General features: G+C 41.2%; 7 protein-coding genes and 1 long non-coding RNA gene across 11 annotated transcripts; 4 read left to right on the top strand and 4 right to left on the bottom strand.

Moving 5' to 3' along the window:
- Positions 1 to 1,935: 1,935 nt before the first annotated feature.
- Positions 1,936 to 4,852, bottom strand: gnrhr4 (gonadotropin releasing hormone receptor 4). The gene is made up of 3 exons (XM_067234106.1): positions 4,334 to 4,852; positions 2,634 to 2,838; positions 1,936 to 2,450 (listed from the first exon to the last, which is right to left on the bottom strand). Exons 1-3 carry the CDS (start codon positions 4,844 to 4,846, stop codon positions 1,936 to 1,938), a joined length of 1,233 nt encoding a protein of 410 aa, XP_067090207.1. The 5' UTR covers positions 4,847 to 4,852.
- Positions 4,853 to 23,118: 18,266 nt separating this feature from the next.
- si:dkeyp-59c12.1 (Ras-related and estrogen-regulated growth inhibitor-like protein) lies at positions 23,119 to 24,215 on the bottom strand. Its single transcript, XM_067235357.1, has 4 exons — positions 24,155 to 24,215; positions 23,991 to 24,044; positions 23,819 to 23,895; positions 23,119 to 23,544 (listed from the first exon to the last, which is right to left on the bottom strand). The coding sequence occupies exons 1-4, from the start codon at positions 24,201 to 24,203 to the stop codon at positions 23,119 to 23,121; spliced, it is 606 nt and encodes a 201-aa protein (XP_067091458.1). The 5' UTR covers positions 24,204 to 24,215.
- A 21,381-nt stretch (positions 24,216 to 45,596) lies between these two features.
- On the top strand, positions 45,597 to 80,284 carry slco3a1a (solute carrier organic anion transporter family member 3A1a). 2 transcript variants are annotated; one of them, XM_067235201.1, is made up of 10 exons: positions 45,597 to 46,447; positions 51,892 to 52,342; positions 74,152 to 74,250; positions 74,348 to 74,617; positions 75,447 to 75,611; positions 75,859 to 76,057; positions 77,035 to 77,203; positions 77,792 to 77,964; positions 78,058 to 78,122; positions 78,433 to 80,284. In XM_067235201.1, the coding sequence occupies exons 1-10, from the start codon at positions 46,304 to 46,306 to the stop codon at positions 78,807 to 78,809; spliced, it is 2,112 nt and encodes a 703-aa protein (XP_067091302.1). In that variant the 5' UTR covers positions 45,597 to 46,303; the 3' UTR covers positions 78,810 to 80,284. The 2 variants fall into 2 exon arrangements, with proteins under 2 accessions (XP_067091302.1, XP_067091303.1); XM_067235202.1 differs by having other exon boundaries at positions 45,604 to 46,447; positions 77,035 to 77,170.
- Positions 80,285 to 84,208: 3,924 nt separating this feature from the next.
- On the top strand, positions 84,209 to 92,121 carry st8sia2 (ST8 alpha-N-acetyl-neuraminide alpha-2,8-sialyltransferase 2). The gene is made up of 6 exons (XM_067234344.1): positions 84,209 to 84,511; positions 86,137 to 86,193; positions 86,585 to 86,728; positions 86,824 to 87,081; positions 87,833 to 88,126; positions 89,811 to 92,121. Exons 1-6 carry the CDS (start codon positions 84,414 to 84,416, stop codon positions 90,127 to 90,129), a joined length of 1,170 nt encoding a protein of 389 aa, XP_067090445.1. The 5' UTR covers positions 84,209 to 84,413; the 3' UTR covers positions 90,130 to 92,121.
- Positions 92,122 to 95,002: 2,881 nt separating this feature from the next.
- Positions 95,003 to 97,822, bottom strand: fam174b (family with sequence similarity 174 member B). Its single transcript, XM_067234252.1, is given in 5 exon segments — positions 95,003 to 95,023; positions 95,357 to 95,397; positions 95,400 to 95,449; positions 96,113 to 96,244; positions 96,666 to 97,822. Coding segments are annotated over 5 exon segments (513 nt in total). The 5' UTR covers positions 96,935 to 97,822.
- Positions 97,823 to 98,754: 932 nt separating this feature from the next.
- LOC136942141 (uncharacterized) lies at positions 98,755 to 104,253 on the top strand. The gene is made up of 5 exons (XR_010876579.1): positions 98,755 to 98,899; positions 100,157 to 100,214; positions 100,352 to 100,403; positions 102,553 to 102,607; positions 103,946 to 104,253. It is a non-coding gene; the product is annotated as an uncharacterized lncRNA (long non-coding RNA).
- Positions 104,254 to 105,214: 961 nt separating this feature from the next.
- On the top strand, positions 105,215 to 124,581 carry chd2 (chromodomain helicase DNA binding protein 2). The gene is made up of 38 exons (XM_067234089.1): positions 105,215 to 105,694; positions 106,017 to 106,125; positions 109,011 to 109,245; positions 109,475 to 109,561; positions 111,536 to 111,597; positions 112,186 to 112,299; positions 112,936 to 113,115; positions 113,343 to 113,482; positions 113,663 to 113,888; positions 113,980 to 114,080; positions 114,260 to 114,301; positions 114,410 to 114,591; positions 114,734 to 114,858; positions 114,976 to 115,192; positions 115,289 to 115,378; positions 115,499 to 115,689; positions 115,797 to 115,985; positions 116,135 to 116,297; positions 116,498 to 116,650; positions 117,153 to 117,224; positions 117,357 to 117,506; positions 117,613 to 117,761; positions 117,851 to 117,947; positions 118,062 to 118,154; positions 118,264 to 118,437; positions 118,962 to 119,173; positions 119,275 to 119,414; positions 119,519 to 119,657; positions 119,753 to 119,903; positions 120,006 to 120,128; positions 120,261 to 120,383; positions 120,518 to 120,658; positions 120,919 to 121,032; positions 121,239 to 121,417; positions 121,517 to 121,616; positions 121,738 to 121,939; positions 122,041 to 122,290; positions 122,606 to 124,581. Exons 2-38 carry the CDS (start codon positions 106,064 to 106,066, stop codon positions 122,895 to 122,897), a joined length of 5,460 nt encoding a protein of 1,819 aa, XP_067090190.1. The 5' UTR covers positions 105,215 to 105,694; positions 106,017 to 106,063; the 3' UTR covers positions 122,898 to 124,581.
- A 2,686-nt stretch (positions 124,582 to 127,267) lies between these two features.
- On the bottom strand, positions 127,268 to 135,903 carry rgma (repulsive guidance molecule BMP co-receptor a). 3 transcript variants are annotated; one of them, XM_067234771.1, is made up of 5 exons: positions 135,769 to 135,876; positions 133,302 to 133,417; positions 130,752 to 131,053; positions 130,536 to 130,586; positions 127,268 to 128,532 (listed from the first exon to the last, which is right to left on the bottom strand). In XM_067234771.1, the coding sequence occupies exons 1-5, from the start codon at positions 135,780 to 135,782 to the stop codon at positions 127,825 to 127,827; spliced, it is 1,191 nt and encodes a 396-aa protein (XP_067090872.1). In that variant the 5' UTR covers positions 135,783 to 135,876; the 3' UTR covers positions 127,268 to 127,824. The 3 variants fall into 3 exon arrangements, with proteins under 3 accessions (XP_067090872.1, XP_067090871.1, XP_067090870.1); XM_067234770.1 differs by having other exon boundaries at positions 130,536 to 131,053; positions 135,858 to 135,903; XM_067234769.1 differs by having other exon boundaries at positions 130,536 to 131,053.
- Positions 135,904 to 144,179: the final 8,276 nt, after the last annotated feature.

Here is a 144,179-nt window from a genome sequence, read left to right as displayed (position 1 = left end):
TAGCATCATGCTCAAAAATACTTGAGGCTTTAATTGCTGCCAAAGGTGCTTCAACAAAGTATTGAGCAAGGGCTGTGAAAACTTATGTACATGCTATATTTTCATTCTTAATTTTTGCAAATCTATTAAAAACTCTTTTTTCACTTATTATCATTCTGAGTATTGTGTGTAGAATTTTGAGATTATTTTTTATTGAATCCATTTTGGAATAAAAATAAGGCTGTAACATAATGTGGAAAAAGTGAAGTGCTGTGAATACTTTCCAGATGCACTGTATGTCTTAGGGAACTGTTATCTTTTATTGAAGTAAGCTCCTGTGTCCTACTCCTCACTGTCTGTCAACAAGGTACTGCTGTCTGAATTGACCAAGAGAGTAGATTATTTGTCAGTCTTACACAGAAAACCAGCGTTGGTAGTGGAGATAGATACAGTACTACCATAAATAAAGATGCCAACTGTAGGCAACTGTTCTCCCCACAATTTTGTAAAACTGTCTTTGTTTTATAGGGTTTATATTAACTGGCTCCATGACCATACATTGTAATTTACAGTGAATTGAAATTTGACAGCCTCATTCTGTGGCTTTATTGGTGATCAGTCTTTCTGAGCAGTTTGTGATCTGATACTACTGTTCCACACACATGAGGACAATGAGATCATTTGCTCTATTTCTCAAATACTCAAATAAATGTTCAGTGGTCAAAACAGTGAAAAGGCAGAAAGGGCAGGTTTTTTTTTATAGCACTACATATTTCCATGCAAACACATATTGTTTCCTTAATTTACTAATTCTAACACAAACATTACTATACTGTACATCCATGCGTTTTAACGTTCAATGTGTCAAAATAAACCTTAAATTCAATCCAAGCACAAATACAGCACTAAAACATGATTTCCTCTAATGACAAGTGAATTGGATTTTACAGTTCATCTGTCTCCAATTGGATGTCTCAACACACTATTCAGTCATTTACCTGAGGCCATAGACATTAACAATGATCATGAATACATCACCAAAGCACCAATATTTTAGAATGTTGCTACATTCACAAAAATATTTGTCAGAATGGATTCTGACAATCTCATAACATTGGTTTCATTGTTCATTCAACAAACATTTTATTTCACATTTACCTATTTATATGCAATTATTCACAGGGCACAAAAAAACATAATTATTTGGATGACCCTCACGGAGTGGATTTATTATGCTTACGTAAAATAGGCATACATTTGCAAGGCTGCTCAAGTTTACCAGCCTTTGGAATTATTTGAATATTTCTGTTCCAACATTTCTGAGATTATGATTGAAAGTAAAGGAATCTAGGTCCAGATACTTGAGGTACAAAAATACGACATTAATATAAAGCTTTACCTTGGGGAATTTAGACTGCTTAGGGGTGACCTATATTGTTATTTTTTGGATATTTTAGAGTGGAACCTTGTCTTTTCAAATAGCCTGGTACAAGGCTGTCACAGCTCTCACATTTAATTCAACAGTACATTTTGCCATTGCTTTCAGTTCTTCCATTTTATGTCAGTGGCGACAATTATGTTTGATAAGAAAGATTTCAAGATGCTGAAAAGCTAGTGGATGTTTTGAAATGTTTTCACATGAATGAAATGTGATATTTGCTCATAATATCATATTTGAATATCATCTTTGTCGGAGACCTGCAAAAGCTTGATATTCCCGCTGGTGGAAATTGTTTTCCTTGGACACTTTCATATAATCTTGCATTTTGGTGCTTGCTGTAACAATTTCAAATGTCTTCTTGCTGCACAAAAAACATTGGTATTGTACCCATTGTTATGGAACAGTGAAAAATTCCATTGTAAACCTTTGTATTGTGTTTCCATGTAACTGATCTTAGTCTCCACCTCTGAAATTTGAAGTGAAGCGATGCTCTTGACAAGAAGTCATTGGCTCCATTATATCATGCTTACAGGGCTAACCTGCCTGAGTCTGGAGTCCCCTTCTCCAGTGTTGCTTACTGTAAGATAATTGCTATAGCGGCACGCTGTCTTGGTTTGCTCCACCTCTATGGTGTGGCCACTGCTCAACACCTGGTTTTGATGTGAGAGTCGTGTCATGCGGACGGATGAGCACCTGAACGATCCAGTTAGTGTTGTGTTGTTTTCAGACTCAGCGACATTTTCACAATGACGTTTGAGGCCGTGCCGGAAATGGATGGTGAATAGCCCATAAGTGATGGGGTCCAAGCAGGCATTGAAAAGACCAAAGATAAAGAGCATATGAGTCAGTGAGTGGGAGACAGTCTCCTCCAGATCATCAGGGAAGAACCAATACCACAGACCCAGTAGGTAGTATGGGGTCCAGCAGACAATGAAGGATGTCACAATAACTATGCTCATTTTTAAAGTTCTCATTCGTGCTTTTGGGATGTTGTTATTGGACCGACGTAGATGCACCTCCATAGATGACACTGAAATAAAGACATTTATTATTTCTGAGAATGACATATTGAAAAAATGATTGCCTTTTCAGTAAGATACGCAATTCTAAATAGTCGGACTACTATGTCTCGACTGTGCCGTTACATTTAAAATGACAACCACCACACTATACTGACAGTAAGAGGTACGTGGGGAGATGTAATATGACTCACTCTTTCCTCGACTCATGCGACTGGATATTTCCACCAGGATCCGTGAGTAGCAGAAGATCATGATGACCAGAGGGAGCAGGAAGAGACATACAAAAGTAAACATGTTGTAAAGGGTCTCCTGCCAGTGGTTGGCAAAGCTTCCTCGGGTGGTGCACTGGGTGAAGTTCTCTGGCACTGTGATCGTCACGTTGTGGAACAGAAACATCTGCATGAGAACACAGTCGTCATTTTACTTCCATATCCCTCTCACAATCCCTCTTTAAATCAAAATAAATGCAGTGTATTCAGAGACATCCATGATATCATAAAGTGTTTTTCTTCAAGTTTAAGCCTGAATGAACTGCACAGCCAAAGCAATATCATTAGTCCCCACCACCTATGTGATTTTATTCCTATTCTGTGAAGGAACCTTGGCCAATAAATCCCTCAGTGACTATTCTAATCTATTTTAAACAGAACAATGATAGATCTTTTGAAAGCAATAATACAGCATCTGTTTTACTTTGATAAAGTAGCAAAAATGTACTGTACAAGAGGATTCTACACAGTGCAGATTTGGACATCGTAATCCATGTGTAAATCTTTCTTTTACATTAGCTCATGACAAGCATTACTGGAAACTTTCTTGAAAGCTTTTCACTCGTCACTGAGGATCACTAGCACGTCATGATTCATAGGTTTGTATTCATATCATCAGAATTTGTTCTAAATCCATCTGGAATTACATGGTTTGATGTGAAGAATGAGAAGTAATTAAGTGGAACTTTAAAAGGTTTTTCATGAATGTGTCATGGAGCAGAGTAGAGCAAGCTATGTACAACGTGACAAATCCACAATTGAGTCTGTTAAATTATATAGATTGCAAAAGAAAATCCAGCGTTAATTAAACATGAAGAAAGACACAAGTCTAGTTGATTGGTAATGGCTTAATTGCAATTAAGAAGCAGTCATCATTTCTGCTACCTGGTTTTTCAGTAGGCTTGCAGACTAGAGAAAATGTAATCATTTCCGTACCCTGAAAGGTCAGACAGCTTTCATGTGCAGACTAAAATTTGAGTAGTCTATTTAAATTCATTTCAGAGTCAAGATCCACACATTTAGTTTTTTCACAATCATACATTGGTTTAAAGGTTACACAGTCAGTCTAAACACTGGTCATTAATTGTAATACTTGTCTCTAAATAGAAAAAATGCATTCCCTCAAGAAAGCATACCCTTTTGTCCTGAATTTGTCATAATTAGGTTTCCAACTTGAAAAGCAATGGCTTACACACAAAATAGCTCTGTTCTTGTGTAGTCAAGGAACATTGTAGAATACTCCATAGCATGGTGTCTGTATTTTGCAATTGCATCCCTTAGTGTGTCCAGTTATCTTGCGATTACCTCCAGTTTACACATTAAAATGTGGTGGGTTTCATTACACGCCATAGATTGCAGTATGTAAATGTTCAATCGTTATTGGTACCAAACTATTGTGCTTTATAAAAATGTCCACTCAATGTAGCTTCAAATTCTACCTGTAACTAAATATAAGAACTGACATTAGACGTGTCTGCATTATGTTTTGACATTGTTAGCCCTGATTTGCATAATTTATCTGAATATTACCTAAACAGCTGTGGGTTGTAATGTAATAGGAATGTGCTTATCTTTGATGGGGTATTTACTGTAAAGAACATTAAATCCCTGCAGAACCTTACCTGTGGAACAGAGAGAATCACACTCATCATCCAAGCCACAGTCAACATGACTTTGCTTCTCTTTTTGGCCTCACTGATGCCTAACGGGTTGAGGATAGCAGACTGTCGGTCCAAGCTAATGACGACAGTTACAAAAGCACAGGAGTACATTGCAACAAGTTTTAAGAACATCATCAGTCTACAGGCAATGTCCCCTGCCTGCCACTGAACTGTGATGTTCCAGAAAGCGTCAACAGGCATTACGATGAACGTCACTAACAGGTCTGCAACAGTGAGGTTGATTATGAGTATCCTGACATGAGATTTGCGCTTGCCGTCTGTACTGGCTGCCCACAGGACAACAAGGTTGCAGACAGCTGACAAAATACATAGAGCAAAGGTAATGATCACTCTGACTTTCGCAGCGGTGGAGAAGGTGGGAAGCTGGAGCGTGTCTCCGGTTGTACTCTTGTTGCAAATGGGTGTATCACAGCTGCCATTCTGTGTGTGTTCCATCATTTGATAAAACATCATGGTTTTAGTATGGGCGGTCAGTCATATCCGGGGGGGAAACAACACAGAATGGATTTGGTTGTTCTTCTCCATTAATTAATTCTTCAGAACACTGGAGACTGTTACACTGTTGGAACAATCAAAATGTTCAAAATCAAAAATACAGAGCATTTGGTAGTTTCCATTTTAAAACAAACAAATCGACTTACGATGCATTAACTATAATGCATTGGTAGGCTACTATAAGATACATTGAAACTCTAGAATCTCTCTTCATGCGGTAGCGATCTAGGCGCTTAGTTCACCCCCCCCCCCCCCCCCCCCCCTGTGATTATATTGGAAACCTAATTCTCAGTATAAACGAAAAACATTATTTTATTGGATTAAAATGTGTGGGCTATTATTGGTATAGAAGTTGTTACACAAACACATGTTCATTATATTCAAATGTTGTTTTTTTCATGCAGGAATTACATATTGTACTAAAATGATATGTAGCTTCATACCTCTCCTGCTTAAGCACCACATGAAATTAGTGGGCTATACATGCTATGATTCTGAATATAAAAACAGAACGTTTAAAAAGTCGTACCTGATCTGCAACAGTATTGAATTACTCTCCACATGATGACCTTGATAATAAACCTTGTGCTTTTTCATGTGAGCATTGTGATATTGCGTTTCGTTCTTAATGACTCGTAGAATATCAACGTGTAAAAGAAAGATTAAATATACCCCGAGTCCATCAAAAAGCACCTGTCGAAAATCGACACTATTAAACAGTCTTTGGTCGTTGTAGGTTTTTAATCCATTTAGAACAAGAAACTTTGTGATCCTGTGATCTTAGTTGTTAGTCGACAACAGTCTTGAATGTTGCGTCTTTCAATTGCTAAAAACGGAATATTAAACGGAATATATTCCGTTTAATTAAAAAAACTCAGAAGACGATGGCAATTGGAGCGGATTTAATAAGTAGCCGAGAACTCCCATGCTAATATGAAGTCACCATACCGTGTCAGTCCCTTTGATAAGGCAGTTTACAGCAAACTGGGAACGCAGAGCACCGTCCACAGTCCAACATTTGGAAAGAGAAATATGGGAATAAACGCACACATCATTCAAATAACTCTCCCTTCGGTCACCGTTGCAACAGCTGTCACCTGCTCTTACAAATATTTTTTTCTCATCTTCAGAATGACTAGCTGTCTTCCTGCGCCACCAACTACCTTCAGAAACCAACCTTTAAACGGGTTGCCTTGGAGACTTGAGTATAGAGCTTCTGTCAGCCAGTGGCAAACTTCAGTTTATGCGAGGGACATATATATAGCACATTCTTATGCTCTGAAATGTTTCCACAAGGCTATCTCTGCATTCAAAAAGAACTTTTCTAAACATGTTATTTAGTCTCCTATATTGGAAAAAAACATAAAGGAACAAACACTAGATTATCATCATCGTCGTCCCTTATTTTCTCCTTCCTGCATGGATGATGAGATATTTTATACCTTACCTTATTACAGAAACTGTATGCGGGGCATATTGGAAATAAATTAATGAATTAAGTGAATTCCAGTGGGTTGTACAATTATGTAAGAATTCAGAAGCATTAAATAATATTTCAAGCTTAAAATATTTCATTTTCAACAGTCACCAATTTCAAGCTTTGAACCAGATTCTGTTCCATTTCTGCTCTGCTGCTGGCAGTTTCCTGGCAGTTCTCTGCTGTCAGTGTACCAAACAATCTAACCAACATTCAAATATTTTGCTAAAGCTTCTATTTAAGCACAAATCAAGTATCTCAGAGCATTGTGAAAGTGCAGTTCTATAGCAAACAGCGATTTTACTTGCAACGCAATCCATGCCACTGACATCACATCCAACTCCCAATTTGTGTTGCATTGAATAGCACTGGATTATTGCAGCAAAAGGTTTTCCAGCTTGTTTCACCAGCTTGTTTCACTTGTCCGGCTGCAAAGCTTCTTCATCCTCTTCATTCTCTGTCTCGTTTTGTAAATAGGTCAGAAATCACAGCCACTGTCCTCTAGAGTCCGCTCGATCATCTTGCCAGGGTCAGCTAATGCAACCCTGTATGGTTAAATGGGAAAAGTCTTGCATTGGTGTCAACTAATGTGAATAAAGATCTTACCTTTTAAAATAAGGTGACACGTGCCAGTCTAAAAATCTCCAAATGACCCCAAGGAAAGTTATCTTCCACTCTATTAAAGGCCCCTGAAGTGGACTGTTCCAAACTTTCATCCTGGCTGCAGGCCAACATGAAACTTCAACTGGACCGAAAGCTTTTTTGGAGAAAAAAATACTATCTTTAAACCGCACTAGACCAACATCAAGCAAAACAATCCAATTGGTAAATTTAACTACAGCATTCTAAAGAGAATGCTGCCACCCCGGTATTGACACTTGAGCTAATGCGAAGGGTGGGAAGGTTCAAATCTATCTCAGCACTACCTGAACAGAGGGGTATTTGTATCAGTTGTCCTAAGCCAAGGTGCTAATAGCCATTCTAACATCTAAATAATAGCTTTTGGCCAAAGAACAGGCACTCAGGGGTGACATGGTTATTGGAGACTTCCATGATCAGCAAACAAGTTCACTGAAGTGGATGGACCACTTGAAAAAACTACCATCATGACAAAATTAATGTAGCCTCCGTCACCCATCAACCAGAGGTCTGCTGCTCGAGTATAAAAGCAATCAAAGGGATCATCCAAATCACCCCATTAGAGACACCTCTTCACCACGATGTGTGTGTTGTTCGCTGTCACAGGTCTTCTGTGTGGCCAGGCAACAGCAAGGCATGCCCTTTATACTTTGGAGACCACTTGAGAAAAAAAGAAATCCAATATATCGAGGCCCTTATCTTTGATCTAGCCATGGATAAGACTGAACTGGGTTCTCCCTTTGGCTCTTACATCAACTGCTCTTTAATTCGTTGTAAACATTGTAAAAAGGCAGATATTTGTCTGTAAAGTGGTTCAGGTGTGCAGGCATGGGTTTCAGAAACACTGCTCTAGACATGAAACAGATGTTTTCGCAGCATTGTCTTCACAGCACTGTATGGACAAAAGGATAAAAGCATAACCACTTGACTTTCAATATGGATGTTTTGAAAGAGCTGATGTTGGCTTATTGGCATGCATTGCAGGCCACTGCCATTATCACTGGCAGACACAACCATAGAACAAGGATGCAGGAACAAGCATCCTGATAATGATCCTCAACGCCAAGCCCCCATTTGAATGTCCTCACCGACACAAGTACTTTCCACAGTATAGCTTTGAAACCTGAAGCAAACCTTTGAAACCCACAATAGAAAAGAAAGCTTCTTGTTTCCAATCAATGTAAGGTATCATTACAGAACATAAGAGTGGTATATGATAAAACAATGTCATGATGTATACCTTTAACTGTTTGCCCAGCAGCATCTACAGTACAATAGGATATCGAAATGGAGAATATCCTTACTAATAATCCCAAACTCTTGTTTTACAATGTTAAACGTTCCTAGATTTAATGGTTATCTATTGGTTAATTTCTATTAATCTCTTTTGCTGATGCTCACTCATCTCTGAGGCTTGATTTCATGTTTGTATTTCCTCCAAGAGACTCTACACCCTTGACTTTCTTCATCATTTCTTCTATTTGCAATATGTCACACTTTCCTTTAATGACAAACATTTACTAAACATAAAGAAATTATTTTAAATAGAGTGTACAGTACAATGTACAACCACTATGTGGCAAACTGTCCTTCAATCATTCTATGCACATAAGGGAATATGTCACATGCATGTGAAATACTGTCCATTTTGAATGTATATTTGAGGAAGCTTGTCTGAAATATATATTACTTTAGGGGTGGGATAGATTTCCAATGACCATCCAACCACCATATTTGCTCATCATATTCATCTCAAGAATTCATGACTTGAGCCTTTGGTTCATAAGTTACAATATACTTTATGAAGGTCAATTGTAAGTTTAATTTGTATTTCAGTCACACAACTATGGTACAGTATGTCAGACAATGTGTCACTGGATCCAACCTAGATGGTATATGCTATACATCTCAATTGCAGATGTTTATACTACAGTGACACATACATAAATGTGTGTGTAAATATACAATGTATAACAGTTTGTGAGGGTCAGTATACTTGAGGGGGGACCTAAGGTAAGTGGATGGGCCCAGAACCCTACTGTTTTAACCTGGGAGATTCAACAGAGAGAGCAAAGAGATCTGCATTTGTGTGAATTAACTTCAGGGCAACAGTTATGAATCCACCCTCAGGAAGGGAGTATTCCTGAGGGTGGATTCATTGTATAAGTAGCCTCATTATTTAGCTTCGGTAAAGGATATGTCTAATTAATAGGTGAGCCCTCCAAGCAGTTATCATATTGCTGCTTTCCTTTTCTCTTTCTTCAACCTTACAACAGTGAAGTATATCTTTAAATATTCATGGCAACATACATCTTATGAAACACATCCTGAAAGAGTTAGTAAAAGTAGGCCTACATGCTGTTTTCAAAAAGTGGTAAATAGCATTTACTATGCACATTACAGTCACGACATAGAGACCATCTAATAACAATATAGATTATTTGCACATCCTGGAGCCAGATTTTTCATACACAATACATTTCTTTACACACGAGTCGATCGAGTGACTATGGGTCCGCGGTGCCGGATCAAATGTTTGTCAGTATTTGACAATATTTAGAAAGGTTGCAGCTATTCAGACACTGTAACCTGCTTACCGCAAAAGATGGATAGCATGTAGCCTACATGTTTTCCACACAATGTTTATCTTTATTCCATCTCCCTTCCTTTGACAAGCATTTAATATATTTTCAATGCATTTTCCTCAGTCATACTTTTTTCCTTTCGTTGCAAGTCCTCCTGTCCTTCCAAAGAAGGTAAAAAGCCTTGGCAGAATGGGGTCAACAACGGACACAAGATTCTCGGCTTGAGGAAGACTGATCTCCTTTCATGCCTTTCATTAAATCCAAGGGCAGACGATGGAGATCCATTCCAGACATATCAAGTAAAACTGTACTTGGATAAATATATTATGATTTAGACTTTCACTGCTTGAGACTAATAGAGAATTTGGAAGGTGGCTGCTTTACGATGAATGAACATTATTGAACTTGGACGCCCCCCTGCGGCCATTGGTGAGGGCTAATATTGGCCCACAGTAAGCTACATAACCGTTTGCCTATAGGAGCTTCTAAACATAAACTTTGTATTTACCCTCAATCGCTGGTGTGATTCAGTATAGCGGTATTCTACCTCCTTGTTCTTTCAGACAAGAAAGTGTAGGGGGTGGTTAACGATGTGTGGTTTAAAACCAAACAAAAAAAGGTTGCTGAACAACATTTTGTCTCTAGATCTGCAGCATTCCTCGTCTATCATCTGGAAAAAAAGTATTGGTAAGCAAGTTACTTGGAAAAGCGTCATCATAAATGGCTTGCATTAGTGGTAGTTCAAGTCTTATTAATGTTGTTCTTTAAAAATAATCCATAAAAATGTTCCATCAGTATTTGATCATGGCCCCAGAGAAGGCAACATCCCTTAAAGTACAGTTCAGAGTTAACTGACCTGGACGGTTTTACTCAGTAAAAATGTCTCCCTCAAAAGAGACTTTTCTGTCGGCTATAAGTCTTTAACAACTGTAAATGTCCTTGAATTAAATTAGAGTAGAGATATTCAGTAGTTTTGCCATGGCTATAATTTCCTTATGAGGGCTATCTATCTGTCCACCCATCTATCCATCTATCCATATATATATATATATATATCTATATATCTATCTAATATAGCCTAATATAATACAATATGATATAATATAGCACTCATACCCAAGTTCACTGGTTGTGTTGTTAGTTTATGGATCATGCTTTTACGGGCTGGAAAATTCATAATTGCCTTTTAGGTTTCAGTATTTCTGAAGTCCTGTGAAGGTTTGCTGTTTGTGTGTTTATTTGTTGCAACAAGAGAAACAAGGTTTTGTTAGTGTGAATATGAAAGGCAAGGCCAGGAGCAAGTCGTTATCACATCACAGCCAGGTTACCCATACTTGGCTTGACTATGCTCTTTTACCACACAGCACACAGCCTCTAGAAAGATTGTGTTTAAGACTCAGAAAATGTAATTTTGGATTAACACTACCATGCCTTGAGACTTGGATTGCGAAATTGTCGTCGCTGGACCAGTGGAAATTGAGCAGTCCCATGAAAAAGGGCTGTGTGTTTTACAAATTTCCTTCACCTGTTTCACACTGGTTATTACATTTAAACCAAATGTTATCATAGCCTTCTTTATTGAAGTATGTGCTACAGTATATCTTATTTAAACAGTTTAGCATATATGTATGCCTCAACTTCTGTTTATAACATTTACTGTACTATCCAACCTGTTTTAAATAATTTACCGTAATAATTTCTTGTTGTGACTGCCAAAGACTGTAAAAGACTGGCCAATGTGGAAGAGAAGATCCCACCGCAGCAATACTCCCCAGAGAAGATAAGAGAGGATGCCTCAGTATGTCCACCCTGGAACTGTTCCACATACTGACGTCTTTCCTAATCCGCACCCTTGCACTTCTGCTATAGCTGGTCTCTGGCATTGTGGCGGCAGTCACCATGCCAGTGCAAATGACCAGGTTCCATCTGACTAGGTGTGCCCTTATTGATATAGTTTCCATTACTTTCAGAGCAGAAAGCCTGTTCATCTAGCAGAAAAGGGGCCTGACACTGTACTGATGCTGGGTACGAGGCTTGTCAGCTATGTTGTTCCTGCTTCTGAAGAACATTTCATAGGTAAATTCAGCTTTTGGCAATGCGTCTGGTGGTGTGTAAGTAACGAGGTCATGGCTCTGAAAGTGTGTGAGAACTTTGAGGCTATTTTAAGCTTTTGCCACAGTGAGGCACCCTAGCACTTAAAGATGACAATGTTGCTTCTAATGGGTCTAGCTGCTGACAAGCTCTTAGATCAAAGATAGGAGTTATTTAGTCTCAGCATGCCAAGAGAAAGCGCAAGCGTGAGATGATAGACTGATAGAATCTCTCTGTAATGCCTCAGGGCATATGTACTCAAGCACATGGAAGTAGACACCATACTCTCTAACCTTCCAAACATTAAAGTTTGTTATTCACTCAATTCACATTAATTAAAACCTACCCCTTGCTCAAAAATGTTAAGAACTGCGGAAGGTAAGACACTATTGTTTTCATGTAAAGATATTACTACAAATTATATTGATGATTTTGCCTTTTTTCCTGAAAAGACAAGAACGATTTGTTGGCATTGGCTAGTAAGCGTCCTTGGGTTCTATCTGGCTGATCCTTATAGGCAGCAGACATTGCAAGTGAGACACCATAGGGGCCTGCATCAGAATTTACAGCAGAATCCTTGGCTGCTTGATGGTAATCCTTACTACAGCCAGCCTACCCAAAACTCATGAGAAGGATGTTTGTACTGGCTCCATAGAGGCTCCATGGAGAAAGAACAAGCTGTACTGGATTGATGTTGACTGCGCAGTATCTCTCATGGACCTAAGCTGTGGACGTGCACCATTACCACTCGTCTGGAATGGCTGGTCAGAAGGCCCAAGTTGCAGCTTTTAAGTCTATTTTCTACTATTTAAAAACAAATCTTCCTGGCATTTTACAATCATGCTGCATGAAAATGTCATGATGAATAATGAGCTGGTCTGCAGAACTTTACCCCATACTCATACACACAGAGGCCCCATGTCAACATCCTGAGGCTCCCAGTCAATTTTCCATGCTTTCCTGATACTCAGCTCTGTGTGTTTGCAGAAGTGTCATCTGCATGATTCTCTTAAGCGGTCAACTTTTCATGCCTTCTCACATACTGATGAATATAATCTGCAATAGTATTTTTGTCCAACCAATCAAATTTAACAAATGACTGCTCATGCTTTTCATATTATGAAGCTTCACTGTTTATCAACTGCAAGTAAATAAGATACACATTTATGTAACGGCATCATCCATAATCAGACTTTAGCATTTAATAGTGAAGTCAGTACTGGTTTGGGTTTTATCTTTTGTCCATTATCGGTATTACATGGCAGTGATGTTGTGTTAGGGCTGGGAGTTGATGTGATTGAGGGGGCGACAAGGCTCAGGGTTAGGGTTAGGGTCAGTTCCTACCTCTTCCACATCTGACATATTTCTCTCTTCCTCCCAGGGTCAAATGCTCAGTGGGAGCAGGAGTCTGATGTTAGTGTCCCTGGCCCTCCTCTCTCCTCAAGTCCTTAGAATGATCTGTCTTGTGCTGATTGACATTTCACAGGCGTTCATACCTTACATCATTCCACTGAATTCATTGTAGCAGTTGTTTTTATTTGTTTATGGCAGTAGCTCTTGCCACCAGGGCCGGGGTGGGTAATCGAGAGAATCGGGAGAGTTCCCGGTGGGCCGCTTCACTTTTGGGCCGGTGAGCCGCTTCGCTTTTGGGCCGGTCGAGGATTTTTTTTTTTACATTTGTCACGTTAGTCTATATTCTAACAAGTAGGCTACACACGTTCCGCATTCTGACACCTCAGCCTCTGCATGGGTTGTACCATGTGAGGGAGTTATCCCCTCCCAAATAGAGTTGGCTGGGTCCATAGTGCGTCTTTTCCAAAAAGTTTTCCCAGATCGGCTACCGATAGCTGGGACTGGCAGCCCTACAGTAACAATAAGTGTCAGGGAGGATGGATGGGAGCAGGGCCGGAGTGATGGCATCGCTAGACAAGGTTTTACCAATTGAATTTCTTTTCGCTCGCGCTCTGTGTGCGCTCGCATTAACTGTCGAAGTCTCTTATCTTGCATCACATCAAACCCATACGTCCTAGGTTGGGGCAAAGCTCCTAATGTTTACAACGTCTGGCTCTGTGCCTGATTAACACCCGAATCGTTAAGCAGTCTCAAAAATGGTATCAATATAAAAAATTATACGACGGTCTTGGGCCAAAACTCCCGGGATGAAAAGTGGCCCCACTCCGGCCCAGCTTGCCACTGTACCTGAGCCACGCTTGAAATGGGTGTGCATCAGTCAAGGTCAGAGACAATGCAAGTGATACCTCAAGTGTACTTTCAAGGGTGAAGTTGGACGTTGATTAAGTGAAAAAATAACTATGCTCACCTACTGTCAGTTTATGAAAATTAAACGTTGGACTGCACATCTTATGTGTCTCATAAAGTATATGTCACTTAAAGTGCACTCCTTAAAATTAGACCAGAGTAAGTGAGTAAATGTGCTTTTACCTGACAGGCTGGATTTGCCAGTTAGAATCTTGAGACAGACAGCTCTGCAGGTCTGGCTGTTAGAGGCTCTGTGACTTGAATTTTCAGTTGGGAGCAGCAGCAGAGAAAAAGAAAGGCTCACCAATGAGGTAGATGGAGGGCTTTTGAAGGCATGTCAGCATGGGTCAAAGTCTTGGTAATAGGTACTCTTACTGTTTCTGAGATTATCCTTAATGGAACATACAGTACAGTACACAAGTGTAGCTCACAGCTTTATACCTGGAGTGATGACTGTCACGTCTGACCTACTCACTCTCTCTGTGTGAACTCTGATGTTACACAACATTACATTTACATTTAGTCATTTAGCAGACGCTCTTATCCAGAGCGACTTACAGTAAGTACAGGGACATTTTCCCCGAGGCAAGTAGGGTGAAGTGCCTTGCCCAAGGACACAACGTCGTTTTGCACGGCAGGGAATCGAACCAACAACCTTCTGATTAATAGCCCGACTCCCTAACCGCTCAGCCATCTGACCCTCACATTGCTTCCTAATAATGATTTGTGGCAGTCAGCCAAGGCTGGAGAGAGAAATTATATGTTACACCCATGCTGTGAACAGTATGTTACACATGTACTGCACTGCAGTTAGTTTTTAATTCTCTGAATTTCTGTTGGGAAGCAACTCAATTGTAAAAGTGCAATGATGGTTCAGTGAGAGGGAGTTCAGTGAGATACTGTGATTATCATGGTCATTGTAGAATATGTCACGGGGACCACATTCAGTACCCTATTAAACCAACTAGCTACAGGTGTGTAGCAGGGAAGCACCCAGCTGCCCGCAATTAACCTGGGGATTGGGAGGGTTTTTAAACTCAGATCACCGTCAGTCAAGCAGCGTGGGACTGGAAGCGGGGAGAGGAACTGGAAGCGGGGAGAGGAACTGGAAGCGGGGAGAGGAACTGGAAGCGGGGAGAGGAACTGGAAGCGGGGAGAGGAACTGGAAGCGGGGAGAGGAACTGGAAGCGGGGAGAGGAACTGGAAGCGGGGAGAGGAACTGGAAGCGGGGAGAGGAACTGGAAGCGGGGAGAGGAACTGGGAGAAGCAAGGGACTGCAACACAGCGCGCATGGAGGCTGACATTCGCCAGAGCTGAGTACCGCGAATCCTATTCAGTTGGATTGTGGAGCGCGCTGCCCGGACTGCCTATCCCACTTATACATCTGAGTTTGAAGTTTTCGCCACGGTTGTATTACACTGGTTCACGTGAGTTCATTGTGTGGTGTGCCCATGTTCCACTGCTTTGAAAATTACACCGTTCATGCACTAACTAAAACACCCTACAGTCCCGGGTGGCGGGCTGCATGTAGCCTGCGTAGGCGATAGGATCACATCCAGTGTGTGCCTGTAATCAGTCTGTCTATTTAAGCAGTCTCCGGATATTCCCCCCCCCCCCTGCTGGAGGAGGCAAGTACCGGTGGCCACCAGTTGAACCAGGTTACCCTACCTCCAGCCAGAGCCTCTTGAGGCGATCAACATCAAGGACTTCCCTTTTTTTAATACAAATAAAAATTATACCCTTTACATCTTGATTCTCAGAGTACTGGTATCTTTGGAGGGGGAAATACGGTTTGCTCCTCAGAGTAGGGAGTAGACTAAGTGGAGGCACCAGTGCCCCCACCTGTGACAAATACACAGGTACCATCTAATTTACTTTAGATGTTTAATGTGTTTTGGTTGTATGCTTGCATGCTGCAACTAAATTGCCCTCTGGAAATGAATTAAGATTATCTGAATTAAACCCTACCCTTGTTTTTCAGAGTGGAGATCTACAGAGTCTATGGCATGACAGGTAGCTGGAGAGGTGACACATCAGTAGTGTCCTGGTTGAGGACTGACCCTCAGGTCCCTATAGTCCTGACCAGGAATGGCCTGGACATTCTGTCTAAGATCCTGGGCAGTACCAAAGAGCATTTGGTGAAAACCATATCCTGTTAGTGTGGTGTGTCAACCATTCCATGACCTGGTTTTATTTGTCAGCTCACGTGTCACTTAACTCTGTCACATGTCCAACTTGATCAGCCATTATCTTCAATTGTGCCCTCCAGAGATGTCAAGGCAGTGGGATAATCTGATAAGTAACCCATTTATTTCCTGGGTGCAGGTTGTGGCACATTATTGAATGACTAGATTCTGAATGGGGCCCACATATAACATGGGTTTTGTCCACTATACCTGGATAAAAAATATGTATTACAACGTGTAGAGAAAAATGTGTCTGAAAGTTGCTGATCAATGAGTATAAATATCAAGGTAAGTATAAAAATATAAGTATAAGCATTGGTTAAACCTATCATATAAGTTTCATGTGTCAGATAAAGGGGACTTTTTTGTCCGGAATGACCCCTCACCCTAAAAACTACCTGCATTACATAAGTCTGCATTATGCAGTTTGTATTGCACCATTGGAAACAGTCTTTCCACAACAAGAGGCAGGGGCATGTCTGAGGTCAGCCATCATGTTTATTTACCCATTTGAATCTACGAAGACAGGGGTTGATTGGCTATGACCAAATACCATGTTGCTGTCATCTGTGAACTAGCGTAGAGATGGCATCTTGTGTTCGTCCACTCCAAAGAAAATGCTTTCTCCACATTGACAGGACATCAAGGCACACCAGCAGACCATTAAGCGTGTTGTTTGTGTCTGGTGTATGCATATTATTGAAATTGGGATGAAGCATGATGCTATTTTGCAAGACCCTGAAAAATGACTTGTCTCCATAATAGCTCTCATTTCCATATTGAGCTCAGATGGCATACATACTTGTCATAATACGACACTGTTCTGCTCGCTGACAGACAGCTCCAAACCAGAGGGCTACACTTATCTCTTGTCACCTAGCCTCACTTCAAATTTCTAAATGTCTTGCCTGTCATCTAAATGCCCAACAGCTTATAGTCTGAGTCACACAGTGTACTTATAGTGCATGCATACTGTACATAGTGATGATGTTGCTGAGAGAGTGGCTTGAAGGGTACAGTTTGTGCTGGGTCATGTTGTTGCTCCACAGGGAAGCGACAATATAGGCAGAAGTCTGTGACATGTATAAGCTTGTTTCCAGACTATGAGATACTGGAGGTGTTGTTGAAAGGCCTGGGCATGGGAACTGCACACTGTTGATGTGTTACAAAAATAATGTTTTGACAAAAGTGAAATGTTAATGATTTGATGTTCAAGCACATGAAATATCTGTTGGTAGCAAAGTTCCATAGTGTTCCTGCCAGGGAAAGACATATTGGGAGTTGCTTTGAGGTGACTAACTCTGCAGGGGGGCTTTAATTCTCTGTGTGGGACTTTTGGAATGGCACAGCAATTTTGGATTGTTGGGACTTCTGAATGGTTAAGGCATTTCTTTGGTAATCTTTAGCAAGAAAAAGAGCCACTTAATCGCTGTGGTTTTACAGTTCACAAATTCCTGACCCCCTGCACAGCAAAGCCTTTATTGGGAGGTGAGAGCCATGACAGATTGGTTGGTGGTGGCCTTACATAGAATTCAGGAGGGTCCTTGATTGTATTTCATGGACAACTTAACCTCATGCTTGTTTGTTATATAATGGCATACATTCTTTAGAAAATATTACTTTGACTTATTTTCAAACCCAACAAACTCATACATACTAGTGGTGAATGTTTGGGGTTAGGGATCATAGAGGTAATTGTAGATCCCTTAGATAGTTGATGAAAGAACACATTGTTGAATAAAATCCCTGTTTAGCCACACTAATATTTGTCCTAAATATTAGATGTTAAAGGTTTAGTACCAACAGTGTCCCCTTAAAAAAATGTCAAACATAATTGATGTTGATGCTATTTTGGGTTACATAAGAAATGGTTGATGTTTTTGTACACTTGTGTAACTGCAATGATTCATTTATTTTCCTCCAAGAGTCATCATTTATGATTGAAATATAGTTTCTTGTTAATGTTTAAACCAATTGTCACACAAAAGTCTTTTGAAGTGGTGCGTATTTTTTCAATTAAAGTATTTACTAATTGTTGATGTTCTATTTTCCTGCAATGATCAAAGATGTTGTTTTTCTACTATCTAACTCCAGCACACTACATTTACATTTAGCCATTTAGCAGAGGCTCTTATCCAGAGCAACTTACAATAAGTACAGGGACATTCCCCCCGAGGAAAGTAGGATGAAGTGCCTTGCCGAAAGACACAACGTCATTTGGCACAGCCATTCTAACCAGTGACCTCCTGATTACGAGCCCGATTCTCTAACCGCTCAGCCACCTGACTCCCTGAGTGACCTCTAAGCACAACCCAATTATGTTGCTTCTACAGTATTAAGATAAGACCTGGTTGTATTCAATAAGGATTAAGGAAATTGTATTGTATGAGGATATGAACCAGTTATGTCTTGGTGAAAACTGCAAGGAATTACATAAATTCCCTTCTTTCATCATTGGAGCATTTTTAGTCAATGCTCTAAGTCAACGCTTAGTCAATGCAAAAAAAAGGACACAGCGACGATTTGCATGTTAATATTAATGCAAGACAGGTCCAAATTGATTTTCATCCCAGTGTGACACTCCTCTGCAGGTGTTCTTTGTCTGATTATATCTTTTTCCTTTAGTTTTTTTGTCCAATCTATTAGACACTGAGTCTTTTTCACATGGCAACATTTTCAACTGTCAACAAATGTTATTTTTTTTAAATTGGAATGCAAAGCACAAGGCTTAATTAAGGGTCTCAATCATAGCATAGTGTCCTGAAAAAAATGCTACATAGACTCTAACCTCAGGCTCTGAACCAGCATGGAAAAAGACCACAGATCATTCTAAAGTATAGTTTTCATTAATAAATCCTCTCGAGACAATAGCAAACGCCATCATGACAACATTATAAATAGGTACTGATAATGTTCACTTTGCTTTGCAAGTATATTGTACATAATGTTCTGTCAAGTGATATTGATAAAGTCTTGAATGCAGTCATCCCGACTTATGCTGGTTTGATCTTTGTGACTGAGACAGTCTATTTCAAGGTGAGCTATGTCACGTGAGAATCTGTTGTTTAGTCTCCCACAGTCTCGTAATGTAAGTTTATCTGTGAAAGAGAAGGGTAGATTAGGGATGACAGAGTGTCTGGGAAGTCTGCACTTGCATGCCCCTATTGAGTATATCGCTGCTTTGAGCTAGCCATGTGGAACAAGGCAACACTGGAATCTCTTTACTCTATTGGATTTTAACCTGTTTGCATAAAATATACTGTACATCTTAATATGAACCTATATAGATTGGATTGATCTTCATTAGTTTTGTCTAAAGAGGCCTAAGGACTCTAACTCTCATATTGTGTATCTAAGTCCAGTTTTGAACTACTTCCATTTTCCTGCTCACATGTTCCCTCTATAAAGGGGACCATTTATGTTCAGTTTTAGTGAAAGAAACATTGTAGTAGTCTGACAGGTGAAATGTGATATGTAACACCAGTCTCCAGCTGAGTATTGGGCTGAAATGGGTCAGTGAATGTGACAAAGAGCTGTTTAGGTCACAAACATGCATATCCCTCCTTCATTGTGGGATATGCGTGACATATCCCTGTCAGATATCCTCAGACAGATCTAGATCAAACTGTCTGGCACCAGACTACCTGCCATGCAGACTCCCAGCCTGGTGTTTCCCACTAGGCAGGGTCACCCCCACCTACTCCAGGACAGGGTCAGTGTCCTGAAGAGAGTGTGAGGGGAAGAGTGGGCATGACTTCTCCCTGGTCTGGAGGTCAGTCCAAGTTCAGTAGAGCAAGTCATTGGAGATCTGCAGACATTCCGCAGACAAATTGTCTCCTGGTTGCAGAATGGAATGAATAACCCTCCCTCATGAAGATTCCTTTGCAGGAAGATCAGCACATTTCCAGTAACGACACAGTAGGTTAGCATTGCATAAGTCTGAAGTATTAGTTACTGAGCATACTAGTTCATCAATTAACAGTTCTTCAATTCACAAAAACATTGGGACATCCATGTTGTATTTTGTGTCTACCTATCAAAAGTCGCCACTTTCCTCAAGCCCCTTTGCTCCGGTGCCATCTTGATTTGATTAGCTATATGTGACAATTAAGAAAGACAAATAAGATTAATAAACTATAGATGAACAAATGCGTTTTTATGGGGGGGGTTTTCCCCCAAGTAGGCCTACGACTTGAGTCATTTTTCCAAGTGCTTTCTTAGGTCAACATTTCAAAAGAAACTCTTATCTATAAATCAACATGAACATCAACAAACATCAACAAAATGTCAGTAGATACATTGTACATTGTTGTTGTGTACATTACTGTTAAAAATGTCCTTCTAATAAAGTGAGTGTTGGCAAAACCGGTTGTCATTTTTATGTTGAGGCGGCAGGGGTGTTGTCGGCAGCTGCTGAATGTAACTAATAAAGTAACTTGTAATATAATTTAGTTACTTTTAAAATCAAGTAATCTGTACAGTAACTAAATTACTTTTTAAAGGAGTAATCAGTAATCAGATTACTTTTTCAAGGTAACTGTGGCAACACTGATTGGACCTGATTTAGAAAGGCTCACACCTGTCTATATAAGGTCCCACAGTTGACAGTGCATGTCAGAGCACAAACCAAGCCATGAAGTCCAAGGAATTGTCTGTAGACCTCTGAGACAGGATTGTATCGAGCAGAATTGAAGATTCCAATGAGCACAGTGGCCTCCATCATTTGTAAATGGAAGAACCACCAGGACTCTTCCTAGAGTTGGCCACCCAGCCAAACTGAGCGATCGGGGGAGACTGGCCTTAGTCAGGAAGGTGACCAAGAACCCGATGGTCACTCTGACAGAGCTCCAGCGTTTCTCTGTGAAGAGAGGAGAACCTTCCAGAAGGACAACCATCTTTGCAGCACTCCACTAATCAGGCCTGTATGGTAGAGTGGCCAGATGGAAGTCACTCCCCGGTAAAAGGCATATGACAGCCCATCTGGAGTTTGCCAAAAGGCACCTGAAGGACTCTAAGACCATGAGAAACTAAATTCTCTGGTCTGATGAAACAAAGACTGAACTCTTTGGCCTGAATGCCAAGCGTCATGTCTGGAGGAAACCAGGCACAGCTCATCACCTGGCCAATACCATCCCTACAGTGAAGCATGGTGGTGGCAGCATCATGCTGTGGGGATGTTTTTCAGTGGCAGGAACTGGGAAACTAGTCAGGATTGAGGGCAAGGTTAATGCAGCAATGTACAGAGACATCCTTGATGATGACCTCCAGAGCAGTGGCTTTGGGACAACTCTGTGAATGTCCTTGAGTGGTCCAGTCAGAACCCAGGCTTGAACCCGATTCAACATCTCTAGAGATCTGAGAATGGCTGTGCACCAACGCTCCCCATCCAACCTGATGGAGCTTGAGAGATCCTGCAAAGGAGAATGGGAGAAACTGCCCAAAAATAGGTGTGCCAAGATTGTAGCATCATATTCAAAAATACTTGAGGCTGTAATTTCTGCCAAAGGTGCTTCAACAAAGTATTGAGCAAAGGCTGTAAACACTTATGTACGTGTTAATTTTTGCAAATCTATAAGAAATCTTTAACAAACTTTTTCACTTTGTCATTATGGGGTATTGTGTGTAGAATTGAATCTATTTTGGAATAAGACTAACATAAAAAGTGAAGCGCTGTCCGGATGCTCTGTATGCACGCAGTTCAATCAAGCTTCTCCACCTCTTGCACCTCTTCCATTGTCATTTGTGAACCCTGAGAAAGATCAGTATTTGCAAGTTCAGAATTAAGGATTATCACCATCAGCACAACAGCCTTTACAAATATATGCAGAAACGGCAGAAGTACCATGATTTGTCAGTCTATAAATACAAATGAAAATATGCTCATTAGCTTTGCTTAGGCAACAGCTGGAATCAAATCCACAATCATTTCTGTTTGCATATCTTTGCCATTAATGAGCTAAATAAAATGCTGTCAGCCTCATTAAACTAAATCCAGATACAATCGCAGAAAATAAAATACTCATATACTATGTGTCAACGTTACATGTTAATGACATAAATTAATAATTTTGTTAAATCATGCATGTGTTTTTATTAAGTTTTTTTTCATTTTCATACGGAACATTTAAAGTTAACATTTACATGCATTCTTTGTACTTGAATAATTGAGCGATTATACAAACAGAATTTCACTTATTTTGTGGCTTAGCCTTTTAGCAGACCTCACACAGTAAAGGGCTGTGAGGCTTGAGAGCTATCAACAACAGCATCACTCTGTAGTCTTGAATCGGAATACCTAATAACCTAGTAAACTGGCACACGTCAGATTAACATATTCCGGTTTATTTAGGAACCTTTAAAATCAATGCACATCCAATGATCATGCAACATTGGGAAAAGGTTAAGACCAGGGTGTGAATTACGAGGGGGGTTTGGGGGGGTCTGACCCCCCTAATTAAGTCTTGGACCCCCCAAAAGAGGTAAAAACAACAGGTCGGGGGGTTGGTACACACCTTGGAGAAGAATTTGACCACCCCGATTGTCATTGTATAATTTGAACTCTCGTTAAGACTTTTGTACAACTGACCTGAATTCCAAAATAAACGAAATAAATGTAAGAAGTAACATTGATCAACATAATTCGACACCCACATAATGATTTTAGATTCACACAGTTTTCAGTTTAAGCGCTTAGAGCAGTTGTAAGTAATCACAGTATTCAAACAGTTTAAAATCCATCTTTGACATGTGCACTTGGAGAAAGTGTGATATTCAAATGTCTTTAATCATACTTTGGCAGTGCGCTCCTCAAGTAAGTCTGATCTGTAAGAAGCAAGAACAGCTGTACTGGTCTCAGTTCTACAACAACTGCATGCATCTTCCCTGCATGGTCGTGTCCCAGCCTTAAGGCACCCAGCATGTTGGGACCCAACATCTAAGCACAGAGAACAACATGCGTCGCACGGCAACCTGCTTGTCCAGTAAATCAAAGCCTCATAGTGAATCTGTCCGTCTCCTTGCAAACACCGCTGACATGCTCTTGACTATACCTTTGATTCCCACTGGCTTCTTTATGGCAGACTTGGCCTCCCGTACTCTGTCCACAAGTCCATGAAATACCATGAGGACACTGTGGTAGTTTTCCGCTGCTGAAACCTCATAGAACTGACAGTCTGTGGTAAGGGCTAATAGCCTGCCCTCATCACTAAGGACTGTCCGTTGATGGTGCAAGTCCCTCTTGTTTCCCACTATGATTATGGGCACTTTCTTTATGCCCAGATAGTCTTTTGTGGACTTGATTGACTGGATGAGCATGGCGACAGTGTTGAAGCTGGCCCTGTCACAGATGCTGTAGACGAGGACAAATCCTTCCGCCCACTGCACTCTCTTCTCATATGCAGAGGACTCAGTGGACAAGTCCTGTAAGATCAAACCACATGTTAATTAATATTGAGTGACTTCAATCCATGCAGTACACTAAGTTGTCAAAAAGATAAACATGATCTTATGTTGATCTAGAATATAACTGAATAAGAATCAGGTCGGTGTGGGGTTAAATGTGTCCATGTCAAGTACAAAGAAAATAAATAAACATTGTAAAGCATGCAATTGATTTGAATCCTACTTAAAGATACTTCACACAAAACTGGATGTGAACTGGACGTTGAGTATTTGTCTCTTTTCCTGTGATTACCTGAGAATATGGTGAATCCCAGATGTGAAACGTGATGTCCCTACCATCCACAATAACATTGTGACTGTAGATCGATTCTATAAAGTGGTAAATAAAACAGATTTACAACCCCATACAGAAATCGGCTAACTGTATTATGACAAAGCTTTTACTGAAGACAGTAGAAACTTACCGATATCCCCGTATTCTCCAATAAATCTACGAGTCAGGAAGCGGACTGTCAAAGCTGTAAAATGATTATCATCTTTATTTTCAATGCATGTTCATCAAATCATGTTCATCGTTCATTAGTTAATACTCTCGCTTTAAAAAATAAAAATAAACTGTTGGTCCCACCTGATTTTCCAACATTATCTCTTCCGATAACAGCAATATTAGCATCCATTTTCTGAAAGTTTACTCCGACACCTCTTGACAACGCTTAGATGACACAGTACCATGGAACTGCCGAGCAGAAGTTGCAGCAGTGACCGCTTATCTGGTGCTGCTGGCCCGTCTTCAAGTGCATCTCCATGCCCTCTAATGAAGGGGCGTGGAAATCTGGTCGGTTTGCACTGGTCGGTTTGCACACAAAGGAAACAGATGGGCCTACAGTATGACTTATACCTGTTATGTCAACAGGTAAAGCTCAGGAATGAGCATGTTGCATTGGTGACTAGTCCTAATGGGGTAGTAATATAATATAACGAACTGTAATATGCAGCTCTTTATTTACCAGCTATTGTTGTGAGATGCGCTGATGGAACAAAACATATTGATTAATTTGGTTACGCCTACTGACACAACTTTGTAAACCTAAAACAGTTTTAGTTCATTTTTACCTATTAAATATATTATTGCGCGAATTCAGCTCTTAAATTAATTTTGAATAATGAGCAATGGCTCCAACGTTTTTGTTGTAGTTACGTTGGAGAGACGCTGGAGGTCCTTTTACACCAACATTTTTTTTCTTCTTAGCACTCCAAAGTAGCCTACTGTAGATTAGTAGTAGTTCATAGGTGAGGGGCGTAGCGTAGGTTTGTTTTCAGATGCAGGTTGAATTTTGAATAACTGAAGATGCAAACTGTAAATATAATTTTCTCAATAAAATATTTTAGACAGATAGCTCTATTTGCCGTTTTCAAAGAGTGTCTGCCCCTGAGTGAGACCAGACCGTCCATTCTTGTCAGTCCTTTCTCATGTCCATCCTGTTATTTTTGTTAAAACAACATAATCAAATTGAATCGTCAAGATTTTCGTCACGTGGTAATTTATGACACATTTAGTATTGATTTGTCAGTGGTCCATGCCGATAGTACACGTTTCAAGTTTATTCACTGTAAAAATACAGTACATTGACATGTTTTGTCTAATTTTAGTCATACAAAATCCAAATTCTACATGTAATCTGAACATTCTTATTAAATAAAATCATAATATTACCTAAATGTTAAATGTGCTAAGTACTCCTAAGCCCTCTGGTTATTCCTAGTGTTAAATGTAGAGTGAAAATGCAGTTTATAAGAGAAAACACCTTCAAGCATAAAAGAACATTCCTTATTCTTTTTGGCATAACTGTCAGTCATGCTTGGGTAATTGGGATCATGAAACAACCTTGCTCAAATGTCTTTCAGGATATATAATGACATTCAGAGACTGCATACATAGCACACAGCATGATATTTAATTGGTCAGAATCAAGCAATTTCAATTATTAAATTTACATTTAGTCATTTAGCAGACGCTCTTATCCAGAGCGACTTACAGTAAGTACGGGGACATTCCCCCAAGGCAAGTAGGGTGAAGTGCCTTGCCCAAGGACACAACGTCAGTTGGCATGACCAGGAATCGAACTGGCAACCTTCGGATTACTAGCCCGATTCCCTCACCGCTCAGCCAACTGACTCCCTATTATCCAATTATTAATATCCAAGAGACATCATAAATCTACTCTAAAACAATCTAAACCTAAACCAGCCTAATGCTGTCAAAAGATTTTTTTGGCAAAAGCCAACTGGTTTTCTGGTATCTCACTACTTGTAATTGAAATACAGAAATAAATACTCTGACAGGTGTCAGAGGAACTTGTGTGTTTTCTTATCAGTGAGGCATCACATTCTCAGATACGAACCATTCCGAGAGGAACAAAGATATTTCATAGACAGAAACATTTGGTTAAATACTGTATGCTTAAACTAGAGTTTGTGATTCTACATGCACAATGTTCCTGAGGAATCAGATAAATAACTGTATTTTGTTAATGGTCGCACAGCATGTAACACAGGGTTTAACCCATATACATGTATGATCGCAATCTATAGTGTCTTTCTAGGCACTATAGTCCACTATTTGAATGAAATTTCATAGGTTGTGTTTTCTTAACAATATTTTCAATGCTGGTTGTCTCAATCAATAGGAAGTAGAGTAATTAATCAAAAAAAACTAAATAATCTGTCATCAGGCCCAAGACTGGTGGTATGTGTTTGGTGACATTTGCAATGGAATCTGTGAAGGCATCAAAGTTGTTGAGGAGCTACATGAGAATTAAAGGTGAACTTAAAGCAACAGATTTGTTTTCTTTAAGATCCTATGTAAAATGAGGCATAAATCTAAATAAATACATAAATGAAAAAAGATACTTTTCCTAAAGCAACAATTGATGTTTTGAAGCTCAGTCTGTATACATATTTATGATTAATAATATTTGAATCAGTGTGGTTTTGTTGATGCTGTTTTCTAAAGATATTCAAGACGTGTCATTATACAGACCGGGACAACATTTCAGCCTTAGCCACATACTGTCACGTACTGTAGCCCTCATTGAAAAGGTAGTTTTACAAAAAGCTGGTTCACAGGAAGCTCTTCTCGCTGTGTGTGCTTATGCAAATACATCTTCTTACAGACTTCACTCACTTTACATGTTTGATAATTCCAGTTACTCATTCAAGGGCATGTTCAGAAACACTGGTTGGAAGAAGTCCTTGATCCCAAAAAAACCTTCTAGCATTACATCTAGCATAACAGCAGGGGCGCCGTATAGGTGGGGAAAGTTACGACAATTCCAAGGGCCCCTGACTGACAGGGGCCCCCAAAAATAGAAAAACTAACATAAATGATAAACAAATTCCTGCCGGCGCCCCTGACTAACAGTAAATGTATTCTAGCAGTAAATGTAGGGTAGCCTATTGCAATCTTCCATAAATGCTACTTCCACCACAACCTACTAACTTATTTCTCAAACGACTGATGGCTGTAGTTATGTTATGTAATTTAGCACCCCACTGTGTCTATTCTTTTCTTACTCTTACTTTAGAACGCCGTCCTCAAATAAACGCCGCCCTCGAATAGCCTACGTCACACCAAAAATGAACATTGTGTAATAAACGCCGCCCTCGATTAAACGCTGCACCAAAAAAATCAGAAAACGGTTATTTAATTGGTTAAATTAAAACACAGTATTTATTAGGGTTAGTGTACCAGTTATTTCATCGAAGCGAGGTATAGCTGACTTCGCCACTGACTAATTCGCCTTTCATCAACCCCAAGTTTGTGTGCTACAGGTCTGTTGCTGCACAGACACCAGCCACTCCATGCTGCCATGCAACCATGAAGAGGTCGACATCAGGATACTGATCCACCTGCTTGATGCCCTGGAGCATGGCTCTTCTACCTGCTTGGTGTGCACCGTGGATACAGATGTTGTCGTTATCCTCATTGGCAAGTTCCATACCCTGCTCACCCAGTATCCAGCTGAAAACATCTGGATTGCTTTTGGAACTGGCAAGAACTACACATATCTGCATATAAACACCATCTGCCACGCTCTGGGTAAAGACAAGTCAACCGCTCTTCCAGTCTTCCACTGCTTCACAGGCTGTGACACAACCTCTGCATTCTGCAGGAAGGGGAAGTCAGCATGGATTGCTTGGAACTCTTACCCAGAGGTCACCCAGGCCTTCAACTACATAGCAGCAAATCCGCACACTCCTGTAACCATAGATGCCCAACACTTTCAATGTCTGGAGCGCTACACTTTTGTCCTTTATGACAAGACAAGTGACTTGGAATCGGTCAATGATGCAAGAAGAGAATTGTTCTGCCAGAAGACCAAAGCAATGGAACATATTCCATCCCAACCCAAGGAGCACTGATACAACACGTGAAATGAGTCACTTACCAGTCTGGGATCTGGTCAACATCTGAAAAAACCCAGCAGCCAATACCCAGCCATGAAGGATGGGGATGGACACTGGATGGAGACAGCCAGGCCTGGCTTCCTGTGTGGAACACTCTGCCTATCACATCAAAAGCCTGCAGTGAACTGATCAAATGCAGTTGTACAAAGGACTGTACGGCAAGGTGCTCATGCAAAAAAGCACAGTGGAATTTGCAGTTGCAAATGTGACATCAACTGAATACTCTCGCAAACTTGTAAGAAATGAAGGTAAATGAAAATCCTAGGGGGGGGGGGGGGGGGGCCTGACGTACTGGTTCCGCCTCTCTCTCTCCCCCGCATGCTGTTGGACAAAGTCTGAGCACGATACAGCGCTGAAAGTTATATTAGTTGCAGTGAGCATACCTGCTGGAAGGATTAGATTAGATTTTTTTTTTACCACAAAGGGAAATTCTTTTAGGGAAGGGGTTTGTCGTGTATCATTAAAGTTCAGTATAACTTTATATTCTGTGTCCAGAATGAATACATTAATATATTTTCGGCATAAATAATTATCTAATGATTTTGTCAATACCTTTATTGCATTCATTGACCGATAAAATGTATATTTTGACACCAAGATTGACCTTCAAAGTGGCTTGGAAGCTGATTTATTAGAATTTATAGCAGACATTTTGTAAATCCGCCATCTTGATGAAGTGGAACCCCCTCAAAATTGAAAGGTATGGTGATGGAGAACCTGTGGAAAAAATTTGGTGCTTTTGTCGTGTCCCCATCTTTCTCAAATCTGGTTTTAAGCCGCCTGACTATAAAAACCGCCCTCGATTAAACGCCACACCAAAAATGAACATTGTGTAGCCTAATAAACGTGGTAGCGTTTAATCGAAGAAATACGGTACATATTGTGGCGACCCTGCACTGTAGGACGTGGACTAATAAATGGTCAGGACATTATTGGTGGATTACGGGGGTCACCTTGAAGTTCCGGGTGACAACAGGTGTTATGAAGGGAGGTTTTGGGCAAGTTCGGGGTTCTTGTGTTGTGGCTGTTGTGGTGAACCTGTGTTCTACTGCTATGAGCAACTGTTGTAATCTGCTGTTTTAGCCTGTTGCTAACACGTTCTCAGGGGGGTTAGTTTGGGCGTGGGCTGTAGCCTAAATAGCTGCCTGAGACAATAAAAGCCTTAACCGTAAAATATCACGTCTGGTCTCCGACTTATAACAACTCTCGTCGGGGACGCTACATTGGTGTCAGAAGTGCTTGAACCTAGCCATTGCTCCAGCGATCAACTTCCACCACGGAGATGGCTGCTCGCGAGGGTCCGGGCGCCCGTCCTAAGATAAAGGTGGAACGAGTAGACGTATGGCTCAGCTCACCAAAAAGAGCCGGCTCTTTTGGCTCCCGAACGGCTCTTTAAAAAATACATGTTTTAACTATGAATTTGACTATGATGGGTGTGAAAACAATTTGAATTAAATTATGAAATGAAATCATACTCGACTGTAACCACGTATCTTTAAAAATGCATTGATTTGTCATGGCTCTCCTCCGAGTTTTGACTACTCTCTGACTGTGTGAGTTGGCTCGGCCCTCCCTCATGCAGGATTGACAGGAACAGAATGTGAGGATGATCGTGTGCGCCTTTAAGCCTACAATTATTTTTTTGTTGTTCTTTGAATTAGTCAATTATTTTAAATACAATTAAAATTAGTTATTTCATAATCATTTAGTTTTTATAGGCTGTATTAATCTATTAAAAATAGAGTCGGCTCTTCAGATATGCGAGCCAGCTCCCGACGTTCACCTTCAAGAGCCGGCTCTTAGAGCCGGATCGTTCACGAACGACCCATCACTAGTCAACATTAATAAAGATGGCGTTGCGGTGTCGGCTATGGCTAGCTGTGCGGTCATGGTCCCGAGGTTTGCCGGTAATACAGACTAGGAGGCTTTCCTGGCGCAGTTTGAGTTGCTAGCGGCTTCGGTCGGCTGGTCGGAGGGACAGAAGGCACTGCAACTGGCAATGTGCCTCGTCGGGGACGCGGTCTCCTGCCTGCTCATGCTACCACCGGAGCTGCGGGGCAGCTACAAGGAGATAGTTACGGTGCTGGACCGGCGCTTCGGGAAGGACAAGCTCCGGGAGATCACACTGTCGACGCTGGGCCGTCGGGGGTGGTTGCCGGGGGGGGGAGCCTCTGCTGGGGCTAGCTAATGATGTGGAGTGCCTCACTCGTCGGGTGTATGGGCACACGCCACCAGCTATCAGAATCAGAATGGGATTTATTCGCCATGAAAGTTTACACAGACAAGGAATTTGGTTTGGCAGGAAGGTGCATACAATAAACATATATGGACCTAAAAATGTAAATATGTGGACTATCTATACTAAGGGTACATAAACTAGCAGTACTAAGTGGAATTAGAATTAAATAAAATATACAATAAAGGGTGAACTGGCTCGTGACTGCTTCATAATGGCACTGTCCCCTTCGGAGCTGCGTGCCCAGACGCAGCTGGCCTGCCCCCGCTCGCTGCAGGAGGCGCTCGACGTCGCGAGGCGCCATCAGGTCATCTGGGGAGAAGCTACGGGGGAGAAAACGGAGGCCTTGGCTGTAGTAAGAGCAGCGTAACTGCGCCGCGAGTGTGGTGACAAACCTTCGTGGGCGACGGAGATTCGTGGGCTAGATCACTGCCTGCTAAACATCAGCCCCGTGAGACTCCCCACCGGCGTCCAGGCGACAGAGTTTGTTGGGGGTGTGGCCTGCCTGGTCACTTAGTGCGTGACTGCCATGCTACTGACAAGCCACAGGGAAACGGGAGAGGGTCCGTGCAGATGGGGCGGTACGGACCTTAGACACGCCCTGGCTGGAGGAACAGCTGCTATGCATTGACAATGAGTGGTCTGGGGGAGACATTGTTGTGGTGGGGCGCACGACAGCGGGGGACTTGGTGGACACGGGGTCCACTGTGACGATCGTGCGGCCGGACGTAGTTCCAGTGGGGTTGATGTGGGAACCGACAGCGGTGCAACTTAGAACTGTCACAGGTGAGACGGCCCCTATGTTAGGAAAGAAGATCATGTCACTGACGGGGGGGGGGGGGGGGGGGGGGGGGGCAGACGGTCCAGCATTTAGTGTGGGTGGCTGGTGTCCCCTGTATATTGGGGTTAGATTTTCTTAGGGCCACCGGCTGCCATTTGGACTTAAGCGCGGGTACCTTAGCTTTTGGGGGCGGGCCGGTGGTTAGGATGTCTACGCCGGGTGGGCTGTTCAGTGAAGGGGGCTGTCATTCTGCACCTCCTGTGAGGGTGGGGGGAGGAGTGGGAAGTGATTCGGCCCCTGCTCCTGTCCACCAGCTGTCCCCAGTGGCCCCCACCTTCGTGCCGAGTGAGAACACTGACACGCTGCCGCCCACGTCACCTGCCCTGCCTCCACCTTCACAGGCTACAGGGGGTCCTGACTCCGCACTGGCAGCAGCAGCGGAGGAGATTGTCAGGAGAAACAGTGAAGGACTCGAGGTGGAGCAACGTGGACAGCTGAGGCATCTCCTGACAGAGTTTAAAGACTGTTTCGCGTGGGGGGAGCATGACGTCGGCCTAACTCACCTGGTGCAGCATGACATCGAGACGGGCAGAGCTCGACCAGTCAAGATCAGACCTCGACGCATCCCACTGGCGAGGCAAGAGGCTGCTGACAAGGCTGTGGAGGAGATGGAGACGGCGGGTTTCATTGAGCCGTCTAATAGCCCGTGGTCGGCTCCTGTGGTCATGGTTCCTAAAAAGAGAGGCAAGCTGCGTTTCTGTGTGGACTATAGAGGGCTAAATGCTGTCACTGAGAAGGACTCTTATCCCCTTCCCCGTATCGATGAGAGCCTTGACTCGGTGAGGGGATCCTCCTGGTTCTCTTCCCTGGATCTACGTAGCGGATATTGGCAGGTGCCCCTCGCCCCAGAGGCCCGGGCTAAGACAGTGTTCTCCAGCCACCGGGGCCTGTGGCAGTTTAGAGTGCTGTGTTTTGGGCTGTGAAACGCTCCTGTCACGTTCGAGCATCTGATGGACCGGGTGTTGTCGGATGTCCCCAACCGGCAGTGCCTGGTCTATTTGGACGACATCTTGGCTCACGGCATATCCTTCTCCGAGGCTCTGAAGGCACTGAGGGCAGTGCTGGAGAGGATGGTGGGGGCGGGTCTGAAGCTGCATCCTGAGAAGTGTCACTCTATGCGACGGGAGGTGATGTTCCTGGGCCATCGTGTAGGGGGGAGGGGCATCAGCAACTTTTGGCCGATAAGGTGGAGGCTGTAAATAGCTGGCCTATTCCGACGTCAAAACAGCAGGTAAAGAGCTTTCTGGGGCTGGCGTCCTACTACGGCAGGTTTGTGAGGGGGTTTTCCACCATCGCTGCTCCTCTCACAGGCCTGTTGGGAAAAGACAGAGTTTTGTTGGACTGCAGAATGCCAACAAGCCTTCAAGTCCTTGAAAAGTTCCCTGGGCGAAGCGCCCATCCTCGTCTCACCTGACCCGTCATTGCCCTTCATACTGGACACAGACGCTAGTAACGTGGGTATGGGGGCAGTTTTGGCACAGCCCAGCTCGGAGGGAGAAAGGGTGGTGGCATGCTTCAGCTGGACCTTCAGCAAGGAGGAACGGCGTTATTGTGTGACACGCCGAGAGATACTGGCTGTCATGGCAGCAGTGAGACACTTTAAATATTACCTGTGTGGTGTCCCCTTTCTCATCCGCACTGACCACGCTGCTTTACAGTGTCTGCTGTCCTTCAAGGAACCAGAGGGACAGATAGTACGCTGGATGGAGAAGCTGCAGTCCTTCAACTTCAGGGTGGAGCAACGAGCAGGGGCTTGCCATGCCAACGCAGACACCATGTCCCGCCGACCCTGTGCAGACGAAGGTTGCGGCTACTGTGAAAAAAGTGGCCAGAGACAGAGAGCTGTGCGAGGATGGAGGAGCAGTGGCAAAAGTGAAGCAGCTGGTGCTCCCTGTGTGCAGTGAGTCTAGTCTGGTCGACGTCAGTGAGTGGAGGGAAAAGCAGGCGGACGACAGGGAACTGGACCCGGTGTTGGAGTGGGTACGTGCGGGGCAAAGTCCAAGCTGGGAGGAGGTGTCCCATCTTTCTCCAGGCACAAAAGGACTCTGGGCGGGGTTTCAGCGGGGTTTCCAACTCCAGCAGTTCCCAGTAGGGGCTCTTCTAGAGAGGGTGGGGGTAGATGTAATGGGCCCCTTCCCTGTGTCCGAGGGGGGAAATAGGGGGTGGGGTGGAGAAGACCCGCACTACGCCTCTCCACCCTCAGGAGCTTTAGGCCGAATCCCAATACTCTGTCTTACCCCTACCCCTTACTCCTTGCCCTTAGTTTACCCCTAGCCCTTTTGTCTCGAAACTGAGGGGTAAGGGCTAAATAGCACTATGAAATGAGACGCCACTTTGTTACAGTTACGTATATTGATGTCTCCAAAGCAAGTAGTGTTATGTACTGATATCAAACTAAATTTGTTTGAAATTCGCTGCTAATGGAGTTTAATTAAAACTGTAGACATGCATGGAGTCCATTCAAGGCTAATCAGAGAAATGCGGGATTGTTGTGCAAATCAGCAATGTAACGTTAGCGCAGCAAACTAGCGATAAAAAAAAATAAATCAATTAAGAACATGGTTGCAAATACATATGTACAGGACTGTGTAGAGCACAAAACAAGACTGTCATAATTTTCTAATCAATTATTTAAGCCGAAAATATTACATTTATGGGACTCTCTGGACGATCTGTCTGCCATTGTTGCAGGTAGCGCAGTATTCACATACCCCTAGGTTTCAAGTAAGCTCCCGACCTTACTTGGTTTTAAGGGGTTGTGGCAGACGGCAGGGAGAGGTGAGGGGAGTGGTGATTGAGGGCAGGTATCTGGCCGCCCGTTGGATCCACCCCCGAGCCATATAGGGACTTCCTGCTTCAACAAGACCTGCCGTCTGCCACAGGGTGTATACCCCTTCGTCTTAACCATACCACTAGCTCAAAAAGAGTATTGGGACACCACTTACCCTCACGGGAATGTGCAAAACTAAGGGCTAGGGGTAAGGGGTAGGGGTAAGACAGAGTATTGGGATTCGGCCTTAGTCTGTGCTTAAGATACAGTTTCCCACAGTGGGAAGCAATATGTTTCCTTCACCTAATCTAATGCCTACCATAATGGATGATGCATTATTTTGAGTTGTTGGACGTGCCCTGTTTCACGTCATGTTCAGGCCAAAACCACTGAGATAGGACCCAGTCATATATCTCACCTCTCTCCAAAACCCAATTAGAACCATAAAACAGATTGTTTCTTATCTCTGTTGGTTTCATTCCATCTGTCTCGCGGATGTGTAACAAAAGGTAAGTATATCACTCAGACCCCTCACACAACACACCCCCAGATAGATGACTGGTTAATCTCCTCTCTGTTGCCAGTATGTCTGCTTTGGGTACGAGTCTTTGTTGTCTTTATTTTGTCTTTATTTAGCACATTCAACCCCAGTCTCTCGTGTTCTTCTGATTAACAGAGGTTCCTTTCCTGTGGGTTGTCTTTGAATGTAGCAGAGTCCTGTAGTCCAACAAGGCCTGTCATATTTAAAGATACTACTACTACTACCACTTTACACATTGTGAGTCTGGACCTATTTGTGAGTTCAAATTAATATTTGCTGTCTTTAAGAATATCAACTGATACCAACAGTGATAAGCTATTGTCTAGCTCAGAAGCAGGTACAATTTGTGTCTGCCTTCTCTTACTCTGTACTGGTTAATTGACCCTGATCAAAGATTTCTAGCTAGAATGCATTTAAAAAGTAAGAACTACATTTTCAGCAATATGTTTTGTCTCCTGCATGTGAAGTCTCTTATCCATGTACCCTTGACATCTGGTACAATACAATGAATTGATTGTGACCTATGAACCGGTGGCATCTGTTTCAGAGATTAATATGTTTGGATTTATCTTGAGAATTATTTTAATTCTTTGTCTGTTTGGAAAAGGCTCCCAAAGACAATCGTTTTAATATTTAGTGTACATTTGGTACTGTAAAGGTTTTAAAATATAATTAGTTTTATATATTTGAAATGTTGGAATGAATAATGTGCAGTACTACATGTGCTGGAGGGACATAAAAATTTATATTTATTAACATTTTCACAAAAGGACCTTTTAGGACCATTGAGAGCAGTTGATAGCTTTGAATGCAGTCTTCATGAGCAGCAGCTGATGCTTTTATGCCCTCATTAGACAGCTGCAGAGTAAGGACATGCTAGAGGGAAGAGGAGGCCATTACCGTGTCATTTCCCTGTCAGGAAGGAAGTTCTCAAACTGGCAGGTTTAGGATTACAAGCTGAGAAGAAAAAGATGGACCAGCCGTTCTCTTCATATGTTGCTCAAAATAAACTCACAATGCTCTGAGAAGTAGGATAACCCCTTAGATTGACACTTCCCCATTTTTGGAGCTGACATCTCTTCTTAATTTTTACTCTGCAAGACAGTGTAATTACCAAGTGATTGTACGAGTAAGAACACAGCTGAGCACTACTGATGTAGTTTGAATGGATCTCTGAGAAAAGACCATTCCCATCTACAGCAAGCCTACCAACCTCTCCATGGCTGACTTATTAAGCTTTTTCCAGACAATGTTCACATGTTGCTTTCAATTTGCTAGAATTTGACTTTAGGAATGGTTGTGTGTGAGTAAAAGTAACATTTTTCATGAGTAAAAAAAAGTGGTTTGTAATGGTCCATGAAGGGTCTCTTCAATTGTCCGTAATGCAATTTCCATCACCTCCATGATCTAAATGTGTAATTGATTTACTTCAACAAGGCCTTGGCTCTTTGCCACAGTGTAAAGAGTTTAAAAAGTGTAAGCCACCAACTCATGCTATGTAGGGCTACTGATATCACCTAACTAGCCTGATTCCAGGGACATCACCAACAAATCATACAGCATACAATACAAACACCTAAAGCTACTATAAATACAGACAAATCAAAGGAAACGTACATGTCATGAACACAGATCAAACGATTGGGAGGTGTGGAAGAAATTGGGATTTCCTGTGTGCTTACATTAATCACTAATCATTAGAACTAGTCATTGGATACTAGTTAGTACATTTATCATGTAAGCTTGCTATTAATAACAGTATATTGTGTCTGTGTCAGGTTAATAGATGTTCGGGGTCAGGAGAAAGTACTGGCTAAACGGTCCTTGTCATGACTGCAAGGAGAGCTCCAACTATGAACTCACTAGTCTGAGAGTTGTTATGTGTTGGGAGCAGTGAATCTTTTTCTCTGAGACTGTTGTAACGTCATTCCTGCCTGACTGTCACAATCTATGTTTACATTCTTGTGCCCTATAAAAGATGGTCCTCCGGCTTTCGGAGCGGAGAGAGACCTGGTTGAGACCTAAGCTTGGTGTTGTGTTGTCATTTATGGTCAGAAGACTGGTTTTCTCTCCCAATCTGCAGATTGATAAATACGTATTAAAATCCAGAACTTAACTGAACTTAGTCACTCCGTTTATGAAGAGACGGACAAAACAATTTCTTCTTCAGAGGTAAGGCATGCGCACAAGGCCGGCCAGCTTATTCTAAAGAGGATTGCATCAGGTGACGCGGCTGCCTTTATTGACTTTTGAGGCTCTGCCCACCAGGATTCAGAGAGGCAGGTAGAGGAGGTTAGGGTGGGATTTTCCACACTATCACTTGGGGATAAAGGTTCAAGTCAGGTCTAACACATTAGTACGACTGGATAGTGATAAAGAGCACCTATATATTTCTCCATTACGTTATGATAAATTCTTTCTCCATTACGTTATGATACATTCTATAACCAAAGTTATAGAATCCAAAAGTGCTGAGATGGGTGTCTTGCACGCACCTTGCATGAATCTGTACTAAACTGATTGATCTAAACTGTACTGGAAAAAACTTTTGTATTCTGAATTAAGTAAAACACTGAACTGATAATATAAAGGTTTGGTGTGGAGGCAGAAAGTGTGAGGGGTAAAAGAAAATTTATTTAATTTAATACAACACATCATGAATGTGGTCTTTCAGAAAATCGTTATCATAAAAAGTGTTTTATTTAATGTGAATGCCAGACAAAATGAGAGTTGATGGATGAAAGACGGGCAGACTTCTGTCACATTGCTGATAATGCAGGCTGCTTGTGCACTGCACAGGGCCTCTCCATTATTTGCATAACTTTATTTAAATGGGTTTGGAACTGATAGGGTTGACAATCCTTTTCGACCAGCACAGTTGTCATGGAGAGGAGAAGCATCTCAGTCAGCAGGCTTTGAACCTCTGTGTAAATTTACCATTTACCTAACTTCAGATTAAAAAACCCTGATTCACTTAGAATGTTGCTCTTCCCGTCTGTTTACTTGCAGGGAAAACAACTAAATTCATCAACTACAAGTTTAGTCAGTGTGAATTGCACTAGCAGGAAAAACTGTGTTGGTTTACCTTCCTAATTGTGCTGTGTTAAGCAGTTATATTGTTATGAGTAAAACATGCTCCTGAATTTGAGCATGTTTTACTCATAACAATATAACTGCTTGTAATGTTGCTATATATTGGAAAATTATATATTTTGTAGTTTTACACAGCACAATTAGGAAGGTAAACCAACACAGTTTTTTTTTTTTGTCTGTCCTGTGTTCAGATTTATTTAGTTTTATTCAGCTTTTAAATGGAAATATGTCACAGGGTATTAGTTTGGTGGATGATCTTGAAAATAAATCTCATAAAAGTACACCAACAATTTTGCCCAAATGTAATAGTGTTTTCTCCTGTAAGTCTGCTACCTATGTATAAAGGTTTCATATATATGTGTACTGTTGGCCAAGCTTAACCTAAGAATAGCTGCAATTCCAAAATAGTTACGTATACATTTTCAGTGTTTTAATAGACTGCACAAGAACAAAATGAGTAGTCAAGTAAATTATATCTCTTAAACTGCATAGCGTCATGAAACATTCAGCAGTGCCCTGGCCAGCATGTAGGGTTATATGTCTCCAGTGACTGGGCTTTTTAGATCTGGTGTCGGCTCAAATTAATTATCACCTCTCCCTCTTGTCACGTACCAAACTCACACTTAATATCCAGCCACTGACTAAATCTGGCCCTTCTCGGGACATGAGGTCTTGAGAGAATATGATTATAAGTCTATTATAAAACATCAGTTTTACCACTTATATATGGGAGGCCTCTCATGGTCGGGCACCATGCTGCACTATTATGATCCCCACCTCTCCCCAGATGATTGTCGTATCCCACCCACTTGGTGGATAATTCCATCAATCTCACAAAGCTTAACAGGAAGTTCCTCTATGAATCCCTCAGATGGTTCAGGAGACTTTGAATTATAAGTATGTTGCTCTACAGTTGTCTGCTCGAGAGAAGCTGGGGTTTAATTAAAGGGATTATTGGCCTGTTGAAATGTGAATTTGGGAATACATCCAAGTTGTAGAAATAAAATTACCCCCCCCCCCCCCAACACACACACACACATATATACACACACACTAATCATTTTATCCACATCAATACCATGCCTTGCTGACGTTTCATTAGTGTCACCATCAAAATATTAAATATATATATTTAATGCCACTGCAATTAAAGCATTTCAAAAGAAATGATTCAGGCTTGTAAAAATGTCTCAAGACATAATGATATGGGTTTTAATAGCTGAGTTTAGCTTCATTTGTGTGGGTGCTCTTTAATGTAATTACTGTTGAAAGGTCACCTGTATAGAATCTTGTCAGGAGTTGAGGTAGATGTAAATACAACTGCTTATTACTTGCCATTTTACCATAGTGTAGCAGTTAAACTAGTCTCACAACATATTGAAGGTTTCCCACAAGCATGATAGTTCTCAATGCTTGATTTCCTGGTTGCAGTCCATGTTGGATTTTTGAGTAAGTAGTCCAACTTGTCTACCTGGTTTTGTGGACTTCACATTATTAGGGTAAGCATGGTGATGTGTCAATGTAATTCCCATTGTATGAAGCTGTCTATTGTTGAAGATATGATCCTCAATACACAGGGTTGTCAGCCAAAGTAAACAAGCATGTACATGCTTTATCATCGTGATTGGACCAATGGCAAAACATTTCAACTGGACTGAGAGTACACCGCACATATTGTATATATACAACTACACAACTCAAAGGCGTTTCTGATTTGGGCTTGACATCTGAGGGCCCAGTAAACAGCAGCAGCATGTGGAGCTGGAATGAGGGAACAGCAGGCCCTCCATTGCCCTGGAGCTGGGTTGCATCTGAAAATAAGCACTGAATCCTATAGAATCCTGCTTTATTTACCCTGCAGAAAAAATCAGAAAAACATTGCTTTGTATCTGCATTGCTCTATGTTTGAACCCCTCTTTCTATAGCTGTGCAGCTAATAGTAATTAAAAGAACACGTTGGCTTCTATCAATACCGGTGTAAAAATAGAGACGTCTCAGCTTGCAATGGTTTAAACACTGTTTTAAAGCCACAATCATGGCGCAATGTGACCCTCCTGACATTTTAAGTACTTACTAATTGAAATTTCAAATGCCATTTGACTGTCTGTTAAACTCATACAGTATTTATGTGCCTTGAAGAACTGCACTTAAATCTGAGAGAAGAAAACGGATTTTCACATGAAACTGCACTGTGGGCACACTTTAGAATTGTGTGTATTTAAAGAGCACCAAAAAGTCCTTAAACTTTCATCCATTTTTATTTTGTTGATTTTGACTTTGATCAATTTCATTTTGATTAAAGGTAGTGACTGTGTTATATTTAAATTCCACTACATTTTGGACACCTCTACATTTGAGTGTTTTACAGGTATTTGGTGGATTGACTGTAGTTGGCAGGTCTTTGTGTGATCATTGTGTTGTTTGTGCATTTATGAGAGAGTTGTTGCTTTTAGTCTTGCTTGTAGGTCTTTTCTTTTGGAGTCTTTTATTGGGGTGTCAAATGAGAAACACAGCATTTTTACATTGTAGTCATTTAGGAGACGCTTTTATCCAGAGCAGTACAGTAAGTACATGGACATTCCCCCGAGGCAAGTATAGGGTGAAGTGCCTTGCCTAAGGACACAACATCATTTGACACGGACGGGCACTCGAACCGGCAACCTTCTGATTACTAGCCCGATTCCCTAACCGCTCAGCCACCTTACTCCACAGCAGTGGACATGGGAATGAGCAAATACACAGTTTATTGTGTATATAAGGTTCATAAGGTGAGTTCAACAATGGAAAAGAACCCACTGATGAAGATTACAATCGTGAATGATTGAAGAATACTCATTATTGTTTAAAACATATCTGGCAATGGGTCAACAAGAAATAAGTGTACTGTAGTTACAGTATGTCCAAGTCTTCAATAAACACACACAAAAAAGGTTACAACTACATTAGAAGGGTTACGGTTGGGTACACTACACTCTTCAAACCTGTAGTAAACATGAAAGACAGAAATGCTCAAAGTACACAACCAAAAAAATATAAAAGACTTTTGATCCATCCAATGACCTTTGATGCTCACTCTACATAAAGATTCACAAAGCTTATTGAACATTCTGAGTTTTGATATCTGCACTTCTTGGGTTTTAGATTACAAGTCTGACCATCCATCTCTCTCTTCCTTACGGGTGACAAAAGAGTAAAACAAAATCCTTGTTTCAGTGAAACGCCCTAGCCCATCTCACGATCTTTACAAAACAAATGTTTTAAATGCCGTAGAACTACTCTGACCTTCTACACATACAGAACAGGACTACGTCAGTGGTTAGGAATGCAGTACAATGAAGACATCAAAACAATGTTTTTGAAAGCCCGGGTAGTCATTCTGTCACTTCACAAGAAGTGAAACAGAGGCAGAAACAGAACATAGCTGGTGCAGTAATAGACTTCGGCCAGTGTAGGTACTGAGAGTTTACTGGTTAAGAGAGAGGATGAATAATCTTGGGAAGATTGAGAAGTGTGGGTAGTCAGAAGTGGAAGAAGTGCTGCTGTGGTTTCCGACTGTAACATTTGAACAGAGTTGGTTCTGGCTCTATGAGCACTGGCATATTGAAAGATCTTTTCTCCCTCCAGGTGAAATTCCAGCTCTGCTGTGGAGTGCTTGATTATGTAGTGCCTGAGGCCATATTGGCCCAGCACCTGTCTGCAAGAGACAGCTCTGTGCATGAGCTGAGGAGGAGGAGAGGTGTCATAACCTGCACATGGACATAAAAATGAGTCCCTAGCAGAGACCGACTTCAGTCCAAGAGCATACCGTCTCTTACTGAATGCTTACCACCAACAACTGTCATGCACAAACAGTGTATAGTTCAACTGACTACAGCCACTCCTCTGTTTGTTGTTATATATATTATATAAAATACTCATTGCTGTGTAATCGCTGGCAAGAGAGTGACGCTTTGATGAAATATGTATCGATTTTCTGTCCCTGTTGTTTTTCCATTTGTGTTTACAATAGTAATATAGTAAAACTCATTCTGATTCTAGTAATTTGAAATACTGCTGGCTAGAGCATTGAAATGTCCTTCTACACCATAGAGGACATTAGTATAATGTGTCATGCATGAGTCGTCTTTGTGCTTGTCAGTGTTTCTGGTTTATGTACTTTTTTTCAATGGCCCACACTTTGATTCATTTAAGAACTAAGACCCATAACTGATAGCTATCTTTACCCTATGTTCGTGGTTGCAATACCATAGCAGGGCTGCTGATGGAAGTATCCTGAGAACCATGTGAACATTAAGGACCCACAGACCTTTACTGTAGGTCCAACATTATTCACTGAGGCAGACTTGAAAGGAGGTTTGTACTGTATCCAGTTGGAGGTTGGAACATGTTGTCAGAGCAGCCCCCCTTCTTATCCCTCTCTCCTAACACCATGGTAACCAAACACACAGTAACCAAACACACAGATGGCATGCACATGCCAAACACCTGGACTTCTGCAGATTTAGCTGCCCTCCTCTAGAAGTAAAAAGTCCGTAATAGTTAGCTCTGCTTAAAATTATCAACAGTTTTACAGTATAATCAGATTCTCAGCACAATTAGTTTCCATCTGATATGATGAGATATGATATAACTACAAGTTACTATTTACAGTGCAGAATTAAAGGCCACTGTGGTTCTCTTATCCTAAAAAGAGGTGCTATGTGGGGCAGTAGAGTAGGGGCTGGCCCAGACTTGATTTGCCACACCTTATCACACGTGAAGTTCCCTGACATGGGCCTCCTCTTCAGTATGCCCTTTGTGGCGACATTGCATGGCCATTTAAGAGCTCAGCTGGCAAGCAGTCAGAGGTTATGCAGTCTGGGTCGGATCCCTTGCTGGAAGACAATCCTGGGATCTCAGACAACATCCTTTTCAACATCAATGACAAATCATTATGGGGTGTGTGTTTAGAATTTTCTGGAAAAAAATGAATTTAATCAATTTTGGAATACAGCTGTAACATAACATTCTGGATGCACTGTATAGAAGTAATTATATTTATATTATATTTACGAAGGTCCTGTTTAAATATTGGATAAAATACTAAAACCATCAAGAAAACAATCCATTAGACAATGGACAAATTAAACATGTAGTTATGTAGTTATACATATCCTACTCTTGATTCTTCCATTATCTCCAAGGAGACAAGATTAGTGAGGGCAATTTTCATAGTGCAAGACATATTCAGGCTTGTGCACATTTCTAATGTAAGATATTTAACGATCAAATGGATGTCCCATAATCCTCTTTTCATCTGTCACAGGATACTAGCATCCATCCGAAATCTTCAGCCTTGCTCTAATGCCACAGCAGTTGCCATGGAGACGGCTTTATGAGGGATGGGCCATGCCATAGTATGCAGGGACTTTCCATTACTCTTGTGAACTGTCAGTCCTGCTGACTAAATTGGTAATTGGACGTTATAGTTTAGTGCAATACTGAAGATATTAGGCATTTTAACCTTGAAAGTGCTTGGTTTTGTGGAAGAAATTGGGATTTCCTGTGTGCTTACATTATTCACTAATCAATAGAACTAGTCATTGGATACTAGTTAGTACGTTCTCATGTAAGCTTGCTATTAATAAGAGTATATTGTGTCTATGTGTCAGGGTCAATAGATGTTCGGGGTCAGGAGAAAGTACTGGCTAAACGTTCCTTGTCATGACTACAAGGAGAGCTCCAACTATGAACTCACTAGTCTGAGAGTTGTCATGTGTTGGGAGCAGTGAATCTTTTTCTCTGAGACTGTTGTAACGTCATCACTGCCTGACTGTCACAATCTATGTTTACATTCTTGTGCCCTATAAAAGATGGTCCTCCGGCTTTCAGAGCTGAGAGAGACATGATTGAGACCTAAGCCTGGTGTCGTGTTGTCATTTTATCAGTGTTTTCATCAGTTTGTATGGCTTTGTATGTCATCATGATGTGAACAATAACAAGAGGAGCATATCTGAAATGTACAGACATTCATATGTAGACAGTCAAACTGATGTTTGTTCTCATTAGTGTTGGTTCTGTCAGAGATTACATATTTTGAACCATGATACACAACATCCTGACCTGATCATGCTGTGGCCTACTTTGTATTGCATTTGTTTTCCCCCTTGGAATTTATACGTTGACTAACAGGTTAAGTTAACACTACCATATAGTGTTACACATTCTTGAGTGAGTGATTTACGCAGTAGGCTTCACCTATAGAGTCATAATACTATAGTCATCATATTACACACTATTCAAAATTATTTTGAGGACTTTACTGTTCTTAAGCAGTAGACATCGTGATTGGGAGCCACAGTCTGTTAGAGGTGACTGCGTTGCCACCAGTATTATGGGACAGCATTATTTTGTATGATTTAAAACTACTCAAACTACTTCTTAGAAACGTAACATGAAATCCAAAATTGACCTGGAGTTAGGAAAAAACTGCCATGCTACTTTGCATGGTCCTGCTAGCACTACATTAAATCCCCTGTCCCCTGTGAGATGATTAGCTTTTCATTGTGTATAGCTTAGGATTCATTAGCATTCAAATGAAATATATTATATACATGGTAACTGATACACAGTATACTGAACTTGGATCCATATTACCACGATCATTAAAGTAAACTTCAATTTCACAGCTCTCCCCAGACACCTCTTTCTCTTCTTACAGTGAGTCAGATATACAGGTCCCAGGGGGACATTGTTCGAGGCCCATAGCTGCAACATAAAGGCTAGGATGTCAGTCATAGAATCAATCAACCTACAGCACTCAGGTGTTTTGATGAGTGACCACAACTGTACAACTCTACTGTAAGTTTACAGTTAGTTAGTTTAATTAACTACACAGATGATTTAATACTGAATATTAACTTTTTTCTCCTATTTCAGAATGTTTTTTCAGGCCAACAGGAAAGCTGAGCTGTACTTTTGGGAGGAACCACCCTATTCCACATCCTATAAATAACAGCAATTTCAAAGACCAGCACAATTCTACTCAGAAGTGTTCCATTCATACATTCCTGGCACCAGACAGGTCCATCCCCACCCACTCAAGCTGACTCATGCCTCAACAAGACTACACATGAAAGAGTGTGTTGCATGCTCCTTAAACACACACATTCCATTCATTCAATAATCAGATACTTTTGTTCTTCTCCATTTTACTTAATTTATATATTTGTATTTATTATTATTGATAACTCCTCAATAGATTCTATAATATTAATCGTTACACTAGGAAGGCAATTCTGGTGCAGCATAAAAACATAAGAGAATCATACTTTACATACAGTACATCCACAAAAAACTCTATACAACAAGTAGCAAACATCAAGTTAGCAAAGTGTAATAACCCTGTCTATCAAATTGAATAGATAAAAAAGACAGGTTTGCTAAATATATGTAATTAAATATGGAGAAAGATAACCTGTCAATGCCATATGCCATATGCCATTTTATAGTAACTCAACAGACGACACTACAAATAGTATGCTGATTGTGGTCACATAATCAGAAACAGAACTGCAAAGATTGCACCGTTTTTTTCCTGAGTATTGAATGAAGTAAATGATAATGTCATTCTAATTCAGGCACAAGCATGCAGTGAAGCAGTAGAGTTGGACTTTACTGTTTGAGAATGACAAACAGCCTATTCCGCATTGCACTACCATTTATATTCAGTTTGATGCCCCTGAATTTTTAATAGTGGGCAATATTGAAGTTTGAAGACACAGTTTGTTGAATTTCAGATTACACTGTTTGTGGTAATAACAAGAAATCATGTAGTCTGGGTTCACTGCTAATAATGGACAGGGCCATATACTCTCCCGTTAACTAATTCCACCAACAGATGTTTTTCAACCAACAGATGCCGACTGCTCACGGTTAAGAACAGGGCCTACATTAAATTATATGTTAGAAACTACAGCTAAGAGGTGTAAACGTGTCCAGACTGATTTACTCATAAATTCAGATTGTGAATTTGACAATAGAAGAAAAAGGTGAAGTCCTAACGACCTCCACATAATCTGACCCTTGGATTGGGGAAGTGGATTTAAAATCTTGGGATCAGGATTTATACGATTTCATTTTAATTTAAATCAGTATAAATGTACATTATTTGAAAATATTATTATTTGGCCAAAATGAATTGGGTGTAGCCTACTAACCAAAAACACGAAACAAACTGGAATTACAGACAGATCATCTTTGTCTCTCTATCCCAGAGTTTACTAAGTGTGTGTAGTGTACCCTATAATTACTCTGATACGAACGGAACTTGAGTAGAAATTGGTGCATGCTACACAGCGCCACCGTAGTCTGTCTCGTGGATGGACGAGGCGCGCAGTCATACTGTAGCTCCAGAAGTGCGGGGAGTGCTAAGTAAATCCAGAGCAGTCATGTCAAGATTGTAGTCGAATTCAGGACCTGACCATTGTGACGCTTACCAGTCTATTCCGTAAAGATGCAACCTGAGCGAAAATTCGACGCTTTTCATTCACTTGTACCTGGGGGATCATCGCCAAGGAGTTTTTATGTCCCTGCTTTTCTTTCTGTTACACGACGAGGCAATGTTTAGATTTTGCTGAAGGGCAGCCCCTTGGAATCTGGCTGTATATTTACAGTCATAGTTTGTCAGATGCGTGGAATGTACAAGACAAAATAGAGACTGTAGGGCAGACTCTGAATGTAGCTAGCTTTAAGGACGACAGCGGTGTCTTCAATGTTTATCTTCGGGCGAGCCGGTTACCCTCTGTCTTTCGTTTCTCGCAGAGCTACAAAGTAGCCGCTCAAAAAACGATGCAGGAGAAAAAACAGAGGGGGTTGGAGAGGAACAGTGGAGACATTCAACGTAAAAAGTCATCATGCTTCTCAAACATCAAGATATTCCTGATCTCGGAATGTGCCCTGATGCTTGCACAGGGCACCGTTGGAGCATACCTGGTGAGTCGATAAATCTGCGCGTTCGAGAGGCATGTGCCCAAAGACACATGTTGTGTACTTGTATTGCCCTTTATTTAGCTGAAATGGACAAATTACTTTTGGGTTTAAAAGTAGTTATATGCCGGATAAGATACAGCAGTCTTAAGTATCTGTCATGAAACGTGCAACAGCTATGACATAACAAGATAAATGTACAGTAACCGGCTTATGTGACTTGCCTTGCTTTGACACAAGGAAGACAGGCTACTAGGCTAGGTCCTAAATAGTGTTTGGAGTGACAATTTACAATGCAGCTTTAGTTTCGTTTCTCCTAATTATAGTTCACCGGTGATAGAATTGTCCTATTTAGGTTTACTTACATACCTACTTCATTCATTTGATAAATATATATCAGTTCTTGGAAGTGGAAAATGGCTTCATTGACCATATACTTATTTATTCAAGCACTTTACAGCTCTGCAGCAAGAAAATCAAATGTAAACTGACACGGCCATATTTGGAGTGGAACATGTTATCTATTCTGTGCTACTTGGAGAAGCAGTTACCTCCCAACCATGGGAACAGAACGATTGAGGCACACTGGTTTCATACGTCAGAATTTCCTTGCAGGACTTATTATTAGGACGCTAATTGAGAACAGAAGTGAAAAATAATCCATCACTTCCTGCTATTAACCATTGAACCTAACTGGCCTAACTAACAAAACTGCCAGTGGGGATTTTTTTCTTTCTTACTTTAGTCTCTCTTATTTTGTATGATTGACTGATTTATCTTTTTACTGATCCGTTCAGTCCTGGTCAGAGTTTCCTCTGCATGTGGTTAGTTGCTAGCAAATGGTCACACACACCTTTCCTTGGAACCAAGTTAAATTTAAGTAGCTTCAGAGTGAATGTCGTCCTGTAGGCCTACTCACATTTCAGTGTGACGTGAGGTGTTTCTGAGCTATGTGCATGTGGTAAAAGGAAATTAAGACCGTCAAGATTCCTATCAATCAAGTTGAGCACAGTGCACTGCTCACTGTTTTTATAAAACAAATAGGTGTGTCTTGAAACAATATATTGTTTGTTATGCAAAGTCCCAATAACGTCCCCTCCTATGTGGGTATGGTGAACAAACTTTTTTTGAAGGTTAACAAACAAATGATAGATCTTTGAGGAGGTAAATGACTTGCATATTCAAATAAACATGTCACATTGCCTGAATTATTTGCATGGCCGGGAAAATGAGGCACCTGCACCAGGATCCAGCTGATGACTTGCTTGTGACATTGCTCAAGGTTCTCTTGGAGGAGCTATTGTTGCTGCTGTGATAGGATGAGGGGACTTAAAATGTGCACTGGTAGCCAAGGCTTCAAACTCAAGGATCACAGCTCATGCTTATTGCTACAGTATGTGAGCTGCTTAGGATGCACTCAACTTGGCAGATTACTGTCCTGATTTAGGCCAAGTTTTGTTGCATGTTAAACTGTCAACACAAACCTGCATGGACAAATGGTGAGATATCCTAACAGTAACCATGCTCCTAGCAATTAGTTGCGAGGAATTGCACAGAACTATCTTTGTCAACCTGTTTGGGGGAATACAATGATATGGAACTGGGTTGTTACTTTCAGTTCACAGAAATTCCATAGCACTTTGCCGTTGGTGCTGTTCTATTTATTTATTTATTTTTAAATGTAAAAAGATTCTATACTTATTTCCTATGTTCAATCTTACACATCTTAGTTGATTTGATTTTTTAATTCATGCTTGTTGATGCCAATACCCACTGTTCCTCACAAACAGCTACAGTAGTTTAATTTTAAATGTTTATTTGGTTGTTCCCAGTTTATTTGTTGATAGAGTTTACAGAATGTAACAAGTAACAGTACTGTAACATAGCAGGACAATAAAGATGAAAAACTGGCAGCCAGTGTCAGTTGAAAAGGACAGCAAAGGGGAACCTGAGCTATACTTAAACCGGAATTCACTCTGCTCGAACTGGTCTTATCTTTTTGTTTGAGAAAAGGGATGCAGATGTATGTTGATAGTAACAGTCACTCTCAACAGGTGAGGTCATGTTGAGGCTAAACCTTGTTAATGAAAACAGACACATTTTCTTTGTTAAAGCATACTTTTCAGACAGTTTAGTGCTGTCAATATACAGTAAACCCTAGCTTTAGTCGAGCTAGTTCAAAGTACCTGCTCATGCTAGTGTAAAATGTGTGCAGTCTCTTCATATAACATAATCCAGACAGAGCTCTATTATTTCCAATTTATTTACAAAATTAATTGGAAATAATAGAGCTCTGTCTGAGCTCTGAATTCTGTCTGTGAAAGTCAAACTTATTGGTGAAGTAATCAGATGTGAAAATTCTCAGCTACAGCACCTGAGAATCTCAGCCATGTAGACAACTTCTACACAGGGTGATGTGAAGATATATTTTCACAAAGTGTACTGGTGTGTAATGAAAGCTCCAGCTTTGCCATCAACAGGTTGCATTGGCATGGTGTTGCTCTTAGGAAGGCAGCAGATGCCAGCGTTTTGAGCCTAGGTTTATGCAAGTCTAGGACTGTTGTGGTTTGGAAGCTACATTGCATTACTCATACGCTATGGTAGCTCAGATGTGACTAAAAGACCAGGATGCACACATGTAGACACACACATTCCATCTGGTTGTTACCACAGACTGTATGTTAGTTTGTACCTACAGTTAGGAAAAACTCTTATGAAATATAGAATTAACTTCATAACCCTAAAGATTGGCAAACAAATTAACTATCCACAAGTAACTATCGCCTTGATAGTGAAGAACCTTTGATACAGGACAGACAACGATTACTTGCAAGGGTCCCTCTTTTAGGAGAAAATAACTTGCTTTCATTTTCAAATATATTTCTGTCAATGGAACTGGCTATGCCCTTTAAAGGTAATATTTGAGACGGATCCGGGAATAGTTTGATAGTTGGTTGTTTTTGGCAGGTGAGCATGTCGGCAGTTTGTTCTCAGACATTTGTATTTATGAAATCCATGAGTCCATCATGGACAGTAGAAATTTTGTTTTTTTAATTATTATTTGGAGATTTTTCCATTTTACTACCCTGAATTTAGTGTCAACCTTTTAGTTTTGTAAAAAGTTTTTTACTAATTTATCCACTTCAAAAACGTAAATGTCCTCCGAGAGGTAATTTGGGGTACAGCACAGAACATATAGACAACAGACACTACTGGTTAGTAGAGTAAAAAAGAATGTGGGTTAGGATTGTGTCTGCATGCTTGCTGAGCTTCATTGACAAAAAACTTACTGTATGTAGCATTAGTTAATCAACACTTAGGCCTATGTGTGATTTACTGCCACTCACAAACACAACCTTACTCTTTCAGAGAACTACTGTAACATATTGTATAAAGTGTCATTGTAATCCAGATATACACTACCGTTCAAAAGTTTGGGGTCACCCAGACAATTTCGTGTTTTCCATGAAAACTCACACTTTTATTTATCAAATAACTTTCAAAATGAATAGAAAATATAGTCAAGACATTTACAAGGTTAATTATTATTATTAGAAATAATTATTTTTATTTGAAATATAAATTTTGTTCTTCAAACTTTGCTTTCGTCAAATAATTCTCCATTTGCAGCAATTACAACATTGCAGACCTTTGGCATTCTAATTCTAATACTTCTAATCATCCATTAGTCTTTTAAGGCAATTAGCAAACACAATGTACCATTCGAAAACAGACAGTAATAGTTGCTGGAAATGGGCCTCTATACACCTATGTAGATATTTCATTAAAAACCAGACGTTTCCACCTAGAATAGTAATTTACCACATTAACAATGTATAGTGTATTTCTGATTAATTTAACGTTATCTTCATTGAAAAAAACAGTGCTTTTCTTTGAAAAATAAGGACATTTTAAAGTGACCCCAAACTTTTGAACGGTAGTGTATATTCTGAAATACTTACGCAGAAATGTTCATAGGTTAGGCTAGTTATTAAACCTTTGCATGTCTAGGGCTAGGCTACATTTTCGTTGTTAAATTAACAGCTGGGCCATGTTGTGTTTGCTGTCACTGTTTTTAGTAGCCTACCTATTGTCAGACTGCCCGTACAAATGTTTATAGTCTGCACAGGTTTGATAAGAGGAAAACATGTATAGGTGGCTGTACCTGTAGTATTTCAGAGGGATCATCAATTTGGTAGCTAAAAGTCGGGAGTAGTAAGTATTGATGCACCGGCCAGCAATTTGTATCGGCAGATTATTTACAGAAAATGTAATAATCTGTATCTGACGACTACTTTAAAATGGCAAGTAATCAGAATCAGAATGGTATTTATTCGCCATGAAAGTTTGCACAGACAAGGAATTTGCTTTGGCAGGAAGGTGCATACAATAAACATATAGGGACCTAAAATGTAAATATGTGGACTATCTATACTAAGGGTACATAAACTAGCAGTACTAAGTGGAATTAGAATTAGAATAAAATAAAATATAAGTTGCCGTAATTTACAATATAATTTACAATATTATGTTCGAGGATTGTGGTGTCTGAAGGCATCACAAATGCTTTTATAAATAAAAGCCAAAAGTTTTTTTTCTAGTCACGTGTCTATGACAGATAATATATTGCTATGCTGCTATATCGTATTCAAGGTGAGAACTTTCACTATCTAACAATAAAAATGCTAGCTGTGTGAACATATTTCATAATTTTGGATCAGGACAACTGAATTTCCACTGGTAAATTACAGTAATGTGAAAACTTTGGTATCGGAATTGGCCTTTTATGTTACGTGTATGAACATCGGCTATAGGGATTTGTGTATTGCATCCCTAGTGACCAGTCCATGACAAATTGTCTACTAATTCATACACGTAAATGTAATTGAATAGATAGGAATGGAAAGATTCAACTTTTGTGTATTTTACTTACAACCAAAGAAAAATGGTTTGATAAATCCTCAGCTACCCAGCCTCAGTCCTAAGAAAGTAATATGATCAATTCTCGTCTTTCACTTGCATTAGAAGTGAGTGAGAGAGGGAAAGAGAGTGTGAAGGTAGAATGCACTTTCAATAATGCCATGGGAGTAAATGTTTCAGTGCCAAGCTAATCAAAAACAGAGGACTGAAGTCGTTGAATAGAGTTGAATATGATTTCTTTCTGAAACCACATCTGCAAGGGGTTTGCAAGTCAGTTTATTCAAAGGAAAGGGATTACTTAAAAGAGCATAACCTTAATAACATTGTCTTTTCATAGGCATAATCCATTTCTTTCTGATGTTTAAATCCCACATTCAGCCTATCCTTCCATCATATGTTGCTTTGAAAACAAAATAGAATTGTTTTTTTGTCTATGGGTCATGTACAAGTAAATAGAGACTCCTGGATGTCCATAAAGTTAGTGTGATATTTCAATGAAATGTTATTTCTGATATGTTGTGCTTTTACAGGTGAGTGTCCTGACCACCTTGGAGCGACGTTTCAACCTCCAGAGTGCTGACGTGGGTGTGATCGCTAGCAGCTTCGAGATTGGCAACCTGGCTCTCATCCTATTTGTCAGTTACTTTGGGGCCAAAGCCCACCGGCCGAGGCTCATTGGTTGTGGGGGTATCGTCATGGCGCTAGGAGCCCTTCTCTCTGCCCTGCCGGAGTTTTTAACCACCCAGTACGAATACAACCCAGATGAGACGTGGATGGTTGAATTTGGACGTGACGTGTGCACTAACAGGACTGAGAGAGATGAGGAGGAGACCTGTTCCAACAAGGCCAACACCAACATGATGTACCTGCTGCTGATTGGAGCTCAGGTCCTCCTAGGGATAGGAGCCACCCCGGTCCAGCCCCTTGGTGTGGCCTACATCGATGATCATGTGAAGAGGAAAGACTCCTCCCTCTATATAGGTAAGTCAATTTGCATTCACGTACTATGGGCACCATGACAGTACACGTTTTGTTCCTGTGCAACCTTGCACTTGTTGCTTTAGCAAAAAAGAATAAAACAAAAATCTAGAGCACATTAACCTCACCGGGTTACTGGCGAGTCAACAAGAGCTCGAATAACAAGACTGTAATGAAGTGCACCAAGAAAAAAGGCAGATTGTTATCACTCTGGCATTTACAAATCAATTTGTACCAGCACATGAGATTCTTAAGACAAACACATTTGGGTCATCCCTTTAGTTGAACATAATGTTTTCACTGCCAATGGCAGGTGCTGTGTGTACATAGCCTCAGAGTCCTGAGTAGTCTGAATGTGTGCTCTGTGTTCGGCTCAATCTTCCTTTGTCCCCAATCCTAGGCCAGACCATGTGACTACCAGGTTTAACAGAGCCACAAGTTTTTTTTTTTTATTCATGTCCATGACACTAGGGGCCTCATTTACTAAAAGGATTGCGCCCATTTCAGGCGTAAAATAGCGGTTAAAGACATAAAACCGTATTTACAAAGGCAGCGCAATTGAGTAAATACGCAGATTACCGCTGCTGGGAGGGTTTAAGAGAAACCGGGCGTGTGGCGCAAAGAGATGGGAGGAGAGGTGTATTTCTTCCTTGTAACATGTTAATGTTAGCTGTAATTTCGTGAACCAATATTTATATCTCCTGTTCGATGAACCTTCTTTTTTTTTCTCGAATCACCCATGGTGGCAGTAACATGCAGGCGATTTCTCCCGTCTTTTAACGGCGTGCTAATTAACACTAAAGGGCGGAGTAAGGCGTTGATTGCCCGACGAGGATCTGGTTTGATAAATACCACGCAAAATGCGTAAATACACCGTGCACTATTTGCGGTTGGGCAAAGGCGCAGATTAAGCTGCGGTCGCAATGTTAGTAAATGAGGCCCTAGGTCTGGTGATGGCATGAATTGAAAGAGGGATGAAAATCAACTGAGCTTGCTGTCTCCTCCTTTGGCTACACAAGTCTGCTGATGCAGCTTTTCAATGTTTACCACTCAATTCAAAGCAGTACCAGAGCAGCCCTTTGATACCACATGATTGGTGGATGATATACCCTGTGGTGTGCCTGGCTCTGCTGTTTCTTTGCCAGTGCTCTGTTTCCTTTCAGACTTTTGGAAATTCCATGGGTTTTGTTGTGGCTTCAGAGGTGTTTGTAACTGAGATACGACCACACTGTAGAGTCATAACTGGGTCTGTTTGTTCTAAGAAACCCATCATCATCACCTTGGCGTCTAGCAGCGAGACCTGCTGCAGCACATCAAAAGCAGGCTAGAGGCTGGTGCCTTGTGGACAATCCCACCCAGACAGTCGGTTCACAGTGACATTACACAAAGAGATGAAACATAAATCATGCACATCTCATAATAACTGATTTGCTTTGAAGATCAACAGTTGTCAAGGTGACAACGCAATGTCTGGAGGATAATTGGAAAGGCTGCTGCAACCTTCTATCTTTCAACTTTTTTTAAAATGTTGACTGTAATGCCGATTGGTAATTACTCAAATCAGAAAACGGTGCTTATCACAACAGGCCTGGGTTGATAGACACCTGGTCATTGCTGATTGCCCATGCAAACTCATCAGGCTTTGATGGAAAAGATTAGATGAACAGTATCTTTGTTACTCTGCCTCTTCTCTGAAAATACATATGGTTAATATGGTCAAGCATAACCCATGCCCCTACAGATGACAGGCTGACATCATATTATGTTACTTTAAACTGGACAGATGTGCTGTTCAATCCTTTGGACAAAGTCTACAACGTGCCGCTATTGTAGATTTCAGAGGTCAAATTTGCCTAATTGTCCTTCCATGTGTGTACAATTCCCTAAATCTTTTATTTTCATAGTCCTTTCTACCTTTTCTGAAAGCAACAGGACCAACAAACAAGCTCTGTGAAGGCTTTGACGTTTGGAACCACTGCTGTGCCTTGTTAACATTGTACAGTAGGAAGTGTGCTCCCGTAGATTAACGTTTTGCATTCACAGAGGGAGATTTGGTGCTGTTCTCCGTTGATAAGCTGCAAAGAAAGTTGGAGGAAAACAAGCGGTGAGCGCTGGAGAACAATGTTGTATTGAGTTGAGACCATGTGCTCAGCTGATCATTCTAATCCTCATGCTGCATGCATGTCATGTGATTGTAGCAGCATGAATGGGGGAGATTGTCTGAATCTCTCTAAGATGTCTTTTCACATACTGATAATGTATTCAGTGATTATTCAGTCATATACATTGTATACAGCCAGGCACCCATTGTTACGGTACCGAGATCAAGTTGTTTGGCCAGGCTCCTTCCTCTCTAAATATTCCTGTTGCTTTCTTTTTAGACTCTGGTGATTGGCACAAGCCATGACACTGCCTCTTTGACCAAGTAGCTGGTGATAGCCAGACAAGAATAGCAGGCATGATAAAGTAGATGCCTTTTACATAATCTGTAACCTAAATAGGTATCGAAAATACCCTTCTTGATGTGCCGTCTGCTAGATAAATCAACATTCATTGGTTAATGTGTCTACAATGTAGACACAAAAACACTAGATGTTATATGAAATGTGAAAGCACACACTTTTTTTATTAGTTTAGTGAAGATAGTACCCTACATACTATAGACCTGGGAGAGGTTCATGTTGATGTATAAGGGATGATGTGTCCTAAAGACCTTGAAACGGGGAGGTTGATTGCAGGTGGTCTAATTGATTCTGTGTGTCTAAATGTTTCAAATGGACTCTGTCAGCATAATTATTAACATTTATCCTAATGATCTACCATCAAGTCTAATAACTACATAGGTCTATTAATTCCTGCTAAACATGGCAAAGTTGACCTCCGTGGGTAGAATTTAAAGTTAGAAACAGCCTGGAGGAGGCTGATCCATGTGAGGAATAAAGTCATAAAAATATATAAAAAGGGTATACTGGTAGTTGATATGGTTATTCTGCCCTTCTAGGGGAGCTGGTCATGGGATGTAGAAGCAGGGCCTAGTTTTGTTGACAATGGTGATAGTTTGTTGGGGGTTTTGGTAATGATGATGATCTTAGGGCATCCTGCCCCCAGCAATGCATTATTGTTATAATTAGACATTCTGCTAAAGTGCCAGGTGATGAGAGAGAGAGAGAGAGATAATGAGAGAGAGATAATGAGAGAGAGAGAGAGAGAGAGAGAGAGAGAGAGAGAGAGAGAGAGAGAGAGAGAGAGAGAGAGAGAGAGAGAGAGAGAGAGAACAGTGTGGTCTGTAGGAAAGGCAGAGCCATAATTACAGAGAGAGACAGGAATGCCAACCAGCCAGCCATGAGGTGGGTCTGACTGGTACGACTGCATATGCATTCCACAGAGCTCTGTGAAAAACAACTCCTACTGAGTCACTGTGCTGGGCAGCAGGGCTGGGCTGTCTCGCCCTCTTCATTGTGTACTCTACCAGGCCCAGCTCACTGCTGTTTATACAAGCAGGAAAACCTCAGACATTTCTACATTACACGTTCAATGAAGTATGGGGCCTGCAGTTTCCTACTTATTGTTTAAAGACTGCTTTAGTTGTGTTCGTAGCCCCCCCTTCGCTTTCGTTTTAAGAATCAATTGTAAGTCTCCTTTTGTGTGCCTCCAAATGCAACATAGAGACTAGAAATGACTTCCCTCGCCACAGGGGGCTTCCATTGTCATGTCTGGTCCATAGTGGTGCTGTGGATAGACTGTTTTAAGAGATCTTCTTGTTTTCCATGTCTGGACGTAGGTACGGATTTGTGCCAAAGGAAACAAATATGATTGGAGGGCGTGCGTCAACAGGACTTCTCTTCTCAGTACCCCATGACCTTTCCCTTCTCAGTGCTAAATATGGCTCTTCCCACAGGACCTTTGGTTGCAAAAATATACTGTACAGCACATGCATGTGCAGGGTGGAGCTTGGCTGTGACTCTCTACACAACAGAAACCCAAGCAATAGGCCTTGTCCAGTTTTGTAGGTTTTCTAGTGCCTGAGAATTACGCTGTACACTTGACTGAATGGATCACATTATTCATTTTAGTCAATGTCGATGCCAATTAAAATTGATTACGTAAAATACATTTTCAATATATTATTATGGATCCTGTATTTTCAGTATATAGTCACAGATAAGTAAATAATCATTGGAAAAGTGTTATCACTGGTTTGCATCAGAGTCCATGTTTTAAATATGGTTAAAAAGATTTGGTGTGATATCTTTTCATGCAGTATTTCTTGCCCATTATATTTATGTTAAATAAGTATGCTGTGAGACGATTTCCTCTAATTCTAATGTATGGGGTGAGGGTGACAAACGGACACTGTCACATTCAGCTTTGAAGTAAACAGTTTTGTGTGTGAACACCAACAGTCTGTGGCCCAAGCGGAGGAGGAGCCCTGAAGAATGCTGTGTCTGTTCCAGCCACGAAGCAGCCCTGTCCTTCCCTGGCTAACACAATGTCCACACACACACACACACATATTCCCCGGACTCCGTTGGGCTAGAAAGTGAGGTCAAACTAGAAGTGACAGTCTGGCTGTAGGACAACACAGAAGTTTTTTCCTCCACTGTGGCCACATACAAGACAAGGATCCACTCCTGGGGCACAGAAGCCACAGAGTCTAGTCCTATTCATACCTGACACATCAGACCCACAGCACTTGCACTACTGTGAGCATCTGACACAACACCACTTTATTGTGATGTAGACCAAAGCCTGCATGTTATTTTCAGGACATTTCCTTTCTTCCCTAGCATAATTGTGTATACTGTATATACACTACCGTTCAAAAGTTTGGGGTCACTTAAAAATGTCCTTATTTTTGAAAGAAAAGCACTGTTTTTTTCAATGAAGATAACGTTAAATTAATCAGAAATACACTATACATTGTTAATGTGGTAAATGACTATTCTAGGTGGAAACGTCTGGTTTTTAATGAAATATCTACATAGGTGTATAGAGGCCCATTTCCAGCAACTATTAATGTATGTGTTCGAATGGTACATTGTGTTTGCTAATTGCCTTAGAAGACTAATGGATGATTAGAAGGATTAGAATTATAATGCCAAAGGTCTGCAATGTTGTAATTGCTGCAAATGGAGCATTATTTGACGAAAGCAAAGTTTGAACAACATTTATATTTCAAATAAAAATAATTCTTTCTAATAATAATAATTAACCTTGTAAATGTCTTGACTATATATTCTATTCATTTTGAAAGTTATTTGATAAATAAAAGTGTGAGTTTTCATGGAAAACACGAAATTGTCTGGGTGACCCCAAACTTTTGAACGGTAGTGTATATATAAATTGGGTAGAAAATTATACAGTATACATAACAGTGGGTTTACATTATGAATATACAGTACACCACAACAGAAAGCTACCCAATTTAACTTCAACCCACGTTTACGTGCTTTGCCACGGATGTCACTTGTTTTAGACCAATGTTAGAAAGCTGGAGTGGTCGTCGTAGTGACAAAGACCTCAAAGGGATCCTCGAGGGACTTGTCAACATCGCTGCTCAAATGTTCTGACTCCATGTGGCTGCAGTAGGGCGTGTTTATATAAGCTACTTAAACTCAGCGCTTGTAATGTCATCTTGAGGGATTAGATTCTAAATGGGTTTTTCCATCTCTGCCACTAAGCTGCATGCTGAGTGTGTGCCTAGCAACAACAGTTTGTTTTATTTCAAGACAATAAGAAATTTTTGATGTATCAGCAAGCTGCAGCTCTCTATTCTTCCCCCCAGTGTGGGAACCTGGCTGTCTCCAGCAGCATGGCAGAGCTGCCCTGTCATCACCAGCATGGCTGCATGGTTCCCCAGATGGTTTACCCTTTCCAGGCTCTGGGATTAGAGCAGTTGTCGAGCCGCAGTGGAAGTGTAGCCATGAGCCCATTACCCGGGCTGGGTCTAAGCAGGTCTGCCCCATCATCGCAGCATACATGTGCTATGCGTCTGGAGTTATCCACCTACCCATCCATCTATGGATGGGTAGGTTCCAAATCAGGAAAAGCAATCACTTAAGGACAGTGCATAGATATGTTAAGACGATTAGCTGGAGATCTAACAGACTCCCTCACTCTGGACGAGAGTGGGTCTGGTGTATGGAAATCTGCAGTGATTGATTGAAGGACAACCAGTATTAAGCATCTACATTAAACTATGTTGGAGAGGATCATTAGTGTTGAATCTTCTGTCTTTACTTTAACCCTAATGAGATCATTTATCAAGGCTGTCTGCTGAACAAGCAGAACAAATGCTATGGAGGAACCTCCCATGCCCCTGACTAGTATGGAAATTGGAAACTGTAAGGTATAGCCTGGATGTTGGACCAATCTCAGGCTTAACAAGCTGGGTTGGGTTGATTGTCCAATGCTGGGTACATAGATAGATAGCTCCATAGTTTTTACTAGACCATTAAAGCTGTCCAGAGGAAGACAAACATGTTTTATTTGAAAAGGAAGTTGGCTTTTTGCATCAATGCCAGTTGTACTATATTTGGCAGGGACCTGAAGCCACTGTGTTATAGCTTTACAATTTAAGAGACCACGAGTAAGTGGTGGTTTAAACGCAATTCATCACCCAATATGACAAATTAAAAAGACTTCTTAACTTCTGTTTAAAATAAAGGAGGGCAATTTCCTTTTAATTTCTGCCAAAATATATATATTTTCAAATAAATGCGTGACATCAATTTCAGCTATATGTTCTCCTTGAAAATCTAAAATAAATACTTCTGGGAGTGGCGTCCACAAGGGTTGTAGCAGTGTGGGTGAACAACCGTGCCATGTGGCACCAGTGTTGACAGGATGTCTGCATAGGGCACGTGTCCTAGGCGGTGCCCAATCACCAGACCTGGTGTGCTGCAGCCCCTCAAACCTGCAGCACTGTCCCTGTCCTGTCCTGATGAGTCTGGTGCCCTCCAACTGTACACACCAGAGACAGAGAGGGATGGGAAGGTTGGTGTTGGCAGCCTCTAAATGGGTCAGACTTCTGAATGATGTGGGTCAGCGCTGGATAACAGACGTGGCCCGGAGCCCCCTAACATCAGAGCAGGCCCAGGCATGTTCTCCAACCCTGTGGCTGTCTATGTCAACCCACCATCTGCAGGCCCAGTGGCCCTGCCCCTCCTCTGGACTGCTGTGTCCTCCTGCCTCCTTGGCTGGCTGCATGGGGAGCTCAGTGTGGGTGCTCCCTGTTGGAGGGAGGGCAGGGTACCTGTGGACTGAGGGTGTCGGCCATATAGCCTCATCATCACTCTCTATCTATGTCCAATTCTTACGGCCTCAGTAAACCCCCACACTATACCGCCTTCTCAAGGAAATCTGGGTCAGTGCCCTGTCGCTGATTAAAAAGGGGATTTTTTTTGTGGTTCTCCTGGTGGGGTTGTAGGGGGTGGGGGGGTAAAGGGGGGGGGGTGGTGGGGGGGTGGGGGGCAGATCATAAACACAACAACACTAGGAAACCGTTGCCACGGAAATGTCAGTTTTTTTTATTTTTTACTATTGGATTGAGATGCTCATTCCTCTACCAGGTACTGCTGTTCCCTCCCTGGCCCCGTGCCTGCTGGGGGAGGATGCAGCTGTCAAAGGGCTGGGCTACATCAGAGCCCATCAGAGTCCAGCATAGCGCAGCAGCAGAAACAACACTTCACAAATCCCTGGTTGAGTCAGGGAGTGGCCAACTCCCCTCTACCTATCAGGACAACAGACCCGGGCCTCGGGTGGACTGTGTTCTGCAAGGGAAACAGAGCAGCGGTATTTACAGCGTGAGGATAGGTCAACAAATTCTGCCGATTCACCATCCACTCCTGGTATTACCACAAATCCCCAGTCTCATTTATTGAGTGGTGTGTAAGTAGTGGCTCCGGCTGGCTCTTAAGATGGCCTAGTAGCATGTTCAGCACTTTATCCTAGTATCAGCGCTGACGTGGAGCGCAGGCTAACAAAGCTTAATTAAATGGACTCGGATCGATAGGGTGGCTAGCAAATTTTTACAAACGATTAGAGGGTTGACTGAATAAACTTGTTAGTAGCCACAATGAGTAGGTCTCTGGAAAAAACATCCGTTGGACGTTTTGCTCAACACAGCTCCAACTTTCATTTGCAACAATTTTGCTGAATGGTGTATCATCGTACTCGCAACATCAGTTCCCAGTTGCACAACCCTCTTCATTTCCTCAGGATGCAGTGCAATTAGGTCTTCTTTGTGGTTTGTAGCAGACATGCTGGATGTCCAACCAGCTTCATTATTTTTGCCTGGTTCTCCCTAACACATTAAGGAGGGAAGGGGGGGGGCATGGTCCTGGCACTGTTACCCTGGCAATTAGGCCAAGCCACCTGCTGAAGGAGCTGCTAGCAGCTGCAGCGAGCCCCAACCTCTGCTCCTCTCCTCCCCTGCTTCGAGAGGGGCAGCTGGGGCCACTCCAGCAAAGCAGCCTGCCTGAGCCTGCACTGCCCTGCTCCGCCCGCGCCCTGCCTTCATCCCACCACCCAAACGCACAAAAGACACTGTGTACGCCCCTCGCCTGGGCCTAAGGAAAACATCTGAGGCAGGATTACAAACGGATTGCTGTACCAGGGCTCCTGACAGGGCACCTCGCTGTCTGGAGGCCTCCTACTCATCCCCTCTCTGTTTCCCGTTTTTTTCTCTTGGTCTTTCTTTCCTTTCTCTTTTTCTCCTCCTCCCTCTTTACATCGCTGACCCAGCGCTGACAGTGCTGGAGGTCTGGCAGGGTCCATTGTGGCTCCAGTTCCACATCAGTGGCATGTTTGAAAACATGCCCAATCTGTTTATGCAATCTTACACACAGAAAGACTATCATTAACGCTGTGAAAAAGGCTGTAAGCTAGCATTATCGAAATAATTGCAAATTGCAAGCTGTGAGGAAGACGAGATGTCCTCTGCTGGGACTAGTTCAGGCATCCCAAGCTCAGACGGACCTAAAAATGCTACAAATAATAGATTTTTCTCACAGAAATGAGTGAGTCTTATATGTATATCGTAAAGAGAATATAGACATATTCTTTGAACACTTTTTTGGGGCTTGACATTTTATGTAAAGACCTTGTAAACAAAAGTGTTCCAAATCAGGGTTATTAATATATCTGAATATGTCCTATTTAACTGTGCATGTCTCAGTGCCATAAATGAAGAAGATGCCATTTAGGTTAATAAGGACTTTCTTCATACTGTACCTGAAATAGTGGGGGTGTAATGACACAAGGTTAACACCCAAAGATTATCTTACTATATAGTTTGTAAGGACTAAGCAGGGTAATGCAATTGACCTGACAGTCTATGTAGAACACATATGCAGGTATGAGGAAAACACCAAACATTTGTGAAATCATATGATGTGCAATTGACTGAGTTGCACATCATAGCAAAATATTTGCCTCCAAACTGTTAGCTGAGCTGTCAGGCAGTGCTAAAGTACACTGCTATGAATTTGACATTTATTGAGCTGTCATGCGTGCACCGGTTCTGGGATTAACACTCGATATGACACCTCAGTGACTCATCTTCATCATCAGGGGCAGTAGCATTCCTTCACATTCTGTGTGTGTGTATGTGTGTGTAAATTACACTACCAGACAACGTCTCAGTGCAGGGCAGGCCTGGGAAATAGTGTGCTAAATAGATCTAAGAACTGTTCAGCTGCAGGAACAGGATGAGTACACAGAGAAATCAAGGACAGATATGTTTGGGTACAAAACAGCTTTAAAACATTCTGGGAACTGAAGCAAGTTCTCATTGTTAAGGGCCAATTGGCAAACCCCTGCAAGAGTTTTGCCTTATATGGTAACACTGTTAGGCTTATTTATGGGATAAAATGTCTACTGTCAATCTCTGTATTCTCCCTCACTAAAATAGATCTACTCAGTTGAAAAATTTGGAAGTAAAGCAAATATTAGCATCATCTGAAGATTCTGGCATTTCTTGTGCGTTTTTGTATGAAATGTAATTAGTTCCAAGTAGTCATTATCTTTGTCTCTTGCTTCTTGTCATGGTTAAAGACTGTTTCAGGGTCTTTCTTCCTTTACGTACACGCTGTGTGTTTGTAACATATCTTATAAATTCTGAGAGTTTGTTATAGATTCAAAGAGCTTTTATTGCCATAACAACATCTCACAGTTTAAACTAATTAATGGGTCCCACTTGATAAAGCCTTAACATTTTTACACAACAATGTAGCTTGGAGTGCCTTATTGTTAGGCCTCTTTATTGCCACCTAAAGAGACATGAGATGGTGGCTTGACTTTTACAACTGCTGAATGATAAAACAGGAGAAATTGAGGATCAGTTAAGGTTCTTTTAGCAACATACTTAAGTGATTTATCTACTCAGTAGCAGTCATGTTGTCACGGGCATGCAGTTGGTTGCATGTCCTTTTGAATTACTGTTTGATGATGACAGAGGCCAATTCACTGTGTCAGACTGATGTTTGCAGCTCTGAACTGCATACAGCCTTTAAAAAGCAGCTGTTTTGGGCTGTTGATGTGACACATTAAATACATCAGCAAAGCGTGACATTGAACTCCCACTTAGGATCATGACCCCATTGAGGATTAAGTCTAGCCGTACCTAGCACCCAGGTTCTGAATGTGTCTTGTACAAAGGATAGCTAGCACATGGTTTGAATCTAAGCGACATGGAAGCCTGTATTTGGGACACTGTCTTGCATACCTCTGTTGAACATATTGACATTGTTTTGCTCTGTGCCCTGTTTAAAGCTTTGACGTCCAGGGTATAGGCCCAGGCCTAATGCTGTTACTAGTGTCTAGTGGATCACTGCAGATTTGGCAGGCCATAATCCCCTTTTACATGGTGTACTTAATCCAAAAAGACTTCACCTAAATTCCCCTCATGGTGTTCCTCCATACCCTATGTAACGGAGTGAGAACCGTGAAACTCGCTCCTCAGGTATGTAAGAGGCCACTGCGTCAAAGAAGAGCTAGCTTTTCTTTGGCGTAGTTGGTAGTGGTCGCGCTTGGCAAGTCGGAGGCCGAGAGTTCGAATCCCGTGAGTGGCAAACTACCTTGTCAGACAGAGCGTGGCTACGGCTTTTACAGACCCGTTACATTGGTGCCGTGACCCGGATTCACTAGGTTAGCGTCAGCTAACAGCCGGAGTGAGTTTCAGAGGGGTGAGTGTAACGGAGTGAGAACCGTGAAACTCGCTCCTCAGGTATGTAAGAGGCCACCCGCGTCAAAGAAGAGCTAGCTTTTCTTTGGCGTAGTTGGTAGTGGTCGCGCTTGGCAAATCGGAGGCCGAGCATTCAAATCCCGTGAGTGGCGAACTACCTTGTCAGACGGAGCGTGGCTGCGGCTCTTATAGACCCATCACAGCTACTTGTTTTGTTTTTAAACACATCTAATAATGCCAGGAATGTCTGTTTGTTTGTTTGTGTGTGTTTGTGTGTGTGTTTGTCTGTCCGTGTTAGTTTCCTACGATTATCTGGAGAACCGGGCAGTCTGCAAAGTTCGAAATTTCTTTTTATAATCCAATGGAGTGCATATACGATTTGAAACTCTGTAATGTGGAAAGAATAGTTTTGCAAGCTTGTAAACTAAATTTGAAGGTTTGTAATACAAACTTGCAAGGTTGAAACTTGATATGTGAACGTATTTTTTATGTTTGTAAGCATAATAATTCAGCTACGAGTATTCAAAACGTGGGTTAGAGTTCAGAGTTCTGACACTGTTGTCAAGCCGTGAAAGTTTTGAAACTCTGGAAACTGAGAAAGATTTGAAACTCTGAAGAGTTAGGTCAGGACATTGCGACATTGACCAATCAGATTTCTCGACAAAGTCTTGCATTTGTTAGATTCTCACATCAATCTAAAATAATTCCAGAAGTGACACCACATTGTTGTGGGTCACAATGCGCTTGCATTTACTACTGATGTCCCTGCCTGAGATTATATCAAATTTACAGCCCTGAACTGGACATATACTGGATTAAGCAAGGGAAGTTTTTTATAATGCATTGTATTGCATACTTCTTGAGCAAGCTTAGAATAAATGAGTAGTATGAGTAGCTCAAATGAGGGGTCTGTGCCCCAGTAGCGTCATGTCTAACAATGCCCCTGTGCCCCACCATATGCAGCTGGTGCCCTTTTTTTCGCCCCTGCCCCTCAGATAGCCTGAGTCCACCACTGAGGTTGACTGAGATAGAGAAGTGGGACTGGGCAATACGTTTGCAGTCTTCTGAACTTGGACATGGAACACTCTGTTCCCCTTTACACTACCAGCACAGTCAATATTGCAGTTAGATGGGTGGATAGGTTACTAGACAGGAATGCTAGTATCATTAAAGCCTGGTGACGTATACATCAGGCTGCCGAGAATGTAAAAATTCACACGTTTTACATTTTAACCTATTCTTTCGTTGACTTGTCAGATATTTAAAGATGTATAGTACAACGCACTCCTTAATATTTCACCCCTTACATTTTCCTCTGTGGTTATCTGTATGTTGCACAGATTCTTTAAGCACACCGTTCAATTCTGGGGGGGATGTCCCTGTACTTACTGTAAGTAGCTCTGGATAAGAGCGTCTACTAAAATGTAAATGTATATAATATACTATTTACTCTATATATGCTTTGTGTCATCTAGTGCACTGCTTTAGCAAACTCTAACCATGTTATTAGCACAAACTTTTGTGGGCTATGATTTAATCACATACCTTTTTATTAATGAATGACCACCTCAGAAATTATTGAATGTGGAGCTGGTAATATCATCTAAAATAGGAATCCATTTCCTAATAAAACCTTGTTGCAAGCAGAAGTAGCTTGTAAATTATGTAATGTGAGGCAGATGCAGGGATTTGTTGACTTTTTGATGGCCGATGAATTGAAGGTCAAGAAAGCCAGCTTAAGTCTTCGGTTGAGTAGGATGTTGAGAGGAAATATTTAGTCCCATAATACGCTGAAAACCCAAACAGTATTAACAGGTCAAAAAATAAAGTGGAAGTTGCACCCTATGGAGCGAAGGATTAAGCCTAAAGAGTTGGGTGAATGCTCTCGCCATTTATTACTAAGGTATCAGCTGTCTGCTGTCGGTTTGTCATGAGTCTTATTCTATTTCTGATGCAGGCATACATAAGTCTAGAACTATACACTATGCATACAGTAGTTTGTCCCTTACAGGACAATAGGAACATTTGTAGCTCAGCCCCCTCATATCCAAAAGATATCACTAGGATGTTTTTAATATGAGCTAACTGAACAGACTGAAGTCAGTCTTTAGTCCTACAGTCACTACCTTGTCGGGTTTGTTGTGTTGTTTTCTTTAAAAGTACGCTCGCTAATATAGCGGGACAAGCTATTCCTTAGGCCTAGAAATCCGAGGTGTTGCGTGAGAGCGCGTGAAATGGTTGAAATGCGTCTCACTGCAAATGCGTGAGTTTTGAGAGCCCTGAATTAAACATAATCTGTATGTTCTAAACTTTAATGCAGATTTTAGATTGGTTAGTATTAGCTGCCAGTCACTCCTTGTCACTGCGCACCGTTGTCACATTAAAAGGAGCTAACAAGCGTGCAAAATACATCTATAACATCAGGGCTGACAACTCCTGCCTCGTCCATTAGGCTACTGTTTACAACGTTAGCAGGACTACTTGGTTGGCGTTCAGGGTTCGAATTACGGGGGAGGTTTGGGGGGGTTTGACCCCCCTAATTAAGACTTTGCCCCCCCCCCCCCCTCTAAAAGAGGTAAGAACCACCGGGGGGTCGATACATTTATATATCGTTCTTACCTGTAATCGTAAATATAACTTTACGTCCTGGAGAAGAAGCTGACCGCCCCCCGATTATCTAGGGTGACCATATTTGAGTTTGTGAAAAAGAGGACACTTCGCGTCGGCGGGGAGGGGTGTGTGTGTGTGTGTGTGGGGGGGGGGTGCTGCCGCAATATCTGATCGAAATGACAGTTCTCTCTACAGTCACAGCTCGCGCAAGAAGGTGGAACGTAAGGAAGATACCCTTTCTAAAACTTGTAAGGGCGTAATAGTTTGTGAAAGACCCAGAGAAACACAAATATCTGACGAGGCAAAATCCCAGACAATTTAGGAATCCCCGCCGGACAAATTTTTTAGGTCTCGAAAAGAGGACATGTCCGGGTAAAAGAGGACGTCCTCTTTTACGAATTTGCACTCTGTTGGCGTTGCCTTCTCAACGTGAGAAATACAAGGTGTGGCGTGAGAGCGTGTGAACTGGTTGAAATGCGTGTGTCTCACGGCCAATGCGTGAGAGTTGGCAGCCCTGGTTTAACATAATTTTTTTTGTTGTGGTGCTGTTCTGTAAAAACGTTGTCGGGTGCTCAGTGGTTGGGAGCACCAGTGCCACCCATTAAAATAGTTTCGAGCCTGTTTAGTGGAAGAGACAGAAAGCTCTCAGCAGAGTGGTGAGCTCTAAAAACTGTCATGTTGGCCAGGGGTCTCATTTATAAAGCTTGCGTACGCACAAAACGGGGCTGAAAATGTGCGTACGCCACTTTACACGCAAAGGTTGTGATTTATAAAAAACAAACTTGACGGGAGAATGTGCGGTCCTCCACGCAAACTCTGACCCTGCCATAGGCCTACGCACATTTTGGAAGCAGTTGGAATTGGCGACGCAGATGACTGTACTGTAGTCAGACTGCAGAAAGTGAATGTGGGAAGAACATTACTCGTAATATTTATATATTTTGTTTTCCTTACACACGTTTTTTTCACTCGATTTCATAATTATCATGAAGATTAAATCCAGCAGTGTTATTTGCGCTTCTACTGACTGTTAATTGTTCCATAAACACCTTGTACAATCCAACTCAAATTTTAAATCAAAATTCAGCGCTGTATGTCTCACCATCAGATTATCCACTACGGGATGTAGGAGGCAGAGATGCCCGAGCCCGACTGCATGGAATACAGGATAACATCACATATCCTACCTTTAGATAACTGCAGAACACATTGTATACTAAATATATTTCTTTAATACTGTGCATATATCATCATATGTCAAAAACTGGAAATACAGTCGTTAAGATCCCGCGCAATCGCTACACTCTACGTCCTCGTTATCAGTCCAGACTTCAATAGACTACTTGTTCATAACAAAACACTTTTGTTTTCAAATTGTATCTCAATTTGCGGTATCACTGGCACAGTTGACCACACTCGCACTGTTTTTTTTTTATTGGTGATCCAACGGCCACCAAATAATGTGGTTTTCGGGCCTCCACCAATAGGTTAACAGTGTCTGAGAAGTTGTCATGCGCCATAATTCACCGTGAAGAACAATCGCATGCCAGGGTCATTAATATACTGGATTAGCATTCATGAGGTGCTTTGCATTGACCAATTATGGTTAAAAATGGGCGTGTTCAGGGCGGGGTGAAATGCAGATTCACGTACGCACACTTGTGGGTAGTCTGTGATTTATAAAGGGAACATTGCTTACAGGTGTGCGTAGGCACGGTTTTATAAATCTGATTTTTTTTTGCCGTACGCCATTTTAGGCTTTTGGGCGTACGTACACTTTTAGTAAGAATCCTACGCACAGTTTTATAAATGAGACCCCTGGACCTGACCTAATCGACACAAAGTGAGGTTGACTTAAGAAACTGTTAAAAATGCACTTGCATCCCCTTAATGCTCCACTCACCAAAGAGCTGCAGGGTAAACGAACACTTACATTGCTGACATTACTGACTTTATCTGTCCTGAGTCACTGAATAGCCTTCTCAAGTGAATTTAGTTATATTTTATGGTATAGGACAAGTCCCGGGTCTGTAGAGGTGGTGGGATGAAACATAGTCATGCTTCATCAGCTCTTACTCCTTGCAATTACAATTCAAATCACTTTGATTGAAACGTTTTGTTTTACACAATACTTCGTACTTTAGATACCCTGCTGGAGCGATTGCATCCTTATCAGCATAATGTGCACAAAAAAATCACTACCCCTAGAATACCTAAGAAATTCTGAACATAAGCAGCTTTTTGATTTTATGACCTCAGTTGCTGTTTGATGGTGGGAGAGGTGTGGGGGGGAGAGAGTAAAGCATGTTGTGTGTGACATCTCCAAAAATCTGTGTTGTCTGGCCTCACGGTGTTAGCAGCTTTCTGACACATAATTCGTTGTTTGCGATGCCCTGCCCGATTATGGTTTCTCTCCGTCGCAAAACTGTCCGCTCCTTTTCATTAGCTGTCAGCATGAATGTTGTTCCCTGTCAGTTTGTTTCACACAGCAGGCAGAAAAGGGCCTGTGCCCTGAGTCTCAAAGGCTCTACACTCCCATTTAGGGCTTTTCCTCTGCATTCTCCTCAAAGTCTTTATAAGGTCAAAGCCCTGCTGTCTGGGTGGTTTACTGGTTGGAGGATGTTGGGGCCTGGCTTTAGTTAGCGCAAGGAGAGGATGTTTGTTTGAAAGATGTTTGGATTTACAGTCTGCGGTCTTTACACATCGGTAGAGGCGTGTTTACAATTGGTTCAGGTTATCTCAATCCATTTCCCATCAAGTATTTTTGGAGTGCCAACATTGTTTGTGTTCTCACTCATCCCAGATCTGCGCTGTGCTGCTGGCTGGTGTTTGTGAAGGTCTGGAAATCCGTGAAACAATACTAGGCAGCTGTGACGTTCGGTCCAGTGCTTTGACCTGTAACCCTGTGAAGTCATGCTAACCCTCTGGCCCATTCTCATCCATTCTAGTCCCCCTTTCCTGTCGTGTCTGTGGTCATGTGTGGAAGACATTCCCTTGATTACCGCAGAGACGTGAAAATCGAAATGCCTGGCAGTCTCCTGATCCTCGGTCAGTTTTGGATCCCTCTTACACCCGGCCTCAATCTGGCCCCCTTGTGAAAGTGGCACGTGCCGTTGTTTGGACTCCCACATCGCCCTGTGTCCTCAAGCTCTGATTGAGCTCAGAGGATTACCAAGCAAACTTGAGCTGGATTAATGAAGGAGAACATGGAATCTCCTCTGCACAGTGAGAACGAGACGTAAACACAGCTCATGGCAGCAGCCATTTCTCCATGCCATGTCTCTGACAATCTTGCCCCACTAGAGTCTTTATTCAACCAAACACGTTGTATCATCCTCCCCAACGCTGCACTGAATGTAAACATATTACCTTTGATTGTCTGTGCCCGAAAGAAAACCCCTGTTCATTTTGGTTCGCTAAGCGTACATCTGTGTGCATTTTTAATGCCACTGTGTTACTGAAGGCTTACGTGCAACACATTCCAGCACTCTGTCATCTTTAGAGTGTGGATGTTAGGTTAAATGTAGGTTCTTTAAGATGTCGCAGATGTCTGCCTTGACTCTGTCCTCCTGGGCTCCACGGCGATCTTGTAAGGAGCAGAGTTGGTCAGGCGACTGTCGTTTATGGGGTGTATTATGGTTTAATCTTTGCACTGTGTTTGGACGAGCAATTAGAAGGAGCTCAATAAACTGAAAGTCCCTGTAAAAGTGGTCCCAGGTCTGTGCTCTAATTGCTAAGAATGGGGATAAAGCTGCTATCATGTTGAGATTAATGGTACACCGTTAAACATGCTCGTACCGCTAAATGATATTCTAGATTAATATCCCCAGAATACTAGATCTTCTGAAATATTATGGGAGTAGGGCTCTGCCACGAATTGAGCTATGCATAGTGACCAAGGTTTCCTAGCCAAACTCCTTTGTGTTCAGAGACACAGCTATTTATTCTGTTCAGTCATTGAGTTTAAAAAGGCAAACATTTTCATTTTTATTGCGCAGTGGATTGCACAGGTCATAGGGTGGGCTTCCTGGTTAATTAATATCACTATAAGACATGACTTATAAGCAGCAGCTTGAGGGGCCTATTCTACTGGTCTCTAAGCAAATTAGAGGCAGACAAAAGCACAAGAGCCCAGCTTTGTTATTGAATTACGTCGGCAATGCTCTGCTGAGAGTATTATTCACAGGATGCTCAAAGGCTTGGGGATATAAAACAGGAACAAATTAGTTTGTTTTGTACTTATTCCATAACAGGACTGCTCGAGGATAGGAATAGGATGTCCAATGCACTGTCAAATAACATCTAGATGATGATGACCAACTACACTGTCTAAGAACAATGCCTTCTTGGAGAGTTCCTAGTTTCTTCTTCTTGCTTATTAAATATCAGTATGTGTGTGTTTGACTAGGTGTAGGGGGTTTCTTTCAAATGACCTTTCTCTTATGACTAGATTCCACCTGCTTGTATAACTGGATACCTACTTGAGTCATATGAGAACAGAGACATGGAAACAGATGGAAAATGAATGAGAGAGAGAGAGAGATTTTTTAAGGGTCTGTTAGATGCACCTGCTTGTCTGGAGAGGAGCAGATCTTGTGCTTCACAAAAACATATCTTCAGACTGTTCTAAAAATACGTTTGTCCATCTCCTGTCAACCAGATAATATTTCCATTGGGGGCAGTGGGTTACAGTTGTGCAGATAGCTTGGTTATGTTTTTAAGTAGTAGAGATGGACTGGTAAACATCTCAACATTTTATCATTGTGTGGAATGATTCAACCTGCTGAAAAATATTAAATTCATCTTCGAGAGATGAATGATGTCTGAAATCGTACAGTTTGCATGTTTAGTAACTGTTGAATGAACCTAATGCATGGTCCTTACACAGTTAAGAGCTGCCTGTGCTGGTGATAGGAAAATGTAGTCATGTTATTACCAAGGAGACTATGTGTCTGAAAACACAAGCGGCAGAGAAAAAGAGAGAAACAGAGATAGGGGAAAAAATGAAACTGAGAATGAGAGACCTAAAAAATTTTAGTCTCTGGTTTTGGACTCATTGCCATCATCTCCTGGTAGGTGTTTCCTCTTTGAGGCTTCCTGTGGTGAAAGAAATAGTGGTGTTGCTATGACGAGACAACACACGGTTTCTAAGGAAACTCATGAAACGTAGACCGCACCACACTAATTTGATGCACCACAGTTCAGTTAGCAAGCACACCCACAGTGAATTTCATTGGTATCCTTTAACATCCCTGAAACCCTTCCTTTCCTTCATTCAACTTATGTTGGACAGTGTGGCCGTACCACATAGACTTAAAAGCAATAAAGTGTCATGTTTACATTTACATTTAGCAGACGCTCTTATCCAGAGCAACTTACAGTAAATACAGGTACATTCTCCCCAAGGGTGAAGTGCCTTGCCCAAGGACACAACGTCATTTTGCACGGTCGGGAATCGAACTGGCAACCTTCAGATTACTAGCCCGCTTCCCTAACCGCTCAGCCACCTGACTCCCTATGTTAGTGAATACAACTATTAAAATTGTAAGCTAAGCATAGTATTTTAGCAACCCAATAATGTCCTGTATATGTAGGATTCAAGTGAGCATAAAATGGACCTAGCCTAAAGCCCCAGGGCCATACTGGACCAGAGCAGGACCCTGATGTACCATGGAGTCCTAGGGCTGGTACTAGTGTGGCTGCTTTACTGTTTACCCGAAGCCAACATACCAGGTTGGTCTTACCGTCATCTGTCCTGACAACTGGGAGTCGCTGAAGGCCTCGGGAGGAGGCTATGTTTCTCATTCGCAGCGAGCAAACACAAACTCTTCTTTTTGTCTTCCGTTTGCCGAGTAAGTGACCCAAACGACCCACGTCAGGATCGAATAATAAGAGGCAACCTGTTCGGCCTGCTCTTTCGCATCGGAGAAAGCTCATCGACGCGTGAGGTGCGATGTTATACGGACGTGACACTCCTGTCGGGGTTGCTGAGCACATGTGTTGATTCTTAGCATCTAAAGGCAGCGCTCTCCACACAGCAGCTTTCCAGGAAGATGTATTTTCCTGAATGGTGAAATTGAGTCACGTTTCCATGTATGCTCATTAATTGCCTGCTCGGGGCGTATGAGTAACATCTGTCCTGCTGACTGGAGCCTCCCTCCTGGTAGGGGTGATGCTGGCCGACCGGGAGCCAGCATGAGGCTAATGTGGGGCGGCTGGCGGTCTCAGTGTGAGTTCCCTCCCCACCCTGCTACCAGCTCATTAATGGAGCTGAAATGCGGTAGAATCATCTGGAACAGCGTGATGTGCGACTGCTTCAGAGCATTCTGAATCAGGACAATTAGTCGACCCAGCCAGGGCCTAATGCCGCACCTCATCCACTAAGTGTTTCCAGCATTTTAATCGAGAGCGCCACTTTTTGCGTTCCGAGGATCTTGTTTTGCATCACGTTTTCTTTCATAGAAATTTATTTGATCAATGCATGTCAGTTGTTACAAATTTGATTTGATGTTTGTGTTAATTAGTCCTGGTATCATCTCTAAAAGAGTCCAGTTGCATATTGTGCCCACCTCAAGCAGCCCTTTAATGCATTCAAACGAGTTATTGGAATAGGAGATACTGGTGGCTGAGATGAAGAGTGCCAGGTAGGTATTCCTGATGTCAGTGCGTCTGCCCCTGTGTGTGAGTCATTGTGCCAGGCTCCTGCCCCCCTGACAGATAGCCGTTTTTAATGAGGATTTGTGACTGACCAGGCTACATATTGAAACTCCAGCTGTCCACTCCATTAGATTTGGAGTACATTAGCTTTGTAGCTAGCTCCCCTCAAACTGAGGAGATTATGTTTCTATGTAGACCAGCTATTGCCCTGTTGTGTGTGGACTATATTGCCTTTTTCTCTCAGAATAGCTGCTGTGTCTGAGACTCTATGAGGTTTGTCTATGTAGTTATCCATTAGCTCAAAGCTACTCAGTTTCATCAACATCCTTTACAATGGCAATACCTCTACACATTTGTTTTGATTTGTCAGTCAGCTAGCGTGCTTTGATCAGGATGCTCTATCTGCAAGTTGACACGGTTTCTAGAACTTGGTAATGTTTTCTAATTGGTGTCTTGTGTACTGCCTGAATTGACAGTAAAACAAATACGCCACCTTGTGGCTGAGAGAGGAATACACTAGATTGCACTAAAATGGTATTTGGCTATGTGAATGTTGTTGAGAGTTTAACGTGCTAAGAGGTGTTATTCATTGATAAGTGATAAGTCATTTTTTTGTAAATATTTTTTGGGCCCGGGCCGCTACATGTTTAGCTCCCATACCCAGACCCCACCCCGCGGGGTGAACCTTTGCAGCCAATCGCAAACAGCCAGGCATCTAGCACAGACAATACAGTACAACAGGGACAACAGTGTGTGCATGTGTGTGCTCCTGCATTTATGGACCTGACTCAGTGGCTACATGTTTAGTTTTCTTTCAGCCAGTGTTTCACCTTTCTATTAAATGTTTTCAGTTCGGTTTGTGTTTTTATTTCAGTGGGTAAATCATAAAAAAAAATGGGTCCCTATCACTGAAAAACATGACTGGCCGAAAGTGGTTTTTGCGCCCCTCTGCTATGCAGTTGCCACCCACTGCTCCCCTAGTGGCCACTCTCCTTGTATTTGTTTTTGTCACAAAAGGACAGAGTACTGCTGGAGCTAGATTATTTGTGCATTTAAAAGTCAGTTTAAGAAAAGAGAACTTAATAAAGCTATCAAAATGATTCTGTACAATCAAACAGTGGTGCCACATTGTTGGTTTCTGATCCATTATTTTCAGTGCCTATTCGTTTAATGATATGATGGGTTTGACTGTTGTCTGGGAGGCTTGGCCCCATACAGTAACACAGTAGGATAAGTGAGAGAGTATCATGGCATGAAAAAACATTAAAGCTGCCTTGACAGGTATGTAATGCCTTATCCTTCTGAAACAGATTATAGATTCATTCTATCATTTAATTATATCTTCTGTGTTTCCTTGCAGGAATCCTCTTCTCTACCTTGGTGTTTGGGCCCGCCTGTGGCTTCATCCTGGGATCTCTCTGTACCAAGTTCTACGTGGACGCTGTCTTTATAGACACCAGTGAGACACTGTTCCAAGTCTGCCTAAACTAAATCCAGTTTAGCGGTTTGTGTCGTGTCTTGGTCATTTGTGCTAACTTTGTGTTCCCTTGCCACAGGTCGGCTGACCATCACCCCTGACGACCCTCGGTGGATTGGGGCTTGGTGGGGGGGTTTCCTCCTGTGTGGTGCCTTACTGTTCTTCTCAGCCCTCTTCATGTTTGGCTTCCCCCAGTCTCTGCCTCGCCGGGATGGGGAGGACGGGGGGGAAAGTGAGCAGGCTATGCTCTCCCCTTCCACCTCCATGGACTACAAGCCCAAGCCCAGCAATGGTGTGGCGCATAATCACGAGCCGACCAACAGCCCCACCTGCTGTCAGCAGCTCCGAGGTAGGAACAACCGACACAACGCTAATTACAAATGGCTACTGTCACTAGATCAGCTTGTTATCCACACACGGATAAATGTACAATGACCTGTGTTTGCCAACACGCATCCCTGTGTCATATCAGGACTCCTCAGTGACCATGGTGCTGATTATAACACAGGTTTCCCAATAGTTACAACTTTGTTTATAAAAACAAATTGCCACGGTTAGTTAGTTAGTAGCAACACAATCATTCACAAACGTACCGACTGACCTTGAATTCACGCACAAAGTATCGGAGGTATGCACTAGGGAATCTAGGACAGGCATATTTAGTGACCTTCCTTTTGGGTATGCCAAACACACATAAATAAATCCAATCAATCCACCTCACCTGGCGTTCCTACTATCTCTACATGTTTTACGTAGCACACCTGGATCCAACCCACTTTTGGCCCACTAGGTGCTAGCTGCCACACCTGGACAAACCAAATCACTGGAGGGGTTGATATGGGGTCAGATGGCTGAGCGGTTAGGGAATCGGGCTAATAATCAGAAGGTTGCTGGTTCGATTCCAGACCATGTCAAATGACATTGTGTCCTTGGGCAAGGCACTTCACCCTACTTGCCTCGGGGGGAATGTCCCTGTACTTACTGTAAGTCGCTCTGGATAAGAGCGTTCGCTAAATGACTTAATGTAATGTAATATGATGGGAGAAGAAACTGACAGTTTACTTTCCTTTAGTGACACAAAATAGCTACATACCGCAGGGCTTAGAATACCGCAGGGCTTAGAATCTTGTCAATTTTGTGGCGTTAAGTGTCTTTGCTCTTCCTCCTCTCCTCAACAGTGATCCCCAAGGTTACCAAGCACCTCCTCTCCAACCCAGTGTTCACCTGCATCACCCTGGCAGCCTGCATGGAAATCGGCGTGGTCGCCGGCTTCGCTGCGTTCCTGGGGAAATACCTTGAGCAGCAGTTCAACCTCACCACCTCCTCCGCCAATCAACTCTTAGGTTTATTTCACCAAAACACTTTCTCTCTGTCTCTCTCTCTGTCTCTCTCGCTCGCTCGCTCACTCACTCCATTTCCGTCTGTCTCTCTTGCTCTCTCTCTCTCGCTCTCTGTTTCTCTCTTCCTCTCGCTCCCTCTCTCTTTTGCTCTCCCTCTCTTTTCCTTCTCTCTATTAGACACACACACACACAGACTGCAGTATGCTAACCAGGTCTGTCTCCCCTGTCCGTCCCCGTCCCCCCCTGACAGGTATGACCGCTATTCCCTGTGCGTGTCTGGGGATCTTCCTGGGGGGCTTGCTGGTCAAGAAGCTGAATCTGTCAGCGCTGGGTGCCATCCGTATGGCCATGCTAGTCAACCTGGTATCCACTGCCTGCTACGTCTCCTTCCTCTTCCTGGGCTGTGACACCGGCCCTGTCGCTGGGGTGACCGTCGCCTATGGCAACGAGTAAGAACCCTGTGTGCCTATTGCGATGCATAGCGTTTCTGTTTGTGAGGGCTTGGGAAAGAGTGTCCATGTAGTCACTGTACTTCATTGTAGTGTTATGTTATTGTGACATTACATTATTTAAGTGCTCATTTACAGTAGTAACCAGTAAGCAGTATACATAATTATAATTAATCACAAAAACAATTTCTTCTCATAAGTAGAAAAGTCTTTCTCCACAAAGTGTCTAATGGGCTGTTAACGTAGCCTGACATAATATTTTTCACTAGGGGGAATAATGAGTTTTTTAAATGGTCTTAATGTAAACAAGTGTTTAGGGTGGTGGAGACAGCTGACATTGCTTAGCCACAAGCTTGTTAATATTTGAATACTGAAATTGCAGGCTTTCTCATGTCGGAACAAACCCTTGATTACATGTGCATGCTTAATAAATCTATGCAGTACAACATAGATTGCTAGAGACAAAGCAAAGGGGAAGGAAAACGGATATCACACTGTCTTAAAGCAGCCATCTCAAGGAGTACTTATTGCAGTACAGTATGGGTTTTTCCTGAATCCTTTATATGTCTCCCTTATCCTCTTTCTCTCTCTCTCTCTCTCTCTCTCTCTCTCTCTCTCTCTCTCTCTCTCTCTCTCTCTCTCTCTCTCTCTCTCTCTCTCTCTCTCTCTCTCTCTCCTCACTCTGCCGCTCCCCCTCCCTCTGTCCATCTCTCTCTTTTCTTCTCTTTCCCTCCCTCCCTATTTCCCTCCGTCCATCCGTGTCTCTCTCTCCCTCCCTCTGTCCCTTTCTCCCTCCCTCCCTCTTTCCCTCCCTCTGTCCCTCTCCCTCCTTCTCGGTCTCCCACCCTCTTTCTCTACCTCTGGCCCTCTCTCTCTCCCTACTTCCCTCCCTCTGCCTCTCTCTCCCTCCTTGTCTGTCTCCCTCCCTCTTTCTGTCCCCCTCCCTCCTTCTCTCTCCCCTCCTTCTTTCACTCCAGGACCCTGCGCGTAGGCCAGAAGCCTGAGGCGGCCTGCATCAGTCACTGTAACTGCTTCACGTCGTCTGTCAGTCCAGTTTGTGGCTCCAACGGCGTCACCTATCTGTCCTCCTGCTTCGCCGGCTGCAACAGATCAGTGAGCACAGGCACCCCGCCCCCCCTCACTCAGGTCATTACCCTGGCAGGCAGACCCCCCCCCCCAGCCCCATTCACACTGTGCCCTGTGATAGATAGCCATTTAGCACAGTCCATATGCTGTGGTCTGTAACCAGGCCAGCAGCCTTCTTGGGGACAGAGTCACTATAATAAATACAAAATACAGTGGTCTGGCTGAAACTACTACAGTGAATAGATTGTATTCTTGCACAGCTATGTATCACTTAAATTACCTTTCATTAAAACTAAGTGGCTTCATTCATGTCCTGTCACATGTTCAAAAACATCCTCCAGGGGCCTTATTCGGCTATTTTATGGCTTGTAAGTCCAGGCAGGTATTTCTCCCCCTTGGAACAGACAATAGTTTCCAGGCGAATGTTCTCTTCATTCAAATCCCATCCAGCGAACGTCCTTGCCCGCCTCGTGTGTGTGAATCACAGTTATTATCTCAGCCTTGCCATCAGTCAGAGCACTGACCTTTCTACAGATGGATGTTTACATCAACACTACACAACCCACGCCAGGAAGAACGATGCAGGAACTTTTACTGCTCCTCGCTAAAGCAAACTCCAGTGTGATCTAGCTTTGTTGCTGTGTTTAGAATCGGACCGGCTGCTCGTGTATATCCAGCGACAGTGAGTTTGCCACGGCAGTCCCAGGGAAGTGCCCCAGCCCTGGCTGCCAGGAGGCCTTCCTCATCTTCCTGTGTGTCATCTGTGCCTGCAGCATGATTGGAGCCATGGCCCAGACACCCTCTGTCATCATCTTGATCCGGTACCAAACCCTCAGTCCTGTGTGTGCGTGCATGAGAAGCAACCTGTGGTGTAGTGAAAACATGCTGACATTCCTCTGTTTGTTCCCCCTCAGGACTGTGAGCCCTGAGCTTAAATCCTATGCTCTTGGAGTTCTGTTTCTCTTGCTGCGACTCATAGGTAAGACATGATCTGAACCTCCCTTATACACCCCACATTTTTATATGATGTTCAAAACAAGACGATGTGTTACTTTTTGGGGTACCTTTCAATGATTCCAATTCTTTTGGGTCTCCTGTATTTAAGTTTTATACCAGTTTTTAAAAAATGTTTTAAGATGTGCTTGATTTATTTGATTTGATTGTTCTTCTTACTCTGTCTTATTCTTCGCTGACTAGCACAGATGTGAGAAACAACATTGGTTCATTCACCTGCGGAGTTGAAGAGCATGTGTTGACATTTGAATATCCCCCTCACACTTGTTTTGCAGGATTCATCCCTCCTCCCCTGATCTTTGGTGCTGGAATCGACTCAACATGCCTTTTCTGGAGTACAGAGTGCGGGGTTAAGGGTGCCTGCCTGCTGTATGACAATGTAGCTTACAGGCATCTTTATGTGAGCCTGGCCATCATTCTCAAGGGAATAGCCTTCCTCCTGTACACCACCACCTGGTACTGTTTACGCAGGAACTATAAGAAATACATCAAAAGTAATGAGGGTCACTTGTCCCCAACTGAACTCTTCCCTTCTGGGCACACCCTTGACAACATGGGGAAGGATGGAAGTCAGAACCCAGACAGCCGGACAAAGTTTATATACAACCTAGAAGACCATGAGTGGTGCGAAAATATGGAGTCCGTTTTATAGATTTTGTCCCAAGGTGAGGAGGACCTGAGGATCTACTTGGAATTCCATCAGAGATCGTCCTCTGTCTTCTGTTGTTAGGATAAACATTTCTCTTCCAATAAAGATAATCCTGGGGCCCAAGTCAGGGCCTTGAAAGACTGTTGCTGCTTTCTGCTTCACATCCTCTGTAACTTTTTAAGGGTCCATTTTGATAGTTGAGACAGTCGCTTGTCAGCAAGGTGTTGTCCAGTACCAGTAAATTCTGTTGTGATTGTTGGAAGAACACAGGTTTCATCTGGCTCAGTCCAAAGCTTCTCGTTAGGAGCTAATAGTTACCATAGGCCATAGGAGCATTAGTTTGTCAATATAATGCTACTGTTGTAGTTGCCATATTTCTCAACTCCGTAATGGATCCAGTCCATTACCTGACATAAAATGTTCCTGTCAGTCAAATCAATTCAGTGTGTTGTATGTATGACAGCTTTCTCTCTTGAAAAGAGATTACATAGTTTAAAAACTATTGAATACCTGATAGTTGCCAAGAGTTTACAAATCGAGAGATATGTCATTCTGCATTGCGTTCTTTGCTATTTATTGAGAGGGAAACAGAGCCTCATGTACTGTACAGTGGAGAGTAGAGAATGTTTTAAAGTAGCCGCCTACTATGTGCTTTTAATGTCAGAATCAAGTCAAGTGGTAGTCAGTTGAATGGTGTTTATTGTTATTAACAGCATACACTGTTCAGAAGCTGCCCTCTTGCTAGAACTCTGCATTTTTGGATTAACTTGAGTCATATCCAAAACCACCATCTATCGGTTTATTATTTGTCAGATTCAGTTCGATAGGGTCTTTATGTTCTTGCTTTTCAGATTTGCTGACTATATTTAACCCTAATATGTCTTAATATGAGGGATTATTCAGATAATTTTTTTATTTATCTCGGATTTGGTAATTTGCACCTTGTAGAAAGCAAGTATTCGAAAGTACTGAAAGTCTTTTTATGTGTTTTGATTACATATTCAAGCAAAACGAGATTACAATTAATATATTTGTTTTTGGTAGTTTCTAAATATATATAGAAATACTGTACTGAGAGTATAAAAGAAGATTTATTAAAACAAAAATGTTTTGCTATACATGTTGCGATTAAATTGGGGTAATAAATAAATAATATAAAAGAAAAATAAGCATAAGGCAAAAGAAAATGTGTTATTAGGCATGCTAAATCTGCATGTAAAGTTGCAAAAAATGGTACAGGAGGTGAATAGTTTGTGGAAAATAGGTTGATATCCCGCTAAAATACAAAACACATATTTTATTACCCCTACTATTTAAACCTCTTCAATTTGTGTGGGCACATACTGTATGACTTATTGTGTTACTAATCAAAGTCTCTGCAGATAAGGTTTTTGGCATTGTCACTTTTCTTACACTTTTTTGTATGGCAAGATATCATTTATTTTACTCTGGAAATAAATTATTTTTCAGAAAATCAACCTGTCTCTTGAGGTGTTTTGGATTTATTCTTTCAGACAGTCTGTCTTACTTTTATGCAGCGTGCATCTCAGCTTGTGCTGCCTGCATTCTGCGATACAATGTATTTATCTTTACAACTCAGACCAAGCAAACAAACCTAAAAAGACCTAAATGATCTCTTCTGTCATCTTAACTGACGTGCTACATAGTCTAGTGAGCTATACAAATAGATATAAACAAATCGATACTTCAAATTCAAAATTTGATTTGAACACAAGCACAGTGCACAAAGAGGCCAGTTTTTGCTGCCATGATTATGTCATATTTTGGTTACTTTGGTAGTAGTGTAGTAGGTCTATTTTTTTGCTGTCAGTCCAGTTATCAATGATGAGTCAATACTTAAAAATGCTTTAGATCTAAAGAAGGTCTTCACTCACTGATTGATACTGTAGCTGTCTGTGCCATGGTTCCCTTATTAGGATTCTATTTCTACATCACTGCAGACCCCAAATGCATTTCTGTTGTGCCTACAGACGTTTGTCCGCATGCTGTGATGTCTTGGTACTTTGTACTTGATTCTGAATGTTCTCTGAAAATCACAGTGGACAGCCACACTGCTTTCATCTTGTATGCTTGCAAAGTAGATTAGGGTTCCCATTGATATGGATTAGATTATCTTCTTAGCCATGACAGATGAACTTGGCTAACGCTGGAGGGGGAGTGAGTGCAGCCGTTTGAGAAGAGGCCTTCAGCTAATCACTGAAGCCCTCAGAGCAATTTGACCACATGGTAGATAAGGACAGGATTCATGTCACCCTTTCGCAAAGCTTCAAGGTTTGCACAACTTTTTAAAGCAGGAAACATTTTTGCTTGGTATTTTATACGGAAGTAATTTTAGTGTGATTGCTGAGGAAGATTTGTGTGTGTGTCTGTTTGTGTGAGTGTGTGTAATCTTCACATTGCATCTGCTCTGCTTCCATAAGTTGCTTGGTTAATGTTTCACATAACCCACAATAAATTTGGGAATACATTGCAGAGGCTAGTTTCTCTAGATCCCTGTGATTCCAGTATGTGAAAACGCATTACATTTTAAGTAAATCAAAATGGTGCCACTGCATGTACTGAGGCAGAAAGCTTCCCTTAGGTCCAGTCAATTGCATAATACTGGGACCTTAATGAGTTCAAACCATAAGAAATGTTACCTTAATTTTTCAAACCACATACCACAGATAAAACATTGTATTAAAACAACACAAAAGTTGTACTGTCAATGTGCATTTGACGTGTCCAAATGACCCCTTCATTTTAAGTGATTGATGAATACTACATTTCATTTGTTTTACAGGTGTGCAGTGTGAGATTGTGCCACAGTTGTGCTATGTCAGAGCTCCAAGTGCAGTGGAAAGCTTTTACGTTGGTACTCATATCCATTACTTTGTTACCATGGCTGATGGCTAAATACTGATGTTCAATTGCATGTAAACTTTAACCAAACTAAAAATATATATATACGAAATTATTGTAGAGCTCTTGCTCCATTTCTTTATGCATTGTCTGAGTGGGTTTAAGCTAGACACTAATGTCAGCCAACACAATGAGTTTCCTCCACAAAGGACATAAACTGAATGCTAATTATATAACTTCCAGCATCCCAGGCACCTTTATTACAACGACACACTTAGACACGTGCCTCACTCAGCATTCTAATCACACCCTAGCCTTTAAACACAATTACTATTCTTCAACACAAGACAACATTTAAAAAAAAAAACTATGGTAAGGCACAAGCCACAAACAGCTCTATCACAACAATACCCATATTTTTTATATCACATTGGGCATCACATTGACAATCAACAATAGAATACTTACAATAGAAAACATTATGGATATTATATAGCTTTCTATTACCATGCCCCCTGTTTGCGAGCACACATACATTTCAATAAACAGTACACTGCTTCCAGAGAACAGTTTGCTGACATTTAGAGGAAGGTGCAAGCGTGTTACTTCTCACTGTAGAAAGGCCACAACTTTGAGATATCCCTTATAATATAGGATTTGTTGATTTAAAGCACAACAGAGCAAGTAGAAGGACTGATAACCTTGAGATTTTAGGCACATGATACATGATACATGTGCAATATATGGCTCTTGTGAAAGCAGATGTGCTTTGAAGGGCATCTCTAGTAAAATATTGACAAACCATTGCTTAAGAAACCTACTTGGAATACAGAGTACACTTGCAGGATTCTGTATAAATGAGTAAAATGTGTTCATCAATGTACAATGAGGACGTGAAATTCTAAAGCAGAACTTTGAATATTCGCTTGATGGCAAATTCTTTCTGCTGTCTAAATAACCCATTCATGAATTCACCATTCCTCAAGGGCAACATTCTCTAGAGGTGTTTTCCATCAATATATTGAACTGACTACCTTTACTACTGGTAATGTACTGGTAGTGGTCTATAAAATACTAAGTACATTCTTAAAAGTTATTTGAGACCTTGAGTTGATGTTCACCCAATGTTTCGTCAAAATAAATTTTGCAGGAACATGTTATCTGAAATGATGAGACAAATCAACATATTTAATCAGGGTGGGAATCATCACAGGAGTCATCACAGTGGTAGAATCAGCTGAAGTTTGGGAAATTACCCACCTACCAAATAATTTGTGAATTGGCATTTCTGGGGAAGTTTAGGAAGTATTTTTCCTATATCCATACAGTATCGTAATCTCTCTCAAGCATTGTTGGAGTGCTTGCCAGTGCTGTCTTAATAATATGCATGCTCAGCCTCATACATTTTGAATGTTTTCACACGTCAACTGATTTGTCCATCCTCTCTTGATTTGTCCAGCTCTCCTGAAGGGAGACCCTTTTAGACCCTGCAAAAACGTGTTTGGTAGGCTGTCTTGAAAAGTGGCCTTGCATTGCAATACAATTTTCACATGTAGTTATGTAAATATACATTGTTACTATTGCAAAATATATATTTTTTCCACAGAAACGAGAGATAATAAAGTAGTCTTAGGTTGTTCTGTTTGTTAACACAAACTGAAACAAACAGAAACAAACAATTCTTAAGGAACACATGCGCCTATGTGGCTCACATGAGAATGATTGATTTACAGTTATTGAAACTGCAATAGTATTTTTTATTTCTAGTGTCACCCATGTACCCTCAGAATGGTAATTACATAGATTCGTCCAATACTTTCTAATTCACAATGGAGATGTATTGTCATGCCATTGTCTGCATGAGTATCACTGGTATAACATGCAACCTTATGTAAAATATACATAAATATCTAATTTAGCACCTGTCAAGAAGCAGCATATACTAGCAGAACTTCATGATCTTCTAAGATCGTCAATCTCTCATCCAACAGTCTGACAAATTAAATTTGCACAGATTCAGCATGCCTATTGAAAGTGAACTGTGCTGTAGAATACTGCAAGGTTTCATGTAAAAAAAAGTTGTAGTTGGAACACTGGAGCAAAAACCTGATTGGACAAAAAAAAACAGATCAGGAATGTCATTAATTTTTTTTCATTAAACTTTTTTGTCAGAACAAGGAAATTACATATAATTTCAGTCAGTTAATTTGAGCAAACAACATTGTAAATCCAGCAACCTGAACTTAAATTAATAAATAAAATATACAATCCATAGCCTCAATAGATTTTTATTACATTTCTATTTACACCGCGGTGATCTAGGTTTAAGTAAACATGCTATCCAGATGCGATCTTCAACACTATCAATGCCCATGTCCATTGTTGCAGATCAGAAGAAGGAGAGCTGTGAGGAACAGATTTGAAGTGCTGTAGCTTTAAAATCCAATTCTTCAACATAGGCTGCTGCTTCCACGACAATGTCAATGTAGATGGTCAGGCACTAGCTTTGAAAGTTTGACTGGGGAATAGAGGTGCGAACCGGAACAGTGTCGCGGCTGGAGGGACAAAGAGGAATGGGGCATTGAGACCAAATGATATGTTCGTTGACCAAGATATTGTTGAATACCATAATAAACGCGTCGGCGATTGATAGTAGCTCAAAGATGTGCCATCGACTCGTAGTCCTCAGAGTGAAGCTATAGAATAGCTTGAGCTATTAGCTGCAGGTAGTTCTGAAAAACAGCCATGCTGTTAGAATATCGCACATTGATGTTCGGAATTGTATCTTTGCTGGTATTGTTTTTAATCTTCGCGGATATTTCTGAATTGGAGGAAGAAATTGCGTAAGTAGCCATGCTGAGTAAATGCATTTCACCATGCATAACGTTTTGCACTCTTTAAATTCCAATGTTTTATATCACTTGATGTAAAGGTTCCTTGGTGACTTCTGCATTTTCATGAATAATTGGTTCGCTTTCTAACATTTGCCTTTAGGCTGTATGATTGAATAATGTTAGTGTATATTTCATATACTACAGCTAAAGGTTTAATATAGTTTGGATATCGCAATATTAAGAGTGTGTGTGTGTGTGTGTGTGTGTGTGAGAGAGAGAGTTCAGATACGTGGTTCTTTTGGCTATCAGGATCTACTAATTATAAATGCACACCAGAATAAAAGTTACTTTAACCTCCAAAGACGTAGATTAACATAGTATATTGTTTGATGAATTACAATCTAGCCAAGAACTGGAAGCCATTTTCTCCCCAGACCCAAACCTTGAATCAATTGTTCATCATCAAGAACAGCAGAGCCCCTCTGAGATGAATCTCCAGTTTGGTTCCACACTCCATTTGTGTTTGCACTTCTGCTTAATTCGTGTCATGGTAGGTTGTTCTGTGGTTGGCTGTGCAGACAGGAGATAACTGTTTGATTTGTTGAGATCAACAGACTGGAGAAACAAGTAACACATTTCCTTTACCCAGCCATAATGGTACCCTGCAGAAGACAATCTAATTTTATTTTGCACATGGACAGCACTTTCAGTTTGATATCAAGTTTTCAACTTGTAGACCCTGCAAAAACTTGTTTGGTAGGCTGTCTTGAAAAGAGGCCTTGCATTGCAATACAATTTTCACATGTAGTTATGTAAATATACATTGTTACTATTACAATTTATTTTATTTTTTTCCACAGAAACGAGAGATAATAAAGTAGTCTTAGGTTGTTCTCTACATATTACAGGACTGGCACTCAATGAAACACATGAAATCTGTTGGCTCATTGTCTGCTGGCACATTAGTATTTTCACTGGAATTTCTTGGACATGACACAATTTTACATGACTCATTTGTCTTTTTTGCACTTAATTAGAAAACCTCTTATCACGCTGTGTATCCTACCTAGTGGATTTTGTGCTGGAATTTAAATAAGAAAGAAACTCTCTTGCTTGGTATTGACTTGACTTAATGTTAAAGGTCGGATGTATGGTGCACAGTTATAGTGTGGCAACAAAGGTTATCAAACAGGTTGAAAGAGTAGGGAGGTATTGGGGAGGTGCTCCAAAGTGCACTGCTACTACAGATGTTATATTATGAATAGCAATTAACTTGATAAATGATAAATACCCAATAAATGTTGTGCATACGGAACAGTTGCTCATTTCCCATCTGATGTATTTTTCCAGGGGTTATACACATTTAGATTCACAGCATTAGTTTGAGGGATATGGCAAGATGCCCCTCTGTTATGGGGAAACAAGCCTTCACCACATGCTTTAAAGATTTACATTTTGTAAAGGCAATTCTGTTTTTGTGTCAGGTCCTTGGTTCCAAATGCTTGAATTATGTGGTGCCTGGTATTCTAGTAAACACCTAGTGCACTTTGCACTATTTTCTAAATCAATCTGTTCATCTGACAGTAATGTAATACATCATTCTTGATGATGGCTATAATTATTTTTTGGTCAAGGAACATTGGAGGTTCACGAAAATTCTACTGGCCCAGCAGCATACCCCAGCCCAACAGGTTAGTTTCCTTTGCCCCATGAGGGCCTCCAGAATTGACTGGGATTTGTATGCATCAATTCAGTTCTACCAGCGTTTGCCACCCTAATAAACTAGCACATGCAGACATGTAAAATAACTACAAGGCCTGTTGCACATGAACATACTGTATCAGTATCATGACTTTTTCTTGGGGTTTTACCCTGAAGGCAGGAGACAGACCTTTTAATAAATACCCAATTAAGAGTTTTCATAGAAACAAAAACAACTTATGAGGTTTTGGGAACCTTTATGACCTTGAATAGTTGATAACACCGGGTTGTTGACACAACAATCATTCCCTTGACACAGGTTTGAATCTTGACACACAAAAGCTTCAATCCATAATCAAATTCTTCCTTGTTAAAATTCAGAATTACAGCAGTGAAGATCAATGCAACACCGTTAGCCAGTGAAAGCAAGGATACCATCAGTATTCCTCCTTCAAGCTGCAGTAATACAACCAAGCTTTCTCTAGATAACTGGACCTTCAACAAGACCCTTTCAAGAATAATCAGGTACAAGATTTCTGCACCTAAATAAAAAATATTCTCAAATTGAACCAAACTGGAGAAACATAGTCACAGGTTTATTTAATTCCCCCCCTCTGTAGGAAAAACATATTGAAATTCTTTGATCCCGAGAGGGATATCTCCATTCTGAAGGGCACTCTGAAGCCAGGAGATGTCATCCACTATGTGTTCGACCGACAGAGCACTACAAACATATCAGAGAACCTATACCAACTGCTCCCCACTGCGTCCCCCATGAAGAACCAGCACCACCATCGGTGTGCCATCGTGGGGAATTCTGGAATCCTGCTGAACAGCAGCTGCGGCCCAGAAATTGACTCTCATGACTTTGTCATCAGGTAAGGTTTCCACACCAGCTGTCGAATGAGAGGAGATGACACAGCTTAGTGTTTTCAGGTCCTTGTATGCTGGTGACATTTGTCACTGTTTACTTTTAAGTCATGGATTCGTTGGTGCCAAAATAAGCTCTTTTGGCTAATAAGGTTTGTTTTAGGAGATTCTTATGTAGAGTACAAGCAGAGTCTTGAGTTACAAAGCCTTGCCTTCAAGTTACATTTTGGAGTAGTGCCAGTATACCAAAAATGTACCCTTCATTATGACATTCGCTCCAATTTCTAAATTCCATAGAGCTTCTATGGGGAATCACCTCAGCAGACAAGTGAAGGACAGGTGTGGCTAGGTTCGGTCAAGGCAACATGTCTCTGACCAGGCAGTTAGCTGGGTGTGCTGAATTAAATGAAGCTTAGGAATTTGCATAGGCTGGGGAAAAATTCAGTAGTTCTCCCCTTCCATCCCTTGCCCCATTCATCAAATCCCTAGGGCTTATGATTAGACAAGGATAAAAAAAACTGAAACTAATTTAAAACTTTAGCAATGGAGTTAGAAAACAACCGTATGAATGATACAAGGGTGATATCCTTTGCATTGGATCTTTCTGGTGTTGATAATCGTTGGCAAAGCAGGAAGCTACAGGATCCATCAGTTTCAGTGAAAAAAGAGTATCAAGTGATCTGTGGTGCTCAAGAGGCTGGCCCCACTGGAAGACGTGGCAGCATGAGTGTGATGTCTGTGTCGTCTGTTCCTCCACAGATGTAACCTGGCCCCAGTGGATGAGTTTGCTGGGGACGTAGGGCTGCACACCCACCTGGTCACCATGAACCCCTCGGTTGTCCAGAGGGCCTTCCAGGACCTGGCTGATGAGGATGGTAGGGAGCGGTTCCTGCACAGGCTCAAGGGCCTCAGTGGCAGTGTCCTGTGGATTCCGGCCTTCATGGCCAAAGGTGGAGAGAAGCGTGTGGAGTGGGCTATCCGACTCATTCTCCTGCACACTGTGGATGTGCGCACTGCATTCCCCTCCCTGCGTCTGCTGCATGCTGTCAGAGGGTAAGACACAGCAAAATTCCACAGGGACACAATGTAAATTTCAGAACGATTGTCACGGTGGGGCCGTACCCCCGTTATTGTTTAGTTTTGAGCTCAGGGTTTTTCCCTGCCTTTGCGTTTCCCTGTTCTGTCCTTAGCTGCACCTGTGTCTTAAGTGTCTGCGTCAGGTTTGCAGTTTTGTTTCACCTGTGTCTAGTTTGGTCTTGTGTGTGTCGTGTGCGTGAGTATACCCTTTTTGTTCCTGTTTTTTGAGAATTAAATACTTTTGGTTTTCTTGATCCTGCCTTGACTGTCTTCTGACAACGATGGCTCCATTGGATATCTATGTAGGCTACACCTGTAAGCTCCACAATCCAGGGCTTGACAGGCTCTAAATCTAGCAGCGTCCACTGGTTCTATTTTTAAACAGAGCATTAAAGCTACTCACCAGATGCCGTTGATGACCAAGTAAGTACCGTGTGGCTTCCTTGGCAGCAAGGGGTTTGCAAACAGAGGGCAGTTAGTCAGGGGCAGCCTTAGCTGTATGCTATAAGCCTTCAGTTAACTATACAGTATGCCTATCATTTCTTTGAAAGCTAATTAAATCATTAGAAATGTGAGCACACAATGCTCTCAGGAATGCAGTGCATTTCTATGGCCTTTACAGTGCAGCGTGATACATTCTCGAAAAGGAATTGGTTACTGAGGCACTGCATCTGAGTGCTGGAGGCTCTTTAAATAGATCAACCTTTGCCTCCACCTCTGACCTCTTGTCTGTCCAGAACACAAACAGCCCGTCTCCAGGGTCCCATTTGTGAGCCTGTGACTGAGGACACCAGATGGGACTTAATGCTGGCCCTAGACTTTCACATCCCTTATCAAGATATGGTTGCTCTCTGCGTGTGTCAACTGTCTGATGTCAGACAGCACATGTACAGAGTGGGCTGCTATTGTAGAATTGGGAATTTTGAGGGTTCTTCCTAATAGATATGCATTCCATGCACAGCTTTACTTGATAGCTGGGCAGAACAATACAACAAATATTCAGTCTTTTCAAACTGTGAACTGTGATTATAGTGTGCGTTACATGATATTCTACATGTTTGATTAAGTAGATCAATAGTGGCCCAATAGTGTTAGGGTAAAGATATGGGTAATGAAATGGAGATGTAAAACATGCCTTGCATGAAATACTTTCAATAAAGTGTTCACCTTGTTATTGATTGTCCCAATATATCTTATCAGTGTCCCTGTCCATTTTAAATCCTTACTTGTGTTTTTGTTGTTCTTGTATTGATGGGCATTGCCTGTCTCCTTGGTATCCTTGTAACGGTTGTGCAGAAACATGGAAGATGCCGGACTCACAAAATAAAAGGCCTTGGAGAACGTAGAAACAGGGATAGACAACAAGAAACCAATTTACAGCGACTCACCAAGACTGAACAAATGACAAGGACTAAATACACCAAACCAAACAAGACACAGGTGAACGCCACAGACCTAAAGACACCACTGAAAGACAATCAACAAGACACAGGTGGAATTAATAAACACAGAACACAGGGAAAGACTAGGGCAGACAAACTAAGGCTGGGGCACGGCCGTGGGCATCATTCATGTGCATTATTAAAGTGCCTTATCCCAGAATTCAATATTGGGACGATATTCACAAAATGTTGTGTTGTCTTTTTTTGTTTGTCAACAGGTATTGGCTGACTAACAATGTCCAGATTAAGAGGCCAACCACTGGTCTGCTGATGTATACTATGGCCACTCGTTTCTGTGAAGAGATACATCTCTATGGCTTCTGGCCCTTCGCTCGTGACCCACATGGAAAACCAGTAAAGTACCACTACTACGACACTCTTACCTATGAGTACACATCCCACTCCAGTCCACACACCATGCCACTAGAGTTCAGGACCCTGAACACTCTCCACAGGCAGGGGGCGCTGAGGCTCCACACTGGTGCTTGTGAAGCAAGAAGGGAACAGCAGAAAGCTCAACAAGGAGTGTCACCATGATGGTGTTCTCTCAGCTTTTGGGGAAATTCTGTCTAACTGATCATGTTCTTTGGTCTCAGAAGAAAGTGACTCTGAACAGCACTTCAGTGAATCTGTGAATTGTAGTTATTACTGTGTATAATGTATAATGTAACTTTTTAGCTTCATAAAATGATTGAACAAATAATTCTTTCACCATTGACATTTCCAACAAAACTGTGTTTAGGAGAGCTGTAAAGGCCGCTCCAGGGTTGAGAGATTTGGACATAGCAGTTGATTGATACAAAGTTGCAAAAAATAGGTGCCTATGATAAAGGACAACAGCCCACACCATGCATTTTTTTTTTGTTTTTTTTTTGGTCTTTACCCTTTGACTTCTAGTTCCTGGTAAAATCATCAAACACTTTCCTTTGGAATACTGATATGATATACTCTCAATATAGTTATCAATGAAATTAGTTTCATTAGATTGTTCTACTGCATGTGAAAAAGCTTACAAGTTCCCGATAACAGCCTCCAGTACCTGATATCCCAGTCTTATACATAGATTACCTATTAATTTAACAACTGGAATGTTAATTTTACCAAATTATTGTATATATCATGTTGGTCCAGATTGAGCTATATAGCCATTTCTGTAGTCAAATTAACACTTAGAAATGTGCTGTTTGTGTAGTTGTCTGATCCTCTAATTATTTGATCTATTATCAAACTTTATACTTCTCTTAAAGCCCATATAAAGAAATTAGGTAAGAAACCACACCAAGTGCTGCCGAATAGTTGCCTTACTAGAGGACTCTGTTGGAGAGCCAAGGATTCCAGTCAACCAGGATAAATACTTGACATTATTAGTTTACCTTGAGTGCAGTGAAATCTGAGGCAGTAGAGACTTGTCAAACTGGCTGAACTATTCAAACTCAGCCTTACATGGAACACACCCAGCTGATCACATAGTAGAGTTGACATAGCCCACACCAACAGCACACTGGTCGCCTGGACAGTAGACAATATCTGCTGTGGAATGTGTCTTTTATTAGCCATTGTAGGTGTACTACTAGGTGTACAACTAAAAACTATATTCAATTGAATGTTATTTCTACTACTGAGAAAACGGAACCTCTGAACAGTGTTGAAGGTCTGAAATTTGCTGAGGCCTCATGTACTAGACATAATATTTATTAAAAACAAAAAGTTACTTTTTATATGGTGATGTCGTTTCTGAAAGGTCTCAGAATAGAGATAATATGAATAACCTTTATAGTTCTAATGCTATAGATGTTTTGTCCTGTACATAGCTTTGACATCTTTCAAAGCACTGTAGCTATGACAGTCTACTTTTCTTTAAAAGAACATGCACTCTCTGCTGATCAAGTTGCCTAGGATTCAAACATCTCATGTCACCTAATTCATACTCTTTATAAGTGTTTTATATAACTTGCATGTCACATTGTCAGTTTCCTTTAATAAGCTTGTATGTGGTAATTAATTTTGATATCTTGGGGGAGAGTTATACCCAAGTGGACTATGCATAGACCAATAATCACCCCATGGTCAGGAATTATTTGGTCATTTTGAAGGGTACAAAAGGAGTCATACAATACAACAAAGGTGATGCAAATGGTTTCATTATAATATACAGCATTCTTATACCAAGGAGTATGAATGAGACTGTTTGAAATGTTAAAATCCTACTCAATCCAGGAAGCAAAAAATAAGTAATCAGTTATAACTCATATCCCACAGTGCTGCTGCCAAAGTTATGTATTAAAATGTTAAAGGATAAACCGACTGGTTTTATGTCTTTTTTAGTTGTTAGAATGCTACCATTTTGATTAGCTTTTCTACCTGTGCGGCAGAATTGTATTTCACTTGTAGAAGATTTTTATTTTCAAAAGCTGGTCAATATATTTACATCATATGAGTTTTGGAAGAGTAAAAATGTTATCAGAGAAAATTTTAATTGCATTTGAGAAATATTTGTAGAGTACTTCAGTCAAATAAACAGCCCCTCATGTGCTCTTAGCCATGTGATTTGTCTGTGAAAGAGTGTTGTTTTGACAAGATGCTCCTGTTGACGTACATGCTGCTCTTATGATGCTGCTAATTAAGTTAAAAATAGGTAACATACTGCAGATGTCAGATGGCATAATCAAAGCACTTTTTCTAAAAAGCAAGTGTGTTTAGCTAAAATAGAAAGTCTGTGACCAATACCCCTAAACTATTTTGCTTTGAATTTGTCATGGGATCACAACTCATAGGGCATCCTAAAGAAATATTCACATATGCCCCTGTCATAATATGTTATTGTTCAGAGGTCTAGTTCTTTCTCAATATAATGTACTGTGCTTGGAGACGGACGTTGTATCTTGATTGATACAAAATCCTTAAGTACATTTAATTTTAAACATGCCATACACAAATATATTACTCTTGGGTTGCATTATTACCACATAATGAAGTTTGTGTGTAATGATTTAAGTCTGGGTCTGAAGTGAAATTTACATTTAGTCATTTAGCAGACGCTCTTATCCAGAGCGACTTACAGTAAGTACAGGGACATTCCCCCGAGGCAAGTAGGGTGAAGTGCCTTGCCCAAGGACACAACGTCAGTTGGCACGGCCGGGAATCGAACTGGCAACCTTCGGATTACTAGCCCGATTCCCTCACCGCTCAGCCACCTGACTCCCCTCCACCTGAAATTAATACAAAGCAGACGTACATGATGTACATTACAAGGGAGGAACACTTTGGGAAATGTTGTCTGTCTCTATCTCCTGGCTGAGTTAAAGTGTACATGTCACAGTTTAGCAATGTAAAGGTTACTTATCAGACCATTTATATGGACATTAATAAGTCTTGAGATGGAAGAAAATTACCCGAAAACAGGTTACAACAGTTGAGTTGGGATTACTTTTATTAATGTTTTACTTGAATTGGACAACCATGGAGCCAGTCAATGGATGGTTATCAATACTATAATGTTGAATGTCTTTTTGATGAAGGTATTCAGATATGGAATTACTGTGACTTAGGAGCCATAGGAGTTGGGGAAGGGTCAGAGATGAAGATAATTAGCTACAGGCTACAGTAGCAGGACAATCTTGAAATTGCATCAACAAGAGGAAAAACAGCTTGAACCAGTTCATTCATTTCAAATAAACATTTCAATAAAGCCTCTCAGAAACATGGTGAGACATGAGACTATAAAACTATATGAACTATAAATACATCCAAATACAGCACTAGAAAAACATTCTCATCAGAATATCATCAATGTGAGAGAACATTGTATTACAAAACAGAACAAATAAGGGTGCTATATTAATCCTCCAAAATATAAACAAAATACACAACAGTATATTGAAAACTTGGGCTAAATCTTTTTTTAAGAAGAAATAATCAACATACTAATCAATATAATAATTACGTTACGTAAGTACAACCCACGACTATCTTTCAGTGATTTGAATTTACATGAAGTATAAATTGATTTGATGTGATGTTTTTGTCATTTAAAAGGCAATCCCTTTTTTATGACAATGTCTCAGGTTTATCTAAACAAAATCATTAAAAAAAAGAATCACACAACTTACTCATTGCATACTTAGAAGCAGAATTTCCACATTTCTTTTCTCCTCCAATATTAGAACCTGACTCCAAACCTTGATATACTCCGACACAACTTTCACAGTGCACCATTTGTTGAAATGTTTGACATAAGTATCTAAAAGCTCTGCACTGAGACTAAACAGGGGAGTCTTCAATTCCCAGTGTGAATCCGCTGCATACCAGGATTCTAAAGATACAGCATTAACTCAGGACATGAGTGGAATCTTTTTAGTTACTTGGGAATTAAAAACAACATACTTTGTCCTACATGGGCTTGATGGCACCAAATAACAGAAAAAACATGATAATGCAAAAAGTTGACCCATTCGAAGTAAATATCTAAATGTCAAAGATGAAACATCTGTCACTCTAAAACAACAGTACATCTCCTTTAAAAATATATACAAATTTCCAAAACTAAAACTACAACCTGATTTCTTTGAGAGCCCCACATACGAACATAAAACATAAGCTTAGCAGCATAAACAGGAAACTCTAACACATGTACAACAAGAAATATACACCAATGAGGACAGAATGAATCAGTCAGTATACAGTATCGGACTAAGTGGTTAGTGGGTGACATTTGGTCTTCAAAAACAGATTAAAATAATAATTTACCAAGCTGGTAAATAAGTATTTCATTATTGAGTGCAAAATATGAATATCTTTATAACACACTATTATTAAAATGTTTTGTTATGTTTAGGAATGGGGAATCTTATATTACAATGAAATTGCTAGAAGCGTTAGGGGTGGGGTCAGAATATTTCCAACAGCAGCAGCAGCAATTCTAATTCTATAGGTATTTGAATTGTGTTCTAGTCTCAAATGACTACATAGTTCAATACAATCCTATAACCCATAACCCTGTAAGGTGGTGTAATGACTAACAAAATAAAACAAATGGTATACTGTCCTTACGGTAGATGTGACAAAACATCATCATAAAGTATGATACAATTCTGAAATTACATTTTACAAAATGAGACCACAGGATCAATATTTTTTTTAGATATTTGGGTTATTTGGGAAATACTTTCAGACAATAGTGTTTCATTTTTCTAGCCTAGTGTCTCAATGTACAGAACGGTGTTTAAAGATGGTCATTAACAATCTGTAGGCTGAAGATTTTATAAACCAGTTAACCGTGGTGTGCATACATATCTTTATCCAAGGTTGGATGATATAGATTACTTCCATTGAACTGGTGAAACAACCTCTTGACCATAGAGTAGAAAATATTTTTTTGTTTTGTTATTGTCACCAAAATGTCCAGTTGTCTTCATGTCGTTTTTATATTCACCTGAAAAGAAAAGGTCCGTGTAAGGAGAATTCATAAATTCTTACACTGCAATACTGTTTTCAACAAAATGTAGTTATGCTTGGCACAGTAAAGCTATCCTATTTGCAAGTTGTGTAGCCTTTAGTTTCCTTTAGAATTAGGCAAATTTGTTTCTGGTGTACAGAATAAAACGATTTTACTATTTGTTAATAAAATCATGTAAAACTGTGTATATTAGTTCAACAAATCTATATGAGTTCCACATACATACATTTATGATAAATTGAGCCTTAATGTGCATGTTATTCTCTCAAAAGAGTATATACTATCTTCAGCCATAAAGTCTGCTCTCACTTGGGTGTGGGTGGAAATGAGCCTGCACATGTGTGGTCCAAGCGTAAAATTCCAGGTAAACAGGAGGCCCCTTTTTCCTCAAAGGAAGTATAGGACTAGTTTTGAGGAACAATTCAAAGGACGGAAGGGAAAACCCCAATGACAACACTCCAGCTCTTGCAAAATCTTTCTAATACAAGCATAGACAAGGAGCTGCAGCAAGCGTGCATGCTGGATCAGTGGTAATTGGCATTAATAATTGTTATTGTAGCCTGTTGAACAATTAGTCAGGTAACTCTGCGTAAAATCTACTTCATACACGTTAAAATTGGAAGCGTAAGCATTGCTCTAGCCACATTTAATAATTGCATGTGTGGGGCTTTCCATGCACAAAACCTTTAATGACAACATTTTAGGCAAAAACATTATTGTAACCTTGTAATTTTATTTATTTATTTAACTTGACTTGAATGGATAATGTTACGTCCTTGCGTTCTAATTTTGTCCTTATGTTTTTCAAATTGGATGTTTTTCAAAACAGGAGTTTTGAATTATGATTGAGCATACCACAGAGAAAGTGGTCCTGTTCACAGGAAGAAAAAAAATGCACTGGACAAACTTTGACAGGATAATGTTGTTTGGTTAGTGGTGTCAACTAACCAATACTACAAAAGGCAGATGCACATTAACAATAATCAGAATAAATCTAAGAAGTATATGCAGTTGAGAGCCATCTAATTCATATTAAGCCCTAGTTGACTCCTGTAACTATTTTACTTGTATTTGACATCAAAGAGGGTAGAGTCATCCTCATCTTCATTCTCCTCATTCAAGGGCGCCATCTCTACTCGCTCTGCAGGTGTAGTGATGATGTCATACTTTCGTGTTTTTCTGATTCTCCTTCCAGATCTATGGTTCAACAGAAAGTTAAAACAATAAGACTTCACCCAAGGGTGCTTAGTTGTACATCATGGTTTGTAGATAGACTGTCTGGCTATATGTCGCCTATAATGTCCAACTCTATGGATACTGCTTCAAAAATATCTGATGTATGCTATTGTGTATCAGTCGCAAAAATACTGCTGCTTCACAAGTTTAGCCTCACACATCCTACTTAAGCTTTGACTGAAAAGTTGATGTTTAAAGAAAACACCTAAAGCCAACTCATCTATTTGCCAGGCATCAAACACAGCGCGGAAGAATCACCAATGACGCACATACTGGATTATGTACAATTATTGGCTACCTATAATGTTACAATAACATCTATTTTAGTATGTTATTAGTAGCCTAAAACGAGTCTGTCCTTTGGTACTGGCTGTCACCCTACCTGCACACTTTGATGACCAGGCACGTGATGAGAACAGCTGTTAACACGCAGATCAAAAATACAGTACTTTTCAATGTAGGGAGATGTGTCAAGATTGATGACTTTCGTGATTCGGTAGTTGTATTAGTGCCATTCTTGGACATATCCTCCTCGTGGATGGATAATGTTGAATTAAGATGCGTTGCTGGTGAAGGTAGTGTTTGTGGTTCACATACAACTTCCCAAACAACCGCAATGATGAACGAGATAACTAAATTGTATGCCACCATCCTGCAACTGTAATATTCCCTAGATTGCCGAACAGTCTCTCCTTCATTCCTTTTACAGCGACATGTAGTGAAAGTCTACGATGAATGAGACATTTCACAAATATTTCCAGTAATGTTTGTCAATATCCTTTTTCATACGAAGTATTTAATCATTCCAAATTATTGCGGGTTTCTCTGGTCGCGGACGTAGTTCCTTGTCCTTGCAGTCAACGCGCACCGGGATTTGCTGTGATGTTTCCCGAGTAGGCTTCGCGCAACCAGGGTTGGTGATTATGTCCAACCGGAAGAGATCTGGCAGTCACCGTTCCTGACGTTATAGAGGAGGGCAATACGGTGGGTCCTTAGACGTTTGTTCAATGGGTGGCCTATTGTATGAGCATCGTGAAATGCAATTCAGTGAGAAAAAATTATAATCTCGTAAACGTTGTAGCATAATCTAACCTCTGAAATAACTGATTTGCTGTCTTTCAGATGCTCTAGCACAATCATGTCGTTGACTGGTGAACTACTGAGTCTATTTTTTCATACATAATCTTGAGTCAGCCTCCTTCAGTTTTGCTGTCGGGATAGGCCTATGTTAATTCTTCACGACCCAGGTCCAATTTACCTTTCAGCTCTTTGATTCTAACTAACTTAATTTTGAAGGTGCCTAAATACCACCCTATACAGACCGCACAGCACCTATTATTAAACTGCACTGCACTACATCCAGCCTGGACTGTGAGCTGAGCTAAATTAACAACTCCACGCGGGACATTGTTCCCAAATAACGCCCACTAGATGGCGGTAGCCTTGTTCAGCATATACCCAACAGGCAGATCCTTATCCAATAAGAAGTGGGCTGGGGGGAGTCATTTGTTGCATAAGATAATATTAAACTAACCGATACTGTTTCATCAGACTGATCGAGGTTAAATCTAACTAGACGTTTAAAGTGTTTATTTGTAGTGGATCATAATGTAACGACAAACGTGTATAACTAAATATTTCTGTCTTAACTGTCACAACAAATCTTCCTCGCACTGTTGGTGTTTGGTTACTTTTCCTATTTTGGATATAGGCTTAGGCCTACCTTGGACACAGGGCCAACTCAATTCGAAGTGATAATTAACGTAAGGCACAACCATGATGATTTCGCTTAGGCCTATCCAATACGATTTCCTCAGTGATCATGGTAATCTCGAGGGGAATCCGTATTTTTGCCGATGTTTCATTTCGGCATTACAGGTTTGTTGCCAGACAGGGAGTCTTTTTAAAGAAATCTTCCACTGTCGTAAGGCAAGAGCGGTTCCAGCTTGCATTTCATTGGTTTATAATGGGGGTGGAGTAGCAGTTATATTTTCAAAATGGAGGTCCCCATCTTGTTACTGTGTCTGGAGAACACGTCAGCGACTAGGATATTGTGTTATTATGGACGTGTGCAACTAATTCGATTCTAGCTGCCGGCCTGTGCTTTTGTATCAGGGCTATTATTTAGATTAAATAGCATAGGCCTGGCACAACAAACATTGTTTGTGTAAAAAGATGTTTAATTATGTCGGTCATGTCAACTTGTTGACTGATAAAGCAACACTGTAGTTCATTATTGTGTTAAGATTAGTTGTTTTCCATCGTTCATTGATGAGCAGTAAACGTTTGGCTTGTATTTGGTGAAAAGGAAATAATCAAATAAATACCATGCGTTAAAGGGAATAAACAAATGGCTGTGTTGCCTAGGGTGCAAGTGCGTTTCATTTGTTTCTGAGTACGGATACGTTGAGAGGGAGAGAGAGAGGAGGGGGCAAAGCTGAGTATTACAGCGCAAAGCTAGAGGGAAAGACAGACAGAAGAGGACAGCACTGAGAGGGGACGGAGATGGGGTACACAGCTGTCAGGGAGAAGATTCTACAAAAACAACCAGAAATGTCCAGAAATACGGCACCCGACCGTGTCGATGAGAAGGGGTAACACCTTCCCTGGAAATGGGTAAGAATTAAATTGATAACTTACTTTAAATGCTTGGAGACGAGTTGAAAGGATAAGCCAATATGGTGGAAAGAACGACGATTCACAGCCCTGTAGTCAAAATGGCCATGATGGTTCCTCAGCCAAGAATTATAAAACATTTTTAATATTCACGGTATATGATCTTGCATTTGTAATTCACAATATGCTTCGAGGACATCGTTGTGTTTAAAGTGAGTTATGTTTACATTCAAAGGACACACATTTGTGGGAATACTTAGGAGTTTTTGAACCTACGCAGTTAAAATTTGCTTTGTCCTTGAAAGGGCAAACGCCCTTGTCTGGATCTGAGAGGTCTGAAGTATAAAATATGAAGAAATCACTTGAAAGACGTGCATTCTAAAGTGTAATACTGATTAGAATGTGATGTGGCTGTGGTAATATGTCGAATAATTTAAGTTTACTACGAATTCAGATTTTTTTTTTTTATCTTAAATTGTTTTTATTTAAATCAATCTGCTTAATACATAAACTAAAATAGTTTTAATGGCTTTTAAGTTGAAAAACTTAAAATCCATGCCCTGGTCAAATGCAGGTAAACCAGTTTTGAGATTTTAATACAATGATATATAGATATAAATATATATTAATCGAGGTAATAAAAAAAAAAATATATAAGTAGATTTAGCATTTGGACCATGTAAAGTTTATACACATTATATCGATAATCAAGATAAAAATTAATTTCTGGAGTATAAATATATTTAGAATGTAAAACAGGGTGTTGGCTGTTAACTCTTTGTGGTACTGATGGAAATAGTCACTTAAATAATTAAATTTATTTGGCTTATTCTTTCAGTTTAGGAGTCTATCAAGTAAAATGTTTACTTAGATAGCAAATGTTATTGTGAAAGTGAAGTAATTTATCTAGAAATACATGTGATTTTCTAATGCCAAGGTCACAGTCAACAGCTTATTGAAATATCCCTACATGAAATATGTATTCAAAAGTAGTTTAGTGTAGGAGTTAACTGTTTTAAAACTGTTTCAGATAAGTCTAGATGCAGGAATGTTGATATTAACATTTAAGAGTAGTACACCCTGTAATTTATATTAAAAATAATTTCAAAAAACAATAACGATGTAGCATGATACTGAAATGGGTTACTTAAATAATTAAAAATGACTGCAACTCAGGCTGTTAAGGTAATTTTCATTGGTTGGTAAGGATTTTGCTACAGTCAGACAACATAATAACCATATTTATTTTTGTTTTAGGAACCGCTACTGGTTGAAGAAACACGTAAAAGAATAAGAATGATCAGACTGTGGAATGGTAAGTCCATGTGTAAACAAGTTGTGATAGCTAAATTTGCGTTTTACATTTGTATTTACCGCTATACAAGGTTCACCAGTAGGTTGTGCTGTTCTCCCCTCTTATTTTTTGGTGTGTTTTCTCCCTAACTTTTGAAGGTTTGTCAGTTCTACCGTTGGCCAGATTGAAGACTTGCTGTGACCAAGACTTGTAAGTATAAATCTTCACGTTAACCTAAATTTAAACTAAGTATTTACATCGTCCCTCATATCTATATTTGAGAGAGAAAAATATCCCTGATCACTGGACAATGGGTTCAATGGTATTGAACCCAGTTATTAATTCATACTATTTATAGATTTGTAGATCTAGTTGAAACAAAATCTTACTTCAACTGGTGTTTGACCCTGGTACTGTTCCTTTATTTTTTGTAGTTAATTTCACTTTCTAAACTTAACTAAATCCGTAATTGTTGCTGCAAGCACTTAGTGCATGGTTTAAATCAAATTAACTGTAAATAAAACATCTGTGGTAGAGGTTATTGGTACATATCAATTTCAAAGGTTGGAATTCAAATATTGTAGTCTGGTATTGAAGGTTTCTTCAGTTCCTCAAAATGGAGTCAACTACAATAGTGGATTGCGTGGTCGCTGTTATTGGAACCCTAAATAAGCATTCTCATGCAGAGTGCTACATGAATGCTGACAAAGGAATGGCGGTATCAAGCCTTTTAGAAAGCCGTCCGATGTTTTGGACTTTTTAGTTTATGGAAATACATCAAACCTTTTTCTAAAATCTTGTCAGTCAGCTTTGCTTTTTAGGGCCAGGATCCAAACAATAGAGGATTTGCCTTAGTCTCCACCCCCTCAAAGTGTCCACCCCATTAGTCTCCTCCCCCTTAGTGTTGATTTTCTCTGTTTCCACCGTGTTACATTTTGATTTGCGTTGATTTGAAATTACTTCCCCAAAAATGTTTGAAATGGTTTACGTTTTTATCCTAACCATTCGATGTGCAATACTTATGAAGTGAATTGGAATTGTGTATGGGTTGTAATAAAATATGCCTTTTCAACGAAATATATAATGTCTTTGTCTGTTTTTAAAACAAGATAAAGACCTGGAATATTATATTCAACAAGTTAATTTAAAATGCAACTCCTATATTGAATGCTTATAGTCACTGCATTGTACACAAGTCCTTAAAATGTTGGTACAATCCAAACCATTTACAGTACCCTTAACACCCCTAAAAGGTAGCTAATTTTGCCAATGTAAGACTTCTACAGGAGATAAAATGTCTTTCTGATGTCGCAATGTTAGTGCCTCCCATTTATCCTTGGGATCAGACAAATCTGCCAGGTCACAGGGCTTATTAAAATGTTTTTACTTGGTAGCACTGGTGCTACCAACAAGTAAGGAGCCCCCACTGAAGATTTTCATATAGTCTTTTCCGCTCTTCAAATTTTGAGCGTGAATTGGCTCCCAGTCACGTGACAACGGAGCGTAGTGACAAGGAGTGATTGATGGCAAATTTGTACCCATCTAAAATCTGCATTAAAGTTAACGTAAAGTTCAACAAGTTATGGAATGTTGGATAGAACGTTAGTCACTGTAGCTAGCTCACAGCAGTCACATACTGTGCAGTAGGCTAATTAGCGAGCGTTTGGTAAACAAATTAAAACAGGTCGCACCATAATGATTATTTGCACTTGAACAAATGCTAAAAGATATATATTTTTTGTTGCACAGATACAATTTTGGGAGCATATGCGACCAGTTCAAGAGCATTTTCAAGCCCTGGGTCATGTTTTATTTACTCTGGCAGATAAGTCTGGCCACCCTCCATTCAAAAAAATTTCCCCTTCAACCAGAATCTGGTTGGGACAATCACAACTGTTTATCTGATAAGGGGTGGGTTCAATAAGATGGAAAGCGAAAAAATTAACTGAGGGCTTCCACACTCATTCACATTAATGAATTTGTCTGGTGATGCTACCTCACCTTATTAACCCGTTAAGGAGTAACATCAAACATGTAGTAGCATTGCTACGAGTATTATGCTAGTTAACTTAACCCGGAAGCTAACTAAAACTATGTAGTTGCCTTTTCAGAAAAATAACTTGCGCTGTGGGGGCCGTTGGAAATTTATTTAGAAATATATTTAGAATTCACGCATCTAAAGGTTAATCTGATATTACACAACAGATGTCCAGAATGGTAACATGTTTTGTTTCCATATCTTAAACATATGTATCCAAAAAGGTAATTTCTTAATTTGATATTTAAAAAAATCTACAAAGTGCTTCAGAAACACTCAAACCTTTTCCCTTTTTAATAATTTTCATCTTATCCCACACAGAATCATGAGGACTTACTTCTTGTTGTCATCTCGATTGAAACTTGAAGACGTCTCTGTAAGTCTCAGTAAATATTATCTGCTTAGATTATAGAATATTTCATAAAATGTTGTTGCATTAGTTGGTATTTTTGACAATGTGTTTGTTAAATAGTAATGCTTATTACCAAGCATTCTAGGACAGGGTGGTAGTGACAAACTGACGTGTGGAGTATCATAAAAATCAACCAATACGTGCATTTGGCCTACCTCAAATACTGAACATATTAAAGCCTAAACAGGACCTGTAATGTGCAGTGTTTTCTTGATATGAGTGTCTTGAGAAGGTAATTAAATACCTTCCCATACCTTACCAACGGTCCATTTGAAAACCAATCTGCTCCTGCTTCTACTGGAGCCAATTATTTTTTGATTTTACCTAACCTTTACTTAACCACTTGGTAAAAGTTGAGGGTCACAAAAACAAATTCAAATCATCTTTCTTTGGCTCAGAGAAACTCTGCAAGGATTGGATGTTCTACGGACTCCAGTTGAATTCAATCAAGGGTATCATGTCCATTTTCAACAGAAATGTAAACAATTTGTAATTAGTTGACTTTTCTTGGTCAATTCCAGTTTTTTTCTGAGAAAGTGAAAGGATGGCCAAGTATTATTGCATGTTATAGTTTAGTCTGTATACTTTCTCTATGGGAACCTTGTTTGCTGTATTTGCCGATCACAAGTTCATGCAGTTTTCCATCATGCTTTATAAAGATAGTTTTGGTGTTATAAATGGTGTTATAAATATTTGTGCCTCTATCAGCAAAAATCAAGCTGCGTTACTTAAGAAATGCATGAAAGGGTATGTTTTTGTTACCCTTGGTTTGGCTCTTGCTAGCATAAACCTTGGTTTCAGTGAGCCCCCTTGTGGGCAGTTAAGGTATTATTGAGTAGCTTGAAAATAAAGTTGGACAAATACTTAATACTATAAATTCATACCATCCGCCATTTAAAGACTTAGTGATTCATTGTGTTTCATAAAACATATCTATATTTCAAATATACTTTTAAAGTTTAAATGTTGCCCAGTTGATCTAATGGTGAATTATTTGAATAAACAATGCTGAACGCATTCAGTGCTTAAGCATGCACGGTCAACAGAAGAAATGTTTTACATTTAGTCATTTAGCAGAAAATGTAAATGTTTTTAATGGTTTATTATGTATTATGATGTTAAAGCCATCGGAAATTGTATTTATTGACTAACTTGTCATTATGCTACTCAGTATATAAGCATAGTTATTTAGATATTAAATTGTATGCATGCAATTTTGAATTTATGGAATTTCAAAGACTGTATTAACTGAATATAACTTAGGTGTTCAACTGAATTTCCTTTGTTTTTGATTCCATTAAGACCCCATTGAAATGGACACAATGGACGCAGAGGCTACACACGTTGAGATCAAGATGGCGGCTAAGATTTTCAGTTTTATCGTATTTTGGGAAAACGGAGTTCCCTTTTTTTTAAAGCTTTTTTTATATCAGGATCAGTGGCTTTTCACTTGGGGGAAACTTACCCCTTTGTTGGACTCTTGTGGTCATTAGAAAAATATTTTTGACACCTATGTTCCTCGTTTCTTGAATGCATCAAAATTGTAAATACAATTTCAATTCTCTGTACATTTTCAATTAGAATGTTGAATAAAATGCGCATACATTTAACTTTTCTGATTTTGTTCATATTTTCGTATGCAGGAACTCAACATTTTATCGGCGTTAAACAAAAAACTTTTTTTACTCATGAAGTTTATCCAGCAATTTTGTCTTGACGAAGGATTTTTTACACTTAATTAAATTTTTCTATTTAAGAATGTATTTCATGTAACCTTCCTATCTTATGTGAGGACTTTTTCTGCCACCCCCTAGAGGGCTAATCAAACCACATCAGAAAACTTTTGGTGCTGATACCATGAGTTTAGGTGCTTCCCTAAAACAATGATTCTTTGATGCCTAAAATGGGATGGTAGCCAGTAAGCTAGCTAAAAGAGGTTTTGTTGGATATATTTCTCAGTTTAAGGATCAACTACTTGTGATTGGTGTTGTTTAGCAGTAACCTCCATTGTAGGACCTCCAAGATGTGTATTTCCGTTGGCGTACCCTTACGGTCGGGTGCCCAAAGTGCCGATATCCGAAAGCTTCCTATACATAATAATGCTTTTAACTGGATAACTTAAAAATAAAAATAAATAAAAACATCTGTGTGGAAGTTAAGCACTGGTTCAGTTGCAGATGTTAATTAATCAACTTTTTTTTCTACTATATTTTGTAATGGGTATTTAATGATGACACAATATTTTTATTGCTGTGTCTGTAGTGGGCCAAAGGCACTTCAAAATGGCTTCTATAGAACTAGTTCCTGTCTGAACAGGAAATGATGTCTAGATCTAAAGTAATGTGTACAATTATACAATTCTAAGACTTTTTAACATGAGTGGATATAACTTCATGTACAGTCATGTTCATTAGCTAAAAAGTAAACAAATACATTTTAATTCATCATGATTTAAGAGAGCCTTTTTAATACAAAATATATGGGGGAGGGACTATGCAGCATCACCTGAGTGTGGGGTAAATGGAAATAACGTCAATCAAAGGCAAAGCTTTTCAGAGCTAGGAAGGAGCTCTAGATGGCGGATGAGCCTTGGGAAGTGGAGCTGTTCATTGGGCTTTTGTCAAGCTTTTTCTCTTTACTGAAATCCCTCAGGAGGGGGGCTATTTCGACATTAATATTCGAAAAAGGTTAACGATTCATGTTATATCAGTTAGAGCATATTTCTACGCCATTTAGTGCTTTATTGTGTCGTGTAAGGACGTCTTTGCTCAGCGTATGCTCGAGTCGTTGTTTTCTCTACCCTGGGTTGGCAGCCATGGCGCGCCTCCATTTATAGTGTGCTCCGTGAGGAGCCCAAGCCTGACCGTCTCTCTCGCACTGTAGTAGAATTAACTGTCTTTTAAAAAAACAAATACATATTTTTTCCTATTTGTTTAAAGTAGTTTTTCGTTTTTGCTCAACCTTATTTTGATATGTTTTCACAATTATTACATAAGTAATATAGCGGAGGTGAATCTAATATCGCATCATACCTTACTGTACATGGAATAGGTATGTTTACATTTTACTACTGCTCTTTTCGAGTGATTTATAATTTTATATCACGTTTTCATAGTTCTTTGTCTGATGACGCAGTTAGAATTAATGCATGTGGCTTGTTACGTGGGTATCATTGAAACACTGGATCACTGGATTTTAACCGAATCAAATCATGACATGCCATTTGTTTATCATTATTTTTATTTGAAAAGTATCAAATAATACTTTGGAGACAATGCATCTACCAATCCCTATGTCGCAACGTCAATGCTTTTACTACACTCTGAAAAGAAACAAGCTTTTGGGACTTCATCCCTGTTCTAACTTTTTACAGTAAATACCAGGACATAAGGTCAACTATTCAAAGTTTCAAGATAAATAATGATGAAGAACAAGAATAAAAAGCAAGAGGATGAAGGTTCGACTAAAAGCAATGCATCAAGGTATGATTATATATATTTAACCTTTTTGACATTGTTTTGATTGTTTACATTTTCAAGCTTGGTTGATCACCTGTGGACACACACATGACATTATTTTTACCAGTTTCATATCAATGACCTTGGTTGTGTTTAATAGCCACACCCTTATTTTCCCTGCATTTCTGACAGTTAACACTGATCTCTCAGGCCCATGTAATGCACATTGTCAATCGTTATGACAAGAGTTGATCTTCATGGCCTGCCTTGTTCAAATGCACAATTACAATTGTTTTGTTTTTTTGCTACAATGTACTATATGACCTTGTCTTATTAGTCAGCTGCATTGCACCATTTTACCATAGTATGTTGACTTTATTGTGGAACATTTGATATACCACTTTCATTTTCATTCATCATCAGAAACATGTGGTGTCATACAAAAAAAATACTATTGATTATCAATGTGTTATGAGGGCATTTCCAATTGATACATGGGCTTTAAACATGCTTCATAATTCATCCTTATTTAACTGTTAAGATAAAGATTTTCATTTGTAAAACATTATTCAATTCTAATGACAGTTAGGAAAAGGCATTTATACCTCAATTTAGAGTGAAGAAAGGTTTACAGATGCATTTTGGTGACATAACCTCCAATCCTTATTCATATTAACTATGTAAGTCAAATTTCCTGATTTGTTACCTAGGTAGAATTTTCTTTGATTAGGATAGGGGGTGAAGTATTTCACAATGTGTTTTGAGACTTTTAATCTGTTCAAAACCTGTAGGTTTAATTATAACTAGGCTATATATATTTACTACCATTACATTGACTTTTTTGCTTGGAGACTGAAATGACATCATTCATTAAAAAAAACCAAATTACATTGGGATTTACTTTCCAAGAGGGAAAGTGGCAAACTGTCAACGTTTAACAGTAACATTGTGTATGTTGATATAGACAGCATATTTGCCTCATTAGGCTACTTATAAAACATGTCTTGCCTACTCCTTTCAGTTAAATATACTTTGTTTGGGGTTAAGTCAGCAATTGTTACTATGGAGTTTTAAAACATTGTCTCACAATCTTTTGATTCTCCTTTCCCCACTATCTCACATAGTGTGAATTGTGATGGGGCAATATTTTATCAGTTTTCATAGCATGCCAACAAGTGCCTGGCAGTGGCTGGCATATATATATATATAAGTTTTTACTTAAAATTTAGAGTATTAACTACTTTTTCAATGTGAAAACAGAAATAACAAATGTATTTTTTATCAATAAAGATTAAATAATTATTATGACCTCATACTCATGTGATCAGATTATTTGGGTGCCACATTAAGAGAAAGTACAATACATTGTGACCCAAGAGCCATTGTTCTTCAGCACAGTCAGACAATTATCAACAGACTGTAAATTGAAAAATGGTAAGTGCAAATGGTTAATGTGTAAAATGACAATTTAGGCATTCAAGTCTACAATTTTGTTCCTAACTGTTCACGGCAGCTGATTACAGAGTTACAAGCCACAAAACCCATACCAGCATTGTCACATTTTCACTCTGCCCTCAGTCTTGATTTCCATATGTAGTGCATGTTGAAAGGTCATTTGTGCTGAATTGGTGCTGTGACTGGGTGCTTTGACTGGGCAGATGGCAGCCATTTTAGTAACCTATCACAATTCTGAAAGTCCTGCACCACTAAATTAGGTCCTCTATCACTGTTTGTCTTTTGATTGTGATCACTTTAGAGTCACATAGTAGTTGAATAGTATGAGAGGCAGTGGTTCAACAATGTAGGCTACTATTTTACATATTGTACTGAAAGTCACTTACAAAAACACAAAATGGCCCTTGCATTGTGCTGCATAGCTAGTATGACTTCTGCTAGAAAGTGCTCAGAACTACAGGAAGATGGAACAGGAAGTTGGTTCAAAGGTCGGAAGCTTGTACTTTGAGCTGGGATAGGCTAACGTTCCACCTAGCAACCCACAAGCCTATAGTAATTGAGTTTAGGTTTTTGTCCCTCCCATTTGTGACCTCACTCAGGAAGGTTTCATGCTTGGTCAGCAGGAGCTGAATTCTCAATCTCCGACAGGCACAGTCTGACTGTATAACCTAGATGGCAAACACATGTATTTATTTTGGTTTCAAACTGGTGCTGATATCACTGTTAAATAATATTTAGGCTTGTATCATGTACAACTATTGTTGTTTAATTTCAAATTATCCGTAGTCTCCTTTAAAAGATTCACTCGTCTTATTTATGCTAGAGAGTGTAAACAACGTAATTAAAAGATACACCTATTATGACAGATGCATTGAAATTGCTTAAATAGCTAATGAGATGCTATAGGAAGTAGTGTGTGTCAATTTTAACCAATATGGCAGTCCCTTGTGGGATCTATTTTGAAACGCCAGGTGGTGTGCACCCTCCAGTGTCTGTTATGGGTACTGTATTTGTTCACAGCCAGATCGTATCAGTCAACTACTCGACTGCCAATTCTTTTCTCACATTCAATGGGGCGAATTATTCCTAAACTACAATGACACAATCCTTCATGTTTTTGTTATTCAGTCTGTTGATTCTCTTTGGTTGAGTCTTTACCCCTCATAATAATGTTTTTCCTGTCTGTAGCCCCTCAATATATGTGGGGCTGTCATAAAGAGTTGTCATTAACATAAGAATAATTCAATCTTGCTGTCAAATTTACAGCAAATATCACAAATCTGTACACTTTAGGAATACATTAATTGTTCCCTTAATTGTCCATTGAATGTTCCAGAATATAAAATTAAGAGCCTTGCTTTGTTCTTTATTGTTTTTATTTGAAATGCATAATCAACATTATCCAGCTGTATCAAAGGGGAAAGTCTGAATTACTGCCCTTTTTTTGATACTAGCAACTCGGCTTCAGAAGAATCCAACCACTCAGGGTCGGAATCAGGCAGTCACTCGGAGAGTGAGCGTGGCAGCGTGAGGAGAACGTCGCACCACTCTGCTTCCAACAGCTCCTCAGAATCTGAGAGCCACTCTGAGTCCGAAAGTGAATCTACAGGGTCCAAGTCCCAGCAACATTCCACTGATGTGAAGGACAAGCCAGTTAGAAAGAAGGACAGTCTAGCAGATGTAAAGAAGGTGAAGAAATCACTTCTGGCTTATCATCCAGTTAATTAAGATATGGGCCACTGCTTTCCTGGAATTAATCATATTTCCATAGGTTGCAGGCCATCTAGGCACTTGTAGTCTAAATCACATGGCCAGTTATGTAACAGTGTTGTGATAGTTTTACATAATTTCTGTGTACATAGAATATTAGTAGTTATGAAGTGTGGTTCCGTTTGGTGACGTTACGTTCTTATTACAGATGTGGGAAGAACATCCCGATGTCTACGGAGTCAGGCGCTCAAGTCGCAGCAGACAAGAACCTGCCCGTCTCAATATCGGAGCTGGGGTAAGAGGTCCATGATGGGACTTCTATGGAAATCCACAGGCCTTAACACCGATCATAGAGTTGATATTCAAATTTACCATGTCAGAATTTCCAAGATTACATATCGGCATACTCACAACACAAGCTACACAATGTACCAAAATTGGAGCCACAGTAATATATAATAATCGTTCCTGGACTGACATATATTAAGAGAATCTGGTGGTGCAGCAAAGACTGCAGTTTCAAACATTGATCAATTATAGAGTGGCACCATCTAGTGGTTTTGATGTGTAAGCAACGATTATAACAATCAGTTTTTCATAACCATTTGGCACCATACATTCCAGAATCTTAAATCCCCTTTTACTATGTCAGGATAAGTCAATGCATGGGTGTTACCTGCTTAACCCTGACCCTCTTGTTAAAGAAGATGCAAAACATTTGTAAACCAGAGACATGGAGAAAATGGAAATGTGCAGGATATAGTGTCATAGTACACCGATCAGCCATAACATTTTGACCACCTGCCTAATATTGTGTAGGTCCCCCTTTTGCCACCAAAATAGCCTTGACCTGTTGAGGCATGGACTCCACTAGACCTCTGAAAGTGTGCTACGGTATCTGGCACCTAGATATTAGCAGCAGATCCTTTAACCCTTGTGTTATCTTCGGGTCATTCTGACCCATCAGTCATTGTGACCCACCGTCGTATTGCGACAACTTTACCGCATACAAAAACAAAGTGAAGCATTTTCTTTTAACCGTTGGGCTGTCTTAGACCCCCCACATTGCAAAGGTTAAAATAAAATTATTTTTATTTGTTTTTGTATTGGGTAAAATTGGGTAAACACAACGATGGCTCGTTATGAACCTTTGGGTCATGTGACCCGAAGGCAACACAAGGGTTAAATCCTGTAAGTTGCGAGGTGGGGCCTCCATGGATCGGACTTCTTTGTCCAGCACATCCCACAGACGCTCGATTGGATTGTGATCTGGGGAATTTGGAGGCCAAGTCAACACCTTGAACTCGTTTCTCAATCCATTCCTGAACCATATTTGCTTTGTGGCTGGGCACATTATCCTGCTGAAAGATGATACTGCCATCAGGGAATACCGTTTCCATGAAAGGGTCTACATGGTCTGCAACAATGCTTAGGTAGGTGGTACGTGTGTAAAAGTAACGTCCACATGAATGGCAGGACCCAGGGTTTCCCAGCAGAACATAGCCCAAAGCTTCACACTACCTCCACCAGCTTGCCTTCTTCCCATAGTGCATCCTGGTGCCATGTGTTCCCCAGGTAAGCGACGCACATGCACAACCATTGCGTGATGTAAAAGGGGAAAGAATTTGATTCATCAGACGAGGCCACCTCCTTCCATTGCTCTGTGGTACAGTTCCGATGCTCACGTGCCCATTGTAGGCGCTTTCGGCAGTGGACGGGTCAGCATGCACACCCCATATGCAGGTGTTCTGACACCTTTCTATCATAACCAGCCTTCACTTTTTAAAACTATTTTGAGCTACAATAGCTTGTTTGTTGGATCGTACCACATGGGCCAGCCTTTGCTTCCCACGCGCATCAGTGTGTCTTGCCCATGACCCTGTTGCTAGTTCACCACTTTTCCTTCCTTGGATTGCTTTTGATAGGTATTGACCACTGCAGACGGGGAACACCCCACAAAAGCTGCAGTTTTGGAGATTCTCTGACCTAGTCTTGCCATCACAATTTGGCCCTTGTCAAAGTTGCTCAAATCCTTGCGCTTGCCCATTTTCCCTTGCCCATTAACTTTGAGTACAAAATGTTAACTTTCATGCCTATTATATCCCACCCACTGACAGGTGCCATGATAGCAAGACAATACGGGGTATTCACTTCACCTGTCAGTGCTTATAATGTTATGGCTGATCGGTGTATATTTCCCTACAATATAGAGAAACTATTTTCCAATAACCATTTAGTTGAGATTTAATCAAATATATACACATTTTAGGGCAGCAGTGATTCTGAAGGTGGAAGTCCCAAACGAAAAGGACCACGGTCGAAGAAGAAAGAGTAAGTATTGAGACTGCAGCAATGTGAAAGACAACATCTTCTGCATGGTTATTCAGTTTCATTTTTGTCGTTCCTTTGGGAGTATTACAAGCACTTAAATCCATCTTGATAAAATTTCACATTGCTGTGGACATCTTTTCTGCTGTATTGGCACTCCTTCAAACAAAACAGCATATATTTGAAATTAGAGGTTTTATATGATATTTTAGTTGTATGACTTTGAACACAGTTCCTTGCTCACAAAATATTATAGTGCCCTCTGGATCTGAGTGCTTTTCCGTAATACAGTCTGACCATTCAGATCCCATCGTTCACTCATGTTCCACAATTAATTGTTCTGTGTAGTGCTGTGTTTGTATGCACTCCCTATCATTGTGTTCATTCAAATTTGGGTGTCTGTACTCCAAATTGAAATTTGTGGGAGTTTCAGCCAGCTAGACTGAGGCAGCTCGGACAACTTTAGTGGTGACACTTGGTAGTGTGATTCGTGAGCCTGTTATCAAATTCGGCATAATAGATGGACTCCAAATTTATACTTTAGTCCAATGATTGGCCTTGAGGGTGAACTGTTGGTATTTCTGTGTTAAGAAATACCTGGAAAGATGATGACTCAAATGATGAAGAGGAGGATGAGGATGCCAGCAGTGCAGACAGTGAGCAAGAAGAAAAAAAAGTTAGATCCAGACGTCTTCCTGCTAGAAGGTAAGAGTGTAGCGAAGGCTGGCCATCAGATGGCTCGTCTAGTCTGTCTCAACTCACTTCATTCTCATTGTGTGATCAGTCGTCTTAATTTCACTGTGTTTTGGCTTCGGGGAGCGAATGCGAATAACCTGTTTAGGATTCTCAACCATACTGAAATGTTTCCATAATGAGACGTTGCCAAATGTAGAGTATTTCTTACATTTGAGTAAAAAGTGAGAAGAATTTAGTGAGTATTAGATTACTTTGGGGATCCTCAGCAATATCAGTACCACAACCAAAGCACTGAAATTCAGTTAAATGATGGGAAACATTTCCAATTGCACGAAACTTTTCCAGTTGTTTTTAAAGTGTCTGATGGTGGCCGGCTTGTAAGTAAGTACATTTTATTTATAAAGCACACTCTTAACACAGCAAGGCTGACCGAGGTGCCGAACAAAAGCAAAAAGAAGACACCATAAAATACATAGTAAAAACTAAATACAAACAGTCAATAACAGTAAAATAAGTAACATTACAACTCAAGAGGTAGTGGGAAACACTAGTGCATATCAGTGTGTTTTAAGTTTGGATTTAAAAACACAATGAAGAAGCCTGCCTAATAGAAAGGGCTTGTCCTTGTGTTTTGATATTTTACAGGCCTCAGACTAAATCAACCCCCGTGAAGAAGCAGCAGCTTCAAAAAGGAAGGAAAACCAGGAAACAGGAGTCATCCGTTGAGGAAGATGACGATGACGACGACGACGACGATGACGACGACGACGATGAAGATGACACCCCAAAGAGACAAACTCGTCGCAGAGTGGCAGCAAAAGTCAGGTGTGACGTGTGACACATGCTGGTGCTTCAAAGACCCATATTGTAGTTAACTGTTTGAGGGAAATCATTTTATTTCTCACTGTCACATTTTGCATTGATAATAACACAGGTTTTTGGTTTCACAAGGAACCAAATTGCTTTTGTAAACTGCTTCAAACATTTCGTACTGAGGCGCCCTCATCTCTCGCTAATTGTCCCTTGTCATATGCATGGTTTTGTGTTATAAGTTATAAGGAGGACCAAAATGATTTTGAGACGGACTCTGATGACCTGATAGAGATGGTAGGGGACGTAGCTGAGGAGCAGCAAGATGATGACAGTGAGACCATAGAAAAGGTCATGGACATCAGGATCGGCAAGAAAGGAGGTACTGAATCTCTACATGGCATCTTATCACTACTCACCTAGAAATAAAGAGCGGTTGTATTTATTTTGTTGAGACTAAGATCACAAGTCTACTAAACAGAGAGCTTATGGCATGTATAAGAAATGCCCTCACCTCCCTTTTGCATATGTTTTGACCATTTTCTGTTTGTTTTTCTGTTAGTCACTGGTGCTTCCACTACTCAGTATGCTGTGGAGGCCAACGGGGACCCTGGGGCAGACTTTGACCCAGAGAAAGACGAGGGTGAGACCCACTACCTCATCAAATGGAAAGGCTGGTCCTACATTCACAACACCTGGGAGAGCATCGACTCTCTTACTCAGCAGAAGGTCAAGGGCTCCAAAAAACTGGAGAACTTCAAGAGGAAGAATGACGAGTTGAAGGCATGGTGAGGAACTGAGACCGGTGCCGATAAGTCGTTTTGTTGTATTCTTTTGGTACTCAGTTTGAAACCCAGTGACACATGTTATGTTCTTTAGGTTTAGAAAAGCATCTCCTGAGGATATTGAATATTACAACTGCCAGATGGAACTGACCACAGACTTGAATAAGCAGTTCCAAATTGTGGAGCGAATCATTGGTAAGAACACTGTAAAAAGTTTGTAAAAGCGTATTTTCAATTGCCAGAAGTGTGTAAGTAGTTTTAACAGGAAATAAGAATTTTGTAACAGTGTATAAATATCACTATAGTTGATATTTATTATTTGGTATAAAATTATTTGTGTGCAAAATTGTAATTTTGTTTTTTCTTCTGAACAGCAACTAAAACAGGGAAGATGCCAGGGTCCATTGATTTTCCCTGTAAGTTGGTCTAATCCATAAAGTGCGCTTACTACTGCTATGTGTACTGTATGATCCCCACATTAAACCATGTTCACTCTCCACACTCTCTTTTTCTATCCTGAATAGCGCACAGTCACAAGACGGCGTCGTCGTCTGATGAACCTGAGTACTTGTGTAAGTGGATGGGCCTTCCCTACGCCGAGTGCAGCTGGGAAGATGGAGCTCTGGTTCAGAAGAAGTTCCAGCACTGCATAGATAACTTCAGCAACAGGGACTCCAGCAAAACAATCCCTTCCAAAGAGTGCAAGGTGAATACATGGTCAGCAGGAAATTCTGACAGAGCTCTGAAAACAGAGCGCCACCTGACCAATGCCCTTCATAAGACGCAGAGCAACATGCAGTGCTGTGTCCTAATCGTGGTGCAACGTTGTTCTCTATTGTCGATCTCAGGTGTTGAAACAACGGCCTAGATTTGTTGCACTGAAAAAGCAACCATCTTACATTGGAAATGAGAACCTGGTGTTGAGAGATTACCAGTTAGATGGACTCAACTGGCTGGCCCATTCCTGGTGCAGGTAACAACCTGAGAATCAGCAAATCTTTAACTGTGCTGTATTATAGATTACAAAACAATATATAGTATACATACATATACATATGCAGTATGACCATTATGTTATTGTGTTCCTCAGGTGCAACAGTGTTATCCTTGCCGATGAGATGGGTCTTGGAAAGACCATCCAGACCATCTCCTTCCTGTCCTACCTGTTCCATCAGCACCAGCTGTATGGGCCTTTCCTGGTGGTGGTGCCCTTGTCAACACTCACCTCCTGGCAGAGGGAGTTTGAAACCTGGGCCCCTGACATGAACGTGGTGGTCTACTTGGGGGATGTTATGAGTAGGAAATCAGTAAGCAGCATCGCTCGTTCCAAACATGCAGTTTTTGTGACAGCTCCCAAGATGGCTCTGAAATTTTCATCTTCAATATTTTTCTGTCTTTACCAGATCCGCGACTACGAGTGGGTAAACCACCAGACAAAAAGAATCAAGTTCAATGCACTTTTGACCACGTATGAAATTTTACTGAAAGACAAGGTAAGGCATCAGAACATTCTGGGTTCTTTTTCAATAACTTTATAGTAAGTGATTGCTCAAATATTACGTTGTTACGCCCTTTCTTCAGTTTGTCTTATCTGTAACGGACTTATCTTGCAGGGGGTTTTGGGGAACATCAACTGGGCCTTTCTGGGTGTGGACGAAGCCCATAGACTGAAGAACGATGACTCGCTGTTATATAAGACCCTCATGGACTTCAGGTCGAACCACAGGCTGCTCATCACTGGCACTCCTCTTCAGAACTCTCTCAAAGAGCTGTGGTCCCTACTGCACTTCCTGATGCCTGACAAGTAGGGCTCTCTCGTTTCCCTTCAACCGACAACTCCCCCCAATCTCCGTTTGCTTGCCACCTCAAGTCACAGCGACACCGCATGCGTTCTCCCGCTCTCGTTTGCAGGTTTGAAAGTTGGGATGACTTTGACGATGAGCATGGGAAAGGGAGCGACAACGGCTACCAGAGTCTCCACAAGGTCCTCGAGCCCTTCCTCCTGAGGCGCGTCAAGAAGGATGTGGAGAAGTCCCTTCCTGCCAAGGTGGAGCAGATCCTCCGCGTGGACATGTCAGCCCAGCAGAAACAGTTCTACAAGTACGTGCCCGAACCCTGTCCAGATCACCCCCTCCATCTCGCTCTCCGTCTGACAGCCTTTCTCTGCTGACGATTGGTGTCCTATCTAAAGCACGCTTCCTCTCTGTCTCTCTTCCTCCTTGTCGTCTCGCTCCCGCTGCGTCTGACAGGTGGATCCTCACCAGGAACTACAGAGCGCTTTCCAAAGGCACTCGAGGCAGCTCCTCCGGGTTCCTGAACATCATCATGGAGCTAAAGAAGTGCTGCAACCACGGTTTCCTGATCAAGCAGCCAGAGGAGGGGGAGAACGAGACGCAGAAGGAACACCTGCAGGTATGACTGTCTCTCTCAACGGCTTGAGGTGCACGCCTCTAGGCCTTGTGGCAGCGGCGAGTGATAACGGATGACGAGCTTTGAGCGAAACAGACAGCATAGGCTACCGCCTGAAGATGTTTTTTTTTGTGTGTATCGACTCTGGTTCCCTGTGTTTGGCTGGTTGTCTGTTTCGACCTCTCTTACTATGTGTGCCGCAGAACCTGGTGAGGGGCAGTGGGAAGCTGGTGCTGCTGGACAAGCTGTTGACCAGGCTCCGCGAGCGAGGGAACCGTGTCCTCATCTTCTCCCAGATGGTGCGCATGTTGGATATTCTGGCAGAGTACCTGGCCCAGAAGCGCTACCCATTCCAGGTGAGTCCCCCCCCCCCCCCCCCCCCCAGCCCAGAGGAGTCTAAACGGTATTCTGAACACTCCTGTATGGCCTCATTCCCATATTTCACTTGTTCTTAGGTCCTCATGACATTTATTATATCCTGTCTGTGAGTAGTGACTGCGTTCATAATAAGGGTGCTCACAGGGCTGTGGCAAGCTTGGCTTAGGTGCCACCTTACAGGATCAGGTTGCTGCACACATAACCAAGCAGACTCGTAACAAATCTGGTTATTTTTATCCGAGAGTTATTTTTTGATGCGAACTGGAAGGAACCCAGAGAAACGGGGCAGCTAGTATACAGACTTGCGTCTAAGCATGGGTGAACCGTTGCAATGCTCTTTGACAGTAATCGAGGTCATGGATTCCGCAACACCATGTTTAACGCAGTGTTGCGACAAGAAACCTTAAGAGTGTAGGCTTGGAATTTGGAAAACTCTCCCAAGGCGTAACGTTTTGTCTTCCTCTCCCCCTCCTCCCCCAGCGCTTGGACGGATCCATAAAGGGAGAAATCCGAAAACAAGCCCTTGACCACTTTAATGCTGAAGGATCTGAGGTATGCCAGACAGTATTTCATCGAATGTGATGTTGTACACGGTAGCTCTGAGCATGGAAAATGTGCATTATTGGGAGTTGTTGATTCAATATGGTTGGTGGTGATGATTTTTTTTTCTCCTCTACTTTCCAGGACTTCTGTTTCCTGCTTTCTACTAGAGCTGGAGGTTTGGGGATTAACTTGGCATCTGCGGACACAGTGGTGATCTTTGACTCTGACTGGAACCCCCAGAATGACCTGCAGGCTCAGGCCAGAGCTCACAGGATTGGCCAGAAAAAACAGGTAGGGCACGACTAAAACCTGGATTCGCAATTTCTATGTGGGACACGTGATTCTTGATATTCTTTTCCATGTTTAGAATTTTGAAAATGTCCCTCTTGCTTCTCAGGTGAACATCTATCGATTGGTCACCAAGGGAACAGTGGAGGAGGACATTATTGAGCGAGCCAAGAAGAAGATGGTTTTGGATCATCTTGTCATCCAAAGAATGGACACCACTGGTCGAACCGTTCTAGAGAACAACTCTGGAAATTCTAAGTGAGTAAACCAACTGAATACTCTGTCTTTTGAAAAGAGCCTTTGGTAAACAGTCTATCAGGCACTTATTGTTGATGCCTGCTTTACAGTTCCAACCCATTCAACAAAGAGGAACTGACTGCCATCCTGAAGTTTGGAGCAGGAGATCTTTTCAAAGAGGCAGAAGGAGAGGAGTCTGAACCACAGGTATACCTAGAAAGTAGAGTTTTGCATAGATTTACAAAAGGGTCACCCAAGACGCTTGAAAACGATATACTTCCAGAAGCAAATTATTTGACCACAACGTTTTTGCCCTCCCAGGAGATGGATATTGATGAGATCTTGCGATTGGCTGAAACAAGAGAAAGTGACCAGGGATCGAGTGCCACAGATGAGCTCCTCTCTCAGTTCAAGGTACGCTACCAGCTTGCTCGTACAATCTCCAGTGAGGCCTTCGGGTTGAAAACACCTGTAGCTCCACGACCCTGCACTTGACTACACTGCCCTCTTCTCCTCCCTACAGGTGGCCAACTTCTCCAACATGGAGGAGAGCGCCCCCGAGATAGAGGGGAGGGCCGTGAAGGACTGGGACGACATCATCCCCGAGGACCAGAGGCGTCGGCTGGAGGAGGAGGAGAAGCAGAGGGAGATGGAGGACATCTACATGCTGCCCCGCAGCAGGAGCTCCAACAAGAGGGTGAGGGACGTTCGTGCAGGTTCCTCCTCTCTCTCTGTTTCTCTCTTGCGCACTCTTTCTTTCTTTTTCTCGCTCTCTCTGTTTCTTTCTTTATTTTCATTTTCTTGCTCTCTCTGTTTCTCTCTTCCTCTCTCTGCTTCTCTCTCTCTTACGCACACTTCAGTGCTGGTACCTCTCTGGAACGTTCCCTTGGGGGTGGGGGTGCTGAGCTATGCACTCTCATCCTCTCCTGCTATCTGCATGTATGATGTCTGATGGGATTTTAATGAGTACTTCCTCGGGGTGAATTCCCCCTTGTGGTGCTACTGTGCGCGTAGTGTAGGTGTGCCTAATGTACCGCCCAAGAGGTCTCCTTAACGAATCATTAGCTTCTGGGACTCCGGCGAATCCCTTGTGGCGCATGAACGAATATTCATACCTGCATAATAACTCAGAAGATTTCGCGTGTTCCTGTATGGCCGGAATGGGTCTCCGTTCAAAGTAAAGACGTAGTCTGATGACCGCGTGCGTGTGCTTGTTCCCAGGCGCAGGCCAACGACAGCGACAGCGACGTGGGCTCCAAGCTGAAACACCGCTCGTCGGGCTCCGAGAGCGAGACTGACGACAGCGAGGACGACAAGAAACCCAAGAAGAGGGGCCGGCCCAGAGCCCGCAAGAACAACGTGGAAGGTTTCACAGACGCCGAGATCCGACGCTTCATTAAGGCGTACAAGAAGTTCGGATCTCCTCTAGAAAGGTCTGCGCCGCTCTGCTACCACCGATACACTGTTAAGTCGGGTCAGCAAGATAGTCCTGTTGGTCCGTTGTTTATACCGTAACAGTGCCTTTCGTTCACAGACTAGAGGGCGTTGCCAGGGACTCTGAGCTTGTGGACAAGTCCATAGCGGACCTGAAGAGACTGGGTGAGCTTATCCACAGCAGCTGTGTGGCTGCAGTGCAAGAACACGAGGAGCACCTCAAAGAGAACCCCAGCGAAGGTGCGTGTCCGCTTCTTTCCTTGGTGCGAACGTTGACCTCTTCGGGTTTGTGCGCCCGTCGTTTTTGTTTATTTTTATCGAAACGTCTGTGTCTGCTCCTTCAGCCAAAGGCCCTGGGAAGCGCCGAGGGATCAACATCAAGATCTCGGGAGTGCAGGTCAACGCCAAGTCCATCATCCAGCACGAGGAGGAGTTTGAGCCACTGCACAAAGCTATACCGGCCAATCCCGCCGAGAGGAGCAAGTAAGCCGGCCACCAGCGTGGATTATAACATAGGGCAACACATAAATCACATAAATGTCAGCAGAAAATAAGTTTGACCATCTTCTTCGACACAGGTTCCAGTTAACCTGCAGAGTGAAAGTGGCTCATTTCGACGTGGACTGGGAGGTACAAGACGACACGCAGCTCCTGCTGGGCATCTACGAACACGGCTACGGCAACTGGGACCTGATCAAGACCGACCCTGACATAAAACTTGCCGACAAGGTACACCGCACGAACAGACAGGTTAATTTTCACGGCATCACTGGATATGTGAACGTGAGAGTTGAAGTGGGTGTTTGTTTAACATCCGGTTTGTTTTCCTAGATCCTCCCTGATGACCCGAACAAGAAGCCCCAGGGGAAGCAGCTCCAGGCCAGGGCAGACTACCTCCTCAAGCTGCTGAAGAAGGAGGCGGACACTAAGGATCAGTCTAAATCAGGAGAGGAGGTGAGTAGAAACACGACCTCTTGTCGTGAACCCGCTGACTCGCAGAATGGAGGATGAGAGAATCACAGCTTGCAAGGAAGCTAACTTACCTGTTTAATCTCTCTCTCCCCCCTCCCACACACACACAACTAGACCAAAGCGAAGAAAAGAAAGCCCAGAGTGAAGAAGGAGAACAAGGCTCCTAAAGATGAGCAGGGCAATGACATATCTTCCCCCTGTCTGTCAGACAACCCCTCAGAGGAAGGGGAGGTGAAGGTCAGTCTGTTTGGGATGGTGCAATTCCATACTAGTACACTGGTGTAGAGCCCGTCAGCAACACGATTCCAATTGTATTTAAAGGTCGGCGACTGGTTCCAGCTTATTTATTTGTTAATTTCCTTGTCTAAAAGGATGACGGAGCAGAGAAATCTCCATCAAAGAAGAGACAGAAGAAGAAGGATAACAAAGAGAACAAAGAAAAACAGGGAACTTCTAAAAAAGAGAAAGAAGGGGACAAAGACAAAAAGCGTCCCAAGGGCAAAAAAGATAAGGTATTTTTCTGTTGCGAGCGCCACATATCGTTGTCGTGCACGTATACCATTTCACACTTACTAACCTTTCCTGTTTCGGAGCAATTGTGAGGAACAGTTTTTGGTTTCTGGTGTTTGTCTTTGGACATTGGTGGCAGATGAATGTAAAGATAATCTTAGATTTTTTCTGGATCACAAGGGTTGGAACAGGGCGTCATTGTATTCGAGGTGTTTGCATGCAGTGTTCTGAGGTAGTTTTTTTGGTGTTTTTTCCCTCTCAGGCTAAAGGAGCCAAAGGGAAGAAACCCCAGGGGCCAGTGCACATCACTGCTGGGAACGACCCCATTCCTATCGGAGAGGAGGACGAGGAGCTGGACCAGGAGACCTTCAGCATAGTCAGTTATTTACACTCTCTTCTGCTGCTCAAACACATCCACTATGGAGACCACAAGTCCAAGACAAATTATATAATAATAACATAATAACAGCTACCATAATATTATCTACAAAACATCATTTGAGTCACCCCAGACATCCTCACTCATGTATGTGGTAATGGAGGATATTGAACAGATTTTCATGTTAAACTGTTTTTCCCCAGTGTAAGGAGCGCATGAGGCCAGTGAAGAAGGCCCTAAAGCAGCTTGATAAGCCTGACGAGGGCCTGTCTGTCCAGGAGCAGCTCCAGCACACAGGAACGTGCCTGCTGAAGATAGGAGACCGCATCACCGAGTGCCTCAAGTCCTACAGCGACCCGGAGGACGTCAAAACCTGGCGTCGGTAAGCCATGGACGAAACTAGCTACACGCACTAGTCATTTTTCAGGGGAGGTCGATGTTTGTTTTGAAACTCCACCGTGTGTTCTTGTGTCCTCTCCAGGAACCTCTGGATCTTTGTGTCCAAGTTTACGGAGTTTGGTGCGAGGAAACTTCACAAACTTTACAAAATGGCTCTGAAGAAGCGTTCACACGAGGAAGACGTGAGTAGCTGTTTGTCCCTGCTAGTATTCATATTACCTCAGTAATAAAGCAGTTAGATGTTTAAGACTTAAACATGAGAGTCGTACTGACTGATCTTCACATGCCCTGGGACCTTTCTAGAAGGACCAGAGGAAGAAGGATGACCCCTCGGGTAGGAAGAAGCCCATCAGGTCCGAGACCTCTGGCTCCAGTCGAGAATCTATGGGGACCCAGCCGTCCTCCAAGTCTCACCCAGGCATGGCTCACTCTTCTGGGCCAGGCCCGCACGGACATCACAGAGAACCATACAGCCAGGCCAGCAAGAGACACTTTGGAAATGACGGTGAGATAAAGACAACCTTTTTGATTTTTTTTGTCAAATGTCTCATTAAGCTGTGCTGATTTCATTCTAAAAACATGCATGTGTTGGTCCGTTCGTTACAGATAGAGGAGACTGGCAGAGAGAACGTAAATACAGTTATCCTGGAAACAGCAACCAGTCCTGGCAAGGGGATCGGCATCACCCGTATGACCAGCCACGATACAAGGACCATCACTATGGCGACCGTCGTCCCCATGGAGACTCCTATCGCAGCTCTGGCGGTTACCGTAGCAGCAGCTCCCCCCGGAAGAGGCCGTACGACCAGTATGACAATGACCGAGATCACAGAGGTCATCGCACCTATTACGATAGGCGAGTTACTCACCGTTTTCGCTTAGAATCACATCCATGTTAATTTCGCTGGATGGAATTTGTGTGAATCGAAAGCTGGTATGTTTGTTAAAAGTCGTGTTTGACACCTACACACATTGTGTAGGTTGAGGCCGCGGTGGCCTGGGTTAGACTCCAGCCCAGGCCCTTTATTGCATGTCATCCCCTCTCTCTCTTCCCACATTTCCTGTCCTCTCCAAAGCCACTATCTCTGTCTAAAATAATATAAATATATTGTAAATTAAATAAAAAGTTGGATCTGTAAAGGTAGGTTTTTCATCTCGATTGTCATTACAGGCACCCGGACCCCAAAAGGAGACGCTCGGACGAGTTCCGTCCTAACTACCACCAGGGGAGCGGAGGAGGTCATGCCCAGGAATTCAGGAGGATGCCCGAGCACAGGCCCGGCCAGGCCCCAGCGGGGACCGAGCACTACCGGCCCTTACACCCAGACAAACCCCCTCCGTTGTTGGACCCACGCTCCCCACAGGCCCACAAGTCCCCCCAGGACTCCCACTCGCCACTCGAGCGGCCTGCGGAGCAGAAGGGGGACGGGCCAGATGGGACCTGGAACAACAGGAAGTTGTGAAGCCCCTTGCCGCAAACGGAGGGGCTGGACTTGAGGGGCTCGTATCGGGAAAGAACGAAGAAGGGGGCGAAAACGCATGCTGCTGATGGACAGGCCTGACGGGGTCGATTGTGCCCTCACTGTTCGGAAGGGAGATAACACCAACTCTGAAAACCAGCAAACCCCCCCCCCCCCCCTTCCCCAATGTGTGATTGTGATGATATACTATGCTTGTGCCCCCACAAGTGAGGAAACGAATATGTGAAAGATACGCTTTATGACATTGTTTGGTTGTTTTTGTTCTGTATTGGATGGTCCGGGTAATGCTTAAGGATTGGTCCCATGGACTGTTAATTATGAAAATGTTTTGATGCCTGAAAAATGAATGATGACTGATCTTGAAACTCTTAAAAAGTGCCTCAAGTATTTGGCCTTTTGAATGGTATAGATATGGGATTATTCTCAAAGGAACAACGCCTTTTTGTTTAACTATATGACTTTTAAACAGGTGTGATTGGAAGATATTCTGAATTGGATTATGTGAATCACACCATCACCTGTTAATTCATCTTCATCTTGTCCAGGTTGTTTAGAACTATGATATTTCAATATATACTTTTCCATGGTATCGAAATGGTGTTGCATCCTCTTTTAAAAATCATCAAGGAATAATAGGTAATCACGGCTATTTAGTCGTGAAGTACTATTCAAATTGTTTTAGGACATTTTGTATTTCTCATAATGTATACATCATTGCAATCTTAACACTTAGTCAACAGTGACCAAAGTATTTGCTGATAGGTTACGAACCTAATGGGAAAATCACCAGTATTGGGGGTATTGAATTTCATGTGCAAAGGTCTATAACACTATAATTTTGTCAACAATGTCCATTCAAGCTTTATTTTGTAGGTGTGTGAGGAAAGCCATTTCTGTCACCTTTCTTGAATCTGTATGTCTGTATGAATGGTACTTTAGCTTCATGTTATTCTCAGCACTGCACTACTGGTTGGCTCCACCTATAAAGTATTTAAAATGTCTGATAGTCTCATTCACACATTCTTTTTGGGTTGAATACATTTTGATGAACAGGGATAGTAATATTAGAAATCAGTAGATTGTTCGAGGAAGAATGGAGTGGACACGCATGCCTGGTAATTGGCTATCAATGGTCTTTTCGTTCCAGTGCCAAACCAAAGACTGGCCCTAGCTCCAGTCCGTGATCTTCTTTGTTTTTCTGTGTGCTTCTCCATCTGTGCCTTATTTCCGTGTATATATTGCTTCTGTAAATGGGTTTTTGGACATCACTGTCGTCACATACACACATAAATGATTGCAGTATTCCGCACTCCCTTCTATTGAGATTTTTTTTTCAACAGTTGAGTGATGCTTGTCGGATTGGGTGCTGGTGTTGGGAACAAAATGATTGAGTTTGTCATGGGCTTTTACTGCATCCCTTTGAGAATTTTGGGGGAATGGCAAACTTGATTACACAGGAATCTGTGTATAATGGCCTTTCTTGAGAAATGGCGAACTCTGTTACAATAACAAGCCAACACCACCCTTTTCCATGTTGTTCTACAGCTCCTAGATTGTATGTTCTTGAAAACATGCCTGAATTATTTATATTTGTGACATAGCCACTCATGTGACTGTAAATATGTTTATAAGGCATAAATGTAATAAACTTTCCTACATTATGAAACTTGTCCAAAGCTTATTGCTTTGATAATTTGTTTCTTTATCCAGAAGAGTACATTGAATCGAACACAACCGTTTTAGATCAAATGTGTTAGTGTAGACAGGTTATTGAAAATAACAGGTAAAATCTTAGTTATATCTTTTTTTAATGGAGTACACGCTTCATAACCTGACTAGCTTGTTACACAATCATCTGGGAAGTAATGTTTGAAAACATTTAGGAAAAGGACAGGCACTTAGAAAAAAGAATACTTGGCAGGTGATTGGATGAACCATCTGTCCATCACAGGCTAACTTGGACCACACTCACAGCTGTCAATAGTTGCTCATAGGATGCTGATTGGTTTAGGCACAAACAAATAACAGGAAAGATGGAGTCTTACATGGTTGTTGTCTTGCAAATCCAGCTGTTTCGCAAGGTCTCCATTCTTCATGCAACAAACGTATGTTTTGACAGTGTGGTCTTGGTATTAATAGTTCATTTTAAGCATGTACTCAATGGTACACCAGGTGGCAGTCAAAGCTAATAGTGAAATAATTTTTATTTGAAAAATGCTTCCGGATTGGCTGAGAAAAGTAGAACAAGAGAAAAACAACTCCAACAAGACACTATCTTTTATTCAATAAATAATTTACAATATAAACAGATGGTGGGTTGCACCACTTTTTTCCTACATACAAACACAGTTTGATCTCTCAGGCGTCTCCCATTCTGAACATGTTTTTTTTTTTCCTCCGTAGTTTTAACATTACAACTTTTACAACCTCTATTATTCACAATCAAGTTCAAACCTAGTAAGAGCTGAGTAAAAAGAAAACATAAAGTGCTTCAAAATCAAACACATGAACACCACAAAATACTTTCTTCTATTCCCTTTTTAGTTATCAGCGTGAATGCAATCCAAGATGTTTGGTTTCATCTCAAGCAAGTGGAGTGTTGTAAACCTAACCGGGAGGTTATCAACACTACACAGAGATTGTACTGACAAACGTTAGGTCTGAGGTATGATCCCTGCGACTTGTAACATATTGTGGTGTTCATGTCTTTACAAATTCCTTTTTTTTTTGTTGAGAAAGTTCACATTCACCAAACCCTTTCTCAAATACAAAACTGTAGTCATAAATTCTACACAACGAATAAACACAATATTCCAACTGAAGAACAGCTCACAAACATATACAATCTCACATTACACATGTAGAACCATACGTAAAACTCACAATGCAAATTACATCTACCAACATAGATTCAATGTTACAATCAGTTTTGTTTCTTTGATCATTTTGTTGATATTTTCCCAGACTAATGACAATCTGCACCTGTCCATGTTCCCATAGCAGTAGTTAGACCTGCCAAATACTTCAGTGTTGGGAATTATTACCCTTTAGCTTTGTCTCAGAAATACTGTGTAATTTACAGAATGAGTATCATATTGTGAAAGAAACAAGAACTCAGGGTGTGTTTTCTGCAGAAATTGAACAGTGCAAAATGAATCCATCCAAAGTGACTATTGATGTCTGGGGAGAAAATGTAGTCTTCCAAGTAATTAATGAAATGACTTTTAGTAGTAAGATCGATGTTATGGTGGATCAATACCACAGAGTCGTCTGAGCAATGACAAAGTTCCAAAGCAAGGACTGCCTCCTATTGTGATTTGAAGATGCCTTTCCACTATGTTAGTACCTTGAAAAGTTCTAACACCAGGCAAACAGTAAATGACTAGAGAAAGAGAGAGAAAGAAAAAGAGATGGAAGAAAAAATCAGCTTATGGGAAACAGTTGGCACAAGGGCTAGCTGTTTGGCAAAGATTTACGCCATAAATTCACAGGTCTACAGACAGATGCAAGTCATACGTTCCCTACAGCATAGCCATGTCAACACCCTTTTTCACAAACAGGCCCAACTCTGGTTCTTGACTGAGTGCCCAGTGTGACCATACCTCACTCAGCTAAAGGAAAGGCAGGCATCTTCCTCCGCCTATGCTGGTAAGTGTTAACGGTCAAGATTGAAGAAAAACATTAACTTCAAAGGATTTGCCACTCTGTCAGCCATTGTATAAGAGTGTTGGTTGGTTGATCAATGAACAAAGAGATGAGTTTCTACTCTGTAAACATTACTGAGTTTGTGCATCTCTGTCCCCCTATCCAAGATTGGTCAGGGCTATATTCTTAATGGTGCTAGAATTTACATTCTTAATTACATCCTTAAGCAGGAAGACATGTATCACTATAAACACGGTGTTTGAACAGCAATATTTGGAGTGTAATGACGATCTTTGCGACATCATCTTTTTTTCTTTTTACTATCGCTTGTTCACTTACAAGTAACTACTTGGCCAACAGAAGCAGTTTTAACTGACCCAAGACCACCATGTCGGGTCTATATGGGAACCTTGGGTGCAATATTAAGACAGTAGGATTTATGTCTCCTAAAGAAAGTTTCTTGCACTTTTGAGGCGCACACCACACACGCACGCACACACACACAAACACACTGTATGTAATGACATAGATACATGCAAATACATACACACGCACAGACAAAATGTTACAAAAGACCTGACAATATGACCTATTAATCTCCACAGTAGACAACAAGACTCTCTGCTCTGACATCCGTTTGGCTGAGTGCTGTGCCCCCCCCCCCCCCCCCCCCCCCCCCCCCCCCACCCTGTATCAAACAGGGAGCGGCTTCTGGACAGAGGTTAACAAAAGCCCCTGTCATGTCCTGTAGCCCCCTCTCATTAGCCACAGAGAGCTCCTCTGGCTTGGCACCAATGAGAGGGAGGAGATCAGCAAACTCTTCTTTCTGCAGAAGATCATCTCATCCCGCTTCCCATAGGCATGCAGCCCCCGGTGGGAATGTGGGATTTAATCCCAGCTGAATGTCTAGAGGTCTGGGGAGTTGGGTTCTCTCACCACTGCTTTTCATCAAAGAACTAGTCCTTAAACCAACTGAATACCATGCTATCGTACTGTAGCTGGGAGCGAGGAGGGATCGCTTCTGCCGCTACCACTAGAACCTGCACTGGAATTCAACGCACAACAACAAAAACAATGAGACAATGGCTGAGATGGCTTCGAATGCACATGAGAGGTGTGGTCGGCCCTGCTGGTAGGACTACTCTGGCCAGCAGTCACTCAGGACAGCTGGAGCGGTAGAGTGAGCTGACGAACAACACGGTGAAAGCATGGTTTCACATCCACTCACTGACAGGTAAAACATGAAGATGGAGTTAATGGAGGTCTATGGATCAACGCAGCAACACTGAATCCACAACAAGACAGCCAGGATGTTGAGTAGGGTGAATGGAAGGGAACAATATGGCTTCCTTGGTGCAGAGTTGCCCAGAAATGTATCCCTCTCATAAAGGTGGTATTTGTCCTTGTTAGAGTGGAGCATTTTCACGTCCTCGAAGGCGTAGTAGGCCGCCATGGTGAAATTAATGTCACCAGAGGAAAGCAGGTCAAACACACAGGACTGGAAATACAGATCCTCCACCGGGAGGCGCTCTTTACACTTGGTCATGGCTGACTGGTAGGTGAAGCCATGGGGGGGGGGGGCAGTCCTAACCCTGCCTGGACCATGGGTCTCAGCGGCACGGGCTCGGAAACTCCTGAAGTCGATTCGTTGGTTGGCAGGGCAGCCGTGGAGGCAGAGGTACAGGTCCTGGTTGTCCCGATCTTCCACGGAGTTCACAACTTCCTCCGGCATCCGCACGGCGAAGGTCAGGTAGCGGCCCACCTGCCGGACCACGATGGTGGTACCGATGTAGCGTGCCTGGATCTCAACGTGCTGCCCCGGAACTTTCTCCACCACGCGCAGGGTGTTGGCACCGTGGCGCTCACCGCCATTCTTGGAGCCGTCGGCGAATGCCGCAGGCAGCTCGTCCGTCTCTGCGTGATACATCTTCTGATCCACACATTCCTGGAAGTTCTTGAAGATGATAGTCAACTGAATGTAAGGAGAAAACCAAAGTTATATTTTTTACTGACAGAACGGAAAGGATGGGTATACGTCTTCATGTCTTCTTTTGGGGAATACATATAGCAAACATCCATAGAATCAGACTTTGACATCTGAAATTTGATTAATTGTATTTTAGGTCATTGTGTGAATTCTAAATGACATGTATGGTATATATTCCAAAGCACAAATCATCGCGTTTATGCAGACATGAGTTGGTAGTTGTGCTCCACAAATAGCTCAGGGGTGTCTTTGTGCTTCTGCATTAAGAACATCACTAGACCCATCTAGCCCACCACCTCACTTAAGTGTCACATTTCAGCTACAGCTCAACATGGGGGAGGCCAAAGTAAACGCCCTCAGAAAAACATGAGTCTAGGCCATGTTAAATCAGGCCTCAGTTTGCAGACACAAAGACGAGCCATTCATAGTGCTGAGGAACCTGCCTCTGAACCCCAGAACTGTGCTTCGGGGAGTGGCAGCGAGCCAGGAGGGAAGAGCGTGCTCTGCGGCTAATTAAGTAAGGCTGGACACTACTCGGCTTGCATGGTTTCATTAGGACGCCAGTGAGCCGTTGTCACAGAAGTGACCCCAGGACAGCCAGGGGGCTCTGATCTGGCAGCACTGGGGATGGAGGGGAAGGGATGGGGGAAGGGGTAAATAGAGCACCATAAATGCCCTGTTATTACCTAGTCAAGACCTCCACTACCCCAATCCCTCACCACACGGTTGTCTGCATTTGTTTGTTCACTTGCTTTCTTTTATCTTTAGAGTTCAACTTTTATTAATCATAATTAAAAGTTTTTTCTTTTCTTTTTTTACACTTAATTCTTGATTCTAGCAATAATTTTGAACTGAACTAATATATTGGTTAATGAGACACATTTGGTTTCAGACACAACCCATCTTCTGAGTGAAAGTAGTGTTGCTCCAGACGGTTCCCTCTGCAGTAGGGGTCTGCACAACACATAACTAATGCCTCTTGTTTGTACAGGTGGCATGGGGCTGCCTTGTTTTCCCTTTATCCAGACTGAAGAACTTAAAAACCTGTCTCCTTTGCTTCCGAGTACAGAGTGCAGCTATGTAAAAATATCATTACTTCAAGTGCACAAAAAAGTCTTGAATGCTAAATAGAGCATCATTAGGAGATCTTGATTATAGAAAATTGGTCTGTGCTCTACATGATTACGAACAAAGTCCTCTTATGTCTCGCCGTACAGCCTCCAGTCAGGATACTCTGCAAGGGACTGCCAAAACTGGACCCACTGTGGTTAGCATATAAGTGAATTTGCAGACTACAAATGCTGCTAGCTCTTTGTTTTCACCTTATGTTCTACAGACAGACATTTCAGGGGCAGCCCTCCAGGCTGCCCAATGTACCGTGAAACAAAACAATGATAATTTATGAGGTACGAGGGCCAACTAATGTGGAGAAAATACTGCAGTTTCCTGCATGGTTTGAGCACTTAGTTAAAACAACAGTTTTTAAAACTCACATACACACAATGATAGGGATTAGACTGCTACAGACAAAGCCGGCCTCACATTAGTCTTAGTTGTCTAAAGTAAAAGCAAAAGGAGAAAGCACTTGATGTTTTCCTGCTTTTACAAAAGTGGCATATCATTAGTAAAGCTTATCAAGATCTCGGCAATTGTTCGGCACATTGCCTGTTCTTCGGCTGTGGATACAGTCCAACACTAACCAGAGTCCATGCTATTAAGAGTCCCACGACTGTGTCTACAGCTCTAACTATTTCAAAAAGTAACAGAAAGCCTTCCATTTAAAAATGATGTATGCCTAAGCCCAACTCCAAAAAATTTGCATCGTAAAATAGCTCAAATTCTCATATTTATATAATATTATTGTACAACAACAATTACAATATAACTGCATGAATAACTATATACTAAGTATATACTATAGGTACTTGCTTTGTATTCATGTTAACAGACAGTTGTGTCAACAGAACAGTACAGAAGATTGCTCTCACCTTGCTGGTGGCAGTAGCAGAGGAGCCAGGCACGACAGGGGTATTGGTCACCTGGACAGACAGGTACTTGTTATGGATGAGAGGCCAAGCCCCCTCTACCTTGCAGGTCTGGAAGTCGTCACTGAAGGTGCGAAGATGTGGGTCTCCAAAGAAGCCACAGTGGGTATAGTTGGGTGGAGCTGCATGTTTGGGAAGGCTACGCTCGTAGTGGCATACCTCCGGCCCATCCGAACGCTCCTGGCTGTCTGGCTCGGGCTGAGGTGGGGGTGGCGGATGCGGGGTGCGGGTCCGAGGTTGTGAGGTAGGCCCCTCCTTGGAGCAGTTGTGCTGGCTCATGAGGTCTTCAATGCCATGCTGGGCTGAGTGGTAGGCCAGGTCACCCCTGCAGGTACGTGCTGTCCGCCGTACACAGCTGTTGTAAGCTCGCAGCGCCGTACAGAACTCCTCCTCTGGGCCAGAGCTTGATGTGGATGCCCAGAACTCAGAGTTACACCTGAGGATCTTGCACTGCAGACTCACTATGGGGGAGGACAGGACAGCTTTAGAATAAACTCTGGAGAAACCCTGCGTAGTCCATTAAATAGAGATGGTGATATGTATCCCTTGTCTACATTTGAAAACTGCAGACGACGTATGCAACTAAAGTTCCTTGCTTTCAGAGTCCTTCAGAAAATCAAAAGCTGTTCTTGACAAATCCTGTTTTGAAAACAACTGAGCATGCATTTCTATTGAACAACTCTGTTCAATATTAAAATAAAGAAGTTTCCCCAAAGAAGGTTTTTCCAAGTGCCTGCAGTGTCAGCTCCATTATGTGCACAGGCTCTGTATAAAAAATATATTTCAGTTTTGACCAAACTAGAGATTCAAATGACAAACTTCACAAAATGATCACTGTTCACACACTTGTGCATGTATAGGTATCTGGTGCATAAGAACCCTTGAATGAAGACGTACATTTTTACGGAGCAGATTGTTGTTGTCAACATGCATAAGGGAAACCATTCTATACACATATAAACAGCATACAACTACATAAAAGGTTTGTCTTGGCTAAAGAACCATAAAGAATACTAAGAGACACCAATGACTGGAAGCTGGGGAGTGGGGGTGGTGACTTTGCATCAGTGAACCAGGAGGGGGTTTTGTCTGTGAATGAAGACAATGTAATTTGCCATTGCAAGGATACCAGCGGAGTCATAAATTAGCCCTGTGTGAAGGGATTAGGTTGAGTTTCATCAGCATTGGAGTTGGGGTGGGGGGAGGCTAGAGGCCCTGAATGCTCCCTTAAAAGGAACAAGATCTCCAGAAAGAAGCTGGCTCCAGGACCAGAGGGTGAAACAGAAAGGAGGTCTCACCATTCCACAGGTCAAACTGGATATATAAGATTTCCACCTGTCCATTTTAGAGGACGGTAATCAAAGAGTAACATAATTTCCAAAAAGCATTCTCCCTGACTTAAATTACATGACTCTTAGTGGTTTGGAGGATAGGAAATAATGAATGCAACTCTGCACTATGACAAGATTCATAACAGTTGTTTTGTGTGTAAAAAAGGTTCTTTCACATGAATGCTTCTTAACTTACACATGATTTTCTATATGATTTCTAACAAACTGAAATGAATTTATTCACTTTGACTATGCACATGTGTAACTACACAACCATCTACACCTTATCTAATCATCCAATATTTTATTAGTGGCCTAGGATTTCACTGATTGACACATACAGTATACTTTAGAACACACACACAAAAAAAGTTGAAGTGTTCCATTCTTCACTGAACAGAAAAAAACACTGATCTAATGTCTCAACACCTTGAAGTCACACATGAAGTTGAATAATGGCTTGCTGATGGCTTCACCACACGCAAAACTCCTCCAACCCCCACACGTCAATCCTCCCGCCTCACAGCAACAAAAGGCATTTACCATCTATCTGATAAATGGCAATAAACTAATCTTAATCTTAAATAAACGTCAACAACCAACACGGCATTATCACTCTTTGTTTGACAGTAGGCCTAAGTGACTTGAAAGAGAGGACGATAAGAGTTGCCAAAAGTGCAAATTGAGTTGAGTGAAGCGACCCTTGAGATGTTGAGGCATTTTCAAGTCTTTATGAGGGAGATTAGTTGACAATTTAAATTAACCAACTCCGCTAATTAGAAAATGACACTGAACGGGATACATGTGCTCCGTCCACAATATTATGTCTGTCTACTTAGATCTCAAACAAAAGGTGAAAGTAGAAAAAGCTTTGAGGAATTAATCTGCAATCCTATAGTGTCCCCCTCCCCCAAACAAAACACTACCACGGGGTTTTAGTAGCTGAACGTACTACGCTACGACGCTATAGAATAGGATATTATGAACTAAGATTCAGTTTACTCAAATCTAGAGATAACACAAAAAACATAGACATTCATATTTGACATGGATTCGTCTTGAATCCTCCCTGAAATAAGTCAAGTTGCCCCGTGTTACTTAAATGTTAACGTTAATAACATTCCAGGCATGTGAACCACGCTTAAAGTAGAAACCACACACCCTTCCTATTTGTCAAAGCATTTTTTGTGGCAACAAACTTTTCTTTTTTGTTGCTGCGAAAACAGGACACGATGTGTCAGGCAACTATTAGGCTACTACGTATTAGCCCAGTAGCCCAGGAAGCACCGCTTCATGAGGGTTAAATACTAACGATGCTTACTTGAATAGGTCAATAAAACAAAGTGTGGTTACAACACTTTATACTTGAAGAACTTACCCGAAGGAAAGAGGGAAAGAAACAAAACAAGGATCCTGCCGACTTGAAGCGCCGAGAATCCTGCTCCTTTCCCCATAACCATCCATCCAGATCGGGGTCGCACTTCTCTCCTATCCCTGTCCAAACCAAATCAAGTTGAAGAAAAAAACTTTAGGTGGAGTCTCATAACTGTAAGAGAAATTGTCGATATCATTCTTTGAGTACAGACGAATGCACAACGATCCAATGTTAAAATCACTCTCTCCAGTTAGTCTGCAAGCTATTCAATGCATTCTTACTTGTAAAATACACAGTAAAAGCTGCCAATCGATCTTCCATTTAGGGAGTGTCAACAGGGTGCAGCGTACGACTGACTGGACCAATGAGAAGGCGTTATAGCAGCCCTCAGCCCCTTCTCAGTTTCAAGTTACGCTTCAGTGTGCGGACTTGTTCGTCATATGCGTTGAAGTCACGTTGACCCACAGTCATACTAAGAACCTGTTTTGAATTGTTGCATGTATTAAGTTAACCTATACATAGTCGACTGAGGAGAGGTATTACGTCTAATATTGCTAAAGATGTAAGAAATTAAGTGCGTGTAGACCTAACCTTTAGGGCTAATCCTCTCATCCATGCTTTCTCGTGTTTAGGTAATATTTATATAATCATGATGAGTCATTTCACACAATGCAAACTGTGTTCTTTAATGTTGCATTGTAGGATTGAAAAGCCTGTGGTCTTAATAGCGTAACTACATAGGCTAATAACAGTAGGCTAATAGCCACAAATTATATTAAAGTAGCCAACAAATAGTTGGTCATTAGGTGCAGAAATGGTTTATCCTAATGTATTTGTCAATTACGTTACACAAGGAGGTTATTCCTAATACATTTTACAAAAGTAAATACAAACACAGTTAAGGAAGACATTGTTGTGGCATTTTAAAACTGGGTCTAAATGTCCAAACTGGTGTGGATAGCCTACCCACTATGAAGCTATAGCCTACTGGTGTAGGCTATAGCTTCATATAAGACCACATATCCTTTTTATGACATTAGCGTACACACAAAACACAATGTAGAGTTACAGCATTTAGTTACAGGGAAATTATTAGTATGGTGTTCTGAATTGGAACTACAATTGAAGATAGAGAAAATTACATGGTTGGGCTTACTGTCAATTTTCAACAGCTACCTGTAACATCAGATGGTTAAGAAACATTACAATGCTGCTAAATAGATTGTCTTGGGGAGTTGAGGGTCATTACTAAAGTAAATCACATTGAGGTGGTGTATTTGAGTGCATTGAAATCCATCTGTTTGTTGTCAAATCTGACCAAGCTCATCTATCACTTTGTTTCATGTCAGGCAGTTCAGGTATCTAACGGCACAAAGTGTTCAGTATGTAATTTGAATTGTTGGTGCTATTCAGGAAAAAAATCCAATTGATCTAATTTGTCTGGAACTATTTAAAGACAAGACTGCATCAATAATCTACATCATAATCTACTACTACACACTATCCATATGAATGCTGTGGCCGACAAAACTCATAATTCAGTTCAGACATTCTGGGTCTTGCCTACAAGGGGGGCAAGTCTCATACAGTGAAGTAAATCCTACTGTATGCCCTCGTCAACTGAAATCCACAGGCCTTTATACCCGGTTCTGTTCAATCGGCTATAACAGTGGTTGCGCTGAAATATGAAAATGTATTTGCAATATCACACATGCGAGTATATTGCACATTTTCCAATAGATGGCGCTTATTATTCTGAATATAAAACCCCACATCATGACAAACGCACATGGGGTCAGTTGATTGTAAATGTGGAGGACACGACACGGTGACCTGCCAAATTGCCGCTGTAATCTAATAACAATATAGCAACTGACAGTCGGCCGACAGTTCAGCCAATATCCAGATGCATTTAGGCTACACCATTTCGTTTGTCCATGTTAAAGCTGCTTAACCATCGTCTTGGGAATAGATATCTAGTCCTGTAATACAGATGTACGTAGCCTTTCGCTGAGAAATACGTAGCCAGAGTGAAAATAGCCAAGTCTATTTAATGCGTGTTTTAAGTACAATAAGGGAGGCCTAATGGAAATATTATTCCAATACAAATTATTTAGTTTTCACGTAAAGCTTGTTTAGCCTATATAAGGGTTGTTTCTGTTAAATAAAGTAGGATAATATAATGTGACTAATATGAAAGATAATTTCAGCTAGATAATTAGCTTGACACATTTTTTGCTGTTGATTGTTTTAAGTATGAAATGAAAGACATTTATTAAGAAGGCCAACAATCATGTAGGCTACATTGAAGATGAGCGAGTGACAGACTGACAGTAGACTTGTCCGCGCCGAAAATTTGAAAGCTTTAAGAAACGCTGTTATATTAGATTATTGGCAACACAAATCTGTACTTTTGGAAGCGTATATATAATGCATGCCATGTGCAATGTACAAAACGCACATCACTAACCTTCGCGAATGCATGGAGCTCTCCCAACTCGGCTAGACTTAGGCTGCGGGAGGACGGGCAAAGGCGAATGAAGACCCCAGAAATCTCACCAATGTAGTCTACGCGTAAGTAGTCAGATTACTCCAACAGCACATGCACAGACCGTTGTCAAAATCGGTGGAAAATGCACCCTTGCACGCATGGTGTCCTCCGTGATGGATCCAGGTAAACGATAGTGGCTTGAAAGTATATCACTTGATAATACTCAATCGAGATGGGCTAGTCTGGTCTCGTCGACTCATTTCAACTGTTCATCTGCCAATCGGTCATTTAGTCCACGACAACGAGAAACAGTTACACATTTTACAAATCCTTTGACTCCAACTCTTATCATCCATGTGTTTGTATTCCAGCACTTGGTTTGGAGAAAGAGCTATCGACGGTGAAAGAAAGAGCCCTCTGGGCACCGCTACTTTTCATCCGCATGTACTGCTGATATAGCTGGCTCGTTCCTCGCCTCAGCGTTGTGAAACAGCTAGTTAGAAAGTGTGAGAGACAATGATCGGCTCAGCATGACGCCTCTGAAACCCCTCTCCTATCACACACGCCATTTGACACAATAACGAAACTCGTAGACGGAAATGGTTTCAATACAGTATTCACACACATGCTTCTGAAACTAATTTTAATATAACAATTGACAGACAGCCTTGTGCTCCTCCTCCACAAACGGACTTCGTTAAAAACATTGTTACATTACACTGTAGTCTACATATAGGCCTAGGCTTTCCCATACAATGTATGGGTCCAACATTGAGATATTGTGATTTGTGTTCATCAAACAAACTCTTGTCAACTCAGATTTAGAGCAACCCTGGACTGAAGGACAACCAGCTAAAGGGGCTGGACATCACTGATGACAAGAGCATAAACAGATACACAAAAGTGTTAGAAACAGAGTTCGGTGCAATAGAAATCAAAGGTACATTCAAAGACAGAAGTGGACACCAACAGAAGGGGAAAAGATATGGCTGCACCTGTGTTTTAGGATCAAACTCAAATTTCCTTCCCCCACTGCAAGAGGTACAAGGCCAGCCCCCACCCCCATTACTGTGAGGAGGAATGGATCATTCTGCTCCAGTCTCCCTCTGATCAGGAAAATCTATTATACAAGTGATTACATTCAAACAACCGTACCTCCCCAAGTCAGGGGATGGACACTTTGATCTGTAAGTAGCATACCCCTTCCTCTGTTGGTCAGTTATAGTTGTGGGTGGCAAGAAACAAACTGTAGAGTGGTAGAAGTATTTTACAAGGTTTCTTAAACACATTGTTGCACTGTAATTAAGTAATCAGGACGTTTTTGTTGCACTGTAGTATTATTTTTCTTTCACCATGCCTGGTTGCAGAGATATGGTTTCTTGGCGATTTGGCAATGAATACAGACTCTTCCTTACATTTACATTTAGTCATTTAGCAGACACTCTTATCCAGAGCGACTTACAGTAAGTACAGGGACATTCCCCCTGCCCAAGGACACAACGTCATGTTGCACAGCCTGGAATCAAACCGGCAACCTTCTGATTAATAGTCCGATTCCCTAACCGTTCAACCATCTGACCCCCCCTGACCCCTTGCCTAACCACTGAAATACTGTAGAACTATGCACTTCTGGATCCTTGATCTTTGCATCGCTTTGAATAAAAACGTCTGCTAAAGGAATTAAATGTAACACCAACCCATATACACAAACCAGATATGATAGAACTGCTATGTGTGTGGTCATAAACACATCTTGGAGACCATTTCAGAAAAAATATAGTATTTACATAGCTTCTTGACAGTCATGCAATAGGAATTACAGTCTGAACCTGAATTGCTGGTGACGTAGCAATGCAGTCATTTCATCGGTCACAGCTCAGATCCACTCTTCACTGATGGCCATTGAAAAGCAGCATTTTTACATTGATGTAACAGCTTACACATGAAAGGTTGCCACCCCAGTGTGAAAAGAATGGCTTTTGAAGTGCCGGATGCTGGCCCCTGCCTCAAACACAGCTGGTGTAGGGGCTGCCTTGCTCCTGTGGTCAGTTTACCCAAATAGGCAGTTGGAAGCAGTGGTAGACGCAGGGATTTGTTGAACGATTTATTTCTAAAAATAAATAGGGGAGGGGTGATGAGCTATTGAGATGTCCTACTCATTGACTTTCAGATTGGTTCAAACAAATCAAACACAATCAACCATGTAACTATTAGCACCTGAAATTAAAGGGAGGATCAATAAAGCTCACCCTTGGGTCTTGTGATTTCCTTTGAATTTTGGCTTTTCCATTCCGTATTGGCAGGAGGATTCTGATAGTGTTTGTATTGGCCTATTACGCCTAGGCTGTAAGATCCATGCCTTCACAGAGGTCCAACATGGGAGTTTCTCTAAACAACCTTATATGTCATTGTAGTTGTGGCAAGGTTGGGTCAGCATTTGTGCCACCTTGACAAGAGCTGATAAAGAGCAATGGGCCAGTAGAAAGGACTAGGGTCATACAAGAGACAACAAAAGATAAAACAACTGTGGTAACAGATAAACCAATCATTGTAATTAATCACTACACAGCAGACCGATCAAGAAAAATATTTACCTCTATTTACGGAAGAAGCAGCAAAAGTAAATTGCAGCTACACGTATGTGTTTATTTTGTTTGGAGTTTTGGATTTAATCACACTTAAGGTTGGGATGAAAATAATGTAACGTGAACTTTCCTGTATGCCTTTCCACATTGTGATTTGTGTGCATGGGGAAAACTAATGAGTGCAGGAAACTGCAGGACCCACTGTTGTTAGTTGAACAAAATCAATTTCAACCATGATTTGCACAATTTCTCCCTTACAAGTTGTGGGTATGTTTTAAGTGTCATTTAAGTTGTTTTGCAGGATTTGCGAACTAATTAGGAAATGTGACACGTTTTGTGAGCTGAGTCGTGAACACAGTTGTATACAGGCTTTTCAAAGCCATTTTAAGGAAAGGACATGGCCATGTGTGACAATTAGGCTGCAAGAATTAATCAGGGAGTTGTCTAAATTTGCTAAAGTGACAGGACATTTTCTGACATATTCCAGATGGATTTGTCAAGGTTGTCTGAGAAGCACACCCCCTCCTGTGATTTCTGTACCAACTGAAATAAATATGTTCATTTATCTCTCTTCCACACAGTGTTTAATGAGATTATCCCTGCTCACATGGACTTCATGAAAAATTCATCAACTTAATCCTAAACAGTTGACAGGTGACTGTAATTATGTTTGTTTGCAATTCGTATTGCAAGTTCCTAAGGACAAACAACGACTATCCCCTTTGGTACTTGTGTATTAAAATCTTGAGATTCCTTAATTATACCGTACTGTAAAAGGCAGTGTTTGTCTTTAACAATCCAATTTCTCTCTAAATAGTACACGAATTGTAGAGAGATATAGTGGATTGTTTCATGTTTTTTCAAAGCCTAACAATGTATGGACATCCATTCTTTTAACTGTGGAGGATCCAAGTCTGGTCCCACTGGCAACAAATCTTGCCAACACGTCCATCTGAGCAGACACTTCCATCATGGTGGATCAAGAGAGGGATCAGAGGTGGTAAAGCAAGTCCCACAGCAGTCAAAGTTTTGACTGAGAGCATGTGAATCTGCACAGTGTTTTGGAAGGTAGGCTATATTGTTGATTGATTCATTCCACAGACTTTGCAGTGAATTTAGTCTTGAACCATATTACAGTATGCTTGTTGTTATACAGCAGTCTACAAAGTAATGCTATGTTTTAAGATGGGGGTTTTGGAGCCTCTTTCAGCTGAATGATCTCATGTTCCCATCCTTGATACTGTGAATCTTTGCCATGGCTACCACAAAGCCCAAATGAGATTGGTCTCAAAGGATTTATGTTAATGACAGACATCTTAAATGAATACAGTGTGCTCAGCATCACTGTCATTGATAATAAGGTGTGAGAGTAAATTCCAAAATCTATTTGCCAGTGATGTGTAGAGTTCAGGCACTGCACAGAATTACTCGGATATAGACAGGAACAATATCAATGCAGGAAGCCTGCAAATTGGCAGAGCCTTCCACACACAGAGGAATGGGCTAGAATGCCTAAACCCTCATTATAAAAAACACTTTCACATTCAAGGCGGTGAAGGTGAGTCTTTTTTCAAAAACCCAGACATCAATTCTGTGAGAATTATTCACACTGTTTAATTCTAGACATGCACTAAACCAGAAGGGATGTGAATATACTGTTAGTATAATTAGTCCTAGCATGGTCAGAATGAATGACACTGCACATCCAAATGAACGACCATGAGGTAAATGCGTAGCCACCCCAGAAAAGAATTGCCATTTTGAATGATGTTTGACAGGAGTTTTGTAAAAAAAAGCTCTGGTTCAATTAGACCACAAGGTTTTGTTAATAGAAGATGTACAGCACAAGAGTCAGTTATTATAACAGCTGTTTTTTGTATTTCTTACTTCCTAAAATCCACATATAAAGTAACAATAATATATATTTTTGAATGGACTTGGATATTATGTTGGTGTTATCATTGAGCAGAAGTCATTCGCATCATAGCTTGGCAGATGGACTCAAAATGATCGACATATACAGTACAATGCATTGGTTGTCAAAGTTGTCTCTAATTATTTATTCATCCCACAGATACTCTATATTGCAAGCTGTAAATTGTGGATGTAGCCTGTAATGGTAAATGAGACAATGGCAATAACCCTTTCTCACATTATGTGAAAGAGGAAATGACTATGCACCAGAGAAAATGACACAGAAGCATTTCACAGAAAACACATTTCCTCAGGGGTATCTGTGCTGCAATATACTGAACCGCACTCTAGGGAATAATAATCTTCTGCTTCTGCTAGGATTTGCAATTCCAGATCTGATTTTAAAAACTAACCATACATATTGAATAATAGAAAACTGTGAAGACAAAATGATAGATTGTACTCTCATTATAAATTCATTTGAATGTGTTTGTAAAAACTCCATGTGTCCGGGTATGTGACAATTGTGTCTATGAGTCTATAAGTATTGTCTATGATACAACAACAGATAAGTAAAGCTGAAGCTGTGATTGACACAATAAGGTAGAGCTGTATGAGTGCATGTTGGTGTTGGTTGAATAATGCATTACATTTGATAGAAATGTATCTATCTCTTTGACTTTTTGTCTGATAAAGCGTTCAAGTACAAGACCAGAGATTGGTTGAGAGCCTCATTCATAGGCAGTCATGGTTTCCCTGATATTTCATCTTCCACATCCACTACTGACTAATGGAAACACAGAGTGATGACACAATAACATGTCTCTCAACAAGGAAGGAGACACCTGGGGGAATGCAGATCAGTTTCAGTGTGATCCACAGCCTGTTAACCCAACAATATGTTTGTTTCCACATAAAGTTGAACGTCACCAACATCTGGGACTTTGGCATTGGAAAATAAGCAATAGGTCTGACATTCTTTGGAGCCCTTTTATTTCTTTGTTTCTCCGGCTTGGCTGTTGAACTTTACTAGCGTCCCGTAGTGTCGTCCTGTGTGCACAGCTGCAGGGTCTCAGTCTTACCCTTCCTTTTGTGGCATCCTGTCACAATGGCCGCAGCAAGAGCTAGAGTTATTTCAGCTGCAAGCCAATAATCGTCAGCCAGGAATTATTTTGCAGCTTTAATGCTCTGGCGATGGTGTAGAACAGGGCTTTTCAAAGCTGTTTGTGTGATCCCGAGACTGATTTGGAATCATCATACAGAACGGTCTGTTGTTGATGTTTCATCCCAATGACATCATAGCTCACATTCTTTGCTGATGCTGCTGGTTTTCTCCTGTAGGGACAAATACCTTTACAGCGATAGTTTGGGATGCTAAATAAAGAGGCTGGACTCAAGTCATTAACCCAAAATCCAAATATGATCTAATGTTATTTTATCAGCCCATGGGATTGACTGTGACACATATGACCTTTTGGCACATATACACTGTAAATTCTAATCAATTAACTGTTCTTGTAGCCAACACTATGTTCCAATTGCTTGATCAAAGTTTAGAGACTATCACTAGCCTCAGCCAATCGAGTGAAAATATTACTTTTGTAAGTAGATCTTTACATATAAAAATATGTATAGTGTACACACTATGGTGTAATTATCAAAATACTCATTCAGTTTCAGCTGAGAATGTTGCAGGGGCTTGATGGCATAGTGTTGCAAATTGTTTTAATCTGATCATGCAATTTTATTATATGCTGTCAGGTAAATACTACACATCAGATTTTCCAGAACATTTAAGAAAACAGCTGCTATTCTTGTCCAGTGTGATGGAACTCTAGTGATACATGTTCATTTCCTTCTACACCCATGTAGTCCACTCTGTCTCCATAAAGTAGTCTGTGTCTCGTTAATGAGGCATGGAAATGTCAGCGCTCAGGGTCCATATTAATTAAAGAGCCCACAGACAGCTGATTAAAGGAAAATGACTTAGAGATATCCACCACCCCAGCCAGACAACAGACCTTTCTTCAGGGTTAAATCATAGTGTTATTGATCGTTTTCGGTAAGATGATAATGTAATTGCTTTAACGTAGTTTGTAAGTCCCTAAACGTGGTTCCATACACAATTGTCCCTAGCTATTGTCAGTAGCTAATATAATTCACTTAGTTATATAAATCCTGAAAGAGCAAAAAGTTCAAATAATATGCAGAATGAGTTACATGCTGGAATGATAAATTGTAAAGTCACTATTAAGATGAACACTTTGGATGGGTCTCTTACTTGCAGATGCATTGCCTGACCCAGACTAGTCTAAAAGTATGAGGGATGGAGAAATTTGGGGCCAGTGTTTAGTCAGGTGTTATCGAAAGAAGATGGCTGAGAACACTGGTGTTTTTGACAGCTCTTTGTGACATAGCAGCAGCACTTGACACAGACAGACAGAACCTTTTAGCCAAAAGAAATGAAACAGAATGAGGTTCAAACCCAACACATCTCCCAATGCCAAAATAATACCAATGACTCATAGTTGCCTGCAGGCTGTGGCGCCATTATCTTCTTTGTCTCAACATGTAGTCTGGTACTCTCACCAGGAACTTTAATTCAACATGCTATATGGACCTTTTGCTCTTTATGCTAAGGAAAAGGGTTGACATTTTATTTTATTGTCTTCCAAATGCAGTTTGTCCAAATTAAGTGTTGGGATATACGTGGTGTGGGTTAACGGTCTCAATCATTTAGCAAGTAAACATTTATTTAACTCCAAATGGGACCCATTTCAACAACTCACATACCATCTGCAGATGTGTGCATGCTTTGGTTTTCCCTTGAGTGATATGGAAGCTACTTTTTATGAATCTAATGTGTGAGAGGAAACAGTATGCTAAAAAAAGGAGGAAGGACCAGAGTATGACTCTTTGCTTGTTCCACTGTATCCTGTATATTTACCCAAATTGGCAATCAAACTGTGAGATTAACTATGTATATAATGTGACAAACCACATACAGCACGAAGTGACACCTCTAAAGAAACAACAAATGTTTTGCCATTATTTGTAGAGCCGGAACACAGTGCCAGTTAAAACACTGATATTCTCCAAACCTGTAGCATGAATGTGTAGTGTAAGGCTTAGCAGAACAAGATAAATGGTATTAAATAACTGATTTCAGATATAGTTATGGCAACATGAAACATCTTGGGCATGCAGGTGCAGTTGAGAAACAAGACAAAAAGGAACAAATATTTGCAAAACCTAAAAGGACTCCTTTGTTTCAGTTCAGAGGATGCATCGTGTTTGGGGTGAGTTCTCCAGATGGCTGACACATGTTCATTTGCTTTCCTGCTGCTATCAGTCTCTCTTTCACAGTAAGGTGATCTGCACCAGCGATTCCAGCTGTATCTTTGCTGTGAATTCTATTATTCCAGCAGTCGAGGGCCTAAATCTAAACTCAACGTCTCCTGCCCAAGACCCACCTTTACCCCATTTGGCAAAACTTGGCTTTCTCCCTCCCACACACCACTAACAGAGAAAGAATGCTCTAACCCAGTCAGCACGAGCAGAGCTGTATGGGCTTACAGAAGGCAGACCAAGGCATATTTGGATGAACAAAAACAAAGCCAGCAGGAAAGTGAGAGACAGAAAGCACATAGGTGTGCATGTGTGTTTGTGAGTGTGTGTGTATATGTGTGTGTGTTTATGCAGCTGTATTTGTGACACATTGCCACTGGCACTACTGCCAGTATGACTCAGTGTTGAGCTCTGAAAATAAATCTGAAACTTTCAGTCAGCCCAGCCCAGAGAGGAAATTTGAAATCACACACCAATTTTAGATAAGAAACTTGATTCCTGTCAGATCTTTGAGCCAAGAAATTTACTGCTAAATACACTTGG

The sequence above is a fragment of the Osmerus mordax genome, chromosome 4, assembly GCF_038355195.1.
Source record: "Osmerus mordax isolate fOsmMor3 chromosome 4, fOsmMor3.pri, whole genome shotgun sequence".
Taxonomy (NCBI): domain Eukaryota; kingdom Metazoa; phylum Chordata; class Actinopteri; order Osmeriformes; family Osmeridae; genus Osmerus; species Osmerus mordax.
The sequence above is the reverse complement of the archived record's forward strand: the minus strand, read 5'-3'. Positions and strand labels throughout refer to the sequence as shown.

Bases quoted from the DNA above. Each gene is read 5' to 3' on its own strand.
- slco3a1a (XM_067235201.1), top strand. From the start codon at position 46,304: ATGCAGGAGAAAAAACAGAGGGGGTTGGAGAGGAACAGTGGAGACATT. The intron at 75,612-75,858 runs GTTTATTTCACC...CCCCCCTGACAG, and splicing joins CTCCGCCAATCAACTCTTAG to GTATGACCGCTATTCCCTGT. The intron at 76,058-77,034 runs GTAAGAACCCTG...CTTTCACTCCAG, and splicing joins ACCGTCGCCTATGGCAACGA to GACCCTGCGCGTAGGCCAGA.
- gnrhr4 (XM_067234106.1), bottom strand. From the start codon at position 4,846: ATGATGTTTTATCAAATGATGGAACACACACAGAATGGCAGCTGTGAT. The intron at 2,839-4,333 runs GTAAGGTTCTGC...GTTCTCATGCAG, and splicing joins TGATTCTCTCTGTTCCACAG to ATGTTTCTGTTCCACAACGT. The intron at 2,451-2,633 runs GTGAGTCATATT...TCTTTATTTCAG, and splicing joins TCGCATGAGTCGAGGAAAGA to TGTCATCTATGGAGGTGCAT.
- st8sia2 (XM_067234344.1), top strand. From the start codon at position 84,414: ATGCTGTTAGAATATCGCACATTGATGTTCGGAATTGTATCTTTGCTG. The intron at 86,194-86,584 runs GTTAGTTTCCTT...GTTAAAATTCAG, and splicing joins AGCATACCCCAGCCCAACAG to AATTACAGCAGTGAAGATCA. The intron at 86,729-86,823 runs GTACAAGATTTC...CCCCCTCTGTAG, and splicing joins ACCCTTTCAAGAATAATCAG to GAAAAACATATTGAAATTCT.
- si:dkeyp-59c12.1 (XM_067235357.1), bottom strand. From the start codon at position 24,203: ATGGATGCTAATATTGCTGTTATCGGAAGAGATAATGTTGGAAAATCA. The intron at 23,896-23,990 runs GTAAGTTTCTAC...ACCACTTTATAG, and splicing joins TGGAGAATACGGGGATATCG to AATCGATCTACAGTCACAAT. The intron at 23,545-23,818 runs GTAATCACAGGA...TTGATCTTACAG, and splicing joins GGGATTCACCATATTCTCAG to GACTTGTCCACTGAGTCCTC.
- rgma (XM_067234769.1), bottom strand. The intron at 131,054-133,301 runs GTAAGTTCTTCA...CCTCCCCCATAG, and splicing joins TCTTTCCCTCTTTCCTTCGG to TGAGTCTGCAGTGCAAGATC. The intron at 128,533-130,535 runs GTGAGAGCAATC...CCTTACATTCAG, and splicing joins CTGCTACTGCCACCAGCAAG to TTGACTATCATCTTCAAGAA.
- chd2 (XM_067234089.1), top strand. From the start codon at position 106,064: ATGATGAAGAACAAGAATAAAAAGCAAGAGGATGAAGGTTCGACTAAA. The intron at 109,246-109,474 runs GTGAAGAAATCA...TTCTTATTACAG, and splicing joins GTCTAGCAGATGTAAAGAAG to ATGTGGGAAGAACATCCCGA. The intron at 117,762-117,850 runs GTGAGTAAACCA...CCTGCTTTACAG, and splicing joins AACAACTCTGGAAATTCTAA to TTCCAACCCATTCAACAAAG.